This window comes from Anolis sagrei, chromosome 2, assembly GCF_037176765.1.
Source record: "Anolis sagrei isolate rAnoSag1 chromosome 2, rAnoSag1.mat, whole genome shotgun sequence".
Classification (NCBI taxonomy): Eukaryota; Metazoa; Chordata; class Lepidosauria; order Squamata; family Dactyloidae; genus Anolis; species Anolis sagrei.
In genome coordinates, this window is record NC_090022.1 from 171720291 (window position 1) to 171842186 (window position 121896).

At 44.1% G+C, this 121896-nt stretch overlaps 2 protein-coding genes across 2 annotated transcripts; both read right to left on the reverse strand.

Annotated features, from left to right (window-relative positions):
- Nucleotides 1-66858: 66858 nt before the first annotated feature.
- Nucleotides 66859-85480, reverse strand: LOC132766542 (intercellular adhesion molecule 5-like). The gene is made up of 5 exons (XM_060760889.2): nt 85332-85480; nt 79606-79866; nt 72699-72992; nt 71679-71939; nt 66859-69294 (listed from the first exon to the last, which is right to left on the reverse strand). The coding sequence occupies exons 1-5, from the start codon at nt 85387-85389 to the stop codon at nt 69200-69202; spliced, it is 969 nt and encodes a 322-aa protein (XP_060616872.2). The 5' UTR covers nt 85390-85480; the 3' UTR covers nt 66859-69199.
- Nucleotides 85481-97162: 11682 nt separating this feature from the next.
- Nucleotides 97163-117686, reverse strand: MRPL4 (mitochondrial ribosomal protein L4). Its single transcript, XM_060763319.2, has 9 exons — nt 117583-117686; nt 114739-114805; nt 111886-112054; nt 109043-109094; nt 105616-105733; nt 105283-105389; nt 103844-103953; nt 98717-98787; nt 97163-97425 (listed from the first exon to the last, which is right to left on the reverse strand). The coding sequence occupies exons 1-9, from the start codon at nt 117625-117627 to the stop codon at nt 97280-97282; spliced, it is 885 nt and encodes a 294-aa protein (XP_060619302.2). The 5' UTR covers nt 117628-117686; the 3' UTR covers nt 97163-97279.
- Between the last annotated feature and the right edge of the window lie 4210 nt (nt 117687-121896).

Here is a 121896-nt window from a genome sequence, read left to right on the forward strand (position 1 = left end):
TTGCAATCCAACAATCATACTTCCACAAATCCTCATAACCTCGCAATCACAGCTTGAAAAGGGTAATGTTTTGGTTTATATCGCATAGAATTCTGTAACCAGTGTAGTAAGTAGGGAAATTCTGGGAGCTTTACTTTCCCAAAGTAATTTCCCCTTCAAATTCTGATCCTAGCCATCAGCATATGGACTTTGAATGTTGGGGCAACTTTAAACCATTGTAACCACCACAGAAAAGCCTTTCTTCCATGAATTTGTTTCATTCTGGGTTGTTATAGGTTTTTCCGGGCTATATGGCCATGTTCTAGAGGCATTTTCTCCTGTTTCATCCTGTTTCTCTTGTTTCATTCTCTTCTGAAGCTTTTTAAGCCAGTGATTATCTCTTCATTGGCCATTCTCAAACTCTTCTTTGAAAACTGTTGGAGATCTTGGCAGCCCTTCTATCCTTTTGATCTACAAATTAGAACATACGGATAGATCATATTTTAATAACTATGTTTTCCCCTTTAGCATCAGGCATCCTAATAAGAAAACAGCACTATATTATAAAATACACAAGACCTAGACAAACCAGGAAAGTATATAAGATTATTCCATCTGGAATGTTGTTTTTAGTGCAGGAGGCAATTACATCAGCTTCATATTATGAAAAGCATGGGGGCCTTGGACCAAGGATTTGTTAGGTCCAAAATGATGTAGCCTTAGCTCAAACAACCTTGTTAGGAAATACATATATTGTATATTGTAAGGTCTTGCAGAGCTATCTTCAACCATCTCCTTGGGCCATCAATGGTTCACAGAGCAGTGTTTCAAAATCTCTGCAGTCTATCTTATGGGGAAGATGGCCCAACACAAAAAAGACATAGTGTGAAATGAGTCTTGAATACCATTGAAAGATTACACTTTTTAACCTTATGAGCCATAGAGACAAAAAAAAGTATCTCTTGACAAGCAGCTCTCAATATTTGCAGAGGTTGAAGGAAAAGTGAAAATAATAATAATAATAATAATAACAACAACAACAACAACAACAACAACACTTTATTTGTACCCCGCTACCATCTCCCCATGCGACTCGGTGCGGCTTACATGAGGCTGAGCCCAAACACAACAATACAAGCAATAATAACAACAATACAAGCCAAAAAAAATAGACAATAAAATATAGAACATTATCAATAAGACAACACGCAATTAAAACAGTGGGATGGCCAAATGTAGAGATTAAAATTGGAAATAATGCTGGCACATGACCGAAAAGGTAAATGGAGTTTGTGGAAGGGCATACGGGCAGACTTAAAAAATGTAAAGTGCTTTGGAGGAGAAAGTGCAATGGGATCATTATTCCGGGAAGGCACACTGGAACAGCCACGTCTTCAAGTTCCTCCTGAAGACTGCCAAAGTTGGGGCCTGTCTGATGTCTTTAGGGAGGGAGTTCCAGAGTCAAGGGGCCACCACCGAAAAGGCCTCCTCTCTCGTCCCCACCAATCGCGCCTGCGAAGCTGGTGGGATCGAGAGCAGGGCCTCCCCAGATGATTGAAGGGATCGTGTGGGTTCGTATACAGAGATACGATCATGCAGGTAGGCGGGTCCCAAACCATTCAGAGCTTTGTAGGTAAGAACCTGCACCTTGAATTGGGTCCAGTAGATGAATGGCAGCCAGTGGAGCTCCTTGAACAGGAGGGATGACCTCTCTCTGAAAGGAGCCCCAGTTAACAACTTGGCTGCCGCCCGTTGGATCATCTGAAATTTCTGGGCCGTCTTCAAGGGCAGCCCCACGTAGAGTGCATTGCAGTAATCCAATCTAGAGGTGACTAAGGTGTGGACACCTTGGTCAGATCCGCCTTCCCGAGGTACGGTCGCAGTTGGCGCACGAATCTTAATTGTGCAAAGGCCCAAATTGCCATTTCTTTTACCTAGGATAACACTTTTCTAGGAATCTCTAGGTCTCCAGCATGACTCTATGAATAATTTCCAGTGGAAGCCAACAATGAAACTGCACTGGAGGACCTGGAGATTGCTGGAGAGAATATTTTAATCAACTCCATAAATAATGAAATCTACAGAAGGCTAACTCCAGCAAAGGATTGCTGCCTTGTCATGGTGCTGGAGCTTGAGCACCTCAATGATGCAGTTAAACATAAAAAGAAACCAAGATTATGGAAACAAGACTGATTGATAACTGACAAATAGAGGGAGAAAACATGGAGGCAGTGACAGACTTTGTATTTCTAGGTGCAAAGATGACTGCAGATGCAGACTGCAGCCAGGAAATCAGGAGATGCTTACTTCTTGGGAGGAGAGCAATGACCAAACTCGATAAAATAGTGAAGAGTAGAGACATCAGACTGGCAACGAAAATCTGCATACTTAAAGCAATGGTATTCCCCATAGTGACCTACAGATGTGAGAGCTGGACCATAGGCAGAGGCGGCCCTAGGTAATTTTCAATGGTAAGCAAACAGTATTTTGGTGCCCCCCCCCCCCAACCAATCATTGATATATATTTTCTGTTCATCGTGGGAGTTCTGTGTGCCATATTTGGTTCAATTCCATCATTGGTGGAGTTCAGAATGCTCTTTGATTGTAGGTGAACTATACATCCCAGTAACTACACTTGCCGCACTTGCTCCCTTGCCTGGCCCGCTTTGGGTCCGGAGGCGTGCCTGAAGACCCCGGCGTGTGCACCAAAAGTCACCTCTTCTCCTGACTTTCTCCTCAGCCATTGGGACCAAGAGAGAGAGAGAGACAGAGGTGGAGATGCCCACCTTTCCTGAAGGTAGGCGCAAAAACAAAGGAGGGAGTGGAGGTGGGAGATACCTCCAGCCGGAGGGTCTCTCTCTCTCTCTCTCTTGGTCCCAATGGCTGAAGAGAAAGTCAGGAGAAGAGGCAACTTTTGGTGCGCACGCTGGGGTCTTCAGACACGGCTCCAGACCCGAAGTGGGCCAGGCATGGCGGCTCCGCCCCTTGGCCCACCCGCGGATTGGGGAGAGGAGAGGAGGTGGGTGGAGTGCCGGGGGATCGGGAAAGGGAGCCGGTCATGGGGAAGGGATCAAACGCGGAGAACGATTCAGCACCGGCTCTGCTCGGTGGCCGGGTGGAGCAGGAATGAGAGGGGCTAGGCGAGGCTAAGGGCCTCGCCCCTTTGGGAAGAAGGATCGCCCGGCAGCGAGGCAAGAAAGCCGAGGCTCCCCCCCCCCCCCCCGCAGACTGCTAGGGCTGTTGTGAGCTGAGGGGGCGCTCCTCAAGTGGCGGTTGAGGGGCATTTACAGAGGTGCCTCTGCGCCCCGGCAAAAAAAAGTGTTCTGCGACTGCTTACTTCGCGTAATGGAGGAGCCGCCCCTGACCATAGGGAAGGCTGAGTGAAGGAAGATAGATGCTTTTGAACTGTGGTGCTGGAGGAAAGTTCTGAGAGGTCCTTGGACCGCCAGAAGATCCAACCAGTCCATACTTCAGGAAATAAAGCCCACCTGCTCATTGGAGGGAAGGATAGTAGAGGCCAAGATGAAGTATTTTGGACATATCATGAGGAGACAGGAAAGCTTAGAGAAGATAATGATGCTGGGGGAAAAGGAAGGAAAAAGGAAGAGGGGCCGACCAAGGGCAAGATGGATGGATGGGATCCTTGAAGTGACTGTCTTGACCTTGAAGGAGCTGGGGGTAGTAATGGCCAACAGGAAGCTCTGGCGTGGGCTGGTCCATGCGGTTACGAAGAGTCGGAAGCGACTGAATGAATAAACAATAACAATAACAACAATAACAACAGAAGTCTAAACCACAAATTTGGGAAGCAATTTGTACTTTTTTTGCTTGGAAAAAAATGTCTGGTGTCTAGAAGATTCCAGCATCTATAAGTCCAAAAAAGTAACTTTCCTGAGCCTGTCTACCTTGGACACATTTTTGTGACTTGGTAAGTAATGGACAAAACTTTTGTTGCAAAAGCATGGCAGCCCATATGCAGCATTCCATATGGCTGATGCCCCTTAACCCTTTGGACTGAAATTGCAACACTTGGAGTAGCAGGGGAATTCTCAATGAGATCACAGCTGCTTTGCCAGAGGCACGAGGTTCCTGTTGACAGAGTCAGTATGAAAGACCTGGGCTTCGTTTGCTAATCAGCACACCCTTACCCAAGAAAAAGGGAGTCACAATCACAAGATTTAGGATAAGCTCCAGAAGCGGGAATGATAAGTGTGGAATGAAAAGTGGATGATTCAGTAACAAATGGCCTTCTTGCATTACCCTTACAGCAAACTGAAAGATCAGATTGGTCTTACACAAGCTCCTGGAGCCAGTAAATTCGACATGGGGGAAGCTTTCGTTGTAGTTACTGAATGAAGAGGTGGAGAGGAGGCCCAAGATCATTTGGTGCTTGAGGCAAAGGACATGAAGGCTCCCTCCTTCCCTTTCTATGGACATTTCCTATGGTCATTTCTAACAATACTGGCAACAAAGTAGATTTCTCAGATTACTGCTGAGCAGAGGCGGCCCTAGGTAATTTTCAACGGTAAGCAAACAGTATTTTGGCGCCCCCCCCCCCCCCCACAACCAATCATTGATATATATTTTCTGTTTGTCGTGGGAGTTCTGTGTGCCATATTTGGTTCAATTCCATCATTGGTGGAGTTCAAAATGTTCTTTGATTGTAGGTGAACTATACATCCCAGTAACTACACTTGCTGCATTTGCTCCCTTGCCTGGCCCGCTTTGGGTCCGGAGGCGTGCCTGAAGACCCTGGCGTGTGCACCAAAAGTCACCTCTTCTCCTGACTTTCTCCTCAGCCATTGGGACCAAGAGAGAGAGAGAGAGAGAGAGGTGGGGATGCCCACCTTTCCTGAAGGTAGGCGCAAAAACAAAGGAAGGAGCGGAGGTTGGAGATACCTCCAGCCGGAGGGGCTCTCTCTCTCTCTCCTGGTCCCAATGGCTGAAGTGAAAGTCAGGAGAAGAGGCGACTTTCGGTGTGCACGCTGGGGTCTTCAGACACGCCTCCAGACCCGAAGAGGGCCAGGCGTGGCGGCTCTGCCCCTTGGCCCACCCGCGGATTGGGGAGAGGAGAGGAGGCAGGTGGAGCACCGGGGGATCGGGAAAGGGAGCCGGTCATGGTGAAGGGATCAAACGCAGAGAACGATTGAGCGCCGGCTCTGCTCGCGCACCCGGTGGCCGGGTGGAGCAGGAATGAGAGGGGCTAGGCAAGGCTCAAGGGCCTGGCCCCTTTGGGAAGAGGATCGCCCGGCAGCGAGGCAAGAAAGCTGAGGCTCCCCCCGGACTGCTAGGGCTGTTGTGAGCTGAGGGGGCGCTCCTCAAGTGGCAGTCGAGGGGCATTTACAGAGGCGCCTCTGCGCCCCTGGCAAAAAAAAGTGTTCTGCAACTGCTTACTTCGCGTAATGGATGAGCCGCCCCTGCTGCTGAGGGCTATAAAAGGTAAATGACCTTGGAAGGCCATATTCGGCTCTAGGGCCTTAGTTTGAGGACCTCTGCTTCCACAGGTTCTCTATCCATGGATCATGAATCCATGGATCAACCAGGCCCCAAAATATTTAGAACCATGGACTCAGAGTGGGAAGACATCACAAGGGCATCCATTCCAACTAATTTAGGTGTTGCAGAGCTTCTAATGGAGGGGAATGCTGAGAAATTCAGAAGAAAGTACTCTCTGCCTAATGATACGGTCCGTTCCAATTGAACAACACCAAACTGGGAATTTCCTGTGCATTTTAGCAGCAAAACAGCCTCACACATTTATTTATTTATTTATTTATTTCTCACACTTCTACCCCGCTCTTCTCAACCCCCAAGGGGGGACTCAGGGCGGCTTACAAAAGGCACAATTCGATGCCAACACAAACAATAAAATAAAAAATAAAACATATATAAACAGTAGTTAAAACAATTAAAAACAATCCATTATACATCATAATCAATAAAAACCCAATCTAGTGCTCAACGTTTGCCAGCTCAGAGTCCGTAAATTCATTTCACACTGTCAAAACCATCAATTCTAGTCGTCGCTTGTCCTTTGTCTATCTGCCAAAAGCCTGGTCCCATATCCATGTTTTTAATTTCCTTCTAAAAGAGAGGAGGGATGTCGATGACCTAATTTCCCCGGGGAGTGAATTCCACAGGTGAGGGGCCACCACCGAGAAGGCCCTGCTCCTCATCCCAATCTCACTTGTGATAGAGATGTAAGCCGGGTGTAAAGATCCCTTACCTTTCCAGCCTGGGTGGCAGGGCCTAGGAGAAACAGGCCAGTTAGTTGCAGCTTTAGAGGGCCTGGCAGAGGGCAGCAGGAGCCATTTTAGTTTAGGGAAAGCACCATTTCAGAGAGGGGGAGTGGCCTAGGCCTGAGTCAGCCTTAGAACAGCCAGGATTGGTTTATTAAAGGGGGGCGGAGTTTAGCATGGTTTGGAGGGAAAGAAAGAGGCTTTTTCAGTCAGTCTGTTGTTGTTAGAGAGTAGGAATAGGAAGGTAGTTTTAGGAGTTCGTGTTAAGAGTAGGCAGTTTGCCTTAGGTTTGCCAGCAAGTAGAAGCTGTAACAAACTGGTACAGCTATCAGGGAGAGATAGCTGGAGTGTAGTTAGCTAGGCCTCAGTTTAGGGTAGCTAAGCTACAGTTGTATCTTGGCAGAGATTCAGATCCTGTCAAGAGTACTTGTGTTTAAAGAGAAGAAATTCTCTATGTTGTAACAAAGAAAGAGCCATTACATGTAACCATTACGCTTGCAAGACAAACCAGAACATTTTATCTGTAACAGCTAAGATTTTAATCAGCATTTACACTTTCTTCTGTACTTTATTCAATAAACTTTCCTTGATTATTTTGAAACTTAAAAGCCTGAGTCCAGTGTGCCTTTGTGGCTATAGTTCTTTTCATTCAACCTCAACTTGTTTTCCTTTATAGAAGCACATAAGAAAACACAGGTCTTGGTGGTCTTAAAAAGCCTTTTTAATATTTCTAACAGCTAGGGTGTTCCTGTACATTGCAGTTTATGGTGGCAGCGAAAGTATAATTAGTGTGACAATCCCCTCAAACGTTATATAGGTGCCAGTGAATTCTTTATATTGGAGGGACAGTTGGTGGGATTTGCTTTACCCCCCTGTCCAGAGCTATTGTTTGCCATACACGTGCCTTTATACCGGGCAGTATGATAGAGTAGAGCAGGGGTCCTCAAACTTTTTAAACAGAGGGCCAGGTCACAGCCCCTTAAACTGTTGGAAGACCGGATTATAATTTGAAAAAAACATGCACAAAGAACAATTTTAACAAATATAAACTTATTAGTATTTCAATGGGAAGTGTGGGCCTGCTTTTGGCTTTTGGATGGTGAGATAAGATTGTTGTTGTTTTTGTTGTTGTTGCTTTCAAGTTGTTTCAGACTTAGGCTAACCCTGAGTGAGGGCTGGGTTAATGACCTTGGAGGGCCATATTCAGCCCTCGGGCCTTAGTTTGAGGACTTCTGCATCCACAGGTTCTCTATCCATGGATTCAATCAACCAGGCCCCGAAATATTTAGAACCGTGGAAGAGACCACAAGGGCATCAATTGAAATCTGATTTTAGTTTGATTTTACTGCATGCCAAGCACTATGCTGATATGTAAGCATGTCATTTGAGTTATTTATCATTTCAGATAAGGCTTTATATGACATAGGACTTAAGCATCCATAGATCTTGGTATCTATGGGAGGTCCTGGAACTAAATCTCAGTGGATGCTAAGGGTCCATTGTACTACTAGCCTTCCTTGTCTTTCAAGCCTACAAGAAAGGAGATTCCATCTGAACATTAGGAAGAACTTCCTGACTGTGAGAGCTGTTCAGCAGTGGAACTCTCTGCCCCGGAGTGTGGTGGAGGCTCCTTCTTTAGAAGCTTTTAAACAGATGCTGGATGGTCATCTGTCAGGGGTGATTTGAATGCAATATTCCTGCTTCTTGGCAGGGGGTTGGGTTGGGCTGGATGGCCCATGAGGTCTCTTCCAACTTTTTGTTTCTATGATTCTAAGCCACTTCTCAATGCCTGGTGCTAAAAATGAACTATTTCACTTTATCATTACTGCCTAGCAATGACAGATGACTGATGGTCTCTCAATGCACCCAACTGTCTTCAATTGTATATTTAAATACAATGTGGCTGTCTGTATTGCCACTGAAACTGCATTCTATTCTTCCTGCAATGAACAATTTTCTTTCTTTCTTTGGCTGTATATAGTACTTTTGGTTATGCAAAATGGCTTTCTCTCTTTCTACACATCTACACCATTTCACAGTCGGAGACCTAACTTTGCTGACTAATAGTATATAACTTGTTGGGGGCGGGAGAAGGAAATTGGAAAAGATTATATTAGTCATTGAAAGTAAAGGAAACTTGGCTTTTAGAGCCAGTTGGCAATGGGAAGGTCAAGCGTGTGCTCCTGTGTTTAAGACACTTGGGTTTTGTGCAAGGAGAAAAGTGGGACCCAACCTGAGGAATATCTCCATAGAGTTTCAGGATCATGTAAAAATATGTGTTTACTTTTAAACCTAATTGACAGGGGACACAAGGATATAGGGATGTTGTCAGAGAGAAATTTGGTAAAATGTCTGCAGTTAAAAAGAAAGAAAATGGATGACATATAAAACTTTTCAACCCATTCCAAATAACAAAACGAACAGGTGAAAGGAAAAAATCAGAACTCTGAATGCAACTGTTTATTTATTTATTATTCGAACTTATATGCCGCCACTCCCCTGGGGCTTGGAGCGGGTTACAAGAATGGCTAAAATCTAACACAATTTAGATTTAAAATCTAAAATCTGAGATGGTACAACAGAAGCTTTCCGAAGCTCTAGGTGCTCTTACTGCCTATTACAGGGAAAACCAGCTGATCCCCAACCCATCAAAAACACAGACATGTGCCTTTCATCTCAAGAACAGACAAGCATCCCGAGCTCTGAAGATCACCTGGGAAGGAATCCCACTGGAGCAGCACACCCAAATACCTGCGAGTCACTCTGGACCGTGCTCTTACCTACAAGAAGCATTGCCTGAACATCAAGCAAAAAGTGGGTGCTAGAAACAATATCATACGAAAGCTGACTGGCACAACCTAGGGATCACAACCAGATACAGTGAAGACATCTGCCCTTGCGCTGTGCTACTCCGCTGCTAAGTATGCATGCCCAGTGTGGAACATATCTCACCACACTAAAACAGTGGATGTGGCTCTTAATGAGACATGCCGCATTAACACGGGGTGTCCGCGCCCTACACCACTGGAGAAATTACACTGTCTAGCCGGTATCGCACCACCTGACATCCGCCGGGAAGTGGCAGCCAATAGTGAAAGGACCAAGGCAGAGACATCTCCAGCTTATCCCCTGTTTGGGTATCAGCCAGCATGTCAATGACTTAAATCCAGACATAGTTTTCTAAGATCTACAGAGACACTCGCTGGAACACTTCAGCAAACGAGAGTCCAAAAGTGGCAGGCTCAAACTCAGAACCTCAACCAATGGCTGATACCAAATGAGAGACTCCCCCCTGGGCACACAGAGGACTGGGCGACTTGGAAGGCGCTGAACAGACTGCGCTCTGGCACCACGAGATGCAGAGCCAACCTTCAGAAATGGGGCTACAAAGTGGAATCCTCGACATGCGAGTGTGGAGAGGAGCAAACCACTGACCACTTGCTGCAATGCAACCTGAGCCCTGCCACATGCACAATGGAGGACCTTCTTGCAGCAACACCAGAAGCACTCCAAGTGGCCAGATACTGGTCAAAGGACATTTAATCAACTACCAAACTCACAAATTTTGTCTGTTTGTTTGCTTTGTTCTGTTAGAAATGTAATATAATTGACTGGCTGCCCTGACACGAGAAATAAAATAAATAACACAATTTAAAAACAATTTAAAACAATTTAAAAACAGTAATATTAAAAATCAAAGGCATGTCGAAACAGGTATGTCTTACATGCCCTGCGGAAAGCTAATAAGTCCCGCAAGGCACGGACTTCAGGTGGCAGAGTATTCCAGAGTGATGGTGCCACTGCTGTAAAGGCTCTGCGTCTGGTTGCTGTTAATTGACTTGTTCACAGGGACAAAACGGATAACTACAGGGTGCAGCAGCATAACTTCCTTTTTTCAAAACTTAATAAAACCCATTGTATGAATCAGATTTTTTTTTTATAATGTAGGCACATACCTAAAGTTTTTGCTTTATGTAGTTTTGAAGATCAAATTAGGTAGGTGACGTCCCCCATTCTCCATACACCGAGTAAACCGATTTCTAGCGTTTGTCATGACTCTTGCCAGCATAGCAGCCGTTAGGTTGGCAATTTCTTCCTGGATGAAATAATGTTATGGTTGGGGGTCACCACAACATGAGGAACTGTGTTACGGGGTCATGGCATTCGGAAGGTTGAGCACCACTGAGGTAGAAGGTAGTAAGAAAACAGGAACCCCCCATTCCAAGTGACTGGACTCAAACAAGGAAGCCAGAGCTGCCCTGAGCAGGGCTAGATAATGGGGTGTGGAGGTCTCTCATTCAAGGATACTCATACACTGAATTCCATTTGATGGCAATCAACCAACAATCAGATAACCTATCTAAACTCTGGCCTTCTACGTATTTCATTCACTTTTTTCCCATGCATAAAAATACTTAAGTTATGAGAATCTACTTCCAAGAACAATTAGGACCTCACTAGGTTCTTGTGGGTTTTTTCGGGCTATAGAGCCATGTTCTAGAGGCATTTCTCCTGATGTTTCACCTGCATCTATGGCAAGCATCCTCAGAGGTAGTGAGGTCTGTTGGAATTAGGACAATGGGTTGGGGCTGGGGCGGGGCAAAGAGCTCTTCTCTGCTGGAGCTAGGTGTGAATGTTTCAACTGACCACCTTCATTAGCATTTGAAAGCCTGGCTGAGCCTGGGAAAATCACGAATCAAGGAACATGAAAGGCACTGCAGACTACGTCAACCAGAGAAGTCAGCCATAGCAGAGCACCTGATGAACCAGCCTGGACACAGCATATTATTTGAGAACACAGAAATGCTGGACCACTCCAACAAGCACCATGTCAGACTACACAGAGAAGACACTGAAATCCACAAGCATGTGGACAATTTCAACAGAAAAGAAGAGACCATGAAAATGAACAAAATCTGGCTGCCAGTATTAAAAAACTCTAAAATTACAACAGCAAAACAACAGAGAGGAAACAACCAGGCACAGATTAACACCTCCCAGCAAGAGATTTTCCCAGACTCAGTCAGGCCTTCAAATGCTAATGAAGGTGGTCAGTTGAAACATTCACACCTAGCTCCAGCAGAGAAGAGCTCCTTGCCCCACCCCAGCCATTCCACAGATATATAAACCCATTGTCCTAATTCCAACAGACCTCACTACCTCTGAGGATGCTTGCCATAGATGCAGGCGAAACGTCAGGAGAAAATGCCTCTAGAACATGGCCATATAGCCCGAAAAAACCCACAAGAACCTAGTGATTCCAGCCATGAAAGCCTTCAACAATAAATTAGGACCTCATCCCATGAGGGGGGAAAGTGGAGGGAATCACCTTCTTACCATACTGCTTTGTTCCATTGCCTTTTTAAGAAAATTGGGAAATATATTCCCACCATCACATGTGATGTACTTTTGTCCATTTCCACAGCAATCCTCCACTTTCTGAGATATCACATGGGCGATTAATTAAAAAGGGGAAAACTTGTGAGGCGGAAGTCTGATTTTTAGATCTAAAAAAGGGGGAAACAGCAACAGATAAGTGGTGATATATTGAAATTGCACAATTCCTGACAAATAAAGTATTTTTTTTAATTGCTGTAAAAGAATCACGCAAGAGGATTACTGGCAAGAAAAGGAGCATCAATGCCTATTTGGGGACCACCCGCAGGAGTGCCCACTCTTCAACGTCACTAAAGCAATCTAACATAGGTGAATCTGACAGATCCCATCATATCAGTTGCAATATCAGCAATACATTTTGCATGGATTTTAATTGCTGCCAATGGGGGAAAGAGAAACCTTGCAAATTAATTGCATCTGCAAAATGTGTTAGTTGCCTTACAGATGGAACCTAAATCTAAACATGATATTAACTTATGGTTCATAGACACTTTTGTGCAGGTACAACTGCACCAGGAGCTCCAATTTTGTTTGCTTTCCATTTAATGTTTGTTATAGTCCTAAGTTTAAGGGACTCTGCAGATAGGTGGCTTCTTTTGGCTGCAATCATAGGGCAAGCCACCTGTCAATTATAGTTAGGTTCCCTAATCCTGCCCCTTTTTGGATTTTGGAGGGAATAGGAGCCAGTTTGGGTTCAGTCCAGACAGAGAAGCTTTCCATGCAGGACATAATACCAAGAGCTCCTGTAGAAAGCTTCGTCTTCTACAGCTTGGCCAGGGAGATATATAGCCCACATCTTGGCCTGGTTATACAGCCCACAGCTTGGCCGAAGATCATACAGCCTTACAGCTCCTTTGCTGAGGGACTTCAGCCAGCCATCACCGAAACCTGAACTCCTTTTCCTCTGGAAGTCTACAAAGCTCTGCTTGGTAAGGGTCACTCGCTGAAGCCAGAAGCAGTTGGTACCGGGTGCAGGGTCTCCACGCCAACAGAGGCAAAGACAGACTGCCCAGATTAGAAACTAAGGATTTTCCCATTAGTTAAATTACAGTTTATGAAGATAGTGCCTGTTCCCAGTGAACAAGATTTAGAGAGCCAATAGACTGTTAAGAAAACTTTAAAGTACCTGTTTGTTTTCATCAATAAAGAACTTTGTTGAACCTTTAAGCAATCTAAAGACTCTGTTTTAAGGAAATCCAAGGGCCTTTAATCCGAGGCAGCCCCAGCGTCCCGTTGGGCACACAGAATTTATGTCCTGTCTACAGTCTTATGCACAGGCCCAGCGTGCGACAGCATAACTTTATTTGTGTAACCTGAAGGTTAGGTTTATGTTCCAGTGTGGCACAGCTGGCTGGGTGTCAGCTGCATTAAGATCACTACTGACTGAAAGATCACGCGTTCGAAGCCAGCCCGGGTCAGAGTGAGCTTCCGACCAATTTGTGTAGCTTGCTGTCAACCTTTGCAACTCGGAAGACAGTTGCATCTGTCAAGTAGGAAATTTAGGTACCACTTATGCGGGGAGGCTAATTTAACTAATTTATGAGACCATAAAAATCTCCAGCAAGTATGCAAAGATTGAGGAAGTACTTCATCAGTGTCACAAATGGACGTTGAAGCGACAGCTCTCCTGGTGGCCAGAATACCCTCATAAAAAGTTGAAATTTAAATAGCCTCTGAGAGTCTGTCTATATATGATGTGTGTCTATGGCATTGAATGTTTGCTGTGTGTATGTGCATTGTAATCCGCTCTGAGTCCCCTACAGGGTGAGAAGGGCGGAATATAAGTAGTGTAAATAAATAATAAAGAAATATGTTAAATTAAGTGTCTTCAGCCGTTTCTGTGTGAATCAGGAGCTCTTAAGATTATTGCTCCCCAACTCCATAATCCTCAGTTTCTACTCACTTTTGAAAGTTTACAGACAAGAGTCCCATGAGGCAACCAGCAGAAGTAGTGTTGCGCTGTATCCATGGGACTCTGTCAACCCTTCTGTTTAAGGAGCTCCATTGGCTGCCGTTCATCTTCTGGGCCCAATTCAAGATGCAGATACTTACCTAGAAAGCCCTAAACGGTTTGGGGCCCGCCTACCTGCGTGACCACATCTCTGTATACGAACCCACATGATCTCTTCAATCATCTGGAGAGGTCCTGCTCGCGATCCCACCTGCATCGCAAGCGCAATTGGTGGGGACGAGAGGCAGGGCCTTCTCAGTGGTGGCCCCTCGACTCTGGAACTCCCTCCCCAAGGACATCAGGCATGCCCCAACGTTGACAGTCTTTAGAAGGAGCTTGAAAATATGACTTTTCTAGTGTGCCTTCCCAGAATAAGGAAACTCCCAGCAATATGTCCCAATTGCACTTTATTAGAGATCTAGAATTGCCTGCAAGCCCCACCTATCCCTAAAATATCTATCCTATTTCACCTGATCATGCCCAGCACTTTTAAAGATTTTAAGTATTACATTTGGCCCTGCCACAGGTTTTAATGCGCCGCAGTGTTATTGTTAATGTTTTTTGCTTTGTTTATGAGTTGTTTTTTTATTATTATTGTATTGTTGTTGTTGTGTTTTACTGATGTATTTGGGCTCGGCCTCTTGTAAGCTGCACCAAGTCCTTCGGGAGATGGTAGCGGGGTAGAAATAAAGCATTATTATTATTATTATTATTATTATTATTATTATTATTATTATAGACTGTTTCAAAAGTGTCGAGAAACAGGGAAGACCCTGCATTTGATGAGATCCTTAGTCTTTCTCCTACTTTGAATGAACTCTCATTTCCAGCCTTTAGAAAAATGGTGTCCTGTTTTGACAGGTATCTGGGTGGGGATCATAAAATCCTCTATATGTTGACAAATTGCAACTCGCAGCATTCCTAACCATTGGCTAAGATAAGGCTGATGAGATCTGCAATCCAACAAAAATTTGGAGTCCACACAATTCCTGCTCCTAATATAAATGAAACAGGAATCTGCTTTCCCCTCCAGAGCCTGACATGTTGGCAGAAACCTTGGGAATGCAGACTAGCCAACACTGGCTACAGAAAGGAAGCAACTTTAAATATTCACAGAAGACTTGGCAAAGCCGAGATGTTTGTTCTGATCGGAATGCTGATACTCCCTAGAAGATGTTGGAATATAATAAAAGTGTCTGTGCTTTTCTATATTAATTGCAAAATAGTCTAGAAACAAACCTCATAACTAGTAGACAAGCTACCTAAACTTTTTGAGCTTGGGGAGTAATTAATTGTGTCCCCCAAACCCAGAGGCAGCCCTAGGTAATTTTCAATGGTAAGCAAACATTATTTTGCCCCCCCCCCCCAAACCAATCACTGATATATATTAGGCCTGGGTAACAACGGAAAAATTTGTTTCTAAAATCGATTCGTTTTTTGGGGTTTTTTGCGTTTCGATATTTAAAAGAATTCCGAAATTTTCCTTAAAAAAGTTCGATATTTACGAAATTTCGTAAATGGTAAAAAAAATTACAAAACAATAACGAAACAATAACGAATCGATTCGTTAATGGCGGCCGCGATCGCGCAATACGCTAAAAAAACTTCTGAAGCTTCCCTCTCCCTCTGTTGTTGACTGTTGGTGTGATATTATAATTTTTTTTCACTAATTAAACAAAAAACAACTATAAAACTTGCCCCAGACATGCGGAAATAATAACGAAACGACCTCAAACCAATAACGAAACGAATACATAACGAAATACGAAGCATTTATGAAACGAATTGAAAAATTCGTTTCGTTTTTAAGTTGCTCCAGAATGGTTCGTTATCGCTTCGTTAACAAAAAAAATAACGAATTTTTAACGAATTATGAATTAACGAAACGAAACCGCCCAGCCCTAATATATATGTTCTGGTCATCGTGGGAGTTCTGTGTGCCATATTTGGTTCAATTCCATCATTGGTGGAGTTCAGAGTGCTCTTTGATTGTAGGTGAACTATACATCCCAGTAACTACAACTTGCATATGTCAAGGCCTATTTTCCCCCAAGAGCGCCTCAAAAGCACCCCTGGGCAAAATCAACTATACTGCAAATCCTTACTTTGCGTAATGGTTGAGCCGCCCCTGCCCAAACCCTTTCTCTGTTATTCATGAACACCAAATCGCCTTACATACTCCCCAACATTGTACAGACAAACACAGGCAGCATCACATTTATACTTGGAAAGAGTAAAAAGGCAGCTGCCTCAGGTGTCTGGTGCTGGGAGATAGCAGTAACAATATCAGGTTCATAGAATCATAGAATCAAAGAGTTGGAAGAGACCTCATGGGCCATCCAGTCCAACCCCTTGCCAAGAAGCAGGAAAATTGCATTCAAATCACCCCTGACAGATGGCCATCCAGCCTCTGTTAAAAAGCTTCCAAAGAAGAAGCCTACACCACACTCCAGGGCAGAGAGTTCCACTGCTGAACGGCTCTCACAGTCAGGAAGTTCTTCCTCATGTTCAGATGGAATCTCCTTTCTTGTTATTTGAAGCCATTGTTCCACGTTCTAGTCTCCAAGGAAGCAGAAAACAAGCTTGCTCCCACCTCCCTGTGGCTTCCTCTCACATAAATATACATGGTTATCATGTCTCCTCTCAGCCTTCTCTTCTTCAGGCTAAACATGCCCAGCTCTTTAAGCTGCTCCTCATTGGGCTTGTTCTCCAGACCCTTGATCATTTTAGTCGCCCTCCTCTGGACACATTCCAGCTTGTCAATATCTCTCTTGAATCGTGGTGCCTAGAATTGGACACAATATTCCAGATGTGGTTTGACCAAGGCAGAATAGAGGGGTAGCATTACTTCCCTAGATCTAGACACTATGATCCTATTGATGCAGGCCAAAATCCCATTGGCTTTTTTTGCCACCACATCACATTGTTGGCTCATGTTTAACTTGTTGTCCACAAGGACTCCAAGATCCTTTTCACACGTACTGCTCTCGAGCCAGGCATTGTCCCCCATTCTGTATCTTTGCATTTCGTTTTTTCTGCCTAAGTGGAGTATCTTGCATTTGTCCCTGTTGAACTTCATTTTGTTAGTTTTGGCCCATCTCTCTAATCTATCAAGATCGTTTTGAATCCTGTTCCTGTCCTCTGGAGTATTGGCTATCCCTCCCAATTTGGTGTCATCTGCAAACTTGATGATCCTGCCTTCTAGCCCTTCATCTAAGTCATTAATAAAGATGTTGAACAGGACCGGGCCCAGGACGGAACCCTGCGGCACTCCACTCGTCACTTCTTTCCAGGATGAAGAGGAAGTATTGGGGAGAATCACCCTCTGGGTTCGTCCATTTAACCAATTACAGATCCACCTCACCGTAGTTTTGCCTAGCCCACATTGGACTAGTTTCCTTGACAGAAGGTCGTGGGGGACCTTGTTGAAGGCCTTCCTGAAATCCAGGTACGCTACATCCACGGCATTCCCTGCATCTACCCAGCTTGCAACTCTATCGAAAAAAGAGATCAGATTAGTCTGGCATGACTTGTTTTTGATAAATCCATGTTGACTATTAGCGATGACCGCATTTGTTTCTAAGTGTTTGCAGACCACTTCCTTAACAATCTTTTCCAGAATCTTGCCTGGTATCGACGTGAGGCTGATCGGATGGTAGTTGTTTGGGTCATCCTTTTTTCCCTTCTTGAAGATTGGGACCACATTGGCCCTCCTCCAATCTGCTGGAACTGTTGTTGTTTTCATGTCAGGAGCAACTTGGGAAACTGCAAGTTGCTTCTGGTGACAGAGAATAGGCTGTCTGCAAGGACATTGCCCAGGGGATGCCCAGATGTATTTTGAGGTTTACCATCTTTGTGGGGGGCTTCTCTCATGTCCCCACATAGGGAGCTTGAACTGACAGGGGGAGCTCATCCGTGCTCTACAGGAATTCGAACCTCCGACTTGTTGGTTCATCAGTCCTGCCGGCACAAGGGTTTAACTCATTATGCCATGAGGGGGGGGGGGGGGGGTTGTTCTAAACTCCCTGGCTACACTGCCATATAATGCAGTTTGACTCTTCATCACACTAGAAAATAAATCCACTTTAAATCCGGTTGCTGCCTCCTGCAGAATTCTGGGGTTTGTAGTTTAGGGAGGAGCCTTTAACAGCCTCACTAAACTACAGACTCCAGAGTTCTACATGAGTCAGAAACTGGATTAAAGTGGAGTCATTCTCTAGTCCAGTAGTTCTCAACCTTCCTGATGCCATGATCCCTTAATACAGTTTCTCATGTTGTGGTGACCCCCAACCATAAAATTATTTTTGTTGCTATTTCATAACTGTAATTTTGCTATTGTTATGAATCGTCATGTAAATATCTGATATGCAAGATGTATTTTAATTCACTGGACGAAATTTGGCACAAATACCCAATACGCCCAAATTTGAATGCTGGTGGGGTTGGTGGGAGGATTGATTTTGTCATTTGGGAGTTGTAGGTACTGGGATTTATAGTTCACCTACAATCAAACCGCATTCTGGACTCCACCAACGATGGAATTGAACCAAACTTGGCACACAGAACTCCCATGACCAACAGAAAATACTGGAAGAGTTTGGTGAGCGTTGACCTTGAGTTTTGGAGTTTCAGTTCACCCATATCCAGAGAGCACTGTGGACTCAAACAATGATGGATCTGGAGCAAACCTGGCACAAATACTCAATATGTTCAGATGTGAACACTGGTGGAGTTTGGGGAAAATAGACCTTGACAATTGGGAGTTGTAGTTGCTGGGATTTATAGTTCACCTACAATCAAAGAGCATTCTGGACTCCACCAACGATGGAATTGAACCAAACTTCCCACACAGAACCCCCATGACCAACAGAAAAGACTGTGTTTTCTGGTGTCCTTTAGCGACCCCTCGGACACCCCCTGGTGACCCCCCAGGGGTCCCGACCCCCAGGTTGAGAAACACTGCTCTAGTGCGATGAAGTAGATAATGCTGTTTAACTGTGCTGAACTACATTATATGAGTTTACATGATATCAAACTACAATATATGGCAATGTAAACAGGGCTTTGGAGGACCACACTAGTCATTTCACATTGGCATACCCACACCCCTAAAATAGTCTGCTGCCTTCATGTGTGGTGGGGAATCCTATCCCATGGCAGATGTTGAATTGAGGGCAAGTTTACTTAGGCAAGAAAACCTAGACTGACTAAAATCCACTGCTGCCACCTTGCAGTGATATCATAGGTATCTCAGGTTAAACCAACATTGCTCTATTCTTGGCATAATTGAAGATAAAACAGAATTTTCTCCAGCATAGGTTGATGTAGGCTTTTCGGGCTATATGGCCATGTTCTAGAACAGTGTTTCTCAACCTGGGGGTCGGGATCCCTGGGGGGGTCGTGAGGGAGTGTCAGAGGGGTCGCCAAACACCACCAGAAAACACAGTATTTTTCGTTGGTCATAAGGGTTCTGTGTGGGAAGTTTGGCCCAATTCTATAATTGGTAGCGATCAGAATGCTCTTTGATTGTAGGTGAACTATAAATCCCACAACAACTCCCAAATGCCAAGGTTTGTTTCCCCAAACTCCACCAGTGTTCACATTTGGGCATATTGAGTATTCGTGCCAAGTTTGGTACAGATCCACCATTGCTTGAATCTACAGTGCTCTCTGGATGTAGGTGAATTAACTACAACTCCCAAACTCAAGGTCAATGTCCACCAAACCCTTCTAGTATTTTCTGATGTTCATGGGAATTCTGTGTGCCAAGATTGTTCAATTCCATCCTTGGTGGAGTTCAGAATTCTCTTTGATTGTAAGTTAAGTACTGTATAAATCCCCGCAACTCCAATTCCCAAATGACAAAACGAGGCCTCCCCCAACCCTACCAGTATTCAAATTTGGGCATAGTGAGTATTTGTACCAATTTTGGTCCAGTGAATGAAAATACATCCTGCGTATCAGATATTTACATTATGATTCATAACTAGCAAAATTACAGTTATGAAATAGCAACAAAAATAATTTTATGGTCGAGGGTCACCACAACCTGAGGGACTGTATTAAGGGGTCATGGAAGGTTGAGAACCACTGTTCTAGAAGCAGTGCCTCCTGACGTTTCGCCTGCATCTATAGCAAGCATCCTCAGAGGTTGTGAGTAAACAAACACATACATAATGTGAAAGGAGAAGAGAAAATTTAGCTGCCTAATGCCCAGTGTGACATTTCCTCTTCCTCCCAGAATAGAGTCAGCTGTTTAGCATGAGGGCACCAGGCGGGTGAGCTACTGGAGTGTCACAGGAGTGATGTAACACATCTAAAAAAAAGCTATCTGGTAGAGGTTCTCACCTTTATATTTGTACATACCTACATATGCACATGGGCCCCTGGTGGCGCAGTGGGTTAAAGCACTGAGCTGCTGAGCTTGTTGATCGAAAGGTCGCAGGTTCGATTCTGGGGAGCGGCGTGAGCTTCCGCTGTCAGCCCTAGCTTCTGCCAACCTAGCAGTTCAAAAACATGCAAATGTGAGTAGATCAGTAGGTACCGCTCCGGCGGGAAGGTAACAGCACTCCATGCAGTCATGCCGGTCACATGACCTTGGAGGTGTCTACGGACAACGCTGGCTCTTCGGCTTAGAAATGGAGATGAGCACCACACCCCAGAGTCAGACATGACTGGACTTAATGTCAGGGGACTACCTTTACCTTTTTACATATGCACAGCCAACACTCCATATCCACTTACTCTCTATCCACAGAATCAACAATCCAAAAAGCAAGCATTGATTTTGTCAGTTTATAGAAAATATCCCATTTACTATAGCATTGTCCATATTTGAGCTTGAGCATCCATGGATGGTACCCAAATCCCAGCAGATACCAAAAGCCCACTTTACATACATCTAGGTTAAAAAAGAAATCTTGAAACATTTGTCGAGTGCCTCTTTATTCCAACAGCAACCCTTAACCTACAGACATAATTCTGAATGAAGACTTCTGGGGTAGATGCCAGTATATCCCAATACATACATCCTGATATATAAGACAGGTCTTATTATTGGCCATAACAATGCAGATATCTCAGGTTGTAGATGCTGAGGAATGGGGAACTGTGCAACGCAGTCATTAAAAAAATAAATGAGCATCTTAACTGAAGATTGATGTATGGAGAGGCCTCTTACTTTGTTTATTTATTTATTTATTGGGTTGTTGTAGGTTTTTTCTGGCTATATGGCCATGTTCTAAAGGCATTTTCTTCTGACGTTTCGCCTGCATCTATGGCAAGCATCCTCAGAGGTAGTGAGGTCTGTTGGAACTAGGAAAAAGGGTTTATATATCTGTGGCATGACCAGGGTGGGACAAAGGACTCTTGTCTGCTGGAGCTAGGTGTGAATGTCGAAGGCTTTCATGGCTGGAATCACAAGGTTCTTGTGGGTTTTTTCGGGCTATAGAGCCATGTTCTAGAGGCATTTCTCCTGACGTTTCGTCTGCATCTATGGCAAGCATCCTCAGAGGTTGTGAGGTCACAACCTCTGAGGATGCTTGCCATAGATGCAGGCGAAACGTCAGGAGAAATGCCTCTAGAACATGGCTCTATAGCCCGAAAAAACCCACAAGAACCTAGGTGTGAATGTTTCAACTGGTCACCTTGATTAGCATTTGATTGCCTGGCAGTGCCTGGAGCAATCTTTTATTGAGAGGTAATTAGATGTAAATTAGATGTAATTAGAGGTAAAGAAATAAATAAATGTATTTATTTACAACATTTCTACCCCGCCGTTCTCAACCCCTGAGGGGGGACACAGAGCGGCTAACACTGGCAACAATTCGATGCCGCAATATCACAATATAACAATATAAAACCATAAAATACACAATAGATTAAAAACAATAACATTAGTTATACAATCATATCGCCGTTTCCATTGTTATAACAATCATATGTTCCAGTTCAATGTCCAAAATGCCGTTATTCCTGCTAGCCAAAGGTCTGGTTCCAAAACCACGATTTCAGTTTTTTTTCCTAAAGGAAAGGAGGAGGACGCCGATCTAATCTTGCTGGGGAGTGAGTTCCAAAAGTGGGGAGTCACCACCGTGAAGGCCCTGTGACCCGTCCCCACCAGACCTGTTTGTATGTGTGCTGGTACGGCTGTACCAGGAGCTCCAACTTTATTTGCTTTGTATTAAATGTTTGCTTGCAGTCCTAGGTTTCAGGGACTCTGCAGATAGGTGGCTTCCTTTGTTTGCAGTCGTAGGGCAAGTCACCTATCCATCATTGTTAAGTTTTGGTCCTGCCCCTTGCTCAGGGCAATTGGGAAGGGAAGGGAGCCATTTTAGTTAGTCTCAGCAAGGAAAGCTAATGTACAGGATGTGTGCAAGCTTCCCCTGTACAAAAGCTTCAACCCTTAAGACTTTCCGGGGAGAAAGAGTCTTAAGAGTCTCCAAAGATGTCCAGGAAAACAGCCCTAAAGACCAAAAAACTCCAGCTGGAGAATATCTAAACCTTTACTGGTAGGTCGACTCGGTGCTTCGAGAAGCAGTTCGACCCAGTAAGGATTAGATTACAGTCAGCCTGGGAGAAGTTAAAAAAGGGGATTTTCCTTTAAAGTAAAGAAGAAGTTATTGAAGACAGTTGCCTGTCCTTCGTGGGCAAGATTAGGAAGCCACCAGTTGCATAAAGCCTGGAAGCATTTGTTTAGCTTTATTGAAGACAAGAGAAGTTTCTGTTTGATTGTTAATTAATAAAAGACTTTGTTATACTTCACAAGCCATCTAAAGATCATTTGTGGTGGAAAACCTCTGAGAACTTCTCTTTGGACCCCCTGGCTTCCCGCTGGGCAAAGGTTACACGTCCTTTTCTAAAGGAAATTCTTTACAGGCCCAGCACACGACAGAACAGTAAGGCTGGTGGGACCAAGAGCAGGACCTCCCCGGTGGATCTTAAGCTACAAGGTGGAACGTAGAGGGAGATACGTTTGAACAAGTAAGCTGGGCCGGAGCCGTTTAGGGCTTTATAGGCCAAGACCAGCACTTTGAATTGTGCTCGGAAATGGACTGGCAACTAGTGGAATTGACATAACCGGGGGGGGGGGGGTTGCTCCCTGTATGGTGCTCCGTTGAAGTTTTCGAACAGTCTTCAAAGGCAACCCCACGTAGAGTGTGTTGCAGTAATCTATTTGAGATGTATTGTCGAAGGCTTTCATGGCCGGAATCACTGGGTTGTTGTAGGTTTTTCCGAGCTATATGGCCATGTTCTAGAGGCATTTTCTCCTGACATTTCGCCTGCATCTATGGCAAGCATCCTCAGAAGCAGTGAGGTCACCTCACTACCTCTGAGGATGCTTGCCATAGATGCAGGTGAAACGTCAGGAGAAAATGCCTCTAGAACATGGCCATATAGCCCGGAAAAACCTACAACAACCTACTATTTGAGATGTAACCAGAGTGTGGACCACAGTGGCCAGATCAGACTTCCCAAGGGGTTCCAGGCTCAGCGATGAATCCAGGATCACACCCAAGTTGCGAACCTGCATCTTCAGGGGGAGTGTAACCCCATCCAACACAGGCTGTAACCCCATGCCCTGTTCGGCCTTTCGACTGACCAATAGGACCTCTGTCTTGTCTGGATTCAATTTCAATTTCAGCAGCCAAGCACCGATTCAAGGTCTGAATTACCAGATTGAATCTCCTTAAACACATTATCCATCATCTCAACAGACACAGCCTGGGATTCTGATTTGCACAATCAGACATGAAGCATCCCAGGCTGTTTGCAATATACTGGAGCCCCTACGGTGTCCATGAACCACAGCTGGATGCATATCCTTCTAGCAAGATGTTCGGGGCTCAGGAATCTCTGGAATGGGACCTCCCTGATCCACATATGCACTGAGAGGAAAAGAGCCAAAGAAATAAAATTAAACATGCTGAAGAGGCTCTAGTGGCCAAATCCCAGCTGTGTCTCATCATGGTCTGTCCACAACTGGCAGTATTTCAGTGCCTTTACTCCACTCCGCCACTCCACTTAATGTTGTAGCTGTAGGCCATTGCCAACAGTGCTCTCTCACTACCCACTGGCTCTTCTACTTGGGGACTTTTTATGAGCAGGAGGGGAACATTTAATAATTGCTTTCACTACTCTCCACTGTGATTTCCAAGTATTTGACAAGTCTTGTTTACCACTGAATAGTATGGGGGAAATCCAAAACAATGTGTTTCTCACATGTTGAGAGAAGAGGAAGTATGTTGCTGAAGCAGGGAGGGGGGAGTTTTGAGGTGGCAGGACATTGCCTTTTCAAGAGGGGCATGTTTCTGCTTTTTGAAGAAGAAACACTGACATTTTGAAACTGGGGAGAAAGTTTGGTGGCTGTGTAAGATTCCTCTTGAAAGCAGAAATGTAGCCCTCTTCAAAAGGCAATTCTGAAAGACAGCACCAGCACCTATGCATACAGGAAATTAAGAATGTCTTATATGTTTATGAATAGGCACAATGTTGGTTCACACCGCAGTGTATGACTTTGTGACTTCCAGTTCCATGACCTCTACTTTTGCCTGTTGCTGTTGTTGTTCATTCGTTCAGTCGTTTCTGACTCTTCATGACCTAGTGGACCAGCCCACGCTAAAGCTCCCTATCGGCCGTCACCACCCCCAGCTCCTTCAAGGTCAGTCCAGTCACTTCAAGGATACCATCCATCCAGGGCTCGTTCGGGGCTCTGGGAGGGAAAGGAGCCATTTTTTGGGCAGTCTCTCATAAGAAAGCTAAACTATAGGACGTAGACCAGCTCGTCCCGTAGAAAAGCTTCTTTTCCCAAGAACATCAGAGGAAACAGAAACTCCAGGGGAAAGGTTCCAAGGCTCTGGCTGAGAGCTCACAGCCTCTCAGCCTCACAGCAATGAGAGGGAAAACAGCCCTGAAGTTCTCAAAGAATTCTCTGAGGGAGGACAGCACTACAGATCCACCGAACTCCAGCTAAAATATTTGCAAGCCTTGTCTGGTAGGTCTACTCGATACCCAGACGCATTTGGAATTGGTAGTAGCAACCACACTGATGAGGCATAGATAGTAAACAGCCTGGGAGAGGTTAAATAGGGTTTTTCCTACAGAGAAAGTACAGTTAATCAGTCAGGTACCAGTCCATTGAGGACTAGACTAAGAAAGTCTTGAAGTGTTATTTGAGCCATTGAAGATTTGTTATTTGTTCCATAATAAAGACTTTGTTGTATCATTAAAGACTCTAAAGACCATCACTTCAGAAAAATCTCTGAGAACCTCTGTTTGAGGCCCCCCAGCTTCCCCTGGGTTTAAAGTATACGTCCTATAGAAAAGACAGCTGTTACAGGCCCAGCGCACGACAGAACAAAAAACACTGGACAAACTGACACCAAATTTGGACACAAGACACCTATCAGGACAACAAGTTACCGTCACTCATGAAAACACTGAAAAACACAGCGGATGGGACTTAAAAGGGCAAAAAAGCAAAAAAAAATGCTACAGCGTATGCACAGAAATGACTCCCCCGGAAAAAAAACCCACACACGATAGCATGTCCACACTCTCTTTTGCACTACAGTTCCTAGCACTTCTCAACTAGGCCCTTTAGGAGAGGAGGATGATCCAAATGCACTGCTTCCAAGATGCAAGCTTTCTTCTCCTTGGATTTCTTTGAGAGCATCCCAATCCCTGCATATTTCCAATTTCCTATTCCAGGACTGCAACTCCCAGCAATCTTCCAGATAGATAGATTAGATCAGGGGTCCACAAACTTTTTAAACAGAGTGCCAGGTCACAGTCCCTCAAAGTGTTGGAAGGCCGAATTATAATTTGAAAAAAAAAATGAATGAGTTCCTATGTACACTGCACATATCATATTTGTAGTGCAAAAAAAACCCATTTAAAAACAATACAATAATTTAAATGAAGAACAGTTCCAACAAATATGAACTTATTAGCATTTCAATGGAAAGTGTGGGCCTGCTTTTGGCTGATGAGATAGGATTGTTGTTATTGTTGTGTGCTTTCAAGTCATTTCAGACTTAGGTTGATCCTGAGCGAGGGCCGGGTAAATGATCTTGGAGGGCTGTATCCGGCCCTCAGGCCTTAGTTTGAGGACCCCTGGATTAGATAGAGATAGGTAGGTAGGTAGGTAGATTGAACAGGAGGACTGCTGGGAGTTGCAGTTCACCGGGATTGTGGCGCAGCTGGCTGAGTGTCAGCTGCATTAAGATCACTCTGACCAAAAGGTCATGAGTTCGAAGCCAGCCCGGGTTGGAGTGGGTTTCCAACCAATGGTGTGTAGCCTGTTGTCGACCTTTGCAACCCGAAAGACAGTTGCATCTGTCAAGTAGGAAAATAAGGTACCACCTTTTAAAAAGTGAGGGGAGGCTAAATTAACTGATTTATGAGGCCATAAAGAAGACTCCAGCAAAGCATTCCAGCGGGGAAGCATGCGGGGAATGCGGAAGTACTTCATCAGTGTCACAGATGGACGATGAAAGCGACAGCTCCCCGGAGGCCAGAAAAAGTTAAATAGCCTCTGTGTATGTCTGTATATGTTTGTATGTCAAAAATTGGCATTGAATGTTTGCCATATATGTGTACACTGTAATCTGCCCTGAGTCCTCTGCGGGGTGAGAAGGACGGAATATAAAAGCTGTAAATAAATAAATAAATAAATAAATAAGAATAGGTAGAAAAGGGAGAAAGAGGAGAAAGAGGAAGGGAAAGAAAAAGTGGGGGAGTAAGGGAAGAAGAAGAGAAGGAAGGAAGGAGAGAAGGAAAGAAAAAAAGGAAAGGAAGGAGAGAAAGAAAGAAGGAGAGAAAGAGGGAGGGAAGGTTGGCCACGGCAATGCGTGGTGGGTACGGCTAGTTTCTAAAATAAAAATCTAATTAATACTTTCAGTCTCTATGCCAATTTGTGGCAGTTGTATCTGGTTCTCGCTTTCTGAAGTTTTTTTTTTGCTACCGAGGCAAAAAGGTCATATCTTATGTGTTACATTGCAACCATTGCCAGGGACCAGTTGCCGGATTAAAAAGTAATTGAGTTTTATTGCCTTGTAACACTGGTTTTAATACAAAGTGAGCAGGAGGGGATGCACATGAATCCAGCCAGGCAGGGATCTTCAAAGAGAATTGTTTCCTTAATATGTAATTCTATTCAATTAACTTTCTGCTGTTTCCCCATTTGGAACTTTCTTGCCAGCCAGCTGTGAAAACTCAAGCTTCTATTTTCACCAGTGGCTGCATTCAAATTTCAAGACACTTTTCTTCACCTTAACCAACTCATTCAACGCAAGAGAGATGTTTCATAGGTTCCACAATCATAGAATCGCAGAGTCGTAGTGACTGAAAGGGCTAACTAGCCCAAATATGCAGGAAGACACAACTAAGGGCCCTTCCACACTGCCATATAATAATAATAATCATCATCATCATCATTAACATCTATATAAATATACATGTAATGTTCACTAGGTTCTTGTGGGGTTTTTCAGGCTATAGGGCCATGTTCTAGAGGCATTTCTCCTGATGTTTCGCCTGCATCTATGGCAAGCATCCTCAGAGGTAGTGAGGTCTGTTGGAAATAGGACAATGGGTTTATATATCTGTGGAATGGCTGAGGTGGGGCAAAGAGCTCTTCTCTGCTAGAGCTAGGTGTGAATGTTTCAGCTGATCACCTTCATTAGCATTTGAAGGCCTGCCTGAGCCTGGGAAAACCTTTTGTTGAGAGGTGTTAAGATGTGCCTGGTTGTTTCCTCTCTGCAGTTTTGCTGTTGTAATTTTAGAGTTTTTTAATACTGGTAGCCAGTAGGGCTGGGTAACAACGGAAAAATTTGTTTCTAAACTCGTTTCGTTTTTAGGGGGTCCATTGCGTTTCGTTTTTTAAAAGAATTCCGAATTTTTCTTTAAAATTTTTTCGTTATTTACGAAATTTCATAAATTTCGAATCGATTTGTTAATGGCGGATGCAATTGCGCAATACGCTAAAAAAAACCTCCAAATGGGACAGGGGGAAATTCTGAAGCTTCCCTCTCCCTCTGTTGTTGACTGTTGGTGTGATAATTTATTTATTTTTTACTGATAAAACAAACAACAACTATAAAACTTGCACCAGACATATGGAAATAATAATGAAACAATTTCAAAACAATTTCGAAACGATTTCGAAACGATTTCGAACCAATTACGAAACAATTACAAAATAAATTGAAAAATTCGTTTCGATTTTTAGTTGCTCCTGCATGGCTCAATATCGGATCGTAAGCTAATTTAAATACAAATCAATAACGAATTACGAAATTAACGAACGAAACAGCCCAGCCCTAGTAGCCAGATTTTGTTCATTTTCATGGTCTCTTCCTTTCTGTTGAAATTGTCCACATGCTTGTGGATTTCAATGGCTTCTCTGTGTAGTCTGACATGGTGGTTGTTGATGAACCAGCCTGAACACAGCATATTATTTGAGAACACAGAAATGCTGGACCACACCAACAACCACCATGTCAGACTACACAGAGAAGCCATTGAAATCCACAAGCATGTGGACAATTTCAACAGAAAGGAAGAGACCATGAAAATGAACAAAATCTGGCTACCAGTATTAAAAAAAACTCTAAAATTACAACAGCAAAACAGCAGAGAGGAAACAACCAGGCACATCTTAACACCTCTCAACAAAAGGTTTTCCCAGGCTCAGGCAGGCCTTAAAATGCTAATGAAGGTGATCAGCTGAAACATTCACACCTAGCCCTAGCAGAGAAGAGCTCTTTGCCCCACCCCAGCCATTCCACAGATATATAAACCCATTGTCCTATTTCCAACAGACCTCACTACCTCTGAGGATGCTTGCCATAGATGCAGGCGAAACGTCAGGAGAAATGCCTCTAGAACATGGCCCTATAGCCCGAAAAAACCCACAAGAACCTAGTGATTCCAGCCATGAAGGCCTTCGACAATACATGTAATGTTCGTTTGTGGGATTAACATAACTCAAAAACCACTGGACGAATTGCCACCAAATTTGGCCACAATACACCTACTACCCCAAGAAGTGACCATTACTCACACAAATTTGATTTTGTCATTTGGGAGTTGGAGTTGCTGGGATTTATAGTTCACCTACATTCTGAACTCCACCAACAATGGAATTGAACCAAACTTGGCATACAGGACTCCCATGATCAACAGAAAATACTGGAAGGGTTTGGTGGGCACCGACTGAATACGGCCCTCAAGGAAGGAACGGAGGCACTGGAGTGCAGTCCCCCCAAGACCCATTCCCGAGAGTCAACCCAGAAGGATACCATGGTCGATGGTATCAAAAGCCATTGAGATGTCCAAGAGAATCAACAAGGACACACTCGCCTTGTCAAGTTCTCTGCGGAGATCATCCACCAAGGTGACCAAAGCCATCTCAGTACCATGACCAGGCTTGAAACCTGGCTGAAATGGGTCCAGATAATCAGTATCATCCAAGAATCCCTGGAGCTGAGTAGCGACAATCTGCTCCAGAACCTTTCCCAAGAACAGAAGGTTCGAAATTTGTCGGTAGTTTTTCAAAACTGCAGAGTCAAGGGAAGCCTTCTTCAGGACTGGTCTCACTATAGCCTGTTTCAGGCAGGATGGTACATGTCCTTGACTCAGAGAGGCATTTATAATCCTTTCATACCACTCAGCCAAGCCCGTACTGGCTGAGCCAGAAAGGACAAGGATCTAAAGCTGATGTGGTCATCCTCACTGCTCCAAGGATCTTGTCCACGTCATCAGGTTGGACAAGCTGAAACAAATCCCATAACAATGGACAAACAGATGCCCCAGTCATTTCCTCTGGAACTGCATCCAAACTGGCGTCAAAGTCCAAGCGAATACGAGCAACTTTATCTGCAAAATGATGAATGAATTTGCTACATCGGGAGGTCAGGTGATCAGGAGTCCCCCCCCCCCCCGGGGGGTGAAGGAGCTCCCCAACCACACTGAACAACTCCGCTGGTCTACTGCTTGCAGACGCAATGCGGGCAGTTGAGAAAGACTTTCTGGCTGCCTTCAACGGCGCAGTGTAAGCCGTAATAGGGGATCTAGCCCGTGTTTGATCGGGTACGCTCTGAGATTTCCGCCAGTAGTGCTCTAGGCTCCGTCTCATCTGCTTCATCAACCTCAACTCAGTAAACCAAGTTGACTCTGCATAATGAGAGGGGGCATTCACAAGCGATCGTGTCTACAGCCCTGGCCATCTCGATGTTCTAGAAATCCACCAGGACTTTGACAGTATTGTCAGCCTTCATGACAAGAAGATCCCCAAGAGATATCAGGAATCCATCTGGATCCATAAGTCTCCTGGAAGGCTTTGATATCAAGGAATATCAATCTACAATTTCTGCTTTGAATTGCGTTATCTGAGTCTGCCAGGAGCCCCCAGTGGCGCAGTGGGTTAAACCCCTGTGCCAGTAGGACTGAAGACCGACAGGTCCTAGGTTCGAATGCGGGGAGAGGCAGATGAGCTCCCTCTATCAGCTCCAGGTCCTCATACGGAGACATGAGAGAAGCCTCCCACAAGGATAATAAAAAATATCAAATTATCCGGGCGTCCCCTGGGCAACATCCTTGCAGACGGCCAATTCTCTCACACCAGAAGCGACTTGCAGTTTCTCAAGTCGCTCCTGACATGACGAAAAGAAGAAAAAAAAACTGAGTCTGCCAAATTATCCAGTTCAATGTGGAGTTTAAACACCTGTGTGAAAGGGGTCTAAGGCCCTGTTTACTTTATCATTATAATACAGAATTGAACTGGATTATGACTATTGGTTTCTTTCCTATTTTGGTGGCAAGGTTGGGTTTCCCATTTTTCAGAAGTTGATGTGCTATTTGATCTGTCTTTATGTTGGCATGAGTATTAGTTTGTGAGGGATCATTGCTCAACCGTCTTAGCAGCCTCCACGCCTTCTGGCTGTACTTCTGTTATCAGCTTTATCCATTGTTCTTTTTTGGCTTCAGAGATGGAGGACAAAATGCTCTGATCACTAAATCAGTCTTCGTTATGGTGCTTGTAATAGTCTCCCAACAAGGCAGCTGTATCAGAAGTATTGCCCTGAAGGTTGCCCAGAAGTATTGCCCTGAAGGTTGTGCACCGACTGGTATAGAGGTCGGTGAGCAGGTTTTTACTATTTTGATAAAGTGCTCATATTCCTCAGGGATTGGGGCGACCGATATGATCTTGTCATCTAACATGTCTGAGAATTTAGTCCAATCTGCCTTTCTGGGGTTGAATCATCATTTAAATCGAACTTCCTGAGGCTTATAGTTGGGAACAATTGGCGATGCTGTGTGTTCGGTATTGGTGGTCCCACTGATTTAGTGCATTGTTGCACAATGCTGTCACTCACAAATAGGAGGTCTGGGTTATATCCTCGGTGCCATCTCTCACTGTTGTAGGATGGTGGGAGAATGTCCTGCCTCAGGGGAGTGTGCTTGCTCCATCAATGTTCAACATTTACACAAATGACCAGCCATTGCCAGAAGGGACAGAGAGTTTCATCTATGCTGATAATCGCGCAATCACTGCTCAAGCAGGGAGCTTTGAAATAGTTGAACAGAAACTCTCCGAAGCTTTAGGTGCTCTTACTGTCTATTACAGGGGAAACCAGCTGATTCCTAATTCATCTAAAACACAGATATGTGCTTTTCGTCTTAAGAACAGACAAGCATCTCGAGCTCTGAGGATCACCTGGGAAGGAATCCCACTGGAGCATTGCAGCACACCCAAATACCTGGGAGTTACCTTGGACTGTGCTCCGACCTACAAGAAGCACTACTTGAATATCAAGCAAAAAGTGAGCACTAGAAACAATATCATACAAAAGTTGAGTGACACAACCTGGGGATCACAACGAGACACAGTGAGTACGCATGTACGCATGCCCAGTGTGGAACACAGCGTACCACACTAAAACAGTAGATGTGGCTCTTAATGAGACATGCCACATTATCACAGAATGTCTGCATCCTACACCACTTGAGAAATTATACTGCTTAGCTGGTATTGCACCACCTGACATCTGCTGGGAAGTAATAATAACATAATAATAATAATAACACTTTGTTTGTACCCCGCTACCATCTCCCCATGGGACTCAGTGCGGCTTACATGAGGCCGAGCCTAAATACAACAATACAAGCAATAACAACAACACAGCAATTAAAATAAAACATAGACAATACAATAATGCAACATTAACAATAAGACCACATGATTAAAAACTATGGGAAGGCCAAATGTAAAATTAAAATTGAAAGTAATGCTGGAACATGGGCGAAAAAGTGATGGGGCATTTGTGGAAAACATACAAGCAGACCTAAAAAATGTAAAGTGCTTTGGAGGACAAAGTGCTATGGGATCATTATTCTGGGAAGGCACACTGGAACAGCCACATCTTCAAGCTCCTCCTAAAGACTGCCAGAGTTGGGGCTTGCCTGATGTCCTTAGAAAGTGAGTTCCAGAGTTGGGGGGCCACCACTGAAAAGGCCCTCTCTCTCGTCCCCACCAATCGCGCTTGCGATGCAGGTGGGAGCGCGAGCAGGGCCTCTCCAGATGAACAGAGAGATTGTGTGGGTTCGTATACAGAGATGCGGTCATGCAGGTAGACGGGTCCCAAACCATTCAGGGGTTTGTAGGTAAGAACCTGCACCTTGAATTGGGTCCGGAAAATGAATGGCAACCAGTGGAGCTCCTTGAACAGGAGGGTTGACCGCTCCCTGTAAGGAGCCCCAGTTAACAACCTGGCCGTCGCCCATAGCAGCCGCAATGAAAGGACCAAGGCAGTGACATCTCCAGCCCATCCCCTGTTTGGACAGCAGCCAGCATGCCAATGCCTTTAATCAAGAAATAGTTTTCTGAGCTACAGAGATACTCGCAGGAACACCTCAGCAATTGAGAGTCCAAAAGTGGCAGGCTCAAACCCAGAACCTCCATCAGTGGATGGTACCAAATGAGAGACTCCCTCCTGGGCACACAGAAGGCCGGGCGACTTGGAAGGCATTGAACAGACTGCTCTGGAACCACGAGATGCTGAGCCAACCTTAAGAAATGGGTCACAAAGTAAAGTCCACGACATGTGAGTGTGGAGAAGAACAAACCACAGACCACCTATTACAATGCAGCCTGAGCCCTGCCACATGCACAGTTCAGCACCTTCTTATAGCAACACCTGAGGCACTCCAAATGGACAGCTTCTGGTCAAAGGACATTTAATATAATGCCAAGGTTTTTAAAAAACTTTTTGTTTTTTAAAATACTTTACAACTGTAACCTTGGTTCGTTTCTGATACGATACATAAATAAACTGGATTATTTACTGGGCATGTTTAGCCTGAAGAAGAGAAGGCTGAGAGGAGATATGATAGCCATGTATAAATATGTGAGAGGAAGCCACAGGGAGGAGGGAGCAAGCTTGTTTTCTGCTTCCCTGGAGACTAGGATGCGGAACAAAGGCTTCAAACTACAAGAGAGGAGATTCCATCTGAACATTAGGAAGAACTTCCTGACTGTGAGAGCGTTCAGCAGTGGAACTCTCTGCCCCGGAGTGTGGTGGAGGCTCCTTCTTTGGAAGCTTTTAAGCAGAGGCTGGATGGCCATTTGTCAGGGGTGATTTGAATGCAATATTCCTGCTTCTTGGCAGGGGGTTGGACTGGATGGCCCATGAGGTCTCTTCCAACTCTTTGATTCTATGATTCTATGATTCTATGATATGGCAATGTACTAATATAATCCAGTCTGCATTATACAAGTCTACACTGTCAAATTTCATTATATGGCAGTGTAGATGGGGCCTTAGGCACTCTGAGAGGTTCTCATCCAATATCTGTTTAGAAATCTCCAAGGAAGAAGAATCAACCCCACTTCAAAAAAAAGTGTATTCCACAGTTGAACACTTCTTATCAGGCCCGTAGCCAGGATTTTGATTCGGGGGGGGGGGGGGGGTGCTGAGTTTGATTGGGGGGGGGGGGTGCTGAGTTTGATTGGGGGGGGCTGAGTTTGATTCAAGGGGGTGGGCTAAGCATCTACCCTAGCAAACTTTTTGTATCGTTATCCCAATAGCTCCATGCATATGAGATATATTGAGCATGGTGATCAGATCATGATATGAATAAACCTAACAGTTTAAATAATGTACCCAGTAAGGGCTTCTCATGGACCACCCTGAGAATTGGGGGGGGGGGGGGGGCTGAATCCCCTCAAGCCCCCCCCCCCCCCCAGCTACATGCCTGCTTCTTATAGTCAATACATTATCTCTAATGTTTCGATGAGATCTCTTTTCTTATAATTGGAATCCATTGGTTTGAGTTGTAGTTCCCGAAGCAACAAAAACCAAACTTGGTCCATCTTTTATGTAACGTCCCTTCAGATAATTAAAGACAGCCATCATGTCCCCTCCTGAGTCTTTTTTTCTCCAAGCTAAACATACCCATCTCCCCAGTTGTTCCCCATAAGTCTCGCTTTCCAGAACCTTTTGGCCGCTCTTCTCTGAACATTTTCCAGCTTACCAATATCTTTCTTGAACTGTAGCCATCTGCCACCAGGGCCAAGAATCACATCTTATCTAAAGGGAAGACAATGGCTAAATCATTTTGAACTCAACGTGGGAGTATGACTGAGTCAGAAAGGCTTAGCAGTGTGATTCCCATTGTTATTGTTAGCTTTACACCGTACTCCCTTTTCTTGGATTCATTCCAGCCACATAATCCAGGACTAATCACTCAGTAGGGGGATCTAAATCCAGCTTCGAGCCTTGTTGGTCTCCATGGAGTTTGGGAATTGTTTTGCCATAAGCCATGGCAACCATTGCTTCTGGCAAACCTTTTCACCCCCTTAGCCAGTCTCTCTTGTTATGGTTTCAGCTCACAACCTTTTAGACTCAACGGTAGATGTCCAAAGCAGAGCTATGTGATCAACTCAAGGAGAGTTTCGTATTGACCACCCACACCAGGGGAAAACAACATCGGGGGGGGGGGGGGTGGTATGTTCCCTGTATGTCGCCCCAGTTAGTAAACTGGCTGCCGCCCGTTGGACTAACTGAAGTCTTCAAAGGCAGCCCCACGTAGAGTGCGTTGCAGTAATCTATTCGGGATGTAACCATAGCCAAAGATATAGCCTCCAGCTGTTCTGATTTGGCATCACACTTTTTTTTGCTGCTGTCAAAGTGTACAATTTTCTCTCTTTCCACTTTCCTCTTTCATCCTCAGTTGACTTCAGTTGTTGCAGACTGAGTTCAAAGTGGGAAAGTACTCTGTACGCCATTAACTCAGCAGGAGGGAAAGTAGAGGAAGGAATCTTTGCCCATCCCAGTCAGCTCAGGCAAAAGCAAACTGCTACATCTTTCTTTAGCTTATGTGCTCTTCCTCAGTAATCATGTTTCCCATCTTGATCACATTCTGTTGTTGCTTGACTGCAAGTGTCCCTGATTTTCCTCTGAGAAGTTTAGAAGGAAGTGTGCTGGGCCCATAACCTGTCGCACTTTATCTCACAATTCAGCAGCAGATCAGTTGCACAACTTCAGCACTTTCCAGTAGCTTCTTCCTGCACAGTATTTTCAGTCAACTGCTCCCACAAACTGCAGTCACTCTGGAACTCTCCACAGGCACTTGAGCACATGCCCGGCCATTGTCAGTTTTACTATTGTTTTCCCCCCAGTCTAGATGACTCTACAAACTTACCACAGCACATGGTTATATCTTGTTAAGACAGGTTCCTTTAATAAATTACACAGAGACTTCGGCAAACAGCATCACAGCACAAGGAGACAGAATACACTGTACATGACTTCCTTATATACAATTCTGTACATTTACACATAGCAATCTCTGATTGGTTCCCAACTCATTGACTTAACTCAAACCCAGGATTGCATCATTCACAATCACCTGGATCAGGCCAGAACACATTCCCCAAATGATTCCCTATATACAGTTAATGCATGACTCAGCATTTCCAATAGAAGCCTATTAGCAGTGCATGACTCAGCTATATTACATTACAATACATTGTAAAACCTGGCAATGCTAAAAGACATATTTTCTTCATCCTCATCATGTCTCATACTCAGAGGCGGCCCTACGTAATTTTCAACGGTAAGCAAACAGTATTTTGGCGCCCCCCCCCCCCCCAACCAATCATTGATATATATTTTCTGTTCGTCGTGGGAATTCTGTGTGCCATATTTGGTTCAATTCCATCATTGGTGGAGTTCAGAATGCTCTTTGATTGTAGGTGAACTATACATCCCAGTAACTACACTTGCCGCACTTGCTCCCTTGCCTGGCCCGCTTTGGGTCTGGAGGCATGCCTGAAGACCCCGGCGTGTGCACCAAAAGTCACCTCTTCTCCTGACTTTCTCCTCAGTCATTGGGACCAAGAGAGAGAGAGAGAGAGAGAGGTGGAGATGCCCACCTTTCCTGAAGGTAGGCGCAGAAACAAAGGAGGGAGCGGAGGTGGGAGATACCGCCAGCCAGAGGGGCTCTCTCTCTCTCTCTCTTGGTCCCAATGGCTGAAGAGAAAGTCAGGAGAAGAGGCGACTTTTGGTGCGCACGCTGGGGTCTTCAGACACGCCTCCGGACCCGAAGCGGGCCAGGCACGGCGGTTCCGCACCTTGGCCTACCCGTGGATTGGGGAGAGGAGAGGAGGCGGGTGGAGTGCCGGGGGATCGGGAAAGGGAGCCGGTCATGGGGAAGGGATCGAACGTGGGGAATGATTGAGCGCTGGCTCTGCTCACGCACCCGGTGGCCGGGTGGAGCAGGAACGAGAGGGACTAGGCGAGGCTCAAGGGCCCGTCCCCTTTGGGAAGAGGATCGCCCGGCAGCAAGGCAAGAAAGCCGAGGCTCCCCCCAGACTGCTAGGGCTGTTGTGAACTGAGGGGGCGCTCCTCAAGTGGTGGTCAAGGGGCATTTACAGAGGCACCTCTGCGCCCCTGGCAAAAAAAGTGTTCTGCGACCGCTTACTTCGCGTAATGGATGAGCCGCCCCTGCTCATACTAGGAGCCCCCGGTGGCACAATGGGTTTGTGTGTTGGCTGAACTGCTGACTGAAAGGTCGGTGGTTTGAATCTGGGGAGCAGGGTGAGATCTCATCTGTCAGCTCCAGCTTCCCATGAAGGGACATGAGAGAAGCCTACTACGGGATGGTAAAACATCTGGGTGTTCCCTGGGCAACATCCTTTCAGATGGCCAATTCTCTCACACCAGAAGCAACTTGCAGTTTCTCAAGTCTCTCCTGACACAAAAATAGTCTCATTCTTTTGATAGCACAGACGCTTATATAGCGCCAATCCAAAAGATTTGTCTGTTTCATATTAATTATTATTCCTGTTAAATGGACAGCATCCTCCATGATAAGGAACACTTAGAGTATGTTATTCACATTTATTATCCCTCAACCAAAAGATCACAGAAGGCAAAAGGAAATATCTGTAAGCACAAATCACATTCTTATGGCGCCCTTGGGAAACAGAGCTTCCTTTTCCTCTGAACACATTGCTCTGAATGGAGGACACATACACCTTGGAAATGCCCATCATGTATCCTTGGGACTCGTTGATTGCCAACAATAGTACATTCCTTTCCATCTCACCCTTCTCCATCCTGCTCCAGTATATTAATGGTAACATTACAAAAATAGACCCCCTCGATGGACTGTCACCTTGTCGTGGTGAGGGGGCTTGCGTGTTCCGATGAACCTGTGGGCACAACAACTGGAGTCGTGCACTCCCAGGAGTGGCTGCGGGGGAGGTTCCAGACCAAGCACAGTCCGAAGACCCAAAGACCTCAACGGCGGAGCAGGCGGAGGATAACATGGCACATGTTACAACGGCTGCGAAGGCGGAAGAAGGCTGCAACAGACTGAGAAGCCATGGTCATTGTGTTAAACTACATCACCAGTGGAACCTCATCTGTGAAGACTGTGTGTTGTTCAGTTGTGCACTGACCTCCACACATTAAAAAAACCCACGCACAGGCGTCTTCCAAAGAAAATAAAAACCAAGCAACCAAAGTCCCATGGCGATCAGCGAGTGGCGACGGGGGCAGGACTGTGAAATCTGGAAGCCCCTAGTCACAGACTGGCACATGGGCGGTGGGTATGGACTCAGTCGTTCTACCTCAAGGTCCGAGGCAGTTGAGTAGTTCGGCAGCTGTATCCGCAACTGAGCAGCCCTTTTTAGGACCCACTCTGCTCACCCCACACGGGGAGGGGGCTAGAAAAGGTGCCCTAAACATAGTCTGCCTCACTTATCCCTGACTGGACTGCCGCGTCCAGTGGGGTCACCATCCTGCGGCCAAAAAAGAAAAATGAACTTCGGTACGTGGAACGTACGGACACTGATGGACAACAGTGACAGTGAACGCCCCGAACGCAGAACTGCCATCATCGCAAGGGAGCTGGGACGCTTCAACATCGACATAGCAGCCCTTCAGGAGACCCGGAGAGCAGGAGAGGGACAGCTGAAGGAAGAAAAAGGAGGCTACACCTTCTTCTGGAAGGGACTGCCCGAAGAAGACCAAAGAATGCACGGAGTTGGCTTCGCTATAAGAAATGATCTGATGAAACATCTGTCCGAAGCACCCACTGGCATCAACGAACGACTCTCCACCCTCCGAATTGATCTTGCCAAAAACCAACGGGCAACCATCATAAGTGCCTATGCACCAACACTAGACGCTGATGAAGACATCAAGGAGAAATTCTACTATCAGCTGGACACTGTCCTATCGGGGATACCTAAGGAGGACAAAATTATTCTCCTGGGGGACTTCAATGCAAGAGTCGGGCGAGACTTCGACCTGTGGCCAGGGACCATCGGAAAAGACGGGGTTGGAAACAGCAACTCGAATGGCATCCTACTTCTCACCAAATGTGCGGAGCACAACCTTGTCATCACCAACACGCTCTTCCGCCAGAAAAACAAGTTCAAGACATCATGGAAGCACCCCCGGTCAAAGCATTGGCACCTCTTAGACTATGTAATCACACGTGCCAGAGACCGCCGTGACGTACTCCTCACAAGAGCCATGACAGGTGCTGACGACTGCTGGACCGACCACAGGCTAATCCGATCCACGATGGCTATCAAGATCGCCCCCAAGCGCAGACTCCAAGGAAGAAAGACAAGGCGCAAAATGAACACCCAAGCCCTTCAAGAGCCCTCCAGGCGAGCCCATCTCCAAACAGCACTCAAGGACCATCTACCCACAGTACACCCCGAAAATGTTGAGGAACATTGGAACAAACTGAAGACCTCCATCATCCAAGCCTGTGAAGAAACTATTGGATACCAAGCCAAGAAACATCAAGACTGGTTTGACGAAAATGACATCGAGATCCAACAGCTAATCGACAAGAAAAGGAAAGCCTTCCAAACATGGCAGAGAGACATCAACTGTGCTGCTAAGAAAAAGATCTACGCCAGTGCAAAAGCTGAGGTCCAAAGAAGGACAAGAGAACTCAAGAACATCTGGTGGACAAAGAAGGCTGAAGAAATCCAACACCTGGCAGATACCCATAATGCTCAAGGATTTTTCAAAGCCACAAAGGTCATCTATGGGCCAAGAAACCATGGCATACAGCCTCTACGCTCATCAGACGGAACCAAACTCCTGAAGGATCAAAAGTCAATTGCACTACGTTGGAAAGAACACTACCAAAGCCTCCTAAACCGCAGCTCCAGTGTGGCCGAAGAGGTCCTCTCACAAATCCCGCAACAGCAAACCAGGGATGAGCTTGCAGCACTGCCTAGTTTGGAAGAAGTCAGCAATGCCATCAGCCAACAAAAGAACAACAAAGCCAGCGGACCGGATGGGATCCCTGCTGAAATCTTTAAAGAGGGAGGACCTGCGCTGACACACCAACTCCACCAGCTCATAGAAAAAGTGTGGGTGACCGAGAAAATCCCAGCAGACTTCAAGGATGCCACCATCATCACCCTCTTCAAAAAAGGGGAAAGAACAGACTGCGGAAACTATCGAGGTATCTCCCTTCTAACCTCTGCTGGAAAAATCCTCGCAAGAATCCTTGCAAACCGCCTTCTGCCCCTCTCAGAAGACACCCTCCCAGAATCCCAGAACGGCTTCCGCCCCTCCAGAGGAACTGTGGACATGATCTTCACTGCACGACAGCTCCAAGAAAAATGCAGGGAACAAAACCAACCTCTGTACATGGCATTTATTGACCTTGCAAAGGCATTCGACACAGTGAATCGCAGCGCTCTCTGGACCATCCTCCAAAAAATCGGGTGCCCAAGCAAATTTGTGAACATCCTGCGGCTCCTCCACGATGACATGATGGCAACAGTCTTGGATAGCAATGGCTCCCAAAGTGACCCATTTAAGGTGGAATCGGGTGTCAAACAGGGATGTGTTATTGCCCCAACTTTATTCTCCATCTTCATCGCCATGATACTACACCTTGTTGATGGGAAGCTTCCCACCGGAGTGGAAATCATCTATCGGACAGACGGCAAGCTATTTAACCTCAGCAGACTGAAAGCCAAAACCAAGGTCACAACAACATCTGTTATAGAACTCCAGTATGCTGATGACAATGTCGTCTGTGCGCATACAGAAGAAGATCTACAAGCCACTCTCAACACCTTTGCAGAAGCATACACAAAGCTTGGCCTGTCACTGAACATCGAGAAAACCAAAGTGCTGTTCCAGCAGTCACCAGCCGCCCCCTCTCCAATGCCAGAGATACAGCTTAATGGTGTAACACTAGAAAATGTCGACCATTTCCGCTACCTTGGCAGCCACCTCTCCACCAAAGTCAACATCGACGCCGAAATACAACACCGCCTGAGCTCTGCAAGTGCAGCATTTTCCCGTATGAAGCAGAGAGTGTTTGAGGACCGGGACATCCGTAGGGATACTAAGGTGCTTGTCTATAAAGCTATTGCCCTCCCAACCCTGCTATATGCCTGTGAGACGTGGACTGTCTACAGACGTCACATGCAGCTCCTGGAACGATTCCATCAGCGCTGCCTCCGGAAAATCCTGCAAATCTCCTGGGAAGACAAGCGGACAAACGTCAGCGTGCTGGAGGAAGCAAAGACCACCAGCATTGAAGCAATGGTCCTCCAACATCAACTCCGCTGGACAGGCCACGTTGTCCGGATGCCTGACCACCGTCTCCCAAAGCAGTTGCTCTACTCCGTATTTAAGAACGGAAAACGGAATGTTGGTGGGCAGGAAAAGAGATTTAAAGATGGGCTCAAAGCCAACCTTAAAAACTCTGGCATTGACACTGAGAACTGGGAGGCCCTGGCCCTTGAGCGCTCCAGCTGGAGGTCAGCTGTGACCAGCAGTGCTGCAGAATTCGAGGAGGCACGAGTGGAGGGTGAAAGAGAGAAACGTGCCAGGAGGAAGGCGCGTCAAGCCAACCCCGACCGGGACCGCCTTCCACCTGGAAACCAATGCCCTCACTGCGGAAGAAGATGCAGAGCAAGAATAGGGCTCCACAGCCACATGCGGACCCACAAGGAAACCCATGATGGAAGACCATCTTACTCGTCCAACGAGGGATCGCCTAAGTAAGTAAGTACAAAAATAGAGTAAGATGTCTTTGTTTTTTCAATCAGACTTCTGCTGAAAGAGTCCAATGCTGGTTCCGGTAAAGGTCTTCAGTTTTTAGAGTACATTTACAGAATTAATGCTGTTTGACATGCTTTAACTGCCATGGCTCAATGCTTTGGAATCCTGGGATTTGTAGTTTGTATATGAACAGGTTAACTTTTTTTTGCTGAATTAAAACTTTGGTTTCTACACTTCAGCCTTTCCCTCCTTGCAATGCTGTACTTATTAGTTTCATTTCATGTTGAGAAAAATCGGAGAATCTGAAAGTTTTTCAGTCCACAGCGAGTTCAACATCCTTTCCCCCACAGTAACCCAGTTGCCTACTAAAAGTTAAAAAAAAAAACCTCATTAACATAACAATAGCAATCTCCATCATAACTGGTAAGATGATAGCCTCATCCTTCATAAGTTTGTCGAATTCATGTCAATTGATCGGCCAGTGGAACTCATGACTATAATGACCACATATTGTAGTAGCATATTCCATATGCAGGACGCTTCCTGTATCCATGGGAGATATGTTCCAAGACTACTAATCTCCAGATAGTAGTTAACCATATATTATGAGAATACTTGGGCTAGAGGCATAGGAGGATTTAGAAATGCTTACAAACACCTCCAAGAGAGGATTTGTGGTTTTGGTTTTGTTTGTTTGTTTGGTTTTGTTTTGTTTTTGTTTTTTGGAGCATGGATAAGTGTAACCATGAATATGAGGTCTATAGATCAGTAGAGTGCATTGAATATCTATCATTATTCGAGTTTTCTTCCCCTAAACTAAAAATGCTTGAACATAATAACATAACATAACTCTTATTTATTTATTGGCTTGATTTATACCCCACCTTTCTCACTCCCGCAGGGGGACTCAAGGTGGCTTACAACTCCACCAAGATTCAATGCCATTTAACACACAACCATAAAACATATTGTGAAGGAGTATGTATATTACGGCCACCAATTGTGACAAAGGTGTATATATAACTGCTACCAATTGTAAGGATGCATATATATATAACTGCCACTGATTTGTAGAGAGTTGGTAAAAGGACTTACTAAATTTATAACACAACTAATAGCTGGTAATATTGATTTAGTCTTTCTTCAATATGTAGCGTGACTTGACTTGGAAAGGAATTGTAACATAGACTTGACTTTAAAAGGAAACTGTAACAAGTTTATTGAAGTACAGAAGCTTGATGGTTTCAAATTTTTCAAACTCTTAGAGGCACATATCTTCTAGGCTTGGGTAACCACGGAAAAATTTGGTTCTAAACTCGTTTTGTTTTTAGGGGGCCCTTGCGTTTCGCTTTTTTTAAATAATTCCAAAATTTTCCTTTTAAAAATTTCAAAATATACGAAATTTCGTATAATTACGAATCGATTCGTTAATGGCGGACGCAATTGCGCAATATGCTAAAAAAAACCTCCAAATGGGACAGGGGGAACTTCTGAAGCTTCCCTCTCCCTCTATTGTTGACTGTTTATTTATTATTTTATTTATTACTGTACTTGTATACCGCTGTTTCTCAGCCTAACTGGCGACTCAACGCGGTTTACAACAAAATACAAAATACAACAATCAACAGTATTCAGTTAAAAACCATAAAAAACATCATACACAATACACAATATTGGCCCGTCAATAACAATCCAATGCATCTCCTGACTAAAATCGTAATCCAGTTTCGTCGTCCATATTGCCAATCCTTTAATCATCCAATTCATTGCACCGAATTAACCAAATGCCTGTTTGAACATCCAGGTCTTCAGTCTTTTTCGAAACACCATCAGCGAGGGGGCTGATCTTACCTCCATGGGAAGGGTGTTCCAAAGCCGAGGGGCCACCACAGAAAAGGCCCTGTCTCTCGTCCCCGCCAGCCGCACCTGTGAAGCAGGCGGGATAGAGAGCAGGGCCTCCCCAGAAGATCTTAGGGTCCTGGTGGGCTGATAGGCCGAGATACGTTCGGATAGGTAGGTTGGGCCAGAACCGTTTAGGGCTTTAAAGGCCAACGCCAGCACTTTGAATTGAGCCCGGTAGCCTGTTGGTGTGATAAAACACACAACAACTATAAAACTTGCACCAGACATGCAAAAATAATTACGAAATAATTACAAAATAATTACGAAATAATTACAAAATAATTACGAAATAATTACAAAATAATTACGAAATAAATTGAAAAAATTGTTTCGAATCTAATTTACTCCTCACACTATTCCTGCATGGCTCAATATTGGATCGTAAGCTAATTTAAATATGAATTAATAACGAATTACGAAATTAACGAACGAAACCGCCCAAGCCTAATATCTTCAAAGGTTACAATTATAACCATTCATAAACAACTCTTAGGAGGACTATTTCTCTTCTACTTAACAGGTCTCAAACTTAGTTTCTTTCAAAAGGTGTTTCTTTCTTTGACAGATTATTTCAGGCACACTCTTATAATTTCTTTATGATATTTCTGTTACCATAAAGATGCCTTATTAGGACTTTCCCTCTTTTTCCACAACCGTTACTTTTAATATAAATAAGTCACTTGACTTATCTAAACTATACTGGCTAAAAGCCAAACCTTCCTGATTCTCCCTACTGTAGAATAAGCCTTCCCCTATAGTTCTTTAACTACCGAATACCTCACTGGTTCTCCACACACAACAGAACCAGCCACTCCTGCAGTTCACCGACTACAGACTAACTGCTTTAAAATAGTTGCCCTGCCAAGTGGCAGTTGGCTCCGCCCCTTTTTCCATAGCAACCCAGCTCAAAGCTTCTGGTTGTGTTTTGTGTTTTTTTATCTGTTTGTTTGTTTTGTTCTGTTAGAAATTTAATACAATGGTATGGTTGCTGATGACATGATAAATAAAAAGCTCAAAGCGAGCTGAGCTAGCTACCATCCCCCAATTATGCAACTTTAAATACTTACCCTTACAAACACCTATCTATAACAATACATAACTGTAGATAAAAAAAATTACACTTCATCATACATATCCCATCAATTAAACAATTAAAACAGTTGAACAAATAAAACACATAGAATAATAACCAACATATACAGTGCATGATACCATTCACCCATAATCCTTGCTCATAATCCTTATTCAGACTGTATCAAAATCCATAATAGCTTATTCTTCTAGCGCTTGTGTGCAGAGCTATGTCTTTAACATTTTTATGAAAACCAGGAGAGACAGGGCCTGCCTGATGTCGCTGGGGAGGAAGTTCCACAGCTGAGGGGCCACCACTTAGAAGGTCCTGTCTCCCGTCCCCACCAATCGCACTTGCAAAAATTGTGGGACCAAAAGCAGGGCCTCCCCAGTCGATCTTAAAGCTCTTGTTGGCTCATAGAAGGAGATGTATTGTATGGGAGTTGGTCATTTTCCTCACCTTTGAGAACCTTTGAGTTTCAAACCGGATGGATGCAAGTTAGGGCGGGGCTTGGCGGGGGGGGAAGCTTTGTACTTTCAACTGATGAAACTAATTGTATTGCTCTCATTTTAGTCCCTTTTCCAAGTCGAGGATTATGGCTTGGTTTGTAAATCTGTTCACTCTTTCTCTCAATTTTTTTTTTCGTGTCAGGAGCAACTTGAGAAACTTCAAGTTGCTTCTGGTGTGAGAGAATTGGCCACCTGCAAGGGGACACCCAGATGTTTTGATGTTTTACCATACTTGTGGGAGGCTTCTCCCATGTCCCCACGTGGGGAGCTAGAGATGACAGAGGGAGTTCATCTGCACTCTCTCTGAATTCGAAACTCTGACCTGTTGGTCTTCAATCCTGCCGGGGGCTCCTATTGTCTGCCTTAGATGGGAAAAAATCTTTGGTCTGAAGAGCTAGATGTTATTACAGGCTTAGAATCCCTTATCTGGAAAGCTCCAAAATGTGAAATTGTTTTGAACATCAGCCCCCACAATTCCTAACAGCTGGCAAACTGACTGAGATTTCTAAGAGTTGAATTTCGAAACACCTGGAGGAACAAAGGTGGGCAACCACTCCACTGTGGGTTACTAGGCGATTCCTCATAAAGCAATGCAGGGTCAGGATAATGAGGGGTCATCTCTGTTGCTCCCATCATCCCCATCAGAAAACTCAAAGGAGATTGAGGGTGAATGGCGGTAAGTTGTGAACAAGCCCAATGTAGAATCATAGAATCAAAGAGTTGGGAGAGACCTCATGGGCCATCCAGTCCAACCCTATTCTGCCAAGAAGCAGGAATATTGCATTCAAATCACCCTGACAGATGGCCATCCAGCCTCTGTTTAAAAGCTTCCAAAGAAGGAGCCTCCACCACACTCCGGGGCAGAGAGTTCCACTGCTGAATGGCTCTCACAGTCAGGAAGTTCTTCCTCATGTTCAGATGGAATCTCCTCTCTTGTAGTTTGAAGCCATTGTTCCGCGTCCTAGTCTCCAAGGAAGCAGAAAACAAGCTTGTTCCCTCCTCCCTGTGGCTTCCTCTCACATATTTATACATGGCTATCATATCTCCTCTCAGTAGTGTTGTGTGATATGGGAATATTTTTTGCTGATCACGGGGTATATCAGTCAAAGAATCAACCCTAGAATCCAAATTATAGTTTGTTTGTTTATTTGCTTGTTTGTTTTGGAGCTTGAGACAACACGAATAATTGACTTTGCTGTAATTCTGGTCCTACACCAGCAGTGGTTGTATACGTTAGCTGAGAATTACTTAGGAATCTGTGATCCTATTTACTGATTTGATTCAGCAGGGAGTCTGCTGGCAGGGAAGTTCCTGCCCTCCATGAATCCAACTTTGAAAGCCTTTGGTTGCTCTACCAACCATAAAGGCATTCCCTTGCTGGGAGGGCGCCTCATCAGCTGAAAAAGCACTTTTCCTTGGCCAGCTGGAGGCAAAAAAGTAGTGAATGATTGAACAGGGAAAAATGTGATTATTTTTCAAATGAAGTTGTTTTACTCCAGGCTGACTCAGCAGCTTTAACCTCTTGAAGAAAAAGTCTCTGTGTGGGTCCAACCAACATTTCCTGTTCTCATTTGGCTTGAGATGTTGCTGCTTAGCAGGATAAATGCTTTGCAGGAGAGCAGAAGGTTACAGGATTTACACAAAGGAAGCATCAGAGAGCATTCGGGAAAGAAGGAGACAAAGGTGCCAGGAAAAAGCACTCTAGCAAAAGCATGGGGGGAATGCTGTGTCGCAGACGGACAATGAAAGCGACAGCTCCCCGGGGAGAGCGTGGATGAGCTCCCTCCGTCAGCTCCAGCTCCTCATGCGGGGACATGAAAGAAGCCTCCCACAAGGATGATAAAAACATCAAAACATCCGGGCGTCCCCTGGGCAACGTCCTTGCAGACGGCCAATTCTCTCACACCAGAAGCGACTTGCAGTTTCTCAAGTCACTCCTGACACACACACACACAAAACTCTACTCCACCTGGACAGAAAGTTAGTGACTGATGATGATGATTTTGCAGGTATATCCAGATAAGGAAGAATGTGACCCATCCATTCAGAAGTATTACATATGCTGTGGCCTTCAGCATCACCAAGAATGTACAATAACACAGAGGCTGTTAATACTTAGTTTATGGTCTTCTGTGCCACTACCAATCAGACTGAGCTTTAAATGTATCCAAGTGAACAATCCACTGGGTTCCTAGCTCTTCCTGAGTAGTAAAAGAGGTATGCTTGAGGCCGATCTAGATGCCTGCTGCATTATTTTATTTGTCATAACATCCTTATTAGATGCATACAACTCATAGCAATCAGTACCATCTACCCTTCATAGCCAAGAATTCAACCAGCCATGGCTTGAAAATATTTTTTAAATCCAAAAAACTACCGTATATACTCGGGTATAAGCCGACCCGAATATAAGCGGCACCAAATTTTACCACAAGAAACTGGGAAAACATATTTACTCGAGTATAAGCCAAGAATAGGAAATGCAGCAGTTACTGGTACATTTCAAAATAAAAATAGATGCAATACAATTACTTTCAGTAGGCATCAGTAGGTTAAATGTATTTGAATATTTACATAAAACTATAATTTATGTAATTATAATTTAAGGAGCCCCCAGTGGCGCAGTGGGTTAAAGCACTGAGCTGCTGAGCTTGTTGATCGAAAGGTCGCAGGTTCGATTCCGGGGAGCGGCGTGAGCTCCGCTGTCAGCCCTAGCTTCTGCCAACCTAGCAGTTCAAAAACATGCAAATGTGAGTAGATCAATAGGTAACGGGAAGGTAACGGTGCTCCATGCAGTCATGCCGGCCACATGACCTTGGAGATGTCTACGGACAACGCTGGCTCTTCGGCTTAGAAATGGAGATGAGCACCACACCCCAGAGTCAGACATGACTGGACTTAAAGTCAGGGGACTACCTTTACCTTATAATTTAAGATAAGACTGTGGAACTCTGATTAAACCATTATTCTAACCTTCTTCAATGTAAATGTGCTTGCATTTCCTTCCAATAAAAATAGAGTAAAATAATAAATGTAATAATACTACTACTAATAATAGAGTAAAATAATGGAAATGTAATAATAACAGTAAAAATAGATTAAAATAATAAATATAATAAAAACAATAATAAAGTAGAATGATCAATGTAACAACAACAACAACAACAACAACAACAACACATTTATTATGTAATTCTAACAGGGTAAAAAAAAATAATAACCTTGACTCGAATATAAGCTGAGAGGAACTTTTTCAGCCTAAAAAAAGGGCTGAAAAACTAGGCTTATACTCGAGTATATACAGTAATTTTCATTTTGCCATTTTTATAAGGGGCGCCATTTTACTATGCCATTCTATATAATGGGATTTGAGCACCCACTAATTTTGGATACTATAAGGAGCTTGAAACCAAACTTCAGAGGGTGCCAAGAATACATAGTTGAGTTTACATGTGTCCAGCAACAACTGTTGGGTTTCCAGGAACCAAGTTCCTGACGCCCAACATTTACAAAATGCAGACTTCCTGAAGCCTGCAGATATCACATTTTGGTATCAAAGTCTAATATAGAACATATTATGGTTGTGCTTTGGGAACACATACAAACTGAAAATGAAACAAGATAGAAACAATAGAGATTCTGTTGCCTAGATCCTTAATCTCACATTAGGGTGGAATAGGTTGGAACAAATGCTAGACTCAAGAAAAAGACAATTAGGGATTTTCTCAGGAAGGGGAGAAAAAGGCTACCAAACATTATGTAGTCTATATATATAAATTTCCTACTGGCGTCCAACGAGGAAACAAAACTCTAAAACCCCTCCACACAACTCTACCAAAATTGCCATGCCCCAAGGACAACCCACTAGGTACAAACTAATCCACTCAGACATCAAAACCACACAACAACAACCACAAAAAACGGCAAAACAACTGAGCATGCGCACTGCCGCAAACTTCCTGGCGCGCGCACACACATGGCCCCTCACCCTCCCCCCCCCGGCGCGGCACACACACGCGCGCGCGTGCGCACGGCCCCTCACCCCCCGGCGCGGCACACATACACACGCGCGTGCCCCCTCTCCCCCCCCCCGCGCGGCACACACACACACGCGCGCCCCCAACCCCCCCGGCGCGGCACACACACACACGCACACACACGCGCGCACACGCCCCCTCTCTCCTCTGGCGCGGCACACACATGCACGCACACGCGCGCGCGCGCGCGTGCCCCCTCACACCCCCCGGCGCGGCACACACACGCGCGCGCGCCCCCACCCCCCCTCTTCTCCTCCCTCTTACCCTCCTCACGTTACCTCCAAGTCACGCCCCCTTCTAAACCCATCCCCCTCCCCTCCCCCCTCCTCACGTTACCTCCAAGCCACGCCCCCTTCTAAACCCATCCCCCTCCCCTCCCCCCTCCTCACGTTACCTCCAAGCCACGCCCCCTTCTAAACCCATCCCCCTCCCCTCCCCCCTCCTCACGTTACCTCCAAGCCATGCCCCCTTCTAATCTGTCAAGGATGAATCATAGAATCATAGAATCAAAGAGTTGGAAGAGACCTCATGGGCCATCCAGTCCAACCCCATTCTGCCAAGAAGCAGGAATATTGCATTCAAATCACCCCTGACAGGAGAGAAAGAGGGAGGGAAAGAAAGAAGGAATGAGGTAGAAAAGGAAGAAAGGAGAGAAAGAGGGAGGGAAAGAAAGAAGGAAGGAATGAGGTAGAAAAGGAAGAAAGGAGAGAAAGAGGGAGGGAAAGAAAAAGGGGGAGGAAGGAAAGTTAGAGAAAGAAGGAAGGAGAGAAGGAAAGAAAAAAGGGAAAGAAGGAAGGAAAGAAGGAGCGAAGGAAGGGGGGAAGATGTAGAGAAAGAGGGAGGGAAGGAAAGATGGAAAGAGAGAAGGAAGAAAAGAGAGACTGCAGAAGAGAAAAAGGAAGAAGGAAGGAAAGAGGGAGCGAAGGAAGGGGATAAAATGTAGAGAAAGAGGGAGGGAAAGAAAGAAGGAAAGAGAGAAGGAAGAAAAGAGAGACAGCAGAAGAGAAAGAAAAAGGGGGAAGGAAGGAAAGCGATAGAGAAGGAAGGAAGGAGAGAAGGAAAGACGGAAGGAAGGAAGGAAACAGGGAGTGAAGGAAGGAGGGAAAGAAGGGGAGATAGGAGGAAGGTTGGCCACAGCAACGCGTGGCGGGTACAGCTAGTATTATTATAAAACCTCTTAGCATTGTGAGAGTTAGATCATACAAAGCAGTAAAGGAAAGTGTGGAACAATCTATTGTCGAAGGCTTTCATGGCCGGGATCACTGGGTTGTTGTAGGTTTTTTCAGGCTATATGGCCATGGTCTAGACCTCTAGATCAGTGTTTCTCAACCTTCCTCATGCCGCGACCCCTTAATACAGATCCTCATGTTGTGGTGACACCCAATCATAATATTATTTTCGTTGTTGCTTCATCACTGTAACTTTGCTACTATTACGAATTGTAATGTAAATATCCAATATACAGGATGTATTTTCATTCACTGGACCAAATTTGGCACAAATACACCCAAATTTGAATACTAGTGGGGTTGGGCGAGGGGTTGATTTTGTCAATTGGGAGTTGTAGTTGCTGGGATTTATATTTCACCTGAAATCAAAGAGCATTATGAGAATTCAAAGAGAATTCCACCAACGATGGAATTTAACCAAACTTGGCACACAGAACTCCCACGACCAACAGAAAATACTGGAAGGGTTTGGTGGGCACTGACCTTGAGTTTGGGAGTTGTAGTTCACCTAGATCCAGAGAGCACTGTGGACTCAAACAATGATGGATCTGGACCTAACTTGGCACAAATACTCAATATGCCCAAATGTGGCATTTGGGGAAAATAGATCTTGACATTTGGGAGTTGTAGTTGCTGGGATTTATAGTTCACCTACCATCAAAGAGCATTCTGAACCCCATCAATGATAGAATTGGCCCAAACTTCCCACTCAGAACCCCCATGACCAACACAACATACTGTGTTTTCCGATCGTATTTGGCGACCCCTGTAACGCCCCCTCGCGACCCACTCAGGGGTCCCGACCCCCAGGTTGAGAACCACTGCTCTAGATCATGGCCATATAGCCCGAAAAAACCTACAACAACCCTGTGGAACAATCACTTGTATCTTTATTACTGTTATTGCATGTTTTGCATATAAATTGAATTTACTAAATTGGTTGTTTCCATTTAGGACCCTCAATGTTGATCCTTTAGGATTTCAATCTGCAAAACCATTGATACAAGTTGAGCACTCCTTATCCAGAATTCTGAAAACCAAAATACTCCAAAATTGTTCACATAGGTTGCTGATTGTGATCAGGCCCGTAGCCAGGATTTCGTTTCGGGGGGGGGGGCTAAAAAATTTTCAGGGGGGGTTTCGGGGGGGCTGAGTTTCGGGGGGGGCTGAGTCTGAGTGAAAGAGGGTCTAGCCTAGCAAACCTTTTGTATCATTACCCCAATACCCCCATACATATGGGATATATTGAGTATGGTGATCAAATCATGATATTAATAAACATAACAGTTTAAATAATGCACCAGTAAGGCCTTTTCGCGAACCACCATGAGAATTTCGGGGGGGGCTGAAGCCCCCCGAGCCCCCCCCCCCCCCCGGCTACATGCCTGATTGTGATGCATTTGCTTCCAGATGTTTCAAGGCACACAAACTTTGTTTCATGCACAAAATTACTACAAAAATTGTATTCCATTACCTTCAAACTACACATTCATGTTGTATTTATGTAATGATTTCAGCTAGGTCCTCGGTTAAAAGTCCCGTAGCCAGCCAATCAAGGAGTGTTCTTCACTTCCGATGCAGATTTCTGCTCTCCAATGACTGACGGGGTAGGATGACCCAAGAAACAAAAGGGTACATAGCTTTATGAATGAATCATCTTGTCTCTCCTTTGAGATGAACAAAGCGGGACCATTAGGTCTCTGATGGTTATGGGATTGTCTTTTGTGTTGTGAGTGACCCATCAAGGTGGGTTAGGCACCTGGGATACCCAAGTCCATTGTTGTCTGTACCAAAGTATTATCCAAAGTGATGGGGTTATGGAATTCAGTCCTGGGAAAGAGGAAATGGCATCTTAGGAAACGGGGGGGGGGGGGGGGCATCAAGGAATAAGAGCCGGATAATTAAAGTTCCTATTACGTCCAGGTGACTGCACAAAGGACAGCCAGCCCGGTATCAGGGTCCTGTTGTCTCTTGTTCAGTTGGGTGTATAGAGTAGAGATGATGGGTGCTTGGGTCCATTGTTGTTAGGTGATGACTAGGAAAACTGCTGAAGGGAATTCCAGGGTCATGAGGTGTTAGCAAAAGGTCACCTGGGTCTCCAAAAACTTTTATATGAAACAAAAATATGACATTATATATGCACACAAACAGGGGGGTCTGTGGATAACGGGGACTCCCAAACACAAAAATTGGGGTACCCATGGGGTGAGGGGGACTGGGGCAGTTGGGGGAAGGGAGGTTATATGTTGGAGAAGGGAAGGAAGGGAGCCCCACTCTGAGGGTTGTGGCGGCTATGAGACCAAGCGGTTACGGAGCCAGCTGCAAGAGGTGAAGAGGAGAGAGAGAAGGACACAGAAGGCAAAAAGAGATCAAATGAGAGGATAACGCACCACAGTGCATATTTATTTAAGGGTTACTTTGTAATAAGGGAAAAGAAAGTATCTAGGGTACTGGTAGCTGCTCAGTTCCATTCCGAGCAGAAAAGTACATTGGGTTGTTGTAGGTTTTTTCAAGCTATATGGCCATGTTCTAGAGACATTCTCTCCTGACGTTTTACCTGCATCTATGGCAAGCATCCTCACTACCTCTGAGGATGCTTGCCATAGATGCAGGCAAAACGTCAGGAGAGAATGCCTCTAGAACATGGCCATATAGCCCGAAAAAACCTACAACAACCCAGTGATTCCGGCCATGAAAGCCTTCGACAATACAGCAAAAATGCAGAATGGAGGACGCATGGCTCGAGAGCAGTACATGTGAAAAAGATCTTGGAGTCCTCATGGACAACAAGTTAAACATGAGCCAACAATGTGATGCAGTGGCAAAACAGCCAATGGGATTTTGGCCTGCATCAATAGGAACATATTGTCTAGATCCAGGGAAGTCGTGCTACCCCTCTATTCTGCCTTGGTTAGACCACACCTGGATTATTGTGTCAAATTCTGGGCACCACAATTGAAGAGAGATATTGACAAGCTGGAGTGTGTCCAGAGGAGGGTGACTAAAATGATCAAGGGTCTGGAGAACAAGCCCTATGAGGAGCGGCTTAAAGAGTCTGAAGAAGAGAAGGCTGAGAGGAGACATGATAGCCATGTATAAATACGTGAGAGGAAGTCATAGGGAGAAGGGAGCAAGCTTGTTTTCTGCTTCCCTGGAGACTAGGACACGGAACAATGGCTTCAAACTCCAAGAAAGGAGACTCAATCTGAACATTAGGAAGAACTTCCTGACTGTGAGAACCGTTCAGCAGTGGAACTCTCTGCCCCAGAGTGTGGTGGAGGCTCCTTCTTTGGAAGCTTTTAAACAGAGGCTGGATGGCCATCTGTCAGGGGTGATTTGAATGCAAAATTCCTGCTTCTTGGCAGGGGGTTGGACTGGATGGCCCATGAGGTCTCTTCCAACTCCTTGATTCTATGATTCTATTCCTCCGAGCGTTCACATAATCGATCCCAGCAAGGCTCCAGACTCTCACTTTCCTTGTCTGCTGTGGCATCGGTCATAGTTTATTAATAATTTTACCAGGTTGGGCGGGGAGTGGGGGAAGTCATATTCGACCTCAGTTTCTTCCACTGAGAGCGTCCCATTTGCTTTTGTTCCTTGATAAGATCTTATTTATTTTTTCCCTCTGTGAAATTTCTACTCAGGAAGGGCTTAGCTTGACAGATAGCCCCGCCCTGGTGCCGGAGAATCGGGCACGGATTCATTTTCAATTGAACTATGAATTACATCTAAATCCAGACTTTCCTGAAATGAGTCTTTGGCAGACCCTTCCTTCTCCTTACTTTGTCCTGTGAGATAGGCTGGATTGTGAGGGAAAAAATGGCAATTTGCATTAGGATGGTGCTAATTTGGTAACCTTATGAAGAGGAGAATAAGCACCCAGATGTTTAGAGATCTTACTTATGTGAGGACATCACTCTGTGGTTCTTGGGAGGATACTAGCAAGATCAGATCTTCTAATTTTCCTTCCTTCCAAGCCAGGGGTGGTTCTAACAACACAAGGCAGGAAAAGAGACAACTTCCTCAGAAACTGGAGAAGCAGCAACAATGATCCATCCCTTCAGAAATTGCCCCACTTCCCCTAATACCATCCAACTTTCCTGATATAGAAGATATAGAGCCAATGTAATGTTCCGTGCCCCACCTTTTCAGCTTCTGTCCCCTCCTCCTTGGTCCTCAGCGGACTTAAATTGCTGCAAACAAGTTCAGAGTTTGAAAATAGTTTGTACTCAGCCCAACTCAATGGAATCTTCTTCTTTTCATTCAACACAGGCAAAAAAGTATACTACTGTATCCTCCCCAAGTTGGTCTGATAGTCCTCATTAATAACTTTTGCTATCTAATATATATATTACATACCAACCATCCCCTGCCACATATTGCTGTGACCCAGTCTGTGTATATGTGTTTTGTGTGTGTATAAGGGTGTATATATGTGTGTTTGCGTATATATATGTGGTTTTGCACATGCGTTGTAATGTATTTTTGGGAATTTTTTTTTGCTTTTTAAGTCTCTTCTGCTGTGTTATTCTGTGATTTCATGAGAGATGGTCACTCATTGACCTGAGAGGTTTATTGTGTCCAAATTTGGTGTCAATTCATCCAGTGGTTTATGAGTTATGTTAATCCCACAAACGAATATTACATTTTTATTTATATAGATACTAGCTGTCCCCTGCCACACGTTGCTGTGGCCCAGTCTGTGTATATGTGTTTTGTGTGCGTATATATGTGTATATGTGTGCGCGCATATTTTTGCATATGTGTATGTTTGTGTGTATAAGTGTGTATATGTGTTTTTGCGTATATAATATATGTGTGTGGTTTTGCGCATGCGTTGTAATGTATTTTTGAGGGTTTTTTTTGTTTTTAAGTCTCTTCTGCTGTGTTATTCTGTGATTTCATGAGTTATGGTCACTCATTGGCCTAAGAGGTGTATTGTGTCCAAATTTGGTGTCAATTCGTCCAGTGGTTTTTGAGTTATGTTAATCCCACAAGCGAACATTACATTTTTATTTATATAGATACTAGCCGTCCCCTGCAATGCGTTACTGTGGGCCAGTCTGTGTATATGTGTTTTGTGTGTGTATATATGTGTATATGTGTGTGCATATTTTTGCATAAGTGTATGTTTGTGTGTATAAGTGTGTATATATGTGTGTTTGCGTATATATATGTGGTTTTGCACATGCGTTGTAATGTATTTTTGGGATTTTTTTTTGTTTTTAAGTGTCTTCTACTGTGTTATTCTGTGATTTCATGAGAGATGGTCACTCATTGGCCTGAGAGGTGTATTGTGTCCAAATCTGGTGTCAATTCGTCTAGTGGTTTTTGAGTTATGTTAATCCCACAAGCGAACATTACGTTTTTATTTATATAGATACTAACCGTCCCGTCACACGTTGCTGTGGCCCAGTCTGTGTATATGTGTTTTGTGTGCATATATATGTGTATATGTGTGTGCGCATATTTTTGCATATGTGTATGTTTGTGTGTATAAGTGTGTATATATGTATTTTGCGTATATATGTGTGTGTGGTTTTGCACATGCGTTGTAATGTAGTTTTGGGGAATTTTTTTTGCTTTTTAAGTCTCTTCTGCTGTGTTATTCTGTGATTTCATGAGAGATGGTCACTTATTGGCCTGAGAGGTGTCTTGTGTCCAAATTTGGTGTCAATTCGTCCAGTGGTTTTTGAGTTACGTTAACCCCACAAGCGAACATTACATTTTTATTTATATAGATACTAGCCGTCCCCTGCCACATGTTGCTGTGCCCCCTCGATGGACTGTCACCTTGTCGTGGTGAGGGGGCTTGCGTGTTCCAATGAACCTGCGGGCACAACAACTGGAGTCATGCACTTCTAGGAGTGGCTGTGGGGGAGGTTCCAGACCAAGCACAGTCCAAAGATCCAAAGACCTCAACGGCGGAGCAAGCGCCATTATATTTTTATTTATATAGATATCTACAAAAAAATCCTTTCAATTGGAAGTGTCACTCTTAAGGACTATTGGTCAGAATAGAATAGAATAGAAACTTTATTGTCATTGTATATTGTACAACTATATTCAGTGCTTTCCCCAGCACACATCACAAAACAACATCTCTCCACACTCCCACCACCACTGCACAGCCCCCAATGCTACATCAATGTGAAACCATGGAATTCAATATAATTACAGCTCTAGGATAAAAACTGTCTCTCAGTCTGTTTGTCTTTGCCTTTGTCACCCTGTATCATCTGCCAGATGCTAATGATTCAAAAGAAGACTATGGCAGGTGAGATGGATCCCCAAGAATGCTCTGAGCTTTCTTAAGGCTGCTGGACTTATAAAGTTCTTCCAAAGAGGGGAGAGGGCAACCAATGGTTCAATGTGCAGAAGTGATGCCTCTTTCGAGCACCTTCCTCTCTGTCACTGTGCAATTACCAAACCACACACAGATGCAGTAGGTTAGGACACTCTCTATATTACAATGGCAGAAAGTCACCAGCACTTTTTCATTCAGTTGTTGGTTCTTTAGAAGTCTCCGTTAATATAGTCTCTGCTGGACCTTTTTAACCAATCTTGACTGAGTGGAGAAACCTTTGGAAAGGCTGCAGTAAAGGACTATCCTCCCTGCAATGGTGAAAGTGCATTTTCACACAAGAACTCCCAAGTTCACTGGAGAGGAGAGAGAAACTCTAAAATTAAAACAGCAAAACAGCAGAGGGAAAACAATCAGGGACATCTAATCACCTCTCAACAAAAGATTGCTCCAGGCACTGCCAGGCCTTCAAATGCTAATCAAGGTGATCAGTTGAAACATTCACACCTAGTGTGCTGGTACAGCTGTACCAGAAGCTCCCACTTCATTTGCTTTGTATTAAGTGTTTGTTTGCAGCCCAAGACTTGGGATTTCGCAGAAGGGTGGCTTCCTGTTTGCAGTTCCTTAGTTCCGCCCCCTTTTGGGTTTTCAGAAGAGAAGGGAGCCATTTTTAGTCAGTCACACACAAGGAATCTAGTCTATAGGACGCAGACAGCTCGTCCCGTAGGAAAAGCTTCATTCCTCAGAATCATCCGGGAATCATCCGGGTTTCATGCGGGAATCATCCAGGGAAATAGGAACAGAAGGAAAAGATCCCAAAGGCTCTGGCTGAGAGCTCACAGTCTCTCAGTCTCACAGCACCAGAGGGGAAAAACAGTCCTGAAGTTCCCACAGGGCAGCATTACAGAACCACTGAATTCCAGCTGGAATATCTTCAAGCCTTGGCTGGTAGGTTTACTCGATGTCCAGACGTATTTGGGATCGGTAGTAAGACCCAGATCAGCGAGGCCCAGATAACAGACAGCCTGGGAGAGATTATAAAGGGTTCTTCCTCATGCTGAGAAAGTATAGTTAATCCAAGTCAGTGCCAGTCTCTTAAAGACTAGAATAAGAAAACCTTGAAGTTTGTTTGAAGATTCGTTATTTGTTCCTTAATAAAGACTTTGTTATACCATTAATGACTGTAAAGACCATTACTTCAGGAATTCCCTAAGAATCTCTCTGAGGCACCCCGGCTTCCCACTGGGTTTAAAGTATACGTCCTATAGAATAATTTGTTCAGACCCAGTGTGCGACAGAACACCTAGCTCCAGCAGACAAGAGTACTTTGTCCCACCCTGGTCTTTCCACAGATATATAAACCCATTTTCCTAGTTCCAACAGACCTCACTACCTCTGAGGATGCTTGCCATAGATGCAGGCGAAACGTCAGGAGAGAATGCCTCTAGAACATAGCCATATAGCCCAAAAAAACCTACAACAACCCAGTGATTCCGGCCATGAAAGCCTTTGACAATACAGAGAGAAAAAAGCTCACCTGCAGGATTCAAAGCCTTCCTTCCACTCCTCCAGCTTTCACTCACTTTTGGGGAGGGAACGCACCATGCCGTCTCAGTCTTGGTGTGATTTATTTCCTTTCCAGAAGGAGGAGAAAGTGGTTTTAAAAACAAAGAGTTCAAAAGAGCCAAATGAAAAAAAAAGGGAGGAAAAAGAACGCTATGCAACAGCAACTTGTGCATGGGAGCATGCTTTGGGGCCTTTCTGGGCCTTTTAGGGCATTTGTGGGCATCTGGAAACTGAAATAAATTGCTTTGACTCCTGGAATTTCTGGGGAGAAGTCCAATAATGGTAGTATTGACCTCCATCCCCAAGGTAATTTGTGGCATTTCAGAGCTATTTCCAGGAGGAACTTGGAAGACACAAAATGGCCCTGGAGACACATACGACCAACGCATATGCAGATGATACCACTTTGATGGTTGAAAGTGAGGTAGTGCTGAGGAGCCTTCTACTCAAGGTGAAAGAAGAAAGAAGAAAGTGCAAAAAAAGCAAGATTGTGGCAACTGGACTGATTGAAAACGGGCAAGTAGAAGGAGAAAACATGGAGGCAGTGACAGACTTTGTATTTCTAGGTGCAAAGATTACTGCAGCCAGGAAATCAGAAGATGTTTACTTTTTGAGAGGAGAGCAATGACCAATCTCGATAAAACAGTGAAGAGTAGAGACATCACACTGGCAACAAAGATCGGCATAGTCAAAGCAATGGTATTCCCCATAGTCACCTATGAATATGAGAGCTGGACCATAAGGAAGACTGAGCGAAGGAAGATAGATGCTTGTGAACTGTGGTGATGGAGGAAAGTTCTGAGAGTGCCTTGGACCACGAGAAGATCCAACCAGTCCATACTTAGGAAATAAAGCCCAACTGCTCATTGGATGGAAGGATATTAGAGGCAAAGATGAAGTATTTTGGCCACATCATGAGGAGACAGGAAAGCTTAGAGAAGACAATGATGCTGGGGAAAATGGAAGGAAAAAGGAAGAGGGGCCGACCGAGGGCAAGATGGATGGATGGTATCCTTGAAGTGACTGGCTTGATTCTGAAAGAGCTGGAGGTGATGACGGCTGACAGGGAGCTCTGGCATGGGCTGGTCCATGAAGTCACAAAAAGTTGGAAGTGACTAAATGAATAAACAACAAATACCTCAAGGTTGTTTTGGCCTAAGGTATAACTTTTTTTTAAATTTATCGTGTATATCAACCAGACAATTGTATTACATTTTAAACAATTTTTTAACAAACAGACAAAACAGAGTTTGCAAGTTTGGTGGTTGATTAAATGTCCTTTGACCAGTACCTGGCCACTTGGAGTGCCTCTGGTGTTGCTGCAAGAAGGTCCTCCACTGGGTTTTTCGGGTTGCATGGCCATGTAATGGAAGCATTCTCTCCTGACATTTCGCCTGCATCTGTAGCAAGCATGCTCACAACCTCATACTGTATAATCCAGTTCAAATTATATTTAAGAAGATATATAAAGCTAGTTTTCAAAATCAAGCCATGCTGTTCAGGCAAAGGATCCTCCACGTTGGCTTGCATCAGGTAAAAGCGGGAAAGCCGAGGGAATTTGACAGGAGGGAGGCTGAAGTTGAAGCCATCCGTGTTTTTCAGCTGGATATGACTACCTTGTGCTGGGGGGGGGGGGGGGAGTAACTCCTAAATGTTTAAGGTTCTGACAATCATTCAGCAGAGTGTAAAAAGATATATCATGCTTGCCACAGATGCAGGCGAAACATCAGGAGATAATGCTTCTGGAACATGGCCATACAACCCAAAAAAACTACAATAACTTGTGTGTGTGTGTGTGTTGTTTGTTTGTTTGTTTGTTTTTTGCTGTTATTCCACACATTCCTAATGGCCAGATAAATTCTTGAGAATGGAAAGAACAGGAACTACTCTTTCTGATAAAGAGGGTATCAAGTTGACAAATATTCCAGAGAATTTCCCAGTTTGGCTAATGGTATTTAATGAGTCAGTTCTCTTTCCTTCAAATAGGATTTTTAGGAAATAATGCGTAATTGATTCATCCAACACAAATCAGGTCTGAACACTTCCTCATTGTGGCAACATGGAAAGAAACCACTCGCTGGCAGAGTACACAAGGGCTCTCTTCCTTTAAAAATAACAAATATAAGAAGTTGGCCCTCTGACAAAATTCCTATGAAAATTTAAGTTCAGCCTACAGACACCAGTGTTGACAGATCACTAATGATTCATAACACATTTTTTCTAGTATCCCATGATACCACTTATCTACAAAATAAACAAATACCTTGGGCTGAATCCAATTTTCAGTTCCTAGTTGGAGTGAACCCACTAACTGTCATATAATCCAAATTATCACATCAGGTAGTCCAGATTTTCTGTTTTGAACTGGGTTATATGAGTCTACACTGCCATATAATCTAGTTCGAAGCAGATAATCTGAATTTTACATGGCAAAAGTGACGTGCAAAAATGTGTGTGGCCTTAATCCCGGAAGGAACCAGGCCCTGTATCCCAGGATCTGATCCCAGATCATTTGCTTTCAACTAAATTATATGAACCTACACTTCCAGATTGTGACAGCGTGAGTGGCGCCACCTATGTATAGAACTGTTAGTTGCAAGATTTAAACTGTTGTATCATGCTTATCCCAGGAAATAAAGCCCAACTGCTCACTGGAAGGAAGGATACTAGAGACAAAGTTGAAGTACTTTGGCCACATCATGAGGAGACAGCAAAGCCTAGAGAAGACAATTATGCTGGGGAAAGTGGAAGGCAAAAGGAAGAGGGGCCGACCAAGGGCAAGATGGATGGATGGCATCCTTGACGTGACTGGACTGACCTTGAAGGAGCTGGGGGTGGTGACGGCCGACAGGGAGCTCTGGCATGGGCTGGTCCATGAGGTCACGAAGAGTCGGAGACGACTGAACGAATGAACAACATCATGCTTATCGTGAGAAGACAGCAAAGCCTAGAGAAGACAATTATGCTGGGGAAAGTGGAAGGCAAAAGGAAGAGGGGCCGACCAAGGGCAAGATGGATGGATGGCATTCTTGAAGTGACTGGACTGACCTTGAAGGAGCTGGGGGTGGTGATGGCTGACAGGGAGCTCTGGCGTGGGCTGGTCCATGAGGTCACGAAGAGTCGGAGATGACTGAACGAATGAACAACATCATGCTTATCGTGAGAAGACAGCAAAGTCTAGAGAAGACAATTATGCTGGGGAAAGTGGAAGGCAAAAGGAAGAGGGGCCGACCAAGGGCAAGATGGATGGATGGCATCCTTGAAGTGACTGGACTGACCTTGAAGGAGCTGGGGGTGGTGACGGCTGACAGGGAGCTCTGGCGTGGGCTGGTCCATGAGGTCACGAAGAGTCGGAGACAACTGAACAAATGAACAACAACATCATGCTTAATCCTGGCCTTTTACCCTGCATATGTATAGTTGTATGGATTGGTTACTTATAGCTGTCAGTCAGTACTGTTTGGCTCCACCTCTTCCTGCAGGAGGGGAGTGCTTTCTTTCTTTTCATTCTGCCATCAGAGTTTCTACCATATGGACGTGAGTAAGAGACTTGACTCTAAAAGACCCTGATTTAAATTACCACTTAGCACCAGTTCTGAGGTTTTTACCCTTGAGACTTGTGCTTCATGTTCAGACCAACCTGAATGACGTTGGAAGTCTCAAGCACCTTCAAACCGGTTCTTTTGGCACCAAAGGAAGATCCTGAGTCTTCAAAACATAGGCCATCTGAACTGGGGTTGTGGTTTGCTCCGGCATTCACAGCCATTGAGGAAAGAGGAAACTTGGTGAGGCTTCTCAGCTTCAAACACCTTGGACCCAGGACTAATTGAGACTGTAACATTTATTTTCCTTCGCCCCTCTGAAGTTTCCAGCTCATTGCTTTAAAGAAATAACTCTTTGTGATCAATAAAACTTATTTTGAGTTATTTACAGCGTTTTGGTGAAGTGACTGGACTGACCTTGAAGGAGCTGGGGGTGGTGACGGCCGACAGGGAGCTCTGGCGTGGGCTGGTCCATGAGGTCACGAAGAGTCGGAGACGACTGAACGAATGAACCACAACACAGCGTTTTGGGTTTTTGAGAGTTCCGGTTTCCTATAGGAGGGCAAGAAGCAATCCCTTGGGGGAAAGATGCCACGTCCATCCTCCTTCATTAAGAATAATAGCCTCCAAGCGCGACGGCACACAGATAATCTGGGATAAGACGATAATCTGGTATCACATCCTGGGATATAGAGCAGTACAGATCCAGGCTTCTTCAATGAGAACTTGGTAAATCAACATTCAGATAAATCCCTTTGCTTAGTGGGGGTTGATGTAGCCCACAAGTTGAATGCTGTTGGCTACCTAGGTTACATCTTCACTGGAGAATTAATACAGTTTAACATCACTTGGTACTTTATCACTCTAGAGAATGGATCCACTTTAAATTTGGAGTGCCATGGTTCAATGCTATGGAATCCTGAGTGTTGCGGTTTGGAGAGGAATTAGGACTCTCTTGCACTGAAGGCTGAAGACCTTGTAAAATGACAACTCCTGTGATTACATAGCATTGAAACATGTCAGTTAAAGCAGTGTCAAATTGTAAGAATTCTCCAGTGTAGATGTAACCCTAATGTAAAGCAAACTGTGTCTAATGTGTTCACAGGAGAAGGAAAGCAGGGAAATCTCGATCATATGGTAGTTGATTAAATGTCCTTTGACCAGTATCTGGCCACTTGGAGTGCCTCTGGTGTTGCCGCAAGAAGGTCCTCCATTGTGCATGTGGCAGGGCTCAGGTTGCATTGCAGCAGGTGGTCAGTGGTTTGCTCTTCTCCACACTCGCATGTCGTGGATTCAACTTTGTAGCCCCATTTCTTCAGATTGGCTCCGCATCTCATGGTGCCAGAGCGCAGTCTGTTCAGCGCCTTCCAAGTCACCCACTCCTCTGTGTGCCCAGGAGGGACTCTCTCATCTGATATCACCCACGGATTGAGATGCTGGGTTTGAGCCTGCCACTTTTGGACTCTCGCTTGCTGAGGTGTTCTAGCGAGTGTCTCTGTAGATCTTAGAAAACTATTTCTTGATTTAAGTCATTGACATGCTGGCTGATACCCAAACAAGGGATGAGCTGGAGACAGGTCCGTAGCCAGGATTTTGTTTCGGGGGGAGCTGAGTTTGATTGGGGGGGGGGGGGCTGAGTCTGAGTGAAAGAGGGTCTACCCTAGCAAACCTTTTGTATCGTTACCCCAATACCCCCATGCATATGGGATATATTGAGCATGGTGATCAGATAAACATAACGGTTTAAATAATGTACCAGTAAGACCTCGTGGACCACCATGAGAATTTCGGGGAGGGGGGGCTGAAGCCCCTCAAGCCCCCCCCCCCCCCCCCCCCCCCCCCCCCCGCTACATGCCTGGCTGGAGATGTCTCTGCCTTGGTCCTTTCACTATTGGCTGCTACTTCCCGGTGGATGTCAGGTGGTGCAATACCGGCTAAGCAGTGTAATTTCTCCAGACAACCCGTGATAATGCGGCATGTCTCATTAAGTGCCACATCCACTGTTTTAGTGTGGTGAGATGTGTTTCACACTGGGCATGCATACTCAGCAGCAGAGTAGCATAGCGCAAGGGCAGATGTCTTCACTATGTCTGGTTGTGATCCCCAGGTTGTGCCAGTCAGTTTTCGTATGATATTATTTCTAGTGCCCACTTTTTGCTTGATATTCAGGCAGTGCTTCTTGTAGGTCAGAGCATGGTCCAGAGTGACTCCCAGGTATTTGGGTGTGCTGCAATGCTCCAGTGGGATTCCTTCCCAGGTAATCCTCAGAGCTTGGGATGCTTGTCTGTTCTTAAGGAGAAAGGCATATGTCTGTGTTTTAGATGGATTAGGGATCAGTTGGTTTTCCCTGTAATAGGCAGTAAGAGCACCTAGAGCTTCGGGGAGCTTCTGTTCAACTATCTCAAAGTTCCCTGCTTGAGCGGTAATAGCACGATCATCAGCATAGATGAAATAGCTGCAGAGTTTGCAGAGTTAAAAGCAAATTGCTACTTCCTCTCCTAGTTTGCATGTTTCCCTTATTCCATCTTTCACCATTTTGCCCACACTTGGATGATACTTGGTGACTAAGTATTTGTCTGTGAATGTGAAGGATGAATTGCCCATCTCTCTGGAGATCAGATACGAAGCAGTACATTGTTACCTGCCTTTGGTCTCTGCCAATGTTTTACATCTATGCTTGTGAGTTCAATGAATATTTGGGCTCTCCTAAAACACTTACTGTCTCCAGTGATTACTCATTGAGAAAGAAACTCCCAGTAAGTACTGCCACTTAACCTTGCCCATGCTTGCTCCCAGTTCCCCCTTGAACAGCTCTTATAGGTACAGCAAACCAGGTTTCCGGTTCTCTCGAAACTGTTAAAAGCTAAGCTTGTTGCTACCTTCTTCTTTCCTAACCCATTTTCTTCCTGTGCTTAGAGGAAATTCCCTGCTCTCCTGTAAAGTTTCCCCACCCAAAAGGAAATTCCCTGTGATCTGTGAACACACATGGCCTTGTCATTATGGGAGTGGGGGAAGTGATGTAATTCAGGGAGGCTAGAATGGGGGCTGAAGGTGGTGGGTTTAGCCCTTGTTTGAGATCGCTATGGACACACTGACACATATATTCAAACACACACATCTATCTATAATGCATTCCTTTGATTTTTCTCCAACACAATTGTGCCACTGTGTGGATGGGAGAAGAAACACAGAGAGAATGTGATATTCTTAAGCCTGGGCTCACATTACTGTTATAACTTCAAGAAAAATGGAGCAATGTAGGAGATTTTATAATTGCTCCTTTTTACTTCTTACCTCTTTTCTTTGTTGTTGTTCATTCGTTCAGTCGTCTCCGACTCTTCGTGACCTCATGGACCAGCCCACGCCAGAGCTCCCTGTTGGCCGTCACCACCCCCATCTCCTTCAAGGTCAGTCCAGTCACTTCAAGGATGCCATCCATCCATCTTGCCCTTGGTCGGCCCCTCTTCCTTTTTCCTTCCACTTTCCCCAGCATCATTGTCTTCTCTAGGCTTTCCTGTCTCCTCATGGTGTGGCCAAAGTACTTCAACTTTGTCTCTAGTATCTTTCCCTCCAGTGAGCAGCCGGGCTTTATTTCCTGGAGGATGGACTGGTTGGATCTTCTCGCAGTCCAAGGCACTCTCAGCACTTTCCTCCAACACCACAGTTCAAAAGCATCGATCTTCCTTCGCTCAGCCTTCCCTAAGGTCCAGCTCTCACATCCGTAGGTTACTACAGGGAATACCATGGCTTTGACTAGGCGGATCTTTGTTGCCAGTCTGATGTCTCTACTCTTTACTATTTTATCAAGACTGGACATTGCTCTCCTCCCGAGAAGTAAGCGTCTTCTGATTTCCTGGCCACAGTCTGCATCTGCAGCAATCTTTGCACCTAGAAATACAAAGTCTGTCACGGCCTCCACATTTTCTCCCTCTATTAGGATATCTGGCTAACCCTTGCAGGATGCCACACTGGACAATTATAACACATGAATACCACTTTCACTGTCATGGCTGGTTATTATTTATTAATTATTTATTTATTTAATACATTTACATTCCATCCTTCTCATCCCGAAGGGGACTCAGGGCAGAGGACAGCATATATACATTACAGATGAACTTCGTCACCAGTCTAATAGCGGCGGATCAGCGCTACTGGTACTTCTCGACCTTACCGCAGTGTTTGATACCGTTGACTACGATCTAATGATTCACCGTCTTGCCATGTCCGAAGTTCGCGGTCAGGCCCTCAATTGGTTCAACTCATTTCTCCGAAACCAGAGCCAATGCGTGGAGTATATGGATCAAGTCTCTGAAAGATCTCCCCTCCTATGTGGGGTACCCCAAGGTGCAATTCTCTCCCCTCTTCTCTTCAACATCTATGTTAGACCTCTTGCTAGTTTGGCTTGGAGTTTCGGCCTGGACTGCTACTAATATGTGGACGATACTAACTCCTTCTGAGCCTGGAGCCTGGAACAACGTCAATTCCAGACAATTTCACCCAATGTCTGGAGGTTCTGTCGAACTGACTACGTGCTAGCAGACTGAAGGTGAACCCGGCGAAGACAGATTCTCTGGCATGGCCGCCCGGCAGGTCTGACTCATCTGTTACCCACCTTCGATGGTGCTGCCCTATCTCCATCGACCACTGTTAAGAGCTTAGGTGTCGTCCTGGATTCACAGCTGACAATGGAAGCTCAGGTCGCTGCTGCCAGCAAACAGGCCTTTTTCCATCTACGACAAGTGAGGCAATTAGCACCCTACCTATCTGACGAGGCTCTGGCAACTGTCATCCATGCCACGGTCACGTCTAGGCTGGACTATTGCAACGCCCTGTATGTTGGCCTTCCTATGTCTATGACCCAAGAGCCTTGCCCATTTGGACACATTAAATTACTTTAAATCAATCATCTGGACATTTGCTTCATTGTTCTTCCCAAGGACTGCTTCCTCCGCTCCCACTGGCCGGGAGCTCAAAGCGGCGCTGGCTTTCTGATTGGCCGAGGCGCGGCTAAGCTGGCAGCGCCTCTTCTCCAGCTGATGACAACAGCCAATCAGGGAGATGCCGGCTGAGGGGCAGGGGGCAGGAAATTTGAACTTTGACAGCTCTGTTTTTCTATAAAAGTGTACCAAAATGTATTGCATGTATGTCTCTCCTGATGAACTATCGTGATTTGACATCCATTCCAGCTGAACGAAATAAATACAACTCGGTGGCTTTTCTTCAACTTTGGTGAGATTTATTTGGGAAAATTAAGGCAAAATTCTTGGCTCTTTTCTCTTTGCTCACCAGAGTACCGGATCCTCCTTGGTGGATCTAAGGGCTCCTCTCTCCTGGGTGGGAGCCTCTAAATTCTAGCTCGATATCAATAGGTGCAGCCTAGAATCACATTGGCTTTTTTAGCTGCTGCATCATACTATTATGATGAGTGGGTTTCTGTGTTGCAAAGTATACTGCCAAATACAAGATCTGTTTAGCCCAAACCTTGCTAAATCCCCCTCTTTCAGGGCAACGATGTGACTCAAGCACTAGGCATGTGGGTTATACTAGGAGATTTTGCATACTGTGTCCATTTAAAACATTAACCAGCAATATTTTATTGTTACAACAGAAAATAAAAAGTCATCCATAAATACAAGCATTTTTTTTAAGTTCTAGTAGTTCAGTCATTTGTCTTGGATGTATGAAATTCATAATTCTAAGAATCGATATCCATATAATCCTAACTGTCTACAGACATCACATGCAACTCCTGGAACGATTCCATCAGTGCTGCCTCCGGAAAATCCTGCAAATCTTTTGGGAAGGCAGGCAGACAAACGTCAGTGTGCTGGAAGAAGCAAAGACCACCAGCACTGAAGCGATGGTCCTCCAACATCAACTCCGCTGGGCCGGCCACGCTGTCCGGATGCCCGACCACCGTCTCCCAAAGCAGTTGCTCTACTCCGAACTCAAGAACGGAAAACAGAATGTTGGTGGGCAGGAAAAGGGATTTAAAAATGGGCTCAAAGCCAACCTTAAAAACTGTGGCATAGACACTGAGAACTGGGAAGCCCTGGCCCTTGAGCACTCCAGCAGGAGGTCAGCTGTGACCAGCAGTGCTGTAGAATTTGAAGAGGCATGAATGGAGGGCGAAAGAGAGAAACATGCCAAGAGGAAGGCGTGCCAAGCCAACCCCGACCGAGGCCCTCTTCCACCTGGAAACTGATACCCTCACTGTGGGAAAAGATGCAGATCAAGAACAGGCCTCCACAGTCACCTACGGACCCACCAGAACACTGATCCTGGAAGACTCTCCTACTCGGCCAACGAGGGATCGCCTAAGTAAATAAATAAAGTAAGTAATCCTAACTGAGCTGGGAGGGACCTGAAGGGCAGAATATTTTACAAATGTGTATTTGTTATATTCTCCCTTCCTGTATCCCATTTGGAAAACTCTACGTGTCGTATTCAAAAACTAAATGTTTCACCTGTGCAGCATACTCCCAAACATGGGTTCTTGGAAATAATCCCTATCACAGTGTTTCTCAACCTTCCTAGTGCTGCGACCCCTTAACCCAGTTCCTCATGTTGTGGTGACCCCCAACATTATTTTCATTGCTACTTTATAACTATAATTTGGCTACTGTTATGTATGTTATGTAAATATCCGACATGCAGAATGTATTTTCATTCATTGGACCAAACTGGGCACAACTGGGGGGATTGATTTTGTCACTTGAGAGTTGTAGTTGCTGGGATTTATAGTTTGCCTACAATCAATGAGCATTCTGAACTCTACCAATGATGGAATTGAACCAACCTTGGCACACGTGACCTACAGAAAATACTGGAAGGGTTTGGTGGGTATTGACCTTGAGTTTGGGAGTTATAGTTCACCAACCTCCAGAGAGCACTGTGGGCTCAAACTGATGGATCCGGACCAAATATTGGCACAAATACTCAATATGCCTAAATGTGAACAGTGGTGGAATTTGGGGAAAATACAGCTTGACATTTGGGAGTTGTAGTTGCTGGGATTTATAGTTCACCTACAATCACAGAGCATTCTGAACCCTACCAACGAGAAAATTGGGCCAAGCTTTCCACGCAGAACCCCCACAACCAACAGAAAAATACTGTGTTTTCTGATGGTCTTTGGCGACCCCTCTGACACCTCCTCGCGACCCCCCCAGGGGTCCCGACCCCCCAGGTTGAGAAATGCTGCCCTATCATATTCAATAGAAATCTACTAAGTGGAATCCTGAATAACACTACAACACAAATGCAGCTTTTTGAGGGGACTGTTGTGATTTTCTTACAGAAAAAGTGTTAACAAAACATCCTGAACCGACATATTCTGAGCAGAATATTGGGGGGGGGGGGGCTTGTAATTCCAAATGTTGTGCTACCTAACATTACATTCAGAAACCTATATAAATTGGGTTAAGTTGAAAAATGACAATTTCTCGTTTTACTAATACGGGGAGGTGAGTAGCTACAAAATTCCTGCTTCCAGTGAGTAGGATTAATGTGTACCAACCCATATTTCGGCAAGAATATACCCTTCCCCACATGTTTTTTACAATCATAAGGTGTAGAAACTTGATCCCCCCATCTCAAAATGAAAATCAGTTATTTCAGGTATTATTTGCTTATTATTGGTCATGCTTGTCAGACTTCTTGCTTTGGCTTGGGGCACACCAAAGCAGTTATAAAGGCATCCATGAGAGCATGTTCTTTCCTTTAGCACGGACAAATGGAGAGGAGGTCCTCAAGGGTTGTTGCCCCTTTTCTGCACCAAAGCAAACTTTCCCTTTCTCCCATTGCTTCAGTTCTGACCAGTCAAGAAAAGCAACCTGTAGCAACCAACCCGTTGCTCCTTTATCAGAAAGGAGCCTCAGGCCTGCTGGTTTCCATGTTGACCTTCTCACTTCCGACAGTGATACCAGAAAATGCCTCCAGTGAAGACGACAGCCAACAATGCCACGACCACCACAGCTGCGATCCAACTGCGAGACCGCTCTGTAACAGAAAACAAGAGATTGTGTTTGGCATAAAGAAAGAAGTGTCTCAGGACAACTAACTAAAAGTGAAGGTGATTTATGATAACAGTCTTGCCAAGGACAACCACAGTTCAGTATTTATTTATTTATTTATTTATGGTATTTCTACCCCGTTTCTTCTCTACCTCCGAAGGGGGACTTAGGACAGCTTACATTTTGGCAGCGATTCGATGCCACTACAAATAAACAATTACAATAATATAACAACCATTAAAATATGTAAAGCATTAATTAAAAACAATAAATTAAGCATGAATTAAAACAATAAACAGTATCATCAGCTGTCACGCCATTCCAGTCAATTTCTAACCAAAGTACTAATTAAGTCTGCTGTCCCAAAAACCTGGTCCCAAAACCATGATTTTAATTTCTTCCTGAAAGCCAGGAGGGATGTAGCCGATCTTATCTCACTTGGAAGCATGTTCCACAGGTGGGGGGCCACCACCGAGAAGGCCATGTCTCTCGTCCCCACCAGGCGCATTTGTGATTTTGGCGGGAGTGAGGGCAGGGCCTCCCTGGATGATCTTAAATTACAAGGTGGGATGTAAAGGCAGATGCGTTCGGACAAGTAAGCTGGGCCAGAACCATCTAGAGCAGTGGTTTTCAACCTGTGGGTCCCCAGATGTTTTTGCCCGTCAACTCCCAGAAATCCTAACAGCTGGTAAACTGGCTGGGATTTCTGGGAGTTGTAGGCCAAAACACCTGGGGACCCACAGGTTAAGAATCACTGGTCTAGAGCTTTATAGGTCAAAACCAGCACTTTGAATTGAGCTCAGAAGTGGACCGGCAGCCAATGGAGCTGACATAACGGGAGTGGTATGTTCCCTGTATGTCACTCCAGTTAGTAATCTGGCTGCTGCCCATTGGGCTAGCTGGAGTTCCCGAACCATCTTCAAACCCAGCCCCACGTAGAGTGCGTTGCAGTAATCAATTCAGGATGTAACCAGAGCGTGGACGATCACCCAGATCAGACTTCCCAAGGTACAGGAGCAACTGGCGCACAAGTTTGAACTGTGCAAAAGCTCCCCTAGCCACCGCCATTCCCCAAACCAGCTAGCCGGATATCTGTGGGGGGCAAAGTGGGGGGGGGGGGGGTTACACCCAAAGGGCCAAATTCAATTTCACATAAGTGGTGGGTAGGGCTAAAGGCAAAATAATATTGCCCCCCAAAAATGCCAGAATATTTTAGCTGAAAGTTCCCATGGCATTTTGTTAACTTCTGTTTCACACTATACCATGACAGCATTTTGAATCACTTTAGCTGCTATGGCTGCATCTCATTGAATTGTGGAATGCATAGTTTAGTGATGCTCTAAAGTAGTGTTTCTCAAACTTTGCTCCTCCAAATTTTGTTACATAGTGTTATTGTTTATTTCACGCATTTCTACCCCGCCCTTCTCCCTCTGAAGGGGACTCAGGGCGGCCTCACAAAAGTATCGTGTAATACTTTTATATATAGCATATAGCAACAAAGACTACAGTTAAAACAGTAAAAATCATTTAAAACATTATACAAATTAATTCACAAGTTCATTAAACAATAAATTAAAACATGCCGATTAAAACCAAGACCAAGTCGGGTAAGTCCAATGTCACTGATGTCCTAAATTTCCTTTCCAATTGCTGCTGTCCACTAACTGAGCGCCTGATCCCAAAGCCAATTGTCTTCTCAAGGACAGGAGGGAGGTGACCAATCTGGTGTCTTTAGGGAGGGAGTTCCACAGACAGGGGGCCACTGCCGAGAAGGCCCTGTCTCTCATCCCCACCTACCGCGTTTGCAAGAGTGGTGGGATCGAGAGCAGGGCTCCTTCTGATGATCTTAAGCTTTGTGATTGTTCATATTGTTATCTCCTCTCAAAAAGGTAAATTACTGCTTCATGTTGAAATCAAACTGTATCCCAATCATTCTAAATTCTGTAATCAGTATATGCTATACTTATTTGTTTGCCTACTATGCATAGTTTGATCTCTTTTTTCACTCTCCATGACTCTCCAGAAGATGACCACTTATTTATTTGCCTACTATGCATAGTTCGATCTCCTTTTTCACTCTCCATGACTCTCCAGAAGATGACCACTGATTTATTTGCCTACTATGCATACTTCGATCTCCTTTTTCACTCTCCATGACTTTCCAGAAGATGACCACTTATTTATTTGCCTACTATGCATAGTTTCATCTCCTTTTTCAACCTCCACGACTCTCCAGAAGATGACCACATCATCCTCACCTCTAAATTAACTCCTGATGAAATTCTAATTGCAACTCTTCTGAGGAAGCAACAACATGGATATGGGTGAAAGAAGAGGAAAGAAGCCTAGGAGCCTCTTTCATTACCCTACCTTGAAAGAGGATGTCAATTTGTGCCGACTTCGTGCCATAAATATTACGCACTAGACATCGATAAGTCCCATTATGGAAGCTTTGAGCTGGATGGATTGTCAAAATCTGGATGTTGTTAGAGTACTCCACACTGCTGTTGGAGGGAAGATCCCACGAAAACTCTGGGAAGGGTTTTCCTTCAGCCTCACACTTCACCACAATCTTGGCATCAGCTTTGTACGTCATGGGATTTGCCAACACACTGACATTGTAAGGGCTTGCTGCAAGAAGAAACGAAGGAGTTGAGGAGTAAGGCCAATTTATGCTATGGCCAAAGAGAAGATTGCATTTCACTGCACCCTTCTCTCACATAGAATCATAGAGTTGGACCACGAGTCATCTTGCCACTTTGAGTCTTGTTATGGAGAGAAAAAGTGGGATATAAATAAACATCATAATCATAATCCCCTGCCATGCAGGAAAAAGGACACAGTACCCCTGACAGATGGCCATCCAGCCTCTGTTTAAAAGCTTCAAAAGAAGGAGCGTCCACCACATTCCAGGCAGAGAGTTCCACTGCTGAACAGCTCTCACAGTCAGGAAGTTCTTCCTCATGTTCAGATGGAATCTCCTTTCTTGTAGTTTGAAGCCATTGGTCAACGCGGGTCCTAGTCTCCAGGGAAGCAGAAAACAAGCTTGCTCCCTCCTCCCTGTAACTTCCTCTCACATATTTATACATGGCTATCATATCTCTTTAAGCCGCTCCTCATAGGGCTTGTTCTCCTAGAGGCAGGAATATGACATTCAAAGCACCCCTGACGGATGGCCACCCAGCCTCTGTTTAAAAACTTCCAAGGAAGGCGCCTCCACTGCACTCCCAGGAAGAGAGTCCCATGGTTGAACAGCTCTTATGGTCAGGAAGTTCTCCCTAATGTTCTAGTGGAACATCTTTTCCTGTAATTTGAACCCAATGCTCCCAGTCTACCCACTTTATCTTGCTGGGGTCCAAAAACCAAGCCAAAAGAAGATATGGAACTCACCTACAACATTCAAGGTCCTTGTTGCACTCTTATTCAACACCTCTGAGCCCACCTCGACCCGGGCCATACAAATGATCTCAGCCCCATCATCCCGAATAAGGTTGGGCACAAAACTGTACTCCAATGAAGGTTCACCATGGCTGCTGTTTAGGAGAATTGCGCCTCTGCTGAGGGAGATGTTAACGTTAGGCAAGATTTGATCTCTCACCCGCAGGCTAGAAATGTTGCAGATTATTTTGTCCGAGTGACCGCTCTCAATCTCAGAAGCCAGGTAGATATCTGGGGTTGAGAATTCTACAGGAGGACAACAAAGATAGACAATGAACACATTTGAGGAACTTGAAAAGATACCAAATCCATCTGAACAAATTTTATAGGAACTAGCCATCCCCTGCCATGCATTGCTGTGGTCCAGTCTGTGTATATGTATTTTGTGTATATATATGTTATTTTGTTTATTATTTATTTAAAAATTTTCTATACCGATCTCACCTCCAAGAGGGACTCAGATCCGGTTCACAACATGTGTTCATATACAAAAATACAAACCACACAATGCATCATCATTACACAATTAAAAACATATTATAATACAACAACATCGTCATCATTACACTTATATAGCCACGTCGTCAAAGCATTCCTGGTCATAATTCACAGTTATTCATTCTCCTTCCATGTGGACCAAAGTTGACTCAGTTATCAAAGGCCGCATTCCATAGCCAAGTCTTTGTTAGCTTCCTGAACATTGAGAAGGCCCTGTCTCTCGTCCCCACCAACCGCAATTGTGACAGTGGTGGGATCGAGAGCAGCCCCCCCCCCCCCCCCCGGAAGATCTTAAAGACCTTGATGGTTTGTAGGGGAGAATCCGTTCGGACAGGTAAACAGTAGGCCTGGGTAACAACGGAAAAATTTGTTTCTAAAATCGATTCGTTTTTTGGGGGTTTTTGCGTTTCGATATTTAAAAGAATTACAAAATCTTTCTCTAAAAAAGTTCGATATTTACAAAATTTCGTAAATGTAAAAAAATTACAAAACATTAACGAAATGATTTCCGAAACAATAACAAATCGATTCGTTAATGGCGGACGCGACTGCGCAATACGCTAAAAAACCTCCAAATGGGACAGGGGGAACTTCTGTTGTTGACTGTTGGTGTGATATTATATTTTTTTTTCACTAATTAAACAAAAAACTTGCCCCAGACATGCGGAAATAATAACGAAACGACCTCAAAACGATAACGAAACGAATACTATAATGAAATCCAAAGCATTTACGAAACAAAGTTAAAAATTCGTTTCGTTTTTAGGTTGCTCCAGAATGGTTTGTTATCGCTTCGTAATCAAGAAAATTAACGAATTTTTAAAGAATTACGAATTAATGAAATGAAACTCCCCAGCCCTAGTAAACAGGGCCAGAGTCATTTAGGGCTTTGTAGGTCAAATGTGTGTGTTTGTGTATATATGTGTAGTTTTGTGCATGCACTGTAAAGTAATTTTTGGTTTTTTTGGCTTTTTAAGTCCCTTCTGCTGTGTTTTTCAGTGTTTTTATGAGTGACGGTCACTCGTTGGCCTGACAGCTGTCTTGTGTCCAAATTTGGTGTCATTCCATCCAGTGGTTTTTTAGTTATGCTAATCCCACAAATGAACATTACATTTTTATTTATATAGACTAGCCATCCCCTGCCATGTGTTGCTGTGACCCACATGGGGGTTCTGTGTAGGAGGTTTGGTCCAGTTCTGTCATTGGTGGGGTTCAGAATGCTCTGTGATTGTAGGTGAACTATAAATCCCAATGCTCAAATCATTACACCATGTTGGCTGCTATATCTTCCAATATATCATAAATGAAAACAAGGGCATGTGTAGCCACATAACATCAGGTATCAAAGGTTAGTAATGGAAAAGAACACAGAAGCCAAAAGACACTTTTGCCCATGTCTGCTGGAAAAGGCAGGTCCCATCCTCGCCTTGTTCCCCTCCTGAGAAAACTCAGTGCAAATACTTTTGCATTTTGGAGTCAATTTGCACCAGTGGAAGTAAACAGAGGACAAAGCAAGGTGAACGGAAGGGTGAAAATTGAGACATTTTAAAAGCTGCTGAAAAATTGGGAGGACAGAGGGTTAATGAGGATAGTCTGTGCCAAATTAAGACAGTAAGAGAGTATACACAGGGTTTTGCATAGTGGTCTGAACTAATACTGGATCTACACTGCCATATAAATTCCAGATTATCTACTTTGAACTATACGGCAGTATAGATTCATATAATCCAGTTCAAAGCAGATAATCATAGAATCAAAGAGTTGGAAGAGACCTCATGGGCCATCGAGTCCAACCCCCTGCCAAGAAGCAGGAAAATCACATTCAAAGCACCCCCGACAAATGGCCATCCAGCCTCTGCTTAAAAGCTTCCAAAGAGGGAGCCTCCACCACACTCCGGGGCAGAGAGTTCCACTGCTGAACGGCTCTCACAGTCAGGAAGTCCTTCCTAATGTTCAGATAGATTCTCCTTTCTTGTAGTTTGAAGCCATTGTTCCGCGTCCTAGTCTCCAGGGCAGCAGAAAACAAGCTTGCTCCCTCCTCCCTGTGGCTTACTCTCACATATTTATACATGGCTATCATGTCGTCTTTCAGCCTTTTTTTTTTTCAGGCTAAACATGCCCAGCTCCTTAAGCCGCTCCTCATAGGGCTTATTCTCCAGACCCTTGATCATTTTAGTTGCCCTCCTCTGGACACATTCCAGCTTGTCAATATCTCTCTTCAGTTGTGGTGCCCAGAATTGGATGCAATATCTCAGATGTGGTCTAACCAAGGCAGAATAGAGGGGTAGCATGACTTCCCTGGATCTAGACACTATGCTCCTATTGATGCAGGCCAAAATCCCATTGACTTTTTTGCCGCTGCATCACATTGTTGGCTCATGTTTAACTTGTTGTCCACAAGGACTCCAAGATCTCTTTCACACAGACTGCTCTCAAGCCAGGCATTGACCCCAATTCTGTATCTTTACATTTCATTTTTTTTTCTGCCAAAGTGGAGTATCTTGCATTTGTCACTGTTGAACTTCAGTTCAACAGTGAGATCAGACACTGGAGTATAGGGCAGTGTCAACCCAGCCTGAATTAAATGTCCAGTCTTAGATCTAGTAACAATGAGCAACGACAATCCTATCAATTATCTAATGGGCCTCACAAGATTGAACATCTTGGGCCTGTTAAGTGAAGAGGAAGTGGAAATGAATTGCTTATATATAGTAGTTTGAAAGAACTGATTAGTTTTTGGTGTTATGCCAGGAGATATGTATAGGAAAAGGGAGTAAATAGATGTGGGTGAGCCTCACTGCCAGGAAAGCTGGGATAAGAGACTGGCACCAGGAACTCTTTCCTATATTAAGAAAGATACATGTAGGAAGTTGTATTGTCTAAAACACTGCTACATATTATCTGAGACAATGTGTGAGCATTAACGGGCATTACCGTCAGCCTACAATGTTTTGGTTCCTCAGGAAACCCAAAAGGGAAATGGGTTTCAGATGCTTGACAACGTGATTCAATCTTAAACATTCCAGATGTAGAGAGGTAATTATATTTATTGCAGTGGTTGGAATGTTACCTTTATAATTGATTTTGTTTATTTTATTCACCAACACACGCAGAGGTGGCCCTAGGTAATTTTCAACAGTAAGCAAACAGTATTTTGGCACCCCCCCCCCCCCCAACCAACCAACCATTGATATATATTTTCTGTTTGTCGTGTGAGTTCTGTGTGCCATATTTGGTTCAATTCCATCATTGGTGGAGTTCAGAATGCTCTTTGATTGTAGGTGAACTATACATCCCAGTAATAGTTCACCTTGCCGCATTTGCTCCCTTGCCTGGCCCGCTTTGGTTCCGGAGGCGTGCCTGAAGACCCCAGCGTGTCCACCAAAAGTCACCTCTTCTCCTGACTTTCTCCTCAGCCATTGGGACCGAGAGAGAGAGAGAGAGAGAGACAGAGGTGGAGATGCCCACCTTTCTTGAAGGTAGGCACAAAAACAAAGGAGGGAGCGGAGGTGGGAGATACCTCCAGCCGGAGGGGTTCTCTCTCTCTCTCTCTCTCGTTTGGTCCCAATGGCTGAAGAGAAAGTCAGGAGAAGAGGCGACGTTTGGTGCGCTTGCTGGGGTCTTCAGACATGCCTCCGGACCCGAAGCAAGCCAGGCGCGACGGCTCCTTGGCCCACCCGCGAATTGGGGAGAGGAGAGGAGGTGGGTGGAGCACCAGGGGAACGGAAAAGGGAGCCAGTCATGGGGAAGGGATTGAACGCAGAGAACGATTGAGCACCGACTCTACTCGGGCACCTGGTGGCCGGGTGGAGCAGGAATGAGGGGGGCTAGGCAAGGCTCAAGGGCCCGGCCCCTTTCGGAAGAGGATCGCCCGGCAGTGGGACAAGAAAGCCGAGGCTCCCCCCGGACTGCTAGGGCTGTTGTGAGCTGAGGGGGCGCTCCTCAAGTGGCAGTCGAGGGGCATTTACAGAGGTGCCTCTGCGCCCCTGGCAAAAGAAGTGTTCTGCGACCGCTTACTTTGCGTAATGGACGAGCCGCCCCTGAACACACGTACAGCTCCTATTACTCTTATTTGTATGCAAGGTGGAAAAAATGTAGCACCTTTGTGGCTGAAAGAAAGGAAATTGTAGCATATGCTTTGTAGATGGAGCCAACTTAGAATCATAGAGTCCTAGAGTTGGAAGAGACCTCATGGGCCATCCAGTCCAACCCCCTGCCAAGAAGCAGGAATATTGCACTCAAATCACCCCTGACAGATGGCCACCCAGCCTCTGTTTAAAAGCCTCCAAAGAAGGAGCCTCCACCACACTCCGGGACAGAGAGTTCCACTGCTGAACGGCTCTCATAGTCAGGAAGTTCTTCCTAATGTTCAGATGGAATCTCCTTTCTTGTAGTTTGAAGCCATTGTTCCGCATCCTAGTCTCCAGGGAAGCAGAAAACAAGCTTGCTCCCTCCTCCCTGGGACTTCCTCTCACATTTATACATGGCTATCATATCTCTTTAAGCCGCTCCTCATAGGGCTTGTTCTCCAGACCCTTGATCATTTTAGTCGCCCTCCTCTGGACACATTCCAGCTTGTCAATATCTCTCTTCAATTGTGGTGCCCAGAATTGAACACAATATTCCAGATGTGGTCTAATCAAGGCAGAATAGACAGGTAGCCTTGGTTAGACCACACCTGGAATAGAGTGAATCTACTTCATCTAATGAAGTAGATTCACTCTGCAAAATATAAACTTCTCTCTCTGGGGTCCAACAATATCTCTTTGCATAATGAAACAGAATATATCAGTTTTAAAGTGACTTTCTAGACTGGTGACCTTTCAGTGAGGAGCCCGCAGCAGGAAGGAAACGGCGCTTCATGCACTCATACTGGCCACATGACCTAGGAGGCATCTATGGACAACGCCGGCTCTTCAGCTTAAAAATGGAGATGAGCACCATCCCCCAGAGTCAGACATGACTAGACTTAACAACAGAGGAAAGCTTTACCTTTACTTTTTAACCTTTCAGTGAACATACTGAGAGATGCTTTCAGTAACTGTTTCTTACTTCTAATTACGAGGGTTGAATGAAAAGTAATGCCTCCACCTTCGTAACTTCTCAACAGATGGCAGTACTAGCATGTGGCAGGTACTGGCTTGTTCAGTTCAATTTTGGTGGGAAGCCTTAGCATTGAAACGGTTGTGTTGTTAAAGTGTGAAGTATGGAACGCTGCGCAGACTGTCAGTCAACACAACTTAAACAACATTCAGTCATTGACAGCAGAAGGTGTCACCCCAAAGGAGATTAATCAGAGAATGCATGCTGTTTATGGTGATTGTGTTGATGTGAGTACTATGTGTCGTTGGGCAAGTAAGTTTAAAGATGTTGAGGTGGGAACAGCTGACTTGCGTGACAAACAAAGAGTTGGGCGTCCTGTGACAGCAACCACCAAGCTTCACAAGCAAAAGGTTGACAGATTGATTCAGGACAATTGTTGTATCACTCAGAGAAAAAAAATCAAGCATGGAAGACTTCTGTTGCGCGAGCATGGCAGAGAGATAGGCACTTTAGAGCTCCGAGATGTTGATCGAGCGACTGGGTAGAGCGACAGTTCCCTTCCCTTCGTGGATAGAAGTGTGGGGAACAGCGAAACCGGGGGTGCCGTCGATGGTCTAAAAGGGGACTCTCTCCTCAAGAGGGGGTCACCAAATAGACCTGGCAAGGTGCCCAAGGTGTGGCGGGTCACGCCAAGGTGCTCGAACTATCTCTGACCACGTGCATTTTAATGGAAGGAAAAAAGAAACTCAAGAGAAAAAGTAAGTAAGAAAAGGGTTCTGGAGAGGAGGCGGAGTGCTCCTTCCAGGAAGGGAGGAAAGAAAGAAAGAAAGAAAGAAAGAAAGAAAACTTAAGCAAGGAGAAAAGAAAAAAAATCACCCCAGGAAAGAAAGAGAAGGAAATTATCAAAAATTTCAAGCATAATCAGCATTTTCATAAGAATATGTGGGTCACATTATTCCTTTGCTTGGCTATCGGAAGATCTGTGCACGATGGGTTGTGGAAACAGAGTGTCGACTTCTTCTGTGACTGCTTTAGAAAACTTGTTCATTATTGGCAGAAATGTATCCAATTGTCTGGTCATTATGTGGAAAAGTGAATAGTGGTAATTAAAGAGTACATGCTAAGGATTATTTCTGCGTTTGATTTATTAAAATATTTCCATCCAAACCCAAGTAACAAAGGTGGAGGCATTACTTTTCATTCAACCCTGATACAAGAGAATGAAATATGTTGTTGATAGAAGTGAAATATGCATTAAGAGGTGAAATATGAAGCACCAGCAGGTCCCTCCCAACTCCCACATTCTTTGAATACTTACGGTAAACATAGATTACTGCCCTAGTGTGGATGGAGCCCGATCCCTTGAATTTGGCCACACACAACGGTTGAGTGGTCCATTCTGTCACATTCTTGATGTTCAGAGAAATCCACCCTTCTCCTTCCTGGACATCTCGTTCAAAAGACACCTCCCAGTCCATTTTAGTGTAGTTGGTGCAGGTAGATGTACAGTTGAGTTTCACAGAGCCCCCAAATTCAACAATCGGTGCCTTGGGGTGGATGGCCAACTTACATGGTCCCGCTGCAAGAAGAAAGGGCAAACACCAGTGAGTAGTTCAGATGATGGCTTTTTAGTCCAGTTTGGACACTGTTCTAATAATAATAATAATAATAATAATAATAATAATAACCATTCTAATCATCATCATCATCAAAGTATGGATAATCAATGTTGCAATCCCAGGTGACAGCAGGATTGCAGAGAAACAACTGGAAAAGCTGAAATGATATGAGGATTTAAAGATCGAACTGCAAAGACTCTGGCACAAGCCAATAAAGGTGGTCCCAGTGGTGATCGGCACACTGGGTGGAGTGCCTAAAGACCTTAGCTTGCACTTTTATTTTACTTTTAGATGTTAAGTTATAATTTGTTTTTATATGTTGGTTATTATTTTTTGCTATTATGTATGTCTTGGTTGTTGTATTCAAGCGTTGAATGCCTTTTTGTGATTGGAATCTGCCATGAGAATAATAATAATAATAATTATTATTATTATTATTATTATTATTATAAACACACACAGCAGATACTCTGCTGGCTGTTGTATTGGATCACACATTGGACACTTCCCAAATGTCTAGGACTGTGTGATGTCGCCAATCTACATTCACATTCATATATAAGGATTTTCCCCCCCTCCATTCCTTTCCAATGTGTCACTCTCAGTACGGCACATTTTGAGTGCAAAAGAATGCAAGGGCAGAGCATTTACGTCCGTTAAAATGAACAGAATGAGGAGAAGGCCGTTCACAGATGCGTACAGCAGGTTGTTACTTTCATTTTCCGCATGCTTTGGAAAAGGTTTTGGTTTCAACTCCTATGTTTTTTAAAATAATTTTGGAGTAAAATGGGGAGACAAATGAAAACTGCTGCATATTAGTACTATTTTGCAATGCTTTCACAAGTTCCAGACATTTTTGCCTGCTTTTAAATTTGAGTCCGGACAACCAAAGGTTACACATGGGCAGAACTTTCCCCATGCCTGTATTATACCAATAAAATAATGTTGTTCATGCTTGTTGCATTGCTCTTGAATAACATTATGCATTCATTAATAGCAACTGCCATCACCAGAAAGGAATGCATAGCAGGTAAACCAGCAGTGAAACTCTCTGCTTCGCTGTGTGATGGAAAATCCTTCCTTGGAAGCTTTTAAACAGAGGCTGGATGGCCATCTGTCAGGGATACTTTGATTGTGCTTTTCCTGCATGGTAGGGGATTGGACTAGATCAGTGGTTTTCAATCATTCTATAGCTGTGTTGTTGTTGTTCATTCGTTCAGTCGTCTCCGACTCTTCGTGACCTCATGGACCAGCCTACGCCAGAGCTCCCTGTCGGCCGTTACCACCCCCAGCTCTCTCAAGGTCAGTCCAGTCACTTCAAGGATGCCATCCATCCATCTTGCCCTTGGTCGGCCCCTCTTCCTTTTGCCTTCCACTTTCCCCAGCATAATTGTCTTCTCTAGGCTTTCCTGTCTCCTCATGATGTGGCCAAAGTACTTCAACTTTGTCTCTAGTATCTTTCCCTCCAGTGAGCAGTCGGGCTTTATTTCCTGGAGGATGGACTGGTTGGATCTTCTCGCAGTCCAAGGCACTCTCAGCACTTTCCTCCAACACCACAGTTCAAAAGCATCGATCTTCCTTCGCTCAGCCTTCCCTAAGGTCCAGCTCTCACATCCGTAGGTTACTACAGGGAATACCATGGCTTTGACTAGGCGGATCTTTGTTGCCAGTCTGATGTCTCTACTCTTCACTATTTTATCGAGACTGGACATTGCTCTCCTCCCAAGAAGTAAGCGTCTTCTGATTTCCTGGCCACAGTCTGCGTCTGCAGTAATCTTTGCACCTAGAAATACAAAGTCTGTCACGGCCTCCACGGTTTCTCCCTCTATTTTCCAGTTGTCAATCATTCTTGTTGCCATAATCTTGGTTTTTTTGACGTTTAGCTGCAACCCGGCTTTTGCGCTTTCTTCTTTCACCTTGATTAGAAGGCTCCTCAGCTCCTCCTCGCTTTCAGCCATCAGAGTGGTGTCATCTGCATATCTGAGGTTGTTAATGTTTCTTCCAGCAATTTTCACCCCAGCTTTGCATTCATCAAGCCCCGCACATCGCATGATGTGTTCTGCATACAAGTTAAAAAGGTTGGGTGAGAGGATGCAGCCTTGCCGTACGCCTTTCCCAATCTTGAACCAGTCTGTTGTTCCGTGGTCAGTTCTGACTGTTGCTACTTGGTCCTTGTACAGATTCCTCAGGAGAGAGACAAGGTGGCTTGGGATGCCCATCCCACTAAGAACTTGCCACAATTTATTATGATCCACACAGTCAAAGGCTTTAGAATAGTCAATGAAGCAGAAGTAGATGTTTTTCTGAAACTCCCTGCCTTTCTCCATTATCCAGCGGATATTGGCAATCTGGTCTCTCGTTCCTCTGCCTTTTCTAAACCCAGCTTGAACATCTGGCAACTCTCGCTCCATGTATTGCTGGAGTCTTCCTTGCAGGATCTTGAGCATTACCTTACTGGCATGAGAAATAAGGGCCACTGTACGGAAGTTTGAGCAGTCTTTCGCATTTCCCTTTTTTGGTATGGGGATATAAGTTGATTTTTTCCAGTCTGATGGCCATTCTATAGCTGTGACCCCTAAATACAGTTCCTCATGTTATGGTGACCTCCAACCATAAAATTATTTTCATTGCTACTTTAGAACTCTATTTTTGCTAATGTTATGAATCATAACGAAAATATTTGATATGCAATATGTATTTTTATTGTTACAAATTGAACCTAATTAAAGCGTAGTGATTAATCACAAAAACAATATGTTTGGGGGAGTATGGACAACGGATGATGGGATTTGCAGTACTTTCTTTTTTAAAAATATTTTTATTGTGGATTTTGGATACATAAAAAGTGTTGGAACAATTGGGTAGGGATAGGAAAGTGTGGAAAAAGGTGAGAAGGAAAAGAGGGGGAAGGGAGAGGGGGGGAATTTCTCATTCTCTCTCACACACATACGATATCATTCACTCTACTCTCGCATGGGGAAACGATTCTCTCCATAGAGAAAAGTACTTCCAGGTTAGTCAGGGGTGGCTTATCTTTTTTGTCTTCTTTGGACTGGTTCCATATCATCTGGAAGCAAGAAGGAGATCTGATAGGGCTCTTGGTCTTGTCGCATTAGCGTCTATTTGTATTTTCCTAAGGACTTGGTCTGGTTTGTTTTATATTTAAGTTTAGATTGCCATTTTGGAGCTGGTGAGATTTGCAGTACTTTCAACCGATTCAGCTCTGACTTCCACAGACCACTGAGACCCCCACAAATTACAGAACTGGACCAAACTTGGCACAGAGAACCCACATGACCATCAGAAAATACTGGAGGCATTTGGGAGGAATTGGCAGTGATTTAGGGGAGATGTAGTTCACCTACATCCAGAGAGAACTGAGATCTGGACCAAACTTGGCACTAATACTCATTATGCCTAAATTTGACACTGTTGGAGTTTAGTGGAAAAAGAGCCTGACATTTGGAAGTTGCAGTTACTTGGAGTTATAGTTCACCTGCCATCAAAGAGCATTCTGAACACCAACAACAATGGAAATGATCCAAATTTGGGATATAGAACTCCCATGACCAACAGAAAATACTGGAGAGGTTTGGGAGAAATTGACAGTGATTTAGGAGAGATGTAATTCACAAACAATCTGGAGAGTGCTGTAAAATACCTGATACATAGACTGTGGTGGATTCTTCGAAGGGTGGAAGGAAAAGCATGGGGCAGCAGCAGCATGGCCTACCCTCCTCCTCCCTGTTTGGAGGCGCTGGTGGAAGAGACCGGAGAGGAGGAGGAAGACAGATGGCTGGATGGCCATCTGTTAGGGGTGCTTTGAATGCAATATTCCTGCTTCTTGGAAGGGGATTGGACTGGATGGCCCATGAGGTCTCTTCCAACTCTATGATTCTAAGAGCACAGAGGAAAAGGGTGAGGACAGGCCACATTGCTTCTGCTGCCCTGTGCTCCTCTTGTCACGCTTCGAGACTTCGGAGGCCTCAAAGAGTGGCAACAAAAGCACTACGTGGGGCACAGCAGCGAGGCCTGCCCTCCTTCTTCTCCTCCAGGGTCTTCCCCCTCCTCCTCTCCATTTGGAAGTCCCCAAACGTGGAGGAGGAAGAAGAGCCCAGAGGAGAAGGACGAGGGCAAGCCTCGCTGCTCCTGCTGCCCCACACTCCTCTTGCCACTTTTCGAGGCTTCCAACAGTCATGACCCCTCTGAAATGGCCAGGTGACCCCTCTGGGGGTCGCAACCCCCAGGTTGAGAACCGCTGGACTAGATGGTCCATGTGGTCTCTTCCAACTCTATTATTCTATGATTCTATCAAACTGCAACTCCAAGCTCTGCTATGAATTGCTCCACAGTGTGAACAGAAACCGAGCCATTTCAAGTCTTCATTCCATTGAGAAAAGAGAAAAGATACAATGTAGATGTCCATCATTGCCTTGATAGCATGATAAGCAACCCTGGTTATAATTCTCTCTCCTATATAAGTCCTCAATATCAAGGATCTTCCTCCAGTTCACCATCTAGATATTCAAAAAGGCCAGAAGTGGCACTCTAGTGAAAAAAATAGGGAATAGGTGCTTTTATAAGGTTCTGCTGGGATGGACTGAGATCCCACCTTTGGACACTCTACTCAGACACTATACCAGGGATCCTCAAACTTTTTAAACAGAGGGCCCGGTCACAGTCCCTCAAACTGTTGGAGGGCTGGATTATAATTTGAAAAAAACATGAATTAAATCTTTTTTGTCGTGCTAAAAGCACCTAAAACAATACAATCATTAAAATGAAGAACCATTTTAACAAATATAAACTTATTAATATTTCAATGGGAAGTGTGGGCCTGCTTTTGGCTGATGAGATAGGATTGTTGTTGTTGTTGTTATTGTTGTTGTTGTTGTTGTGTGCTTTCAAGTCATTTCAGACTTAGGTTGACTCTGAGCGAGGGCCGGGTAAATGACCTTGGAGGGCCGTATTCGGCCCCGGGTCATAGTTTGAGGACCCCTGCACTATACTGACATTGACCCATTGATAAGCCAGCCCAACCTTTTCAAGTTGCCTTTTTGGCTAAGGTTTCTACTGTAAAATTACATTTGGTAATTAAAGACCACATTGTTTCAGCTTTCATAAGCATACGTATTGCCATATAGGAAACTGCCAAAACCAAGATGTTTCTACATGTTACAAACCTAGCAACAAGGATATGCTTGTATATCCTTTCTGACATGCAAGTGATATCACTGTGGGAAATTAATCACATGTAAAAAAATCACACAAACTCAGACACCCTTTCTGACATTTGGTGACATCTTTCATTTGGAGCGATTGGAATAAGACAGCTTCTGGACTGTACCAGTCAGGTTGACCACAAATTTAAGAGTTTCCAAAACTGCCCCTTTCAATGGATTACAATCAAATATTTTGGACTCACCCAAAGGCAGGCAGAAAGTAAGAAGGCAAGCTATGTTGAGTAGCAGGACAGCTGTCATCTTTAATGGAGTAAGGCAGCGAAGTGAAGACAGTGGAGATTTCCCAGCGAGTGATGTAAGTGAAAGCGGCACTGAGCAGCATTACTCTTGTGGAAATTCGGCTCAGGAAATAAGCATTTCCTTTGCCCCACCCTCCATCTGACTCATCCAAGGACCTGTTGATTTTGAATTTTCGGCCTCACCCAAGCAATACCCCCCTACAAAAAGAGAGAGAGAGGTGTGAGGGGAAATAACACTCCGAGGGGAATCTATGCCAGGTTTAGCTGGCTTAGATTATTTGCTTTCCTTCAAATTCAAAGTTTAGTAAACCGTATATAAATATGTCAGCAGTTCAGTTTGATTTTGAACACATTTGAAGATTGTTTCAGTCTCTGGAATTAACAGCTACAATCCTATTCCTTAGTACTTTGGAGACTTATGTAAAAATTAAAAAAAACCTAACCTTTTTAGGAAGCAAACAAGTTGGATGTTTATTTATAGTTCTGCATCCATGGATTCAATTGACCATGGCTTGTGAAAAACATTAAATTCTAAAAAAAGCAATGATGATTTTTTGACACACCAGGTAGTACACTGATAAGTAATCATACAAGGGTTGAATGATAAGTAATGCCTCCACCTTTGTTACTTGGGTTTGGATGGGAATATTTTAATAAATCAAACGCAGAAATAATCCTTAGAGTGTCACCGGGATCACTGGGATTGGGGTGCAGCTGGCTGAGTGTCAGCTGCTGTAAGATCACTCTGACCAAAAGGTCATGAGTTCGAAGCCAGCCCAGGTTGGAGTGGGTTTCCAACCAATTGTGTAGCCTGTTGTCGACCTTTGCAACCCGAAAGACAGTTGCATCTATCAAGTAGGAAAATTAGGTACCACCTTAAAGTGTGGGGAGGCTAAATTAACTAATTTATGAGGCCATAAAAAAGACTCCAGCAAGCACTCCAGCAAAAAGCATGTGGGGAATGCAGAAGTACTTCATCAGTGTCGCAGATGGACGATGAAAGCGACAGCTCCCCTGGCGGCCAGAAAAAGTTAAATAGCCTCTGTCTATGTCTATGTCTGTATATGTTGTATGTCAAAATTGGCATTGAATGTTTGCCATATATGTGTACATTGTAATCCGCCCTGAGTCCCCTGCGGGGTGAGAAGGGCGGATGAAAAACCAGAAAATAAATAAATAAATAAATATGCTCTTTAACTACCACTATTCACTTTCCCACATAATCGTCAGACATTTCTGCCAACGATGAACAAGTTTTCTGAAGCCGTCACAGAAGAAGTCGACACTCTGTTTCCACAGCCTATCACATACAGATCTTCTAATAACCAAGCAAAGCAATAATGTGACCCACACGTTCTTGTGAAATGCCGGTTACGCTTGAAATTTCTCTCTGAGTGATACGACGGTCATCCTGAATCAATTTGTCAACCTTTTGTTTGTGAAACTTAGTGGTTGCTCTCACAGGACGTCCAACTCTTTGTTTGTCATGCAAGTCAGATGTTCGCACTTCAACATCCTTAAAGTTACTTGCCCAACAACGCACAGTACTCACATCAACACAATCACCATAAACAGCTTTCATTCTCTGATGAATCTCCTTTGGGGTGACACCTTCTGCTGTCAAGAATTCAATGACTGGCTACAGGCCTGCTCCTATAGTTCAAATCTGCAAATATTCAATCTTCGGGTTGTTGTAGGTTTTTTCGGGCTAAATGGCCATGTTCTAGAGGCATTCTCTCCTGACGTTTCGCCTGCATCTATGGCAAGCATCTTCAGAGGTAGTGAGGATGCTTGCTATAGATGCAGGTGAAATGTCAGGAGAGAATGCCTCTAGAACATGGCCATATAGCCCGAAAAAACCTACAACAACCCAGTGATTCCAGCCATGAAAGCCTTTGACAATATATTCAATCTTCAAAAGTGAGATCTGTGAATGTGTAATGGCTTTTCTTTACTTCTGAAGATACATCCCTTCTATTCCTCTAATTTGTGTGGTTCAACATTACTCCATAATTATTGAGAAACACCCAGGCAAAAGAAAAAAAAAGAAAGAAAGTTAGACTACATGTAGTGGCATGACCGGCACACGTCGTTTCCGTACAGTCATCATTTATGCTCACACTGCAAAATTAAATTTCTTCCATGTGGAAGTGGTTTTGCAGAGACAACCTTTAGGACAATGACTGAGTCGGGTCAGAAAGTCAGGACTTCCAGTCCAAAGGTCACTGGTTCTAGACAACTGTAATCCCACTTCATTTAATCTGTTCATTTACTTAATCCTTAACACATTTTAATCTATGTAGCAGTAAAGTAGAAGCCCCCAGTGGCACAGTGGGTTAAAGTGCTGCGATGCTAAGCTTGTTGACCGAAAGGTCGCAGGTTCAAATCCAGGGAGTGGCGTGAGCTTCCGCTGTCAGCCCCAGCTTCTGCCAACCTAGCAGTTTGAAAACATGCAAATGTGAATAGATCAATAGGTACTGCTCCAGCAGAAAAGCAATGCACTCCATGCAGTCATGCCGGCCACATGACCTTGGAGGTATCTACGGACAACGCTGGCTCTTCGGCTTAGAAATGGAGGTGAGCATCACACCCCAGAGTTGGACCCGACTGGACTTAATTTTCAGGGGACAAGCTTTACCTTTACCTACCAGTAAAATATGGATTTGTAAAAGAATGGCTAATCAAAAACCTACACATTTTTGCCTTTTCAGAGAAAAGTACAGTACAGTCTGCCCTTGGTATCCACTAGGGCAGCGGTTCCCAACCTTCCTAATGCCGTGACCCCTTAATAAAGTTCTTCATGTTGTGGTGATCCCCAACCAGAATATTATTTTCGTTACTACTTCATAAGTGCCATTTATGTGAGAGCCGTTCAACAGTGGAACTCTCTGCCCCGGAGTGTGGTGGAGGCTCCTTCTTTGGAAGCTTTTAAACAGAGGCTGGATGGCCATCTGTCAGGGGTGATTTGAATGCAATATTCCTGCTTCTTGGCAGGGGGTTGGACTAGATGGCCCATGAGGTCTCTTCCAACTCTTTGATTCTATGATTTTGCTACTGTTGTGAATATCTAATATGCCAGGTGTATTTTCATTCACTGGACCAAATTTGGCACAAATACCCGATATGGCCAAATCTGAATACTGGTGGGAGGGGGGGGGGGGGTTGATTTTGTCATATGGGAGTTGTAGTTGCTGGGATTTATAGTTCACCTACAATCAGTGAGCATTCTGAACACCACCAACGATGGAATTGAACCAAACTTTGCACACAGAACTCCCAACAAAAAATACTGGAAGAGTTTGGTGGACATTGACCTTGAGTTTGGGAGTTGGAGTTCACCTATACCCAGAGAGCACTGAGGACTCAAACAATGATGGATCTGGACCAAACTTGGCATGAATAGTCAATATGCCCAAATGTGAACACTAGTGGAGTTTGGGGGAAATAGACCTTGAAATTTGGAATTTATAGCTCACCTACAATCAAAGAGCATTCTGAACACCACCAGCGATAGAATTGGGCCAAACTTCCCACACAGAACCCCAATGACCAACAGAAAATAATGTGTTTTCTGATGGTCTTTAGCGACCCCTCTGATGCCCCCTCACGACCGCCTCAGGGGTCCCGACCCCCAGGTTGAGAAACACTGCACTAGTGTCTGGTTCCAGGACACTCCGCAGACACCCAAATCCACGGCTACTGAAATCCCATTATATACAATGGTGTGGTAAAAGGGCATTCTTATTTAAATGACAAAATAAAAGTATGCTTTTTTCGATTTTAGATTATAGTTTCATAGCATGACTAGTTGAATCCATGGATGAAGAATAAATTGATATGAAGGACTAACTGTATATTAAATTTGCTACTGTTGCCTTTCCCCTAGATCCCTCTCAGAAGGGAATTTGTTGTTGTTCATTCATTCAGTCGTTTCTGACTCTTTGTGACCTCATGGACCAGCCCACGCCAGAGCTCCCTGTTGGCCGTCACCACCCCCAGCTCCTTCAAGGTCAAGCCAGTCACTTCAAGGATGCCATCCATCCATCCACCATCCATTGTGGCGCAGCTGGCTGAGTATCAGCTGCATTAAGGTCACTCTGACCAAAAGGTCATGAATTCGAAGCCAGCCTGAGTTGGAGTGGGTTTCCAACCAATTGTGTGTAGCCTGTTGTCGACCTTTGCAACCCAAAAGACAGTTGCATCTGTCAAGTAGGAAAATAAGGTACCACCTCAAAGTGTGGGGAGGCTAAATTAACTGATTTATGAGGCCATAAAGAAGACTCCAGCAAAGCATTCCAGTGGGGAAGCATGCGGGGAATGCGGAAGTGCTTCATCAGCGTCGCAGATGGACGATGAAAGCGACAGCTCCCCGGCGGCCAGAAAAAGTTAAATGGCCTCTGTGTATGTCTGTATATGTTTGTATGTCAAAAATTGGCATTGAATTTTGCCATATATGTGTACACTGTAATCTGCCCTGAGTCCCCTGCGGGGTGAGAAGGGAGGAATATAAAAGCTGTAAATAAATAAAGGAAGGCCCCTCTTCCTTTTTCCTTCCATTTTTCCCCAGCATCAATGTCTTCTCTAAGCTTTCCTTTCTTCTCATGATGTGGCCAAATTACTTCATCTTGGCCTTTATTATCCTTCCCTCCAATGAGCAGTCGGGCTTTATTTCTTGAAGTATGGACTGGTTGGATCTTCTCGCAGTCCAAGGCACTCTCAGAACTTTCCTCCAACACCACAGCTCAAAAGCAGCTATCCTCCTTCGCTCAGCCTTCCCTATGATCCAGCTCTTACATCCGTAGGGGACTATGGGGAATACCAATGCTTTAACTATGTGGATCTTAGTTGCCAGTGTGATGTCTCTACTCTTCACTATTTTATCGAGATTGGACATTGCTCTCCTCCCAAGAAGTAAGCGTCTTCTGATTTCCTAGATTCTCCAGGGCTTGACTAGCTTTTTTCCTTTTGTCACTTTACTCACAGAAGGGCATGGTTCCTTTTTATTTGTGAGTTAAGGTACAGCATACACAATGATCCATGGATAAATACACCCAGGTTTGGGCTTTATTTTTTATTAACATTTCTAAACTTGCACATGAGGACATAGGGTACTTACTCATTTCACAAGCACGCTTGCGCAACATCTGTCCTACTAAGGAAAAAGCTAACACACCAGTCAGACACAATATGGTCCATTTGGCCTCACTGGACTTCCTAGTTTTGCTGCTGCCACCACCTCCTCCTCCTCCTCCTCTTCCTCCTCCTCTTGTTCTTCTTCTTCTTCTTCCGCTTTATCTCTCCCAAAGGAATCATAGAATCATTGGGTTGGAAGAGACCTCATGAGCCATCCAGTCCAACCCCCTGCCAAGAAGCAGGAAAATCACATTCAAAGCACCCCCTACAGATGGCCATCCAGCCTCTGCTTAAAAGCCTCCAAAGAAGGAGCCTCCACCACACTCCGGGACAGAGAGAGAGTTCCACTGCTGAACTGCTCTCTCACAAATAGTCAGGAATTTCTTCCTAATGTTCAGGTGGAATTTCCTTTCTTGTAGTTTGAAGCCATTGTTCCATATCCTAGTCTCCAGGGCAGCAGAAAACAAGCTTGTTCCTCCCCATGACTTCCCCTCACATCTTTACACTTGGCCCTCATCATGTCTCCTCTTTGATTTCTCTTCTGTAGGCTAAACATTCCCAGCTTTTTAAGCCGCTCCTCATAGGGCTTGTTCTCCAGACCCTTGATCATTTTAGTCACCCTTCTCTGGACACATTCCACCTTGTCGATATCTCTCTTCAATTGTGGTGCCCAGAATTGGACACATATTCCAGGTGTGGTCTGACCAAGGCAGAATAGAGGGGTAGCATTACTTCCCTGGATCTAGACACTATGCTCCTATTGATGCAGGCCAAAATCCCAAGATCTTTTTCACACGTACTGCTCTTGAGCCAGGCATCGTCCCCCATTCTGCATCTTTGCATTTCGTTTTTCTTGCGAAAGTGGAGTATCTTGCATTTGTCACTGTTTAACTTCATTTTGTTAGTTTTGGCCCATCTCTCCAATCTGTCAAGATCGTTTTGAATTCTGCTCCTGTCACCCTTCTCTGGACACATTCCAGCTTGTCAACATCCCCCTTCAACTGCGGTGCCCAGATTTGGACACAGTGTGATTCCAGGTGTGGTCTGACCAAGGCAGAATCGACCGGTAGCATGACTTCCCTGGATCTAGACACTAGACTCCTATTTAGGAGACTCAAAAAGGCTTACATTAAAAGTATGAGCACATAATTTAAAATATACCAATATACAAACATTGAAACAGAATTGAACAGTATTAAAAATTCAGTTAAATTCCATTAAAATGTGTTAAAAGCTAAAACCACCCCAAAGAAGCCCCCGGTGGCGCAGTGGGTTAAACCCCTGTGCCGGCAGGACTGAAGATTGACAGGTCGCAGGTTCAAATCCAGGGAGAGGCGGATGAGCTCCCTCTATCACAGTGTTTCTCAACCTGGGGGTCGGGACCCCTGAGGGGGTCGCGAAGGGGTGTCAGAGGGGTCACCAAAGACCATAACAAAAAACAGTATTTTCTGATGGTAATGGGGATTCCATTTGGGACGTTTGAGCCAATTCTATCGTTGGTGGAGTTCAGGATGTTCTTTGGTTGTAATGAACTATAAGTCCCAGCAACTACAACTCCCAAATGTCAAAAACTATTTTCTCCAGACTCCGCCAGTGTTCACATTTGGGCAAATTGAGTATTCGTGCCAAGTTTGGTCCAGATCCAGCACTGCATGAGTCCACAGTGCTCTCTGGATATAGGTGAACTACAACTCCCAAACTCAAGGTCAATGCCCATCAAACCCTTCCAGTGTTTTCCATTGGTCATGGGAGCCAAGTTTGGTTCAAATCAATTGCTGGTGGAGTTCAGAATGCACTTTGATTGTAGGTGAACTATAAATCCCAGCAACTACAACTCCCAAATTACAAAATCAATCCTCCCCCAACCCCACTAGCATTCATATTTGGGTGTATTGGGTATTTGTGCCCAGTTTGGTCCAGTGAATGAAAATGCATCCTGCATATCAAATATTTACATTATGATTTATAACAGTAGTAAAATGACTGTTATGAAGTAGCAACGAAAACAATATTATGGTTGGGGGTCACCACAACATGAGGGACTGTATTAAGGGATCACGGCATTAGATAGGTTGAGAACCACTGCTCTATCAGCTCCTGCTCCTCATGCGGGGACATGAGAGAAGCCTCCCACAAGGATGATAAAACATCAAATCCTCCGGGCATCCCCTGGGCAACGTCCTTGCAGACGGCCAATTCTCTCACACCAGAAACAACTTGCAGTTTCTCAGGTCGCTCCTGACACGAAAAGAAAAAAATCCCCCTAATGTGATCTTTAAAACTTTCATCTTTAAGTTAGTCTGAATAAGGTTTTAGCCTCCCACTAGGACAGCAAGGAGGAAGCCATTCTGGCTTCTCTGGGCAGAAAGGAGTTCCAGAGTCGAAGGACAGTCACCAAGAGGGAAGGCCCGCTCTCTCTTTCCCACCAACCAAGCTTGAGATGGAGGTGGGACTGGGACTGAGATAAGAGCCTCCCCTCTACATGGCCTGTGTAGACTCGTACAAGGGAAGGTGCTCAACCATAGCCTGGACCTGAACCTACTTAGGTCAGACTTGACAAATCGGGGAGAGGCAAGTTGGCTAAAACATTATCAAACTTGATTAAACAACTGATAGTTCTATTGGGATTGTCATAAAATGCCAGGCAGTCACACGCTGTACATGCCTGTTCTCATAAGAACGTGGATCTTGTTTTGAAACTAAAAGTTGCAACAGATTTTCTTCCTTCAAACTGGTACATGCAGATGGAGGGGGGCTATTTATAAAAGGAAGTGACACAATATTTGAGCCTATTCTGGGCAATTATCCACAAATCGGATCCCCCGGTGGTGCAGTGGGTTAAACCCCTGTGCTGGCAGGACTGAAGACCGACAGGTCGCAGGTTCAAATCCGGGGAGAGGCGGATGAGCTCCCTCTATCAGCTCCAGCTCCTCATGCGGGGACATGAGAGAAGCCTCCCACAAGGATTATAAAAACATCAAATCATCCGGGCGTCCCCTGGGCAATGCCCTTGCAGACGGCCAATTCTCTCACACCAGAAGCGACTTGCAGTTTCTCAAGTTGCTCCTGACACGACAAAAAAAAAATCCACAAATCCATTACCTTACATCTACTTCCACAGTTAAAACCATAGCTGTTGAACAGCAACGAGCCAAACAAGGAAAGCATTGTTCTTCTCCAAACAGGAATTTGATGAAATCTCTCTGAATTCCTGGATCATTGTTTGGCTCCAAAACCATTTCCATTCAAAGGAAAAAGAAGGCAGCAAAACACCAGAAACAGAGACCTGCTTTGGTCCTCTGAAGAGCAGCAACACATTATATGGCCTTCAGGACATTGTTAACCATTACAAACACGAAACAGTATTTATTTATTTGTCATGCCAGGGCAACCAGTCAATTGTATTACATTTCTAACAGAACAAAACAAACAAACAAACAGACAAAATACAAAATTTGTGAGTTTGGTAGTTGATTAAATGTCCTTTGACCAGTATCTGGCCACTTGGAGTGCTTCTGGTCTTGCTGCAAGAAGGTCCTCCATTGTGCATGTGGCAGGGCTCAGGTTGCATTGCAGCAGGTGGTCAGTGGTTTGCTCCTCTCCACACTCGCATGTCGAGGATTCCACTTTGTAGCCCTATTTCTGAAGGTTGGCTCTGCATCTCGTGGTGCCAGAACGCAGTCTGTTCAGCGCCTTCCATGTCGCCCCGTCTTCTTCTGTGTGCCCAGGGGGGAGTCTCTCATTTGGTATCAGCCATTGATTGAGGGTTTGAGCCTGCCACTTTTGGACTCTCGCTTGCTGAGGTGTTCCAGCGAGTGTCTCTGTAGATCTTAGAAAACTATTTCTAAATTTAAGTCATTGATGTGCTGGCTGATACCCAAACAAGGGATGAGCTGGAGATGTCTCTGCCTTGGTCCTTTCGCTATTGGCTGCTACTTCCCGGCGGATGTCAGGTGGTGCAATACCGGCTAAGCAGTGTAATTTCTCCAGTGGTGTAGGACGCAGACAGCCCATGATAATGCGGCATGTCTGATTAAGAGCCACATCTACTGTTTTAGTGTAGTGAGATGTGTTCCACACTGGGCATGCATACTCAGCAGCAGAGTAGCATAGCGCAAGGGCAGATGCCTTCACTGTGTCTGGTTGTGATCCCCAGGTTGTGCCAGTCAGCTTTTGTATGATATTGTTTCTAGCACCCACTTTTTGCTTGATGTTCAGGCAGTGCTTCTTGTAGGTAAGAGCACGGTCCAGAGTGAACACCAGAAGTGACACGAAACAGTAAAGTTATGAGAAAACAGGGCTGTTACTTGGAGTTACATTTGTCAGGATACAAGCTTTTCCGTGATAAACAGCAGTTCCAGCCCACTATGGTTTTCAGCTTTCCCCTTCAACACTAGACGCACTCAGAGCTGGACTCTATTAACTTGAGCTTGAAGAGCTACAAGGGTTGAATGAAAAGTAATGCCTCCACCTTTGTTACTTGGGTTTGGATAGGAATATTTTAATTAATCAAACGCAGAAATAATCCTTAGAATGTGCTCTTTAACTACCACTATTCACTTTTCCACCTAATCACCAGACAATTGGATACATTTCTGGCAACGATGAACACATTTTCTGAAGCCGTCATGGAAGAAATCAACACTTTATTTCCGCAACCAGCATCTCACAGTTCTCTCAACATCTTCATCAGAAGCATAATGATGTCCCTGCAGATTCATTATTGTGAACAGATGGAAGTCAGACGGTGCTAAATCTGGACTGTATGATGTCATACGGTGGTGAGATCTAGTCTCTTAAGTTTCAAATCTGTGCGCTTCATTTCAGGTGTCAGCATCCTGGGTACACATCGTGCACAGATCTTCCAATAGCCAAGCAAAGCAATGTGACCCACACGTTGTGAAATGCCAATTATGCTTGAAATTTCTCTGAATGATACAATGATCATCATAGAATCATAAAATCATAAAATGATAGAGTTGGTAGAGACCTCATGGGCCATCCAGTCCAACCCCCTGCCAAGAAGCAGGAATATTGCATTCAAAGCTCCCCTGACAGATGGCCATCTAGCCTCTGTTTAGACCAGGGGTCCTCAAACTAAGGCCCAGGGGCCAGATACGGCCCTCCAAGGTCATTTACCTGGCCCTCATTCAGGCTCAACCTAAGTCTGAAATGACTTCAAAGCACACAACAATCCCATCTCATCAGCCAAAAGCAGACCCACACTTTCCACTGAAATACTAATAAGTTTATATTTGTTAAAATTGTTCTTCCTTTAATTATTCTATTGTTTTTAAGTGTGTGTGTGTTTTTGTTTTGTTTTCTGCACTACAAATAAGATATGTGCAGTGTGCATTGGAATTAATTCATGGTTTTGGTTTTTTTCAAATTATAATCCGGCCCGCCAACAGTTTGAGGGACTGTGACCTGGCCCTCAGTTTAAAAAGTTTGGGGACCCCTGGTTTAGACGTTTCCAAAGGAGCCTCCACCACATTCCAAGGCAGAGAGTTCCACTGCTGAATGGCTCTCACAGTCAGGAAGTTCTTCCTAATGTTCAGATGGAATCTCCTTCCTTGTAGTTTGAAGCCATTGTTCCACGTCCTACTCTCCAGGGAAGCAGAAAACAAGCTTGCTCCCTCCTCCCTGTGGCTTCCTCTCACATATTTATACATGGCTATCATATCTCCTCTCAGCCTTCTCTTCTTCAGGCTAAACATGCCCAGCTCCTTAAGCCACTCCTCATAGGGCTTGTTCTCCAGTCCCTTGATCATTTGAGTCGCCCTCCTCTGGACACATTCCAGCTTGTCAATATCTCTCTTCAATTGTGGTGCCCAGAATTGGACACAATATTCCAGGTGTGGTCTAACCAAGGCGGAATAGAGGGGTAGCATTACTTCCCTAGATCTAGACACTATGCTCCTATTGATGTAGATCAAAATCCCATTGGTTTTTTTTGCCGCCACATCACATTGTTGGCTCATGTTTAACTTGTTGTCCACGAGGACTCCCAAGATCTTTTTCACACGTACTGCTCTTGAGCCAGGCATTGTCCCCCATTCTGCATCTTTGCATTTTGTTTTTCCTGCCAAAGTGGAGTATCTTGCATTTGTCCCTGTTAAACTTCTTTTGTTAGTTTTGGCCCATCTCTCTAATCTGTCAAGATCATTTTGAATCCTGCTCCTGTCCTCTGGAGTATTGGCTCTCCCTCCCAATTTGGTGCTGTCTGCAAACTTGATGATGATGCCTTCTAACCCTTCATCTAAGTCATCAATAAAGATGCTGAACAGGACCGGGCCCAGGACGGAACCCTGCTTGTGGCACTCCGCTCGTCACTTCTTTCCAAGATGAAGAGGAAGCATTGGGGAGAATCACCCTCTTGGTTCATCCATTTAACCAATTACAGATCCACCTCACAATAGTTTTGCCTAGCCCACGTTGGACTAGTTTCCTTGCCAGAAGGTCATGGGGGACCTTGTCGAAGGCCTTACTGAAATCCAGGTACGCTACATCCAAGGCATTCCCCGCATCTACCCAGCTTGTAACTCTATCAAAGTTTCCCCTTCCTCAATCCCACCATTTCAAGTCTACACATCAATTTAAAGAACCGAGAAGAGGAGCTATACCAAAAGACAGTCAGGGAGTCCAATAGATAAGTCAGTTTTAATGTACACATTAGAAAAAACATCACACTAGTCAGTGTGTTTGTGGACAGGAAGTAACACTATGCAGCTGGACCTAGTTCATCTCTGACATGAATTCTATGGGAAGTCGCTGTAGGGCAACCGGAAGGGGTACAGCGGGCTATACCGAGTGTCATGCCACAACAATTTCTTTTCCAAGAAGGAGACTGTATCCAAGGTGAGCACAAGGGTCTCATACTTCAACATGCTATGTACATTCAGACCTGTTACAAGAAAGAAAAAATGATTAGGGTGAATCTTGTGTGCACAGATACAAGTAGCAACAAGAGCATGAGAGTCCTATTCTGTGTGGAAACTATCTGCCAAGATGGTCAGATAGGGATGTCAACTCCAAGGCTTTTTTAGCACCTCCCCGGTGGCGCAGTGAGTTAAAGCACTGAGCTGCTGAGCTTGTTGATCGAAAGGTCGCAGGTTCGATTCCGGGGAGCGGTGGGAGCTTCCGCTGTCAGCCCTAGCTTCTGCCAACCTAGCAGTTCGAAAACATGCAAATGTGAGTAGATCAATAGGTACCGCTCCGGTGGGAAAGTAAGGGCACTCCATGCAGTCATGCCGGCCACATGACCTTGGAGGTGTCTACGGACAACGCTGGCTCTTCGGCTCAGAAATGAAGATGAGCACCACACCCCAGAGTCAGACATGACTGGACTTAATGTCAGGGGACTACCTTTACCTTTAACATGGATGAACCCGTATTAACGGAGTCAGAAACAGAAAATCCCTAGGCCAAACTTTCTGGCTGGCTTTTCATTCATCAAACTAAACAGATAAGGAAAGAGGAAGGAAATGACTGGTGCTGTCAGAGGTAAAAAAGTCAGGAAGGGAAGCCATTTGTGAATGAGAATTCTTTTGGGCATTTTTAAGTGGTGATAAATATATGTCTCTCCAGATATCTGCATGCAACACCCATCATATTGCACCACTGGCTCTGCAAAGGCTGGTGGGATATGATGGATATTGCTTTCCAAATAGGTTTTCAAAAATTCAAGTTGAATTTGAGACAATTTATAACACCCCAAATCTACACAATTCCCACTTTTGCATTGTAATACAGTCAACTGTTCTCTCCGTTTAGATTGCAAATTCCAAAATACCAAAAATATCCAAAATAATTACTGTTCCAAAGCATTTCAGGATATAGATGCAAAATGTAACAGTAACCGCTTCATTGAAGAACAAAAGAAATGCCTTTTTATTCTGTTACTTCTTTATGGAAGATGACTTGTTCTTTACGTGTACATAGTTTCCTGTTAAGATGATGCTGGGATGAGCAAAACTTTGAGGCAATCAAGGATGACGCCATACAAAAAAGATGAAGAGGAACAAGAACAGTTCATCATTCTTGCAAAACAAACCCTGATGTTGCCTGGGAGAGACTGAGACAGGGAGGAGTGCTTGCCATTGGATGAAACATAATGCCCAACTTCAGTATGCCATAGGAGTCACCTTTCTAGAGATTCCTGACCACCCCAATGTACCCCTGTTTCCTTCACTCACCTATGACAGGCAATATGCTGATGGTTTTAAGATCATTCGCTGCCAACTTGATATTTTCTGGGATTTCATTGCTGGAAGCCACAAAAGGAAGCATTATCTATAAATGTGTCACAAGATTTTCCAGTACAAATATCTTCCATCCGGGCTGGGTGATTTGCTTTGACTTTGATGATCCCCCCCCCCCAAAAAAAAACTACTTCCTGCTCAGGTCTCCTCAAGAGGAGCAGTAGTCCAAGACTATGCTGCATTTCATTAGTGAAATCCGTGTTCAACATCTACACAAATGACCAGCCACTGCCAGAAGGGACAGAGAGTTTCATCTATGCTGATGATCGTGCCATTACTGCTCAAGCAGGGAGCTTTGAGATGGTAGAACAGAAGCTCTCTGAAGCTCTAGGTGCTCTTACTGCCTATTACAGGGAAAACCAGCTGACCCCTAATCCATCTAAAACACAGACATGTGCCTTTCATCACAAGAACAGACAAGCATCCCAAGCTCTGAGGATTACCTGGGAAGGAATCCCACTGGAGCATTGCAGAGCATCCAAATACCTGGGAGTCACTCTGGACCGTGCTCTTACCTACAAGAAGCACTGCCTGAACATCAAGCAAAAAGTGGGTGCTAGAAACAATATCATACGAAAGCTGACTGGCACAACCTGGGGATCACAACGAGATACAGTGAAGACATCTGCCCTTGCGCTGTGCTACTCTGCTGCTGAGTACGCATGCCCAGTGTGGAACACATCTCACCACACTAAAACAGTGGATGTGGCTCTTAATGAGACATGCCGCATTATCACAGGGTGCCTGCGCCCTACACTACTGGAGAAATTACACTGCTTAGCCGGTATTGCACCACCTGACATCCGCCAGGAAGCAGCAGCCAATAGTGAAAGGACCAAGGCAGTGACATCTCCAGCTCATCCCGTGTTTGGGTATCAGCCAGCACGTCAACGACTTAAATCTAGAAATAGTTTTCTAAGATCTACAGAGACACTCGCTGGAACACCTCAGCAAGCGAGAGTCCAAAAGTGGCAGGCTCAAACCCAGAACCTCAATCAATGGTTGATACCAAATGAGAGACTCCCCCCTGGGCACACAGAGGACTGGGCGTCTTGGAAGGCGCTGAACAGACTGTGCTCTGGCACCACGAGATGCAGAGCCAACCTTCAGAAATGGGGCTACAAAGTGGAATCCTCGACATGCAAGTGTAGAGAAGAGCAAACCACTGACCACCTGCTGCAATGCAACCTGAGCCCTGCTACTTGCTCAATGGAGGACCTTCTTGCGGCAACACCAGAGGCACTCCAAGTGGCCAGATACTGGTCAAAGGACATTTAATCAACTACCAAACTCATAAATTTTGTATTTTGTCTGTTTGTTTGCTTTGTTCTGTTAGAAATGTAATATAATCGACTGGTTGCCCTGACACGATAAATAAATAAATTAGTGAAGGGACTCGGGACGTTTTGGCAAATTTTCACTTTTGGTTCTACAGGACTGGATGTGCCACTTTACTGCAGCAAGCATCAAAAAGACTAATGCTACTTGCAGTCTTGTAGGGCTGTAAGCCAGTTCTTACACATTGGAAACAACTTCAGGACTTCAACTTCAGGACCTCAGCCTAAACTATATAGGTTGGACATTTTCACATATTCCAAGAGCTCATGCAATTTCAGGATGTGAATATTACCTTCACCATTAAGATGCACTTTATTAATTAATAATTATTAATTATTATTAATTATTATTAAGATGTACTCATCAAATGTACTTTATTGGGAATTTCAATTTTCAAGTCCATGGAGTTACAGGAAAAGAAGCTAAGGGAAGTGTCGCCAAATCAGATACTGTATGCCCCCCCCCCCCAAGAGTTACAACTAATTTATTATTTCTTTATTTACGACATTTATATGACGCCTTTCTCACCCCGAAGGGGACTCAGAGGGGCTTACAAGTAAAAAGTAAATACAATATATTATATTTTTATCATAGCACAATATTAATATTATATATTACATTGTACTATAACATTGTACTGTAATATTATTAGGAATAACTAAGCAGATTTTGTATACCCATACAAGTAGTTCAACCAAGCAGACTTCGTATACCCACACAAGTAGGAATTCACAGAATCATAGAGTTGGAAGAGACCTCGTCGGCCATCCAGTCCAACACCCTGCCAAGAAGCAGGAATTGCATTCAAAGCACCCCGACAGATGGCCACCCAGCTTCTGCTTAAAAGCCTCCAAAGAAGGTGCCTCCACCAAGGTCTGGGGCAGAGAGTTCCACTGCTGAACAGCTCTTACAGCCTATTTATTTATTTATTTATTTATTTATGGCATTTATGTGCCGCCCTTCTCACCCCGAAGGGGACTCAGAAAGGCTTACAAGATATATTTTCATTCAATATATTATGTTCTGTCACACACTGGGCCTGTAAATAGTTGTCTTTAAAACAGGACATGCAACCTTTGCCCAACGGGAAGCCAGGGGGCCTAAAGAGAAGTTCTCAGACGTTTCCACCACAAACAGTCTTTAGATGGCTTGAGAAGTACAACAAAGTCTTTTATTAATGAACAATCTAACAGAAACTTCTCTTGTCTTCAGTAAAGTTAAGTAAATGATTCGAAGCTTTTGGGCAACTGGTGAATTCCTATACTTGTCCACAAAGGACAGGCAACTGTCTTCAATAACTTCCTCTTTAAAGGAAAACTTCCTTTTTAACTTCTCCCAGGCTGACTGTAATCTAACCCTTACTGGTGTGGGCTCCGCTACCGGGTCGAACTGCGTCTCGAACGCCAAGTGGACCTACCAGCAAGGCAGTAGATGTTCTCCAGCTGGAGTTCTTTAGTCTTTAGGGCTGTTTTCCTGGAAATTCTGTGGGGATGCTTCCCTGGAAATTCTTTCCCTGGAAAATTCTTTCCCTTCGGTTTCTGTTGGAATTTCTGTAACCCTGGAAATTCTTAAAGGTTGAAGCTTTTGTACAGGGGAAGCTTTACACACGTCCTGTACATTGGCTAACCTTGCTGAGACTAACTAAAAAATGGCTCCCTTCCCTTCCCAATTGCCCTGAGCAAGGGGCGGGACCAAACTTAATGATGATGGACAGGTGGCTTGCCCTATAACTGCAACCAAAGAAGCCACCTATCTGCAGAGTTCCTGAAACTTAGGACTGCAAACAAACATTCAATGCAAAGCAAACAAAATTGGAGCTCCTGGTACAGCTGTACCAGAACATATTATATTATTAGCATAGTACAATATCAGTATTATATATTACTATATTGCACTATACCATTATACTGTAATATTATTAGTAATATGACATGTAATGTAAATATATAATTATAATTATAATATTGTATTATTATTATTATTACTAGTACTATCTTGTATTACATTATAATATTATAAACATTATATGTATATACAATATACTATTTTATATTATTTGTAAAGGCAAGATGAAACTGTCTTCTGCTCCCCTCTGACTTCACTCTGGCCAGAGTAGCAGTTGGTGCCAGAGGGGGCATTTATTCATGAAATATGGTCAGCCCTCTGTATCTATAGATCAAACCATGCACAGCTTGAACATATTATTTTAAGAAACAAAAATGATATTTTAATTTTGCTCATTTATACAAGGGTGTCATATGTTCTGCAGTTGATGGTACTTGGTGATGGAAGGGTTAATGTAAGTCTTGGTTCTAAAGGGCTGAGTAGTTTGTAAGTAACAGTTTACAGGTAAAAGCAATTAAGGGTGGAGGTGTGCAGGAGATGGGTTGCATCTGGGTGTTACTGGATTTAACTTTGAGAGAAGTTACTGGATTTAATCTTTGGGAGAAAAGTATCTGTTGCATTTTGGTGGTGGATGTTGCTGGTTTTTCCCCCAGGTCTGTTGGATTTTTCGGTGTCCTGACCTGTCTCCTGTAATCTTGGAATCCTGGAACCCTGAACCTCTGGACTGGCTTTTGACTACGGTATAGACTCTTGATCCCTGGACTTTGTTCATTGAACTCTCAGCATTTGACCATTGGACTGGACCCTTTTGACTATGAAGTTGTTTTTGCTATCAGTTTTTGTTTATTCTGTAGCTGCGTGCTATCTTTGTGTTTTATATTTTGGACTATATAAACAGGCGCTCCATGCGGTCATGCCGGCCACAAGACCTTGGAGGTGTCTATGGACAACGCTGGCTCTTCGGCTTAGAAATGGAGATGAGCACCATACCCCAGAGTCAGACATGAATGGACTTAATGTCAGAGGACAACGTTTACCTTTAAACAGCCAGCAAGTAAGTGCTGTTTTAATTAAACTGTTTGATAAAACCGGGAGTTTGATTAATCTCTACCTAAATAAGGTAGAGCCCTGGCAATGTGACAAAGGGACATCATTTTATCATGTCATTCTATATAACGAGACTTTAGTTTCTACAGATTTGGTATCCATGAAGGATCCTGCAACCATACACCAATACTGTATATATCAAGGGCCCAGTGTACATAGGGGAAACTTGTTCTAAGGAATGCAGAAGCATAAGAAGCTGATATAATCAATCTAAGTGACAAGTTCAGAGTTTTCAAAGGCACGTTCTTGAGATCACAGGGGCATACATGATGAGCGTGATGCTAAGTGCACCAAACATGATGCCCAGAATACACCCAACACTCTCTTTTGGCTGCTCAATTAAAGGTTGCAGCTGGGAATTTTGTTGGCCATCACTAATATTCTCATTTAGGATCCCAAGTAATTTGCCAAACTCCAAGATTCTCTAGAAGACAACTAGAAAACTATGCATTTGGGCAAACATGATCATAAGCTAGTGGGCTACACTTTGTAACGCATTAGAATGCATTCGTCCAATGAAAAATACTTCCTTCTTCTAAATCTAAGCAAACCTGAAGCTTTTAAACAGGGGCTGGATGGCCATCTGTCAGGGGTGATTTGAATGCAATATTCCTGCTTCTTGGCAGCGGATTGGACTGGATGGCCCATGAGGTCTCTTCCAACTCTTTGATTCTATGAAGCTTGAATATCTCAGAAGCACCGATTTTTCCCTTCAACAAACATTGAACGTCTCTCCTCAATCATCTCCCTCTGCCACTGTTAAAAACTCACACATCTACAATCAGCACAGATGTTCCCCAGTGCCTGTAGCGGGCCAAGTCCATGAGATACTGGGGATCGGCGGTTGGGATCTCTAGAGAGTCTACGATATGGAGATTGTCCTACAGACAGAGGGAAAAAGAGAGAATGAACACAATGTAAGCCAGGGTATCACTCTGCCCATCCTTTACACCCTATATAGCTCTATAGTTTATTAGCACCTGGAAAAGTTAACTTTTGGACTGTATGGGAGATTCTTGAATATGTACATCAAAAAGTAACATTTTCAGGCTTTGGGATATTTTCTTCCCTGTCAGATATATTTGCAAGGAGTTATAATTGCAAGTAGGAGCCCCCGGTGGCGCGGTGGGTTAAAGCACTGAGCTGATTGTTGACCAAAAGGTCGCAGGTTCGAATTCGGGGAGCGGCATGAGCTTCAGCTGTCAGCCCCAGCTTCTGTCAACCTAGCAATTTGAAAACATGCAAATGTGAGTAGATCAATAGGTGCCGCTCTGGCATGGAAGGTAACAGCGCTCCATGCAGTCATGCCGGCCACATGACCTTGGAGGTGTCTATGGACAACGCCGGCTCTTCGTCTTAGAAATGGAGATGAGCACCACACCCCAGAGTCGGACATGACTGGGCTTAATGTCATGGGAAAACCTTTACCTTAAATTATAATTGCAAGTACATCTATTATTGTTGTTGTCACTCCTTTGCATTCATTGGAGTTGGGAAACAGAACCCATACAAAAGTGGAAAACCCCAAATTTTTAAACCTGAGAGAACACCTCTGTATGAATCTCTAGCTCCTCCACTGCATTTCAATTGTCACCTTCTACTGGAAGCTGACCACAGAATCATCCCGAAGGAACTAGAAATCCTTAAGGAAGAGATTTTAATCAAATCCGCAAAAGGCAAAGCACACAAATGCAGAATGATGACTACACTATTATAATAGGAATCATCTGCATATACAGTAAATCCAGAGGGGAACAATTTCTCAGACATGTAATATCACTGAAAAGAACATTAATTTCTACTTTAAAATTATTGATTTAACAATCATGCCTATTACCTGGCACAAGAAAGAGAAACAGACATGCAAGCATTTACATGCATTTTGTCATGGAAGGACTTTAAGGCAATCGATCCATTTTAAAAACAGAAATTAAAGACCAGATAGTTTAACGTTTGATCCTATAGAACAGGGGTCCTCAAACTTTTTAAACAGAGGGCCAGGTCACAGTCCCTCAAACCATTGGAGGGCCGGATTATAATTTTTAAGAAATGAATGAATTCCTATGCATACTGCACATATCTTATTTGTAGTGCAAAAAACACTTAAAAACAATACAGCAATTAAAATGAAGAACAGTTTTAACAAATATAAACTTATTAGTATTTCAACTTATTAGTATTGCATTCCCACAATAATGGAGCAGCTGTACCTGTGCCAACTTGACCGTCAGTGCCACCTTGAGGCCCTGGACTCTGACTTTCATGGGCAGCATGTAGAAGTAGCTGGTGGGGCCCCGTGGGCCATGGGCCACTCCCCCTAGGAAAAACGTAAGAAAGGAGGGAAAAATCAAAGGGTGTTCAGTTGGAACATACATTCCCTCTCTCTTATGTGTTGGCAAAGAACCACGTACAGTGTTTGAAGATCTGTTGAAAGAAAACACAAGAGCGGTGCTTCCGAGGTCCACATTTCTAGCCATAAGAAGAGATAACAAGAAGGCTTTCAAAAGATGTATGCTCCATATTGTTATGAACAGATTGCTTACCACCACGCCATATAGGTGACCGGATACTGCCATGCCGGGCCCGTCCAGTGCCCTTCTGTCGCCAGGGCTTCCTGCCACCACCACGAACCTCTGCGCGTGTTTTCGTCTTGGCATAGCTCTGGAAAGTTAAACCAGGTCTGAGATTATTTCTCAATTACACACAGTCAATTATAATGCTGAATGAGATTCATGTCAGTTCAGTAGTTCTGTTTAATCAGAATGGTGGGATATGAATTTAGATACAAGGCTTGTGGATATAACATCTGGCTTTAAAATGTCCTACGACCTTCCCCTAAACCACAGAACCAGAAATGCTGTTGGGTTGCAATTCCCATATAATCAAAAGTGATGGGAGTTGTCATTCAATAACATCCAAATACCCAAACTGGGCAAAAACTAAACAGCACCAACCGCTGTGTAAAAAGTTAAAGTGGGCCCTCAGCATCCACGGTTACTTTGCCCAGGGATACAATGTTCCTTTGAAGGCAACCATAAGGCTGATGTGGCCCTCCATGAAAATGAGTTTGACATCCATGATCTCAATTCAGAACTCCTTACTCAGAGCCAAGGCTGTTTACAGGAATTGAATCCAAAGACTATAAATGCTGATAGGAAATCAAAACAGAACTGATAGCTACCTATTAGAATTGAATTACAACATCATAACACCTGATGAAGACATTGCGAAACAAGGGAAACAACCCGGGAGACATTGTTAAAGTGTTATTTTGTGCCACTGTGCCGGATATTGTTTAACTGTTATTTTGGAAGCTCTAAGTGCATTGTGTTGACGAAATATTGATAAACCATGTGTCACTGTTTCTGATGTTGTTTCTGAAAGAAGATCTTTCGATAATATAGGAAGTGTTATTTTGTGTCACTGTGCCTGACATTATTTAATTGTGATTTTGGAAGCTCTAGTTTTACTGTGTTAACAAAGTATTGAAAAATTATCTTCCAATTATAAACAGTCTTTAATTAATCGTGTGAATGTTCTCATGTTACATTCAATGTAGAAATTCTTAGAATATAGAAATTGTGATTGGCAATCTACAATTTTTGTAATTGTTGTTATAGATATCTGTGCATGTTACAATCCATGATCTAGACCAGGGGTCCTCAAACTTTTTAAACAGAGGGCCAGGTCACAGTCCCTCAAACTGTTGGAGGGCCGGATTATAATTTGAAAAAAAAAATGAACGAATTCCTATGCATACTGCACTTATCTTATTTGTAGTGCAAAAGACACTTAAAAACAATACAATAATTAAAATGAAGAACAATTTTAACAAATATAAATTTCTTAGTATTTCAATGGGAAGTGTGGGCCTGATTTTGGCTGATGAGATAGGGTTGTTGTTGTCGTTGTGTGTTTTCAAGTCGTTTCAGACCTAGGTTGACCCTGAACGAGTGCCGGGTAAATGACCTTGGAGGGCTGTATCCGGCACCCGGGGCTTAGTTTGAGGACCCCTGATCTAGACCTTCCAGCTGGAAACTGACTATAGAGTTGCACTGAAGAACCTACAGAGTCCTAGAGATAATATTTTAATCTATTCTGTGAATAACACTATGTAACAAAATTTGAATAATTTTCTGTTCCTGGTTTGAAAGTGTTATTTCCTGTTTAATTGTGTGGTACTTACTTTGAAAGTAGTTGTTATACTCCATAAACTTTGTTTTTGTGGCTGCCACAAACTATGTTGAATTGGTTGAGACTCTGTGAGATATTCATTCAAAAATTATAGCAAAATGTGCTGCAGGATATCCCACAATTTTTTTTCCAGTTTAATAAACCTTTTCCATGTTTTTATGATACATAGAAAAAGTTTATTAAATTGAACAAAAATTGTGTCACATAGTGTAATCAAATTCAAAAAAGTGGCGGACCAACTGTAGTATTGTTACTACAGTATTTGTGAGGCAGAACGAAGCTGAAAAAGAATTAATTTGTGTTTCCCACGCTGGTGTAGCAAAAATAACAAATATTAATATGTGTGGCTAAGCAAAATACAGGTGAAAATGAGGAATCTGCATGGCATACCTACATCCTATAAGCCTTTACTCTGGACCCTTTCGAATATAAGAGCTAAGTGTGTGTGTTGTACAATCCCTAAAGTTAACAAAGTTCTCACACAGGATGTGTGAAGAGGAGATATGATAGCCATGTATAAATATGTGAGAGGAAGCCACAGGGAGAAGGGAGCAAGCTTGTTTTCTGTTTCCTTGGAGACTAGGACGCGGAACAATGGCTTCAAACTACAAGAGAGGAGATTCCATCTGAACATTAGGAAGAACTTCCTGACTCTGAGAGCCGTTCAGCAGTGGAACTCTCTGCCCCGGAGTGTGGTGGAGGCTCTTTCTTTGGAAGCTTTTAAGCAGAGGCTGGATGGCCATTTGTCAGGGGTGATTTGAATGCAATATTCCTGCTTCTTGGCAGGGGGTTGGACTGGATGGCCCATGAGGTCTCTTCCAACTCTTTGATTCTATGATTCTATGATGTATTCTACTGTCTAAGTAAGGCATACCACAAACCAGGGGAAATGAAGCTGAGAACAGATGCTCAAACTTTTTGATATAATCACTCTGAATATATAATATGATAACGCTGCAGTGCTGAAAATAACTGGTCCGCCATATCTATATATTCAATCATCCACATTCTGAAAATAAATCCAAAAACATTCCAAAATCCCATAAACAACACATATACATTATACAGCCAGTTCTCCATATCCATGGATTCTACATCTATAGATTCAACTATTTGTAGCTTCAAAGTATATAGATATCTCCCCCAAAACCAACTATAATTTCACCATAGGAGCCTGGTGGCGCAGTGGGTTAAACCCCTGTGCCAGCAGGACTGAAGACCGACAGGTCGCTGGTTCGAATCCAGGGAGAGGCGGATGAGCTCCCTCTATCAGCTCCAGCTCCTCGTGTGGGGATATGAGAGAAGCCTCCCACAATGATGATAAAAACATCAAGTCATCCAGGCATCCCCTGGGCAACGTCCTTGCAGACAGCCAATTCTCTCACACCAGAAGTGACTTGCAGTTTCTCAAGTCACTCCTGGCACGACAAAAAAAAAATCACCATTTTATACAAGAAACACAATTTTAGTATGCCGTTGTATATACTGTGGACTTGAGCATCCACGTCTGGTGTCCGCAGGGACAAGAGGAGCTAAAACCAAATTCCAGCAGATACCAAAGACTCATTGTTGTTAGAAAACTTTGTGTTTTCTCAAATACAGTGACCCACTCGTGATACAATAAATAAATAGTTAGAAAATGTATGAATGTACAAAATATAGATTTCTAAGCATCACTTTTTTGCACCCTCCAGCAATCTGACTCTACAGCTTGTTACTTTCTGATTAAGTATCTTAATTCCTGGCGTATTTTTCTACCAACACTTAAATACTCACAATCCTCTTGAAATTCCTCTGCCAAGTAGCCACTGTGTGCAGGATATCAATTCTGTAGGCAAAGCAAACACAGACACACTGTGTTAGTATTATTATGTTTATTTATACCCCACTTTTTCTCTCCACAAGGGAAACTCAAAGCGGCTTACATTAAAAGCATTTCAATGCAATTTAAAACCCCAAAATATACAAATATCAAAATAAAATTGAACATCAAGTGTATTAATTAAAAATTAAAAGCTAAAATCCTTAACACTGATTAAAAACATATTCAAAGCTAAAACCAAAGCTTGTAGAACATCTGAAAAATGGACAGTGAAAGAACAGCCCTAGAGATAGAAATATTTGTTGTTCATTTGTTCAGTCAATTCCGACTCTTCATGACCTCATGGACCAGCCTAAACCAGAGCTCCCTATTGGCCATCACCACCCCTAGCTCCTTCAGAGTCAAGCCAGTCACTTCAAGGATGTCATCCATCCATCATGCCCTTGGTCGGCCCCTCTTCCTTTTTCCTTCCATTTTCCCCAGCATCATTGTCTTCTCCAAGCTTTCCTGTCTCCTCATGATGTGGCCAAAGTACTTCATCTTTGCCTCTACTATCCTTCCCTCCAATGAGCAGTTGGGCTGTATTTCCTGAAGTATGGACTGGTTGGATCTTCTCGCAGTCCAAGGCACTCTCAGAACTTTCCTCCAACACCACAGTTCAAAAGCAGCTATCTTCCTTCACTCAGCCTTCCCTAAGGTCCAGCTCTCACATCCGTAGGTGACTATGGGGAATACCATTGCTTAAACTATGCGGATCTTTGTTGCCAGTGTGATGTCTCTACTCTTCATTATTTTATCGAGATGGGTCATTGCTCTCTTCCCAAGAAGTAAGCGTCTCCTGATTTCCTGGCTGCAGTAATCTTTGCACCTAGAAATACAAAGTCTGTCACTGCCTCCACGTTTTCTCCCTCTATTTGCCAGTTACCAATCAGTTTTGTTGGAGATAGAAATAAGTGTAGTCAAAATATTCTGCAATTTAAACGCAAGGTTGTAATACTGTTGGAGAAGGGGAAGATACTATCTTTCAGCTTTATGGTTGTTAGGGATATGTCACATTTCATCCTAACCTCAAATTTGCTTTCGTTTTTATTTGCTGCTCTACCAGACTCACTTGTAAAAACCACGTGAAAAACTCAAACACCTTGATTTCCTGCCGAATTGGGGCAGAATTCACGTATCTTGATGCTCTGGTACATTTGAACAGGTCTAGCCTAGTTTGTAACACTGTCAGATGTTCACCCAGAGATTTTTCGTATCATTTTGTAGCATGGGTTTGGGAAACTTTGGACATCAGCAACTTATTGTCTACAACTCATAACACTCCTTATTATCGGCCATAACAGCTTGGATTTCTGTGAGTTAAAATCCAAATATCTAGAGCAGGGGTCCCCAAACTTTTTAAACAGAGCGTCAGGTCACAGTCCCTCAAACTGTTGGAGGGCCGAATTATAATTTGAAAAAAAATGAATGAATTCCTATGCACACTGCACGTATCTTATTTGTAGTGCAAAAAACGCTTTAGAACAATACAATAATTAAAATGAAGAAAAAATTTAACAAATAGAAACTTATTAGTATTTAATATATTGCCAGGCAATCAAATGCTAATCAAGGTGGTCAGTTGAAACATTCACACCTAGCTCCAGCAGACAAGAGTCCTTTGTCCCACCCTGGTCATTCCACAGATATATAAACCCATTTTCCTAGTTCCAACAGACCTCACTACCTCTGAGGATGCTTGCCATAGATGCAGGCGAAAGGTCAGGAGAAAATGCCTCTAGAACATGGCTATATAGCCCAGAAAAAAAACCTACAACAACCTTATTAGTATTTCATTGGGAAATGTGGGCCTGTTTTTGGCTGATGAGACAGGATTGTTGTTGTTGTGTGCTTTCAAGTTGTTTCAGACTTAGGTTGACCCTGAGCAAGGGCAGAGTAAATGACCTTGGAGGGCCGTATTTGGCCCCCAGGCCGTAGTTTGAGGACCCCTGATCTAGAGGGCCAAAGAGTAATAAACTCCACTTTAAGATTGCCCAAAAGTTACCAATGCTAACCATTTCAACCAAAAGCTCATCCCTTTTTTGTCACGCCCATGCCATCACTGTTAACAACAACAACAACAACAACAACTTTATTTTTCTATCCTGCCACCATCTTCCCGGGGGGACTCAGGGTGGCTTACATGGGGACCAAGCCCAGTCAGACAGTTAAATATATATCTCAGTAGAAATACATATAACATCATAAAACATAATTAAAACATCATCCATCATACAACAACCAGTAGCCGAACATAATAGACATTTCCGAGCTAAGGGGAGAGGGAAGGCTTGTGCAATACAACTGACAGGACAGGGGCTGATGGCAAAGTGCCATAGGTAATAAGTTAAGGTTGAAAGGACCAAGTCAGATTAGTACAGTACAACTCCAGTGCAAGAGTCGAGAATGAAGTGAAGGGCCAATTCATTTAGTAAACCAATTAATCAAAGGCACATTGGAACAACCATGTTTTTAGGTCTTTACAGAAAGTGGACAGGATGGGCCGTTCCCCTGAAATTCTTTAATTTATGCAAATTTATGATCTGAATCCTGTTATAGTCCTAAACACAATAGACTCATTGAATCAATCGGATTTGTCAATGTGTTGAATCCCTCAACAACTGATTCAGTGGGCCTATTTGAGTTGGGACTGGCCAATGGGATGCCACCCTAAACTACTATATATCCTTTTGAAATGCAAGCTTATTTTTATTTATCTCAGGAAAGTCAGAAACCCAAACCCAACTTCAGTTCATACCGAGGCATTACTGCAAATACATCTGGATGTAGATCCGCTAAGCCGATATGCCTGGCATCGTAATGTTTCAGTGACTCCACCCAGGCCTGAACAGGCCCAAGGTGTTTGGGGATGGCGATGTCGCATGTCCGTAAAATGGGATTACTGGAGACTACATCAGGCTGTAATTCTAAAAGGAAGCAAAAGAAACAACACTGTAAATGTTGTTTTGTGTTACTATCGCATGAAATCACATTTATACCTTACAAGTACTGTATATTAAATGACCAGTACCTATACAGGCAGTCCCCAAGTTACAAACATCTGACTTACAAACGACTCAAAGTTAAGAACAGGGGTGAGACAACAGGATGTCACGTTGCCAGGGCTCTGCCTTATTTAGGTAGAGATGAATCAAACAGTTTTATCAAACAGTTTAATTAAAACAGCACTTACTTGTTGGCTGTTTTAATAGACCAAAATATAAAACACAAAGATAGCACTCGGCTACAGAATAAACAAAAACTGATAGCAAAAATAACTTATGCAAAAGGGTCCAGTCCAGTGGTCAAACGCCGAGAGTTCAATAACAGAGTCCAGGGATCAAGGGTCTATACCGTAGTAGAAAGCCAGTCCAAAGGTTCAAGGTTCCAAGATTGCAGGAGACAGGTCAGGATACCGAAAATCCAACAGACCTGGGGGGGAAACCAGCAGCATCCACCACCAAAATGCAACAGATACTTTTCTCCCAAAGATCAGTCTCAAGGTTAGCTCCCTAAATCCAGTAACACCCAGCTGCAACCCATCTGCTGCACACCTCCACCCCTAATTGCTTTCCCACTTACAGATTACCAAACCCTCTAGAACTAATACTCACATTAACCCTTCCATCACCAACCACCATCAACTGCAGAACATATGACACAGGAAGAGAATCATCTGCTTCTAGGAAAGGAAATTCACTCCTGGAAGAATTATCCTGGGGAAAAGGAGTCTCCACTGAAGCTTTCCCACCAATCCTTGTTCCTACTACAAGTTAAATTTTTCAAAATCCAATTATCACAGGGACAGAAAGTGAGGTGAAATCTTCTCAACAGGGACACAGACAGCAAAACAAACACCACAGGGGTGTTAACCTTCCCTATGCTATCAAAAATTAAAACAATATATATTTTTGGCTGGAGTTACACTTAAAATATGTACCTCTTTCAACTTATATACAAATTCAACTTAAGAGCAGATCTACAGAACCTATCTTGTTTGTAACTTGGGGACTGCATGTATGCTATTTGTCTACACATTTCTATCACTTCTGACATCGTGAAACAAATAAAAGAATTACATTTCATTTAGAAATGTTTTCATCCTTGGCCACCTTAACACATTATTTATTCCTCATCAGAAGTGGTTTACTGCTAGACTGTATATAACAAAACTGCAAATTTGAGCCCAATATAGGATTTCAAACCCAAATGTGAAAAATATTAAAAACAACTAATATACAAGAAGTCAGGCCTGCATAACCTGTGTCTCTCCAGGTGCTTTGGACTTCAGCTCCCAGAATCCCTGACCACTGAACAAGATGATTAGGGCTTCTGAGAGTTAAGAGGCCCAAATACCTTGAGGGCTGCAGGTTGAAGAGGCATGCACTATATATAAGATAAGTAAAAACAGAGTATATTTTGTTGTATCGTTTTTAAAATGAAGGAACTCAAAAATGTTCGTGCTTACATGGATAAATAATAAACTCAACACATAACTGGATAGACATACTCTACCACTACTTTAAAATACAACTTATTGGTATTAGATTCATTCCGTATGTCACCCATTATTTTCATAATACCATACAATCATGGATATCAAGAGAAAATTATGACCACAAATAATTCCCAAAGCTAATATGCATTTGTTGATATATTCAGAACAATATTACATCATGAAGCGAGAGAGAATAATCAGCAATTAATCTTCCACACAGCCCTATATCCCAGAATATAAAGGCAGAAAATCACACAATATCTGCTTTGAACTGGGTTATCTGAGTCCACATTCAGATAATGTGGGATTTCCTGCCTTGATATTCTGGGATATAGGGCTGTGTGGAAGGGCCCCTGGAATATCAAGGAAGAAAATCTCACGATATCTGCTATGGACTGGGTTGAGTCCACACTGCCATATATTCCAATTCAAAGCAGAAAATGTGGGATTTTATTCAGCTGTGTGGAAGTGGCTAGAGAACCAGTGACTATCTCTCAGCCTCATCTTTCTTAAATGAAGACATAGTTTTCTAAGATCTATAGAGACCTTCGCTGGAACACCCCAGCAAGCGAGAGTCCAAAAGTGGCAGGCTCAAACCCAGAACCTCAATCAATGGCTGATACCAAATGAGAGACTCCCCCCTGGGCACACAGAAAACTGGGCGACTTGAAAGGTGCTGAACAGACTGCGCTCTGGCACCACGAGATGCAGAGCCAACCTTAAGAAATGGGGCTACAAAGTGGAATCCTCGACATGTGAGTGTGGAGAAGAGCAAACCACTGACCACCCGCTGCAATGCCCTGCCACATGCACAATGGAGGACCTCCTTGCGGCAACACCAGAGGCACTCCAAGTGGCCAGCTACTGGTCAAAGGACATTTAATCAACTACCAAGCTTGCAAATTCTGTGTTTTGTCTGTCTGTTTGTTTGTTTTTGTTTAAAATGTAAAACAAATGTTTGGTTGCTGATGACACGATAAATAAATAATCTTTCTTATAGAGACATTGAGAAAAAGAGAAAGCACTTGTGACTGGATGTTCTTGGGGGAAAAGGTGGGATATATGCTACAGATAAATAGTAAATAATGGCTTATAAACATGAAAAGGACTTACCTCTTAAGGAAACTGTGCTAGAGTTGCTTAGAGTATCTGCATGTTTTGACAATGTCGTTGAAAAAAGCTTGGATAGAAAGCAGAGTGAACATCCGAAGTCACTACTCAATTCCAATTTACAATTAGGCCCTTTCTTTCTAAGGATATTTCTTCCAACTATTTGCAATGCTTTTCATGCTAGGAATTGTCCAATGGATTATCAATGGTGTGCCACCTCTTTCATGTCACCATGAACCCCACCGTCCTCCCAAAAACAAAAGAAATCATTTTCAAAATCATTTGTCCAATCATTACATAGACCTGCAAAACTGAGGGTCATAAAAGCCTTTTTAAAGAAATCTATTCTGATTTTACAGGGGTATGGCATTCTAAATAAAAAAATGACCTCTGATTTACTCCACCGCGTCGTTTTGTTTCAGAACCGACATTGACATTTCTATGTTCATAAGACGTGACTGAATTAAATCAGTAATGAAATTTGGAAAAGAACTGAATGTGATTAAGAAATATTTTGTTATGCTTTTTGAATGCAGCACACACACACACACACAAAAGCAGATACTCTAGGCTGTGTAAAGGGCGCTGGGTGCACACTACCATATACTCCAAGTTCAAGCAGAAAATGTGGGTTTGTATTCAGCTGTGTGGAAGGGGTCTATGGAACTTTCCACACAGTCCTATATCCCAGAATATCAAGGCAGAAAATCCCACAATATCTGCTTTGAACTGGGTTATCTGAGTCCACACTCACATAATGTGGGATTTTCTGCCTTGGTATCCTAGATAATGGGTTGTGTGGAAAGGCCCTCAGCCTTGATATTCTGGGTTATACGGCTGTATGGAAGGGCCCAGTGTGACTCACTCTCTGGGGCCCTTCCACACAGCCATAAAACCCAGTATATCAAGGCAGATAATCCCACAATATCTGCCTTGGACTGGAACATATGGCAGTGTGGATTCAGATAGCCCCGTTCAAAGCAGATATTGTGGGATTTTCTGGGTTATATGGCTGTGAGGAAGGATCCCTGGTCTCCAAACCTGGCACTCCAAGCAGGGGCCCTTCCACACAGCTCTATATCCCAGAATATCAAGGCGGAAAATCCCACAATATCAGCTTTGCACTGGAATATATGGCAGTGTGGATTCAGATAGCCCCGTTAAAATTGGGAGGGATAACCAAATTGGGAGGAATAGCCAATACTCCAGAGGACAGGAGCAGAATTCAAAACAATCTTGACAGATTAGAGAGAAAGGCCAAAACTAACAAAATGAAGTTCAATGGGGACAAATGCAAGAGACTCCACTTAGGCAGAAAAAAGCAAAATGCAAAGATACAGAATGGGGGACAATGCCTGGCTCGAGAGCAGTACGTGTGAAAAAGATCTTGGGAGTCCTCGTGGACAACAAACTAAACATGAGCCAACAATGTGATGTGGCGGCAAAAAAAGCCAACGGGATTTTGGCCTGCATCAATAGGAGCATAGTGTCTAGATCCAGGGAAGTAATGCTACCCCTCTGTTCTGCCTTGATTAAACCACACCTGGAATATTGTGTCCAAGTCTTGGCACCACAATTGACCAACTAGAATGTGTACAGAGGAGGGCGACTAAAATGATCATGGAGAACAAGCCCTATGAAGAGCGGCTTAAGGAGCTGGGCATGTTTAGCCTGAAGAAGAGAAGGTTGGGAGGAGACATGATAGCCATGTATAAATATGTGAGAGGAAGCCACAGGGAGGAGGGAGCAAGCTTGTTTTCTGCTTCCCTGGAGACTAGGATGCAATGGAACAATGGCTTCAAACTACAAGAAAGGAGATTCCATCTGAACATGAGGAAGAACTTCCTGACTGTGAGAGCTGTTCAGCAGTGGAACTCTCTGCCTCGGAGTGTGGTGGAGGCTCCTTCTTTGGAAGCTTTTAAACAGAGGCTGGATGGCCATCTGTCAGGGGTGCTTTGAATGCAATATTCCTGCTTCTTGGCAGAATGGGGTTGGACTGGATGGCCCAGGAGGTCTCTTCCAACTCTTTGATTCTATGATTCTATGTGAGAGCCGTTCAGCAATGGAACTCTCTGCCCCGGAGTGTGATGGAGGCTCCTTTTTTGGAAGCTTTTAAACAGAGGCTGGATGGCCATCTGTCGGGGGTGCTTTGAATGCAATATTCCTGCTTCTTGGCAGGGGGTTGGACTGGCTGGCCCATGAGGTCTCTTCCAACTCTTTGATCCTATTCCACACAGTCCTATATCCCAGAATATCAAGGCAGAAAATCCCACAATATCTGCTTTGAACTGAGTTACCTGAGTCCATACTCAGATGTGGGGTTTTCTGCCTTGATATTCTGGGATAAAGGGCGGTGAGGATATTTTGGGGGCCCTTCCACACAGCTGAATAAAACCCCACATTATCTACTCTGAACTGGGATATATGGCAGTGTGGACTCAGATCATAGAATCAAAGAGTTGGAAGAGACCTCATGGGCCATCCAGTCCAACCCCCTGCCAAGAAGCAGGAATATTGCATTCAAATCACCCCTAAGAGATGGCCATCCAGCCTGTTTAAAAGCTTCCAAAGAATTTCAAAGCAGATATTGTGGGATTTCCTGCCCTGATATTCTGGGATATATGGCTGATAAAGTGGCGTCAAAGTGCATTAGCTGTTCAGTGTAGCTGCGCCCTTTGATTTTGAAATCCAAGGCCTGGGTTTGAGGTCACTCCCCTCCTTCCCTAATCCTGATTTAGGGCTTCCAGAGAGGCACGATCTGGGCCTGGGTGTGCACACTAGATCCAACCCCTCCGGAGCCACGGTTGCCTATCTCCCTCCTGACCTTCCTCGTCCTCTCCTCCTCACCCGCAGAGCTGCTCCTCGGCTCCAGGAGAGCCCTACTCGGAGCATCGCAGCCTTTCCGCAGTCTCCTTCCCCCAAACACCACGTGGGTTCCCAAGAGCTCTGCTACTTCCGGCGCTTGGAAGTGACGTAACTAGGCTTTCCCGCCTTCAGCTGAAAGAGCTCTTCAAAAACAGGGAGGGGCACAGGCTCCCTTTCAGCCCTGCCCTGGAGATGCATTGCTACACATTGTAGAAGTAATGCAATTTAGTACCACTTGATTTGCTATGGTTCAGTGCTATGGAATCAGGGAGTGGTAGTTTGTTTGGTGTGGCACCAGTACTTTGGCAGAGAAGATCTTGTGAAACTACACCTCCCAGGATGCCAAGTAATAACAAACTGCATTAACTGCATTCTGCAGTGTTCAGATGGACCCTTAGGGCCCTTCCAGACAGGATCTATATCCCAGGTTATGATCCCAGGTTTTCTGTTTATCCCAGGTTATCTGGCAGTGGGGACTCATATATTCCAGTTTAAAGCAGATAATCTGGGAACAGACCCTGTGATAAAGGGCTGTGTGGAAGAGTCCCCAGATTATCTGGCAGTAGGGACAAAGGGCCCTGCCACGCAGCCATATAACCCTGAATATCAAGGCAGATAATCCACAATATCTGCTTTGAGCTGGGTTATCTGGGCCTTAAGAAGCATTGCTAACAACAAGACAGCAGGAGACAGCGGGATCCCATCTGAATTGTTTAAAATCTTGAAAGATGATGCTGTCAAGGTTTTGTTTTTGTTTTGTTTTTTTTGTCGTATCAGGAGCGACCTGAGAAACTGCAAGTCGCTTCTGGTGTGAGAGAATTGGCCGTCTGCAAGGATGTTGCCCGGGGACGCCCAGATGATTTGATGTTTTGTCATCCTTGTTGGAGGCTTCTCTCATGTCCCTGCATGAGGAGCTGGAGCTGATAGAGGGAGCTCATCCGCCTCTCCCCAGATTTGAACCTGCGACCTGTCAGTCTTCAGTCCTGCCGGCACAGGGGTTTAACCCACTGCACCATCGGGGGCTCCAGGCTGTTAAGGTGATGCATGCCATATGCCAGCAAATTTGGAAAACGCAAGAATGGCCACCAGACTGGAAAAAATCCACTTATCTCCCCATACCAAAAAAGGGAAATGCTAAAGACTGCCCAAACTTCCGTACAGTGGCCCTTATTTCTCATGCCAGTAAGGTAATGCTGAAGATCCTGCAAGGAAGACTCCAGCAATACATGGACCAAGAGTTGCCAGATGTACAAGCTGGGTTTAGAAAAGGCAGAGGAACAAGAGACCAAATTGCCAATATCTGCTAGATAATGGAGAAAGGCAGGAAATTTCAGAAAATATCTATTTCCGTTTTACTGACTATTCTAAAGCCTTTGATTGTGTGGATCATAATAAATTGAGGCAAGTTCTTGGTGTTATGGGCATACCAAATCACCTTATCTCTCTCCTGAGGAATCTGTATAAGGACCAAGTAGCAACAGTAAGAACTGACCACGGAACAACAGACTGGTTCAAGATTGGGAAAGGCGTACGGCAGGGTTGTATACTCTCACCCAACCTATTCAACTTGTATGCAGAACACATCATGCGATGTGTGGGGCTTGACAAATGCAAGGCTGGGGTGAAAATTGCTGGAAGAAACATTAACAACCTTAGATATGCAGATGACACCACTTTGATGGCCGAAAGCGAGGAGGAGCTGAGGAGCCTTCTAATCAAGGTGAAAGAAGAAAGCGCAAAAGCTGGGTTGCAGTTAAACATAAAAAACCCCAAGATTATGGCAACAAGAATGACTGATAACTGGGAAATAGAAATAGGCTTTGTATTTCTAGGTGCAAAGATTACTACAGATGCAGACTGCAGCCAGGAAATCAGAAAATGTTTACTTGTTGGGAGGAGAGCAATGACCAATCTCGATAAAATAGTGAAGAGTAGCGACATCACACTGGCAACAAAGATCCGCATAGTTAAAGCAATTGTATTCCCCATAGTCACCTACGGATGTGAGAGCTGGACCATAGGGAAGGCTGAGTGAAGGAAGATAGATGCTTTTGAACTGTGGTGTTGGAGGAAAGTTCTGAGAGTGCCTTGGACTGCGAGAAGATCCAACCAGTCCATCCTCCAGGAAATAAAGCCCAACTGCTCATTGGAGGGAAGGATAGAAGAGACAAAGTTGAAGTACTTTGGCCACATCATGAGGAGACAGCAAAGCCTAGAGGAGACAATTATGCTGGGGAAAGTGGAAGGTAAAAGGAAGAGGGGCCGACCAAGGGCAAGATGGATGGATGGCATCCTTGAAGTGACTGGACTGACCTTGAAGGAGCTGGGGGTGGTGACGGCCGACAGGGAGCTCTGGCGTGGACTGGTCCATGAGGTCACGAAGAGTCGGAGACGACTGAACGAATGAACAACAACAGATAGGCCCTATATCCCAGGATCTGATCCAAGATTTTCTGTTTATCCCAGTGCCCTTCCACACTGCCACTTTGTCCCAGGATCCAATCCCCGATTATCTGTTTATCCCAGGTTATCTGGCTGTGAGGACTCACATAGTCCAGTTTGAAGCAGATAATCTGGGATCAGATCCTGTGGCAAAGGGCTGTGTGGAAGGAGCCCACATTATCTGGCAGTGGGGACAAAGGGCCCTGCCATGCAGACATATAACCCAGAATATCAAGGCAGATAATCCACAATATCTGCTTTGAGCTGGGTTATCTTGAGTCAACATTGCCATATAACCAAAAGTATACAATAATAATAATAATAATGTGGACTAGATGGTCCATGCAGTCTCTTCCAACTCTATGATTCAATGACCTTAGAGAAGGGCATTGCCGAAGTAGCTCTGATTCTGTGTCGCAATTAATGATACCCTTTTCACGAGTGACAACGGTGATGAATGTGACATGTTATTGCCACAATGGTCACTTCCCCTTTCCACATTGTTGGCTATTACTGTAGGAGGCGTGGGAATGTTTACTATGATCACATCACACATCTTTCACAAGGGGCCATCTGATGAAAACCCCATGAAATTCATTGAGTTGCCCCAAGTCAATAGACAACTTGAAGGCAGACAGACGCACACAATTAGCCATGGAAACCTACTGGGTGATCTTACCCAAGTCACACACTCTCAGCTTCAGAAGAAAGCACCAGCAAATCCCCTCTGAACAAATCTTGCCAAGAAAACCTCTGAAGTCACCATAAATTGAAAAGGGCTTGAAGGCAAACAATAAAAAATGCTGCATCAAAGAACCAGCAGAGGGCAATGCAGTCTTATTTTTATACTACCAGGCAGAAGAGTTTCTTGAAAGGTATCTTTCCTTTTTCCCATGGCTAGTGAGAGTAAAGTAGATAAAGAAACTGAACATCACAAATCTCTGGATTTTGTTTTATTCAAGAGGCCAACCAGAGATTCAGGTGAAACATCAGGAGAAAATGCTGCCAGAACACAGCCATCCAGCCCGGAAACAACATAGTACAAATATCTGGATTTTCCCATTTGATAATGCTCTTCTTGCATACATGAAGTCACCTACTTTTTATGCATCACTTTTATATGCATGCTCCCCTGCCTCAGGGGAGCGTGCTTACTCCATCAATGTTCAACATTTACACAATTGTCCAACCACTGCCAGAAGGGACAGTTTCATCTATGCTGATGATCATGCCATTACCGCTCAAGCAGGGAGCTTTGAGATGGTTGAACAGAAGCTCTCCGAAGCTCTAGGTGCTCTTACTGCCTATTACAGGGAAAACCAGCTGATCCCTAATCCATCTAAAACACAGACATGTGCTTTTCACCTTAAGAACAGACAAGCATCCCAAACTCTGAGGATTACCTGGGAAGGAATCCCACTGGAGCATTGCAGCACACCCAAATACCTGTGAGTTACCCTGGACCATGCTCTGACCTACAAGAAGCACTGCCTGAACATCAAGCAAAAAGTGGGTGCTAGAAACAATATCATACGAAAGCTGATTGGCACAATCTGGGGATCACAACCAGATACAGTAAAGACATCTGCCCTTGCGCTATGCTACTAGGTATGCATGCCCAGTGTGGAACACATCTCGCCACGATAAAACAGTAGATGTGGCTCTTAATAAGACATGCCACATTATCATGGGGTGTCTGCGCCCTACACCACTGGAGAAATTACACTGGTATTGCACCACCTGACATCCGCCGGGAAGTAGCAACCAATAGTGAAAGGACCAAGGCAGTGACATCTCCAGCCCACCCCCTGTTTGGGTATCATGCCAGCACGTCAACAACTTAAATCAAGGAAT

Bases quoted from the DNA above. Each gene is read 5' to 3' on its own strand.
- LOC132766542 (XM_060760889.2), bottom strand. From the start codon at position 85,389: ATGACAGCTGTCCTGCTACTCAACATAGCTTGCCTTCTTACTTTCTGC. The intron at 72,993-79,605 runs GTAAGTATTCAA...GTCCTCCTGTAG, and splicing joins GGCAGTAATCTATGTTTACC to AATTCTCAACCCCAGATATC. The intron at 71,940-72,698 runs GTGAGTTCCATA...TTCTTCTTGCAG, and splicing joins AAGGACCTTGAATGTTGTAG to CAAGCCCTTACAATGTCAGT.
- MRPL4 (XM_060763319.2), bottom strand. From the start codon at position 117,627: ATGCTCCGAGTAGGGCTCTCCTGGAGCCGAGGAGCAGCTCTGCGG. The intron at 114,806-117,582 runs GTGAGGAGGAGA...TTTCTATCCAAG, and splicing joins GCCGAGGAGCAGCTCTGCGG to CTTTTTTCAACGACATTGTC. The intron at 98,788-103,843 runs GTGAGTTTTTAA...TGTGGCTTCCAG, and splicing joins TCTGTGCTGATTGTAGATGT to CAATGAAATCCCAGAAAATA.